This window comes from Neolamprologus brichardi, chromosome 7 (genome assembly GCF_056152115.1).
Source record: "Neolamprologus brichardi isolate AB-2024 chromosome 7, ASM5615211v1, whole genome shotgun sequence".
Taxonomy (NCBI): domain Eukaryota; kingdom Metazoa; phylum Chordata; class Actinopteri; order Cichliformes; family Cichlidae; genus Neolamprologus; species Neolamprologus brichardi.
In genome coordinates, this window is record NC_142110.1 from 21275556 (window position 1) to 21419429 (window position 143874).

A 143874-nucleotide genomic window follows, 5' to 3' on the forward strand; every position below is an offset into this window, starting at 1 on the left:
TCAGAAAAGAATTAGGGGAACACTTACATCACACACTCAGTCAGGGTATTGTTGGCTGAAACATGGAGGCCTGTGCAACTCTCCAGGGATAAACTTTCCCTGACAATCACTGACCTGCTGTCAGACCAGTCATGCTGGATGATGGTGTAGGCACAGCTTCTCCAGACTCTGTCACGTGTGCTCAGGATGAAGCTTGCTGTCATCTGCAAAGAGAATAAGGTGCCAGAAACTTCCTGTTTCTGGTGTTTTTTGTTGAATCCCAGTCAAGCTACGCATTGCTGGGCAGAGAGTACTGGTCCCACTAAAGCCATCCTCATGGAGTCTGATAGTTGGGACACCTGAGTAGTCTGATGGGGGTCATTTTTTTGGGGGCTCTGGCAGCGCTTGTCCTGTTCCTCCTTGCATAAAGGAGCAGATAGCGGCCCTGATCTTGTATCAAGGACCTTCTACAACCCTGTCCAGCTCTCGTAGAGTAACTCTCCTGGTATCTCCTCCACACTCTTGAGACTGTGCTGGGAGAGCAAACTTTCTAGCATTGGAACGTTTAGATGTGACATGCTGGAGGAGCTGGACTACCTGTGCAACCTGAATGAGCTGCAGGTACCGTCTGAAAGGCCACCAACAAAAAGCAAAATTAGAGAAAAGTCAATCAGGAGGTATAAAGAGACCTCCAACCTGTGTTTTGTCGTCTCTCCAATGAACCTGTTGGTCTTTGCTCCCTAACAGAAGTGACTGATAATCGTAAAGTTTGCCTGACTTTGTGTTGTATTGTATTGATCAAGTGTTCCCTTCATTTTTTTTTGAGCAGTGTAATTAAAACTTCACCATGTTTGACTACTCTGCAGTGAGACGTTCATCATTATTTGGCACTTTTGTGTAAAATTAATATTAATGATCACCGAGGCATAAAAACTGCATGTATGAAATCAGTAAAACACATCTAATTTAAAACTTGCTAAAAAAGACCTCACCTTGCCTTACCTAGTATAGAATAAATTAGTGTAGTTCTTATAAAAACAGTGTAAGTTTGTTTTCTAGATCTAAATCTCTGCGTGGACTAGCTGTTTATTCCATTTCACACCTGTTGAGGCAGCTACTTCTCAAAGTCATATTAAAATGACGTCACAGTAAATCGGCACGTTGGAGAAAAAAAATTACACACTTGAGTCGTTATTCTTTATGAAATTTCCAAGTGTAAACAGTGCAACTTTTATTGATTTGAATTAAGTTTCTATGACACAGTGCATATTGCTGACATTGCTCTGCACCTTTAACCACACATCAACAACCTTGTTTTTATTCAATGATGTAAAAATAAAAGCAAAAATAGTTATTTATCTAACCGGCAAAGAAATGTCTGCAAGTTAAAAGAAAGCCGTAATGACGACGAATGATACAGTGAAGCGCAGTCGCTGCACACCTTCAGTTTTTACATGAGTGCAAATGTGACATTAAAGCTGTAATCAAAAGGGATGGCAGTCCTGCCACGTAAAGCTGTGACGCAGGTTTGTTAAAAATACACGAAGAGACTAAGAAAGAATACAGTCCACCGTCAGCGTGCGTACTGAAGCCATTAATCTTTTGTTTGCCAATCAGCGTCATCCATCCAGCTCCGAGTAGTCCAGTTTGGCTCTTGCAGGACATCTCGTTGCCTCCTTTCTGATAAATCGTGGACAGTATTTTGTGTCTTTACACCAATCAGCAAGTGAAAAAGTCAAACATCTGGTGGTACCTCCTCTGGGTTTTGTGTGGTGTATGTCCTTTAAAGGAATTAAATTAAATTAAAGGAACTGTGTGGCTACTTTATGTGAACAAACGGGTGTTTACATTCACTGCTTCAAAGAAAACTTCATCTTGGATTTTTTTGATCAAAAGCGATGAATGCCACAAAACACTGACAAAGGCTGCATAAACAAACTGGATAAAAATTAAAAAAAATGGACGTCCATGTGAAGCCTAAACTTCTGCATTTTGCAAGCTTTCACTCAGATGGCACAAATGAAGGGTAAATCTGACTTAAAACAATCAAACTGTAGAGTCAAAATTTACCAAAATTACCAAAAAGTTTTAGTAAATAAGATAATAAACCAATTGTGAAGCATTTGCCAATGTAAAAAAAATGATTGAGTGCATTTTCTTATACACTTCTGTGCAATCCAATTACTTTTTACAACCAAAGGTGGTGCCCCCTGCTGGCCAGTAGAAGGAATGGCAGATTAAAACACTTTCAACAACACATTTTTAAGCTCACAAGGTTACATCCATCTTTTCTATACAGTCTGTGCTCAAAAATGACTCCCCTTAGTGCGCTTCACCAACTGTACACTGTTTTATTTGTGTGGCCAAATTTAGAATAAGTGCCCTGAAAGTGTCCATTATTTTGTAAAAATTCATAAAATTAGAGTGAAAATATCCAGTAAACTGCTGGATGTTCATCAGAAGTAATAAATGAGTGAACAGTAGTGATGTGGGACTCAGCAGTAGTCACCCTTTAATTTGTGCCCACAGTGCTGCACTTGTTAGCAGACATACCACTCTCACATGTCCAATCACTGGACTTTTTTTCCTTCTGTTTTTTCATAACAAAGGGAGCCAACAGTACACATTATGGGATAGAGAGGACTTTGCACTGTGTTTGAGAACATGCATACGCAACCAAAAACTCCCTATTGCCCTCCGGTGCTACTAGAAGTGAATAACAAAGGGCTAGTTTGGACTGTCAGACGAAAACAGGACTACACCTTGGGACTAATCCACAAGTAAGACTGCTGTGAGTTACAGCTCTATTTACACCACCTCAAAGTTGAACTCTACCATCCAGAAAGCTTCTGGGTGTCATCTGACACAGCATGAAACTGCTTGCTTAGACTTGCTCGAGTTGGTTAATCCCACACAATCAGCATTTATTTCCTCTAAACTGCGTTTGCTTGCCTTAAAGTGTCCAACATGACGCAACTAGAGTCTGACATGATGTTTAGGGACTAGATTATCCAGTTCATGTCTCTGCAGGTTCATATGCAAGGCAGACTGAAAACATTAAAACCATTTTAGAAATTGGTAGTAAATGGGGCGCAACCGCAGTTCTTAAACATCAGCGCTGAGATGAAACGATGGCAAGCCCACAGCACCCTCTACGACTTCCTCCTAAACTGGTGTCTTAAGCCAAAACACCATTCTCGCTTTTATAAAGGCACCGACATAAAGTTTGCACACTTACTGAAAGAAATTTGAAATCGTTAACCCCACAACCTCAGCACGCGACAAAGCCCTTGACCACAACTGCTAATCTAATGCCGCGCATCACCCTGCACCCATTTCCCCTCAGCATCATAGTACTTCAAATTAGAAAGAAAGAAAGAAAAACATGGATGGTACTAAATTTATCCACCTGCTGGAAGCGTTCATAAATCAAATTTGTAACTGTTATTTAATCCCTTTCAGTCACCAATAAGAGAAACAGTGAGAATTTAGCCACTTTCTTCATCTGGGTCCCCAGAAATATGTGATGAGAGAGCAGCCAGGCTGTAAACAGTGAACCACAGCTGATGTGAAAGAGCTCCTGATCAACACAAGGGAGGAAATCCTGAGAACGAATGATTCTCCTGTGGAAATTAATGGAATCGTTCATCCACACTTCTTTTTTTCCCCTCTTTTCATTTGTCCGTATCTTTGTTTATGCAATCTATTTTCATCTATTAAGAAAATATTTGTGGAAGGTTAAATGAAAATATACAATTATTAATACAATAGAATACAGAGCTATGTGTTAAAGGTGATTTAAAAAAACAAAAACAGAATTGATTGTATCTCCCTTTACAATACACACATTTTCCTTGGTTAAAAGGCAAAAGAGGTAAAGTGTATGAGAAAAAGGCAGCCTGTTGTAGTCCAGAGGGCTGGTGTTTGAGGATTAGGCGATTGCTTTTGCTTCTGGTAAGAACGCCTCCCAGTACTTTATCAGCTGGAGAGAGAGGAAAAACCAACAACAAAAACAAAGAAAAAACAGGAGTCTTTAGACGCTAAATTAATTGAGAATTTTGAAAAGTAAAACATCACAAAAAAAATGTAGCCTGTTATATCTAAAAAAAACTGTCCAGTAAATGACTTGATGCATGCTCAATCATCCAGGATGGAAATCCCAAAAGGTTGATTCTGTTCATCTGGACGCAGCGTTTTCAGTGGGAGAAACGTTTCATCACTCATCCAAGTGACTTCTTCAGTCTCAGCTGACTGCAGGTTTCCCAACCTTATAAACAGTACATTTGCATAATGATTGAAACGAGCCCACTCTAGTTTCAGTCATTGTGCAAAGGTACTGTTTATAAGGTTGGAAAACCTGCAGTCAGCTGGGTCCAGTAAATGACTTTGTCACTTTTGTGAACCAAAGAAACAATTTAAAGTTGCTACTTTGGGCTCTTTCATATAAATAATCAAAACTCCTAAAATCCAAAGTAAGCACACAAATACATTTACATAATATGTATTTCAGTGTATCACAAATCACGAATATCTTTTAAAAAATGAATTTGATAATGATGTGTTGCATTAACATTCATGTTTAATTAATTTCTAATATTCATTAACCATTGAAGTGAATGTAAATATTTGGTTATTTGTTAATTTTTTCTCAGACTTTTATTTGATAAAAGTTTTCATGAACTTGTCTATTAGTCATACTGGAGTCTAAGCGGGATTAGCCTCAGTTTTCTAACAAACTACTTTACATAGTAACCAGAGCCTCACTGGAATAATGAAAAAGCATGAAGCACATGCATAAAGAATAGTAAAGAAAATACCATTTAGGGAACCAGAGTGATAAGTGCAAAAGTTAAATACAAAATAAAAATGTTTGCAGATTTACCGAGTCGTTTACTTATTTTGAATTTTGGGAGTTTTGGTCCACACAGAAACTCAAATATTCTTTAACTGCTTTATTTAACTTTTTTATATAAAAGCATGTAAAGCCTTGTTCCTGCCATCTTACCTTACTTATTACCTCGTGTGTGATTTACTTTTGAAATTGTCAACTTCTGTAGATTATCTGTGATGCTCAACAGTTAAAAACTGACCTAAATCCAGTGCAGTACTTACAGGTTTATGAATATGAAAATGCTGACTCACTCACCTGTTGCTGAGATTGAAGCAGACACTCCAAATACTTGATAACTTGTCTTTTGCAATTCTTGGTCTTTTCTCTCTGTTAGGAGAGATTTTTCAGAAGGATTTATCACTCTCAGCCCGTTCAGCTGTCTGAGCAGTTACTGATGTGGATACCAATAAGAATGAACACTGGTACCTCAAAGCGAATGACTTCCTTGCGAACAGTTGCAGAAACTCTTTCAAAGTCTCGTTCGTACTGCGTCACTTTGGCCTCCCACTGTTTCCAAAGATATAAATCACAGAGGAGTCTTAAACCAAATACAGTGCTTCACATACAGAGATCGTGCAGCAAAAGCTATGGAGTGATTAACATCAAGCTAAGAATGAACCAAGGATCAGAAAAATTAAAGTTACTACAACGTTGTTCCCAAACTTGGAGAGGCCTCATCAAAGGAGGGTTTCAGCCACATCCGAGCTATTTTTACTTTGTTGTTTTTGGCCCATGTCGTACCTCAGCGATCTCCTCCTTGGCCAGCTGCAGCTTATCGGGCTTGTTGGCCCACAGTAGTTTGGCCTCAGTCTCCCTCTTCTTCTGCAGCATGGACTGAGCATCCTGCCAGCGCTGCCACGCCTTCATCCGGTGATCAAAGGACCCCTGCAGGTCACAAAACTCACATCTTTTTACCTTCATGTACGTGCTTTTTAATATTTCACAATATTGGACATTTCACTTTCTATCACTTAAAAAAGCAAAACAAAACTTAAACAGCTGTGATCTACAGAAACTAGCTAAACAAATTCTCTTCGTACCCTCACAGCACCCAGCAGGCGGATGTAATCTGCAATCATTTCAGCAAAGGTGAAGGTGTCGCTTGCAGCTTGTTCCTGGTGTAGCTGCTCCATCTTGTCCTCCACCTCGGCCAGCTGGGAGAGGGCGCGGGACAGGGCGGTGTTGTCCTCTGCGCTGCCCAGCATGGCCGCACTTTTGGCGAAGCTCGCTGTGTTCAGTGACAGCTCTAGATTTCAATGCAAAGACAAGTGTTCTTCACACAAACATGAATACGAGAACATATACAAGAAATGAAAGCAGCAATTATGGGCTAAAAGGTGCATTCACACATTTTATTTTAGGTGGCATCATTCAAAGCTTTATAAAAGCTTTTATTAAAGGAGGAATAGTAATTAAAAAGTGTTATAATTAACAATGTTTAACATCTGAACACATTTCACTCTGGTGCCCCCAAGTGGCCAAAAACTGTACAAACACATCCGAATGATAACTGATGAGTCACTTTACAATTGGGAATAAAGACAACGGACCTTTCCTGTGAACCACCAGGGATTCGACCAGCGCGTGGAGCTTCCTGAACTGCTGGTCTGCAGATTCCACCTCCTGCAGCTTCTCCTCAAACCACTGCAGCACAACGCACCATTAGTATGACTCCAACACAACTGCAAGGGCTGTGAGCTCTATGGCACTACAAGCATCATTACCAAAGATAAAACTCTTAACTGTCAAAAATCAAACCATGAAACTGCAGCTCAGTTTATGCCCGAAAGTTCCACCAAAAGTCTCTGCTTTAGTATAAAGACTGAAAAATGCAGTGAAGAACATGACCGCACGTTTACAGCTGAACTTACCACGTCTGACTCGTTCATCTTGATGGTCATCTTGCTGACAGCGTCCGTCGCTTTATTGATCATCTTTAAGAAGCCGGCGCCGCTCAGAGCCTGAGTGCTCACTGCTCGAGGCAACTGCAGATGCATTAGTTGTGTTAGCTGTGATGATTCTAAAACTCGGGCTGCAAACTGCGATATGAATGTTTTCAATATTTTACTGCAACTCCATCTTCCCCCATTGTCTGCACACCCAACCACTAATGCTTAGGTAAAGCACACTAGTGTGATGAAAGGTGTAATGTTTCTAACTACAAATACACCATTCATCCACTACAAAAACAGAGAAGTGAAACAAAACTGCATTACACCTCTTCAGGGCAGTAACTCGAGCTGAAACCAAACAAAATCCTCTTACTTCCTCTCTCTCCAGGAACTCTCTGACATCAGGGTCTTGGAGCAGCGACGGGTGATTTACCACCCGCTGCAGATACCTGTTCAATCAGACAACAGGGACACGCTTGATTTTCACGAGTAGTCTGGAAATTGCAACATCAGAATAGCACGAGAGCATCAACGGGGAAGTGGTGGTGATGCTTTTGCATTAATTATATTCTTGTCACATCATGCTTCCTGTACAAGGGTCGGGACTCTGTGTTAGCCGCGCTAACTGGCACCTCATGCCATTCTTTCTCTTTTACCTTTCCAGAGCACCTCTTCTTCTCTCAACAAAGTCTGTAGACGATGAATCTTCCTTCCCCACTTTCACCTTTGTCATCCCTGCGCAAGATAACGATCATCACCACTTACGATTGAGAGCAGATTTTACATTATAATTCTAAGGAAAGCGTGAGATGCGATGAGTGCGTCAGCCTACCCAGGAGGCTCTTCTCTGGTGGTGGAGGCACAATGAATCCATTTGGTCCATGTTTTTCAGAGAGCTTCTCATAAAGTCCGAGGAAGTCGCTGAAGCGTCGCCTCACTGTGAATGTCTTGTTGCGAAACATGGGCAGTGTGGTCTGAAACAGACATTAATGGAATTTATGTACCCAGCAGGCTTGTGTTTGCTCCAATACTCCACTAAACGTGTGTCGCAACCTTTGTTTTCCCTTTAAGAGCAGAGCACGGGTGTGTCTCCAACAAGGCACTCATCAATATTTCATCTTTGGTCAACTTTAACCAACTTCAAGTAAAATGATGAATAATGACACATTTTTACCTGTGTGGATACTTTGTAGGCCATGTAGGCATTCATACCATCCCCTGAAAAAAAACAATACATACATCATTAAATGTCCCTGACTGTATAAATACATACAAAGATTACTCAGTGAAGTGATCTTTAAACATCAGGCAAGCTACATTAAGAAATACAAAAACAATAAAAGCCTCACCTATCTTTTCTGGATCTTTGACAGAGACAAAGATGTCAAATTTGTCTTCCTCCTCTTCCTCTTCCTCCTCTTCCAACTGAAACAAATTTTGAGCATGAAAGTGAAACATGACATGAAAACCATGGCTGAACAGTCAGCTTCTCCCACCGCATTTTGTTGTGGTGGGATGTTAAACAGGTTAAACCGCAGTTGGAAAGAACCTGGTGCTGCCCCAGTTTTCTCATTCTGATGTTTGGGCAGAGAGTTAACATTTAACCTTGTTAAAAACCAACAGGTTTTAACAAGGTTAACTATAGATCCAAATCTGTCATTTTAAAAATCAAACGAACAGCTTCTAACCAAATTGAAACTTTAAGTATGTTTTTAAAAAAATAAATAAAACCAGTTTCTTCCTCCAGATGAGGACATGTTTGATTTGAATCTTTACTGGATTAGAGTCTATATGAATGCACCTGACCAGCACCTAAAGATGTTAGACACTCTCTGCCACTGTGCTTTATATTTTATTACTGGCTTCAGAAGCTGAATACACCACTGTTTCCTGTTTCCTGTAAATAAGTGTGCATCTCTGTATGTCCTCAGACTTTCCATGGGCTGTTTTGTTTCAGTATATAAATCTCAAAGAGACGTTTAGCTGAATAAATAAAGGATAGAATAAACTGGTGTGTATATTTATTAAATACTTGGAAACTATTTCATGGGCTCACACTCGAAAATCTTTGTCTGGGTTTAAATCTGAGCTCACCTCTTCCAGGGCAGGAGGCTGTGGCTTGGCGAGGCTGGCAGCTGCTGGCAGAGAGGTGGGGGCGGGAGCAGATGGCTTGGCCGTCGCCTCCTTTTTTCTCTCATTCCTCGGACTGTCGAGAGAGAGCTCCACCGTGGCCTCTGCTAGAGGGGAAACGTGCAGTAAGATATCCATTATTTCCCTAGTACAGTGGAGCTGCTTTTACCACAGTTACCAAAGTCTACCTTTAAGTATTTACAGAGATTCTGAGTTCTGTTCCATGTGTGGTGATCTGGAGCACAAACTGGAGCTGCTTCTGTCATGCCTCAACAGGACCATCTGTGTTGGTTTCTTAATCACTTATTTACACCAGACTGAAATTTGTGTTTTCCATCTCAGGTGTCTGACACAAATATACACCGAGGGTTATGTTAAGCCTGTGGATTTAACTGAACTTTGCATTCAGATGGTCCCATGTTCTTAATTGAGGTGTCCTCATCCTGGCTTTGGTGTCAGCCATGTGTTAACATCATGATGCACCGAAAATCATGATAGCTGCTTCTAGTTAAACATTGCTGTACTGGACTTTTAAGAGGGCTACTACTCAAAGGTTTTTTTATAAGTAATCTGAGCCACTCTCCCATAACCGGCACAGCCCAGTACAAAGTTTCAAACTCAATGCTGGCAAAACAGTTATTTACAATGAAGCAAACATTACTTTCCATGCTGTTGTTTCAACTTTAGGAGGCGTTCATCAACATTTTTCCAGCCTAGAGCTCATTTTATCCTCTATACAGATGTGATTATGCACAAACCTCTATATGAACTTCACTGAACCTGTCTTGAATCATGACTTTAATATAAAGACCAACTCTAGGCTTAAAACTTTGGTAACATAAACCGAATGAAAATAAAAAATAGAATAAAATAAGGTGGACCCACCAGCAAATATATCCCCATCCTCCTCAGAGTGGACTCCATTGGTCTTGGAGTTGACGGTGCTGGTGACGCTGGGTGTGGAGGCAGCTGCCTGACTGAAGATATCAGCTGGCTTACTGTCTTGCAGCGGTCCCCCAGCAGTAACTTTGGTTGTGACAGATTTCTCCTTCTGCTCTTTAGGGACGGGTTTCTTTGAGATGGCACCCAGCGGCTCGCCAAACACGTCCTCGTCAGGTTCACCGAAGAGGCTTTTTTGCAGCTGCTTGGCAGGCTTGGTCTGCAGCGGCTCTGCGAAAATATCACTCCCTTCCTCGTCGTCAAAGAGATCAACGTTTGCGCTGCTGGGTTTTTTGGCTTCAGCAGCTGGTGGAGCATCGCTAAAGAGGTCAACCAAAGGGTCGGCAACTTTACTAGTAACAGGCTGTGAGTCACCACTTAGGTCGATAACTGGAGCGGTGGACGTTTGTTTTGCTTCCTGCTGACTGAGTGGATCTATAACGCCAGCAGTTACTTCACTTCTATCAATTGTTGCTTCAACAGTAACATCTGCCTTTACTACTTCCCCTCTCTGGGCTCCAGTTTCGCTTCCCAATATGTCAACGAAATCATCGGATTTTGTTGCAGCTGCAGCTACAACGCTAACATTGTTTGTCAGGTCAAAAAAATCATCTGAGGGTTCACTCGCTGGCTTGTTTCCTGTTTGGCTGCTCATTGGCTCAATTAAAGGATCATTCATGATGTCACTGGGAGGCTTCATTGAAACATCACTGGTCGGTGTGGTGTCCATTTCGGTCACTGGTGATGTGCTCTGAAGGCCAAAAGGGGATGCTTAATGTCAATTGCTGTCATGTCACGTGTGTGTAGACAACAGACAATTCTTAAAGTAATCCAAGACTCATGCAACAAGTTGATCAAAGTTTCAAATTTTAAAGACCTTTGGGGCTTTTTTTTTCTTTTCTTAGATCTCAATAGCTTCGCATAACACAATCTGGTCTCTAGGTAGCCAAATTAGATATTGGGTAACATCTAAACATCCAATAGCCATCCCAGCTACTGGGTGTGTCACTGACAGCAGAAACAATGTTTTCAAAATAAAAAACAAGGACTTTGTCACTGTAACCATTTCATTAGATAAGCCTTTACATTAGGGTTAGACTAATGTAACAGTCTAATGTAACAACGATTGCAGTGTTTAGGTTTTTGTTTACAGGGTAGTGAACAAAATGACTTAACAAACTTAAATGACTTGCTTCAAAGGCTGCTGATTCAGAAGATGAAAACAACTCTTGGATCCGTTACTCTGTGACCTTGGCTGGATTAAAGACAACTTTTTCTGATGACTTAATGGGCTTGATGGTTTCAGGTCATACTGACTAGAACATGCAGGATATTTTTGTAAGAAATGGTCATCAATGGAGTCAAAAATGCTATGCGTCATGTGTCATTAGCAAATGACTGTGTAGTTTCTTTCATTTCAAAGTCAGTCACATCCAATTTAGGAACGCGATGAACTACGTTTATTGCCAAGAAAGAAAATTCTCAGCTCAAGGTTTTATAATAGAGTTTTGTTAAATAATGAATGATGTCGTATTGGCTGTTTCCATCTTTTATATACAGTCAATAATATCTGCATACCTATACAGTTTAAGAAATAAGCCTGTCAAGCAAGAATGGTAGCATTTATCTGATAACCTACCACTCCACATTACTATTTATTATTATTATTATTATTATTATTATTATTATTATTATTATGTGACATACAGGGAAACTGCCAGTGTTAAATTTTTTCAGTACTAGTGGAAAATTAATGTACAATGACTAATAACTGTATTTAGTGGTCCCAAAAATATTTCCATTTTATCTGTATATCTGTCGCCCCTTATTAAAAATGAAAAATGTGAATTATACTCTTTAGACAAAAAATGCTTAAAAAAATAGTAATACATCCCCGAAACTTCTTTTTATAGGAAGTCAAGTCACTCTGGCTGCTGATACATTTCCAAACATCATTTCAGGCATGAGCTCTGACACCTAAAACATCCATAAAATGCTGACTGAGGGTTTCCGTGCAGCAGCGAGTTCAGTGTTGTTAGGAGAAAAAAATCGAAGACAGCAACTTTCTCATGTATCCTCTGAACTTTGACTGTAGGAAAACATCCGGGTTCTGACCATGTGACCACACCACGCTCACATGACAGGAGGCTGCCCGAGCCAGCGTACAATCCTTATTTTAGGGGGAGAAATACGTAAATAAAATTGGGAAGCTGACTTAACCCACTAATAAGCATCGTGAAATAACACTATCACCTCCCTTACTGTGTCAGCTCTCACAGAAACCACACACAGACCTCACTGTCTGCAGATTTCACCTCACCTACGCATGGCGTGAAAAGTCTGCACGTCAAAAAAAATGCTGAGGACACCTTCAGATTTAAAAGTTAGCTCGATAAAGTTTTAGAAGATTAAAAGAACTCACACATTCCATGCACCAAAACAGGAAGTACGGCGTTACCTGGTTTGGTTAACTGAATCACTGCGAGGGAGAACTTCAAAGAGCAACTTTCAGGGTGAAATCAATACCAGTGAGGGCGTTTGCAGAACTCCTAAAGCTCGTAGGCAGGTAGTAAGAAGTTTCTACAACAAATGCTTCGAAACATTAGGAAATGCTAAGAGTTTTGGAGATGACAATATCTTATGTCAACATTGTTTGTTATTTTTCCCCTGTGCAACTGCTTAACGTTGGTCAACATCTCCTAAAACTTTTGCCTCATTAGCTTTCCTAGCTAACTCTGCATTAAGTTAACGAGTTATCCAGACCTGACCGCTAACAGCTAGGTCGACTCCACCAGTACGTACCGTACTCCCGAAGAGGTCCTCGTCTTCATCACTGTCGCGGCCTCGGACTTCTTCAGTGTCCAGCACATCTTGGTCCTCGGAGTCCGGGAATGGGGGAGGACTGCGCTCCGAGCTGGTCGCCATCTTCACTCTCTTTGAAAACACAAGGGGAGGTAACGTCAACTGCTCCCCTCTGCTCTCTGTCACACAGACGTGTTTCCTTCGGTTAGCAGCTAACGTTACCTTCGCCGTTTCTCAGTGTGGTTTACCTCGGCCGGACGGGGGTGTACACCTAAACTGGGCTGACTAGTGGAGAACAGACACTGCTCAGGACGTGCAAACCCGCCGCTGTCTTTTCACTTCCTGGTCCTACTCCTCCTACTTCTTATCAGGTTAGCTTCAGTGTTAGCTGTAGCCTGTAGACTTGGCAGTCATAGGACCGGACACCTCGCTCGGAGATTTAACGGATCTGGAGAGAAGTTAGCTAATCTACCCAGATCTTAAGTGCCCAGATTAGAGACACCCGACTTCTGTGGAGGAGATGTCCCGTCATAAGCATGCCGGAGATCCGGAGGCACGCCAGCCGCTTCTCACGGGACATCGCCTGGACGCAAGGGAGCTGGACTCGGATGAAGGTAAAGGCAGACAGTTTGTTTACTTGCATACGAAGATCCATAAAGAGGTCATTCCTATACCCCCCCCCCCCCCCCCCCACCACCACCACCACCACACACACACACACACACACACAAAGTAATTATATGTGTCAAAATTATTTATTATTGGTTTTTTTTAACAAAAGTAAGTGGCATCTCTCCTTATTTTGTTCAAATTCAGGTACCTAATATAGTTGTTTTTTTTAAACGTTATTATTGCTGTATAAGCTTACTAATATTTTACACCTATTTTTTTTTAGACTTTTTTTTAAACGCTTTAAGTCTTTACAATAAGTTGTGTACCTGAATTGGTCCCCTTCATGGGTCCTCTAGTTACTACTTCTTTTTTTTTTGTTTGTTTTAGGAAACCATCTGTCACTCTTTCATCAACCTTTCAAAATAATATTTCTCTGATGTTTTAAGGCTTCCACTCGGCTTACCCTTACTGACACTGTAAACTGATATTGGGTTGCAATTCTGGTCACCTGGCCTATAGAGATGTAAAAAATAATATTTGTTATATATATATATATATGTATATATATATATATATATATATATATATATATATATATATATATATATATATATATATATATATATATATATAGTTAGGTTTTTCAGCTCTAGCCTGATATGGATAGCTTACCACCACGTGTATGGCATACGTTCCAGGGCACATGGTGCAGCCAACGTAAAATTATGAAAATATTAACAAAACAAAAAATCTTTAGAATACATAATAAAGCATGCTATTTGTCCATTTAAATTGAAAGTACTTGCAGCTTCAAAAATTACTTACTTACTACTTTCTCCACCTTTTACATGTTTGTTTGTTTCAAAATTAATTGAATTAAACAAAATAATATACTAAGATGACAAAAATGAATAATTTAAAAAGTGACGAAATTTGTTTAACAAATTCTTTAAAAGAAATTAATTCAAATTGCATTTTAGTTTAAAACAGATCATACCTTCTCTTTGATAACACGTGCTTATTAACACACTCCTATACATTCATTTGCTGAGTAAATTCAGGAACATTTCACGTGGTATAAAATGTAAATATGCTAGTAATAGAGATGAGATACATTTTGCACACCTCACATGTGGAAAAGTTGGACCAGTATATTTTTGTAGCAGTTTAAAGCCTAAGAAGTAGTTTTAAGCCCTCTTTCAGATCAAATGTTAAAATATTTTTTTAAGGATGTTACTACTTTGAAATGGCTCTGAAAAGAATTTCCATTTCTGATACTCTGATTACTCTGTACTTTTACTTCTTAATCCTCAACATATATTTAAAGCGGTAAACAAATCTGTGCCTGATAAGTAATGGATGACTAACAGTTGATGTATTGATTTTTAAGAAGTAAAAAATGCTCATATTGATGTATCTGCTAATATTCTTACAACAGAAAAGAAGGATGGGGGATTTTTTTGTTTAAATTTACTACAATACATTTCATAATCCAGTTACATTTAACTTTAATTTTTTTCCACAAATGCGACTTTGCTGCATGTGCTGCAGAGAGTGCTGAGAGCCTCGTTTTCTGCGTAATATTCTGTGAAAATTGTTTTTGGCTTCGTCAGTGTATCAGCGAATGTTAGCTATTTGACCATATATCAAATCTGCAACAGCTAATATGAAAATAAAAATGTAATGAAGAGACAGGAGAAACACCCTTCAACAGTGTTATGCATTTTGATTTTCCATTGTTTGCCCACTAGAGGGCACTCTGCAACTTCCCTCAAAGAACACAACCAGCTTATCCAAGCAAACAAGCTATTTTTAAACTGCACTGTCTTATCTTAGTATTAACTCATAAATATCTACACATAATAAACGTTACAGAAATTTGGTTATACTTTGGTATCACTCTAAAAAATGTCATCCTACTATGAAACTTTCATTCCCAGTTTGGACTAAATTGTGATGTTGTTGGGGTTTTTTTTAATGATTTTTCATTATTTTGTAATATTTTGTAGCCAGATAATTATTATAACAGTTAGTTACTTGCCAGTTATTGCTAATTACATTTTCATTGCAACCATAGAAATGTATCAAATTATAAAACAGATGGAAACAACAACTCTGTCGTAACTTCATTAATATGTTTTAATGAAAGAAATGGTCTAACTGCAAAAAGCCTCATCAGCCAGTTACATGGCCCAGGCAAGCCTATTTGTCTTATTAAGTTAAGCTTATGGCTCGATTTATGCTAGTGCAATGAAAGTAAAACACTTCACCCTCCGTAAACTTTATACATGTTTGTGTTGTTACAGAATAAATATATATTGTTAGTGCTTGTTTTTAATATAGTTTGCTTCCAGTTTAAGAGAGGGACAACTTTGAGTATAAACTAGGTGAGAGGCTGACAGGATGTGGACAGAAAATGAAACTAGGCAGAGTGCACTGCAGAGTTGTTTTGATCAAAACTATGTGTGACTATGTGTGACGTATAGCAGAACTATATATACGCATTTGGCTTGTGATGCTTTAGACCTGTGGATGCTTGCTAGAGTCTGCAGCTCTCCTTTTCCGGAAATGTAGAATAAAGATGATTTTTTGAGCTTTGACCACACTGAGTCGGGGTCTTTCTCTGTCAGTGAAAGAATTTAAAAGAACCGAATTTGACAGAATTTGGCTCTGGACGTTGTAGGGCTATCCTGGTTGACACGCCTCTACAATGTTGCGTGGAGATCAGGGGCAGTACCCCTGGACTGGCAGACCGGGGTGGTGGTCCCCATCTTTAAGAGGGGAGACCGGAGGGTGTGTTCCAACTACAGGGGGATCACACTCCTCAGCCTCCCTGGGAAAGTCTATGCCAGGGTGCTGGAAAGGAGAGTTCGTCCACTAGTCGAACCTCGGATACAGGAGGAACAATGCGGTTTTCGTCCTGGTCGCGGAACACTGGACCAGCTCTTCATCCTCTCGAGGATACTTGAGGGTGCATGGGAGTTTGCCCAACCAGTCTACATGTGTTTTCTGGACTTGGAGAAGGCATTCGACCGTGTCCCTCGGGGTGTCCTGTGGGAGGTGTTGCGGGAGTATGGGGTGTCTGGCCCATTGCTACGGGCCATTCGATCCCTATACAACCATTGTAAGAGCTTGGTTCGTATTGCCGGCAATAAGTCGGACTTGTTCCCGGTGGGTGATGGGCTCCGCCAGGGCTGCCCTTTGTCACCGGTTCTGTTCATAATTTTTATGGACAGGATTTCTAGGCGCAGCCAAGTGGCGGAGGGCTTTCACTTTGGTGGCCTCAGAATCTCATCTCTGCTTTTTGCAGATGATGTGGTTCTGTTGGCTTCATCGGGTGAGGGCCTCCAGCTCGCACTGGAACGGTTCGCAGCCGAGTGTGAAGCAGCGGGAATGAGGATCAGCACCTCCAAATCTGAGGCCATGGTTCTCAGCCGGAAAAGGGTGGAGTGCCCACTCCGGTCGGGGATGAGTTCCTGCCCCAAGTGGAGGAGTTCAAGTATCTCGGGGTCTTGTTCGCGAGTGATAGGAGAAAGGAGCCGGAGATCGACAGATGGATTGGGGCTGCAGCTGCAGTAATGCAGACGCTGCACCGGTCCGTCGTGGTGAAGAGGGAGCGGAGTGTAAAAGCAAAGCTCTCAATTTACCGGTCAATCTACGTTCCTACCCTCACCTATGGCCACGAGCTGTGGGTAGTGACCGAAAGAACGAGATCGCGGTTCAGCTTCCTCCGAAGGGTGGCTGGCCTCTCCCTTAGAGATAGGGTGAGAAGTTCGGCCATCCGGGAGGGGCTCAGAGTAGAGTCGCTGCTGCTCCACATCGAAAGGAGCCAGCTGAGGTGGTTCGGGCATCTGACAAGGATGCCTCCTGGGCGCCTCCTGGGTGAGGTGTTCCGGGCATGTCCCACCGGGAGGAGGCCCTGGGGCAGACCCAGGACACGCTGGAGAGATTATATCTCTCGGCTGGCCTGGGAACGCCTTGCTGTTCCCCCGGATAAACTGGAGGAGGTGGCCGGGGAGATGGAGGCCTGGGCCTCTCTGCTTAGGCTGCTGCCCCCGCGACCCGGCCTCGGATAAAGCGGATGAAGATGGATGGATGGAATTTGACAGTGTGTATTTGGCTGCCTTATAGGTGAAGTCATTTTTGACAGAACAGCAGAAGCTGGTGGGCACGTACTGCAGAAACTGACGTATGAGGAAGCAGTGGAAAGAGCAGGTAATCTAATGTTTTTTGTTTTGCACTTAGTCATCGTAAATATGAGGAGAAAAGCATATGAAAAATAAGCTTATTTAAGATTTTAGGTATACACTTTATACCTTTAGAGGTGTAATACCTAGGTGTTTGTGGTTATGACATAAAATGAATATTTTATGCAACGAGTCAATCATGAATTGCTTCTCCCTTTGTTTATTCACTTTGCTCTCAGGTTTTGGTTTGTTCCATTGGCTGCTGCTGGTGGTTTGTGGTTGGGCCAATGCCAGCGATGCTGTGGAGATTCTTTGTGTTTCTTTTCTGCTGCCAACGGCACGCTGTGATCTCCAGCTGAGCTCCTCAGACATGGGCCTGCTGACAGCAAGCATTTTCCTCGGTGAATCATTTAGTCAACCACCCTAAACTCCCCTTCACAGAAAATGAAACAACTGTTTTTTTGGTAATAGGTCAACTGTTTGAAGCGGAACTTGGAAATGAGAAACCTTTTTTTTTTTTTTTTTTTTTTTTTTAAGTTTATTGATTTATGTGACGTAACACCACAAGACCTTACACAAGCCAAACACACAAGACGTTGTTAGCCTCTGCTCTCTGCTTATTTTGTAACCCTTTCTTATAAAACTGGAGCCATAACTGAATATACAACCATTTTATCAATATTATTAAGCCTCTGAAAATGTTGAACTATCAATAAAATCACTTTAATGTAATATTTTTATTAAATCCCTTCAATTAAAGCTGAAAATCTGCGCCTAATTCACATGTTGATTGTCAGATTTACAGTCCACTGTATACGGAGCAAAGCTGTCATTGTCCAAATACCTTTTTCCCTGACTGTAACTCAGTGTTTTGGGCAACTGACAGAGCCCACTGATTACACCAAGTTCATCTTTTTTTCCCGTTTTCCAGGAATGATGGTGGGTGGCTACATGTGGGGTTACTTGGCTGACCAGAAGGGGCGTCGCAGGGTTTTGATTGTGTCTCTGACAGTCAATGGGCTGTTTGGGGGTCTGGCTAGCTTGGCTCCATGGTTCTGGCTCTTCCTGTTGATGCGGTTCATCAGTGGCATTGGGTAAAAACATGATTTTTAATTCTTTTTTCTGTACAAGTTTACATTTTGCTAACACACATTCAACTGTTCCCAGGGCCACAATACTAGTGAATAATACTAGTAATACTTCACTTTGCAGACATTGTCACTTGAAGGACTGAACTATGAACTTGTACTCATATCCACTTTTGAGTAGATTTGTTTTCATATGTGATTTGTATATATTGTAATGTTGCTATTTTAGAATATTATATGTCACTGATTTGTGCAAAGTATGAATCTTTGTTGTAAAATGGTTTTATAATGGTGGTAATTCATGAATTTAAGTGATAATTTTAGAATCTATAGGAGACATAGGTGGTGTGGTTTTGACATCAGGCGGTGATGTTAAAAGGTATTTGGCTTTTTGATGACGATGGCATTGACGTTTTGAGTGGGCTCATTGCCTGATTGATAGTATGCGCGTGTGAGATGTCTAATAGCCAGAATCCTTAATTTGCTGAATCTGTATATATGTGCAAATGTGCATGAAGACTGTTTCTGTGTAGCAAATAAAGGTCACTGAAACATTCAAGTTTAGGGCAGTTCCACATTGGGAAGCTGCATCCTTCTTTTAGTTGTTTTAAATGTACTTCTGGTGTCATTAGAGGACAAAAATGCCCCTAATGGGGCACAAAGGTCAGTCAGATTAGTAATTCACTGGTTTGATTTTATTCAGTGTCATCATTTTTGAAATACCCAAATATAGCACAAGACATGCAGCATCCCTCCACGCTGTATTTAGAAACCATCTAAATTTTCTTTGTTAAACAACTAAAACAGCTAAAGAATAAACACCATGCTGTTCTCCTCTGCAGGGTCGGCGGGTCAATTCCTGTCATTTTCTCCTACTTCTCAGAGTTTATGCCCCGGCTGAGGAGAGGTGCGATGATCAGTTGTCTGGCCACCTTTTGGATGGCAGGAAACATCCTGGCTGCAGGTGGGAGCAAGGAGTATTCTCCATATAAAAAATTAATATAATTGTGGTTATGCCCCTTGCACAAGATGTTAAACTCAACTTCTCTTAAAAGAAACTGTAGGGGTTTTTTTATGAAATATTGACCATCTGTGTTTGCCTTTGTCTGCAGGTCTGGCCTGGCTGGTGATCCCCAGAACCTGGGTATATTTGTCTCTGGGAACACTGGACTTCAAGAGCTGGCGGGTGTTTGTGGTGCTGTGCTCCGTTCCCAGCATCACGTCGGCACTCATTTTCAAGCTGTTCATGCCTGAAAGCCCCAAGTTCCTCATGGAGGTATTGAAAGACCAAAATAATGTTTGTGTTGCTTGGATGCTTTTACTTCTGAGTTGTCTTTAGGATGATTTTTTGTGTTCTGTCTTTTCCAGGCTAACCGTGAGAAAGAAGCAATCCATGTTTTCAGATTGATGTTTAAGCTGAACATGAAAGGAAAAGAAAAGGGTCTTCCGGTATAAAATAAGTATATTACTATCTATATATCTAATAATTTTTTTAAACAAAAATAAAACCAACTTAAGTCAACAAAAAGCAAAGCCAAAGTGATGCAACTGACAAAGATAAGGTGGAATCAAAGAGAAGTGAAAGCTATTGTGTGTTTATATTCCACATGTGGTATTCTACAGTTTTGTTGAATCAGTAGCAAGCAGTGACTTTTACAGGAAGGTGAGCAGAAACAATGGCCAGCCCCTTTCCACCTCCAAATAAAGAGAACAAACATTTCTCCAGTGTTCAACACAACAACAAGAAAACTTGGACCAGATTAGAACATGATTTTGTGCTGCATGACTATCCTTTTGTATATGCTGACATCCTTATACATATTGCTGCAATCTGCACAGACATTTTCACCTGTCTGAACTCCTTCCTGGCTGACAAATTGTGAAATGTTAGCGCTTCTATAGTTATGTTTAAAAAATGTTAAGAATTAGATGACAATAGCAAGTACTATAATGTACTTTAATGTGTATTTTTAGATTTCACTGGGCAAGCACTGCTTGCCTTTACGAAACATCAGTCATCAGTCAACATTTCCTTCCTTCATGCAACTGTATAAAAGTACTGTAAGTGTAACAACTGTCCTCTGAACCCTTTTGTAGGAATTTGGTTTGCGTTCAAGTTCTACCCAAAAAGGTGACAAAGACAAGAGCAGAAGCTTGGGTTCAAGTAAAGAACGTCTTGCAAATATTTTGAAAAAGGTGATGTAATTTGTTATTATTAATAGTTTAACAGATTTTTAGAATGTCTGGTAGTACTGGTTTCAAGATTCAGGGTTTTGTTTATTTTAAAAAAGAATGGCTGAAAATGGTAAAACATGAGTATAAGATACTCAATCCTGAAAGATTTTAAAAAGGAGAGAAAAGTAGCAAAACACAAAACAATCCTCCCGTGTGACGATTGTTTTGTGTTTTGATTTGAAAAATTACCAAAAATAGTTGTAAATTAATTTGAACTGGTTTGTTAGGAATACTCAGAACTGGATTTGACCTTCTTAGCCCTTTCCCTGCCATAGTATTGTTATATATCACCCAACTTTGCTAATACTTTTTCAACAAACCATTTCAGATACCCAAAATGTTTTATGAACACAGTGCATTTTTTAATCATTTGGCCTCTGTACACCAAGATGTGATTTAAGTGAAGCATTTTTAATTCAAGGGTTTAACAAAAATATTCCATTAACTTTAGGATTTAAAAACACATTTTTATATACACCTGGGAATTTCAGTGGGATGAAAGTAACATGGGGGGTGTTTCTAATATTTTAATGAAAATACTTTATAGTCAGTGATTGCTGTTGCTGCTTGTTTGTTGGTATTTGTTCCTTCACTTTTGTCTTCAGTAACTGTAAATTATGCAGTTTTTGGCTAACATCAGGTGGCTGACCTGGCCACTGAAGAATATCCCATTTATGGTCTTGAGTTCTTGAGCGTAACCTTTGCTTTGCACCTTGTTGTACACCCTCTGTGTTTACGTTAATGACGGCATCCTTTTTTGTACATATGAAAATTATGCCTAACTTCTTGTGAGTGTTCTTGACTTGGTTAGCTGTTGTGTCATCCTTCACTTGATTTGTTTTCTGTGATTTTTCCCGGCTTTTTGTTCAGTGAATTAACAATACACCAGATTGTTCATTTGGCCACTCGTAAATTTGTGCCATCTTTTCAATAGGTTTATTTTGTTTTGCCTTTTTTTTTGTCTTTTTTTTTTTAGTCCAGTGATCCCTGCCTTCACTTTCAAAGACCTCTCTTTGGAATTGACATTGAGCGTTACCTTGAACAGTTAGCGGATGGTTTATCTGCTCAATTAGTCACGGAAAAATGAGGGAACAAGCCTTATCTGGCAATAAAACTGCACAGCAGTAAATTGTTCAATTGCTTTAAGCATCTGAAAACAGGGGACTTTGTATAGAAATGGCTTAATTCCTAAACAGTTAATACAACACTTCTGTGAACCCCTTGAATTAAGGTGGAAAACTTGACTTCAGTCAAGTTGTGATTATTTGGTTAATAGTATCCACTTGGACCAAACTGTATATATAACAAAAAGGAAAAGAGCTTTTGTTTGTTAAGCTATTGAGTAAATGTGAAAACACTGACAGTGCATGAGTAGTTTAGGCATTTCCTTTGTTTTTTGTTGGTTTACTTATGAATAATTTTCTTGTTAACTTGCAGGCTTTGGCTCCCATTAAAAAGATATTTCAGAGCCCTTTCAGATCCAGGAGTATCCCTCTTCTCATCATTTTCTACTCAATATCTTTTGGGTAAGAAATGGGCACCTATACATTCAGGCTGTGCTTCAGCTCTGTTCACGCTGTTCAGCTTCTGGGGGATTGTATCAGACTTATAAAAATAATACTACTAATGTGAGATAACCATTTGATAGGCATCACATCAAGTGATAGGGAACAATTAAATGGTAAACTCATATTTGCACATCTACTGTGGTTTTCTTATTTCTTCTTTTTTTACATTTTAAAACTTTCACACTTCACCCTTTATTCTAAATCAAAAGTTAAAATCTTTTGTTTTTGTGTGTGTGTGTGTGTGTGTGTGTGTGTGTGTGTGTGTGTGTGTGTAGTTACTACGGGCTGTGGATGTGGTTTCCTGAGCTGTTTGAGAGAACCGAAGACGGCGGCTCGCCCTGCGCAAATGTGTCCCGCCCGTCTGCAATGGTCAATGCAACCTGTGACACGGTCAAGACAGCAGGTGTGTTTCAGAGGATTCATGCTCATATTAGTGTTTTCATCCAGGCATCGCTGCTCACGGAGGCCAAGAAATCAGCTTTAACATTGACAGGAGTCAGTTTTTACAATACTTGAAAGGAAGAGAAAAGCAAATATTTGAAACTTAAAACAAGTGCAGGACACTTCTGCTTTACTCTTTAACCTGCTTTTATGTGACTTCCAAACAAGCTTAAAGCACCAGCTGACACTGGACTCACTCAGGAAATCTCAGAAAATAACTATTAATGTGTTGTCTTTTAGTCCTGTACCTGCTGTATCAGTAGCTTTTTATTTTACCAATGCACAGTTGTCGAAGGATGTTTGCTCAAAAGACCCAAGTTAATCTAATATGGAAAAATTTTGCAGTATTTTGAGTTGTTTATATTGAGTTGTTTTTTTATTTGTTTTTTCTGGTCCATCCATATCTCGCCACATGTCTTTCTCCTGTCCACACTCGTCTTCCTGTATTTGTCTGTTACCTCACAGTATATACGGATGGCTTCATCATAGCCGCGGCAAACCTGCCGGGTAACATCTTCACTATCCTTGTGATGGACAGCACCGGAGGAAAGGCTCTGCTTTGTGAGTTTTTTTTTCTTTCACAAATCAATATGTTTTCATGCCTTAACACTCTCCCATACATTTTGCATATAATCATAGGTTGTGTAAAAAAAAAGATCATAGCAGAGCCAATCCAGGAGAGCCATTCCACTTCACAGTAACCCACAGAAATTGTGGCCACAGCAAGTGGTGCTCAAGAAACAGTCCATGGAGTGAATGGAGCTACCCAGCTAAAATAATTGACATCTTGCTAGATGTTATTTAAGTTTTTGCAAATTTAATGCCAATCATATATCTAAGGCAAAATAGAGCAACACATGTATTTTTTTTATTTTATTTTTAGATGAATGGATTAAAGATACTCCAGAAACAACTGAGAGGTCCAGTTTATTCATTATAGTCCATTATAGGAAATTCTATTATCGTAACAGTCTGTTCTGCTGTAACGTTGTAACATAGAAGTCAGAGAGGATTGACTCACCTCCAGTGGACATTCAGCTTAATTTTTCCGGCTTGTTTCTTGTAAATAATTTATTCTCTGAATTTGTCAGTGAGTTGACACTTGACAGCATAAAATCTGTCCTTTTACAGTTCATCACTGTCTTTAAAACAACCCATTCATAGTTAAGCAAACGCTCCATCTTCATCTTCAAAAGCTTCGAGTCACGATTAAAGAAGCTCTCACACTACAAACAAATGTAGAAAATCAGAAAACCGAGCTGCTACAGAACGCCCACCTTTAAGTCAGTGTTTAACAAAAAAATCATACATTTCTTCATCTTTGTTACTTTCTCCAGCCGGCAGCCTGTTGTTGTCCAGTCTGAGTGTCTTCTTCATCTATGTGGTTCAGACCAAAGCTCAGAGTCTGATCCTGTCCTGCATCTTCAGCGGGGTGTCCGTGATCACCTGGAATGCGCTGGATGTCATAGGAACTGAGCTCTACCCAACAAAGCTACGGTAACCAGTCTCGAAACTCAGATTCAGCCATGTATAGAAATGTAAATCAAACTAAGATTTCTTTTTTTGTATTTTTTTTAATTGATTCACTCATCCATGGAGGTGTTTTATTCCAACTCAGAGAGGTCACATGCACATATACTGAATCTCTTTTCTTTCCATTTTTCTCTCAGGTCCTCTGCTCTTGGTTTCTTCACAGGCGTGGGCCGAGTGGCAGCGATCATGGGTAACTTGGTCTTTGGAAGGTTGGTGGATGCAAACTGTGCTGTCCCCATCCTGCTGGTGTCAGCCCTGCTGCTCACTGGAGGACTGGTGGGTCTTCTACTTCCACAAACCAGGCAGACAGAGCTCACGTGAACACTCGCATTGTTTTATTGGCTTCAGCTTCCTCTAAACATCCTCACAGATGGGTAGAACGACTTGAAGCTCTGTAATCTGTGTATTTTCTGGTTGAATCCTGTGCCTTCTGTCATCTTTTTTCTATGGTTCCTAATTTAAAAATTCCACTGCTAAAACAAATTGTTAAACAACGTTGCCTCTCTCTGCCTTCCAAGAATTACTGCGTTGGAAAGCTGAGAAAGAAGTGCCAGTGTGTCATTAAAACCTTTGACACCTGTAAAAAGTTTGTATGTAAATGACAAAACCCTGTATTCAAAGTGAGAAAATGGGGCCTTATTATCTGGTTTACTGAAGAGTGATGGATCGACTGTAGGTCTTGTGTTTTTGCTTTCCTGTCATGTTTAAGAAACTAGTTTTGTATAGTGAGTACACTGTTTTCATAAAGGGCTGAATGTGGACAGCAACAATACTCAGGTAGGCTCTGTCATATAAATGATGCTCAGTTGGTACTAAGGGGCCCAAAGTGTGCCAAGAAAATATCCCTCACATGTTTACACCATCACCAGCTTCCCAAACTGTTGATACAAGGCAGGATGGATCCATGCTTTCATGTCGTTTACACGAAATTCTGACCCTACCAGCCAGATTTTGCTGCAGATATTGAGACTCATCAGGTCAACCAACACTTATGTTTTCTAATTTTGATGAACCTATTTTGATATAGCCTCAGCCTCCTGTTCTTATCCGACAGGGAAATCAATTAAAACTGCTGTCTGTCCAGATGTTCACTTTGAACTTAAGTAGGTCGTCTTGACCGTGTCTACACACCGAAATGCACTCAGGTGGTGCCATGTGATTGGCTGATTAGATATTTGTCTTAATAGCAGTTGACCAAGTGTACTCAATAATGGGGCCAGTGAATGTATATTATGTCACAGTGGAGGATGCTCAAATTTAGTCTTATGCCTTGTCCCTAATAGGATCTACTCAGGGACACGGCTCTGGCTTTGAGCACACAAACACTCACTCAGGCTGCATTCAAATCTTCTGAATGTGAGGTTCAGCCAATCCGAGAAGGCTGACTTAGAGCAGCTGCAGTTTTTTGTCATGTCTCTTTTGAATTGTGAAAAAACAAGACCAAGGCCAAGTGTAAGATAAGTGCTATTAGTTTTTTTAAAAATCATTTTTAACTGTGAATCATGCTAAGCTGTATTAGTGCAATCTAAGAATAAAACCATGCAGCTAGAAAAAAAAACACATTTTAATAAGTTGCCTTCAAATATATGTCTGAATAAATGGCCTTATATGATGTTTTTGGAGGTTCATGACCTGCATAGGTGGTGTAATCAGCCAAAGTATCATAGCAAATGGTTTCCAAAAAGTCTGTACTTATGCACAGAATAGATTTTAGTAGGTTCAGTCTGATATTTTCCTGCACAAACTGGATTGGGCAAGTTTAGTTCAGTTTGAGTGGAAAACCAAAGATTTCAGAGTGCAGTGATGGGAAAGGACCAAATCATTTATAGACTACCTTAATATCTGCCTGAGAGACTACATTGATGATCCTATCAGGGATTTTGTAAAAATTTAAAGCAGATTTACAATTATTTTGTAATGCCTTAATCAGGTTTTTAAATAAATGCAGCTTTTTCTTCATCTCACATGTGTGTGTTTTTGCTGTTTTGTTGTATCAAATAAAAAACAAGAAAGACTTCCCACATCCTTCCTGCGTCTCTTTACCATGACGTCATGAACAACTTCATGAGGTCAAGGAAAGGTGTGAAGGAAAGTTTTTAAGGTCTTAGGAAAAGAGAAGCAGTCATGCTACTAATGTGTTGCTAGCTAACCTCATTATTTGCAAAATGTTCCTCCAGCTGTTTCTCTTTAATACCACTTTGTTTACCAGCTTTTTGTTACTTTTAACTTTCGTGCTGAACTTTAGTAAATAAGAAATTGTGCTCCAGGATTTTAAATGTCACTACAAAGACGCCAAACAGATGGACAAGTTCGATTTCAGCAAATACAGAAGGCTTTTTACAACTTCTGTTTTACTCTTCCTTATTCAAACTGCCAGTCTTGCTTCCTTCAGTTAAGGCAGCTGTCTGTGGTCGATTTGACTAAAGACCATAAAAAAGTAGACACACGCAACACCATATCTGTACTTTTATTTGTATAATAACTATACTTGTAATACCTCAGGACCACATTTCACAACCACACACGGGTATGAGGAACTGTACTTTGGATATTTTGAAAGCAGATGTAACAGATGGCCCTACGTAGGATTTGGAGAATAGAGTTCACTCTTTTCTGTATTTTTACTTTTGAAAGTAGACTCTCTTATTGTTTACTTTCATCATCATGGCTGCTGGAGCGAACGGACAAATAACAGACAATGCAAGGATTACGTTAAAGGCCAAAATAAAGTCCTTTCGCTACTGCTGTAGCTTTGGAAGATTACAGTTACAGTTTCCAACAGTACAAGGAAGTGCAGATACTGCTAGAATTAAGAAACATGCGTCTGCAGCACAGATGAGGATATTAAAAGGAAAAAAAGGGGCATCAAATGTTATTAGCCACGAAACCAGCCTGACCACTAAGATGAAAAGCAACACTTAACTTGAAAATCATGCACATTATCTTCAGCACATACTCAAACATAATCTAAATGTTTCTTTACTAAATCAACTTTATGGAAAGCTGAATGGGTTGAGTTTTGTTATAAGCTTTTGCGAACCTTTCACTTCAAAGCTTCATTGTGTTATTTACTAGTAAATATAGGCTGAGTTTTCTGAAAATAGAAATCTAAATGAATGCTTTGATATTTTTGATAAATATTTATCTTTGCTGTATTGCCAAAAGTCAGTTAAGTCTCATTTGGGAAAGCTAACTTTATAGCTATAGATAGCAACCCATTAGCTTGACACAAAACATGAAAACTGCTAGTTTTGCCTTCTCAGAAGTTGATAAAATTAGAAAAATATGCTACAGCTCTATGGTCAATATATTACTTGCTTTATGCACATAAACAAACTGAAGACACAACTACCACCTCATTAAATCCATGTAGAATGACTTACAGTAAACGCTTGTCTACCAGACTCAGTTGAGAATTTAGTGGGCAAAAATCCTATTTTTTACAGTCCCGATCACGAGTCACTTATACAAGAATATCACCAGCAGATAAATCATTCATCAAAATGATAATTAGGAAAATAATTTGCTGATATTCGTTAAGTATTTTTGTTGGAGTTGGGGTTAAACGCTGGGTTTAATTCACAGCAATCAGAGAAAAGCAACCGAAAAAAACATTTCTGTATAATCAAGCATGATGATTTTTGTGATTTTAATGTGCTTCATGATGATGTCAAGTCAAGTGTTACAGTTTTTAATCAAAAGCGCTACTTCTTATTGTTAGGCTGATACTCACTCACACACAGACACACACCACACCTTACAGTAGTACTGCATTGCATGTTGCAATAAAACAGCATGTATACATTTCAGCTTTTATCAATGCCCCACTTACTGTGATGAACATGTGCACTTTGACAGCTAACCACATGCTAAAAATCACCAAATTATGAGATAAAACTCTGGGGAATTGTTCATTAATATTATACCAAAATCACATAGTTGAGGTTGAATGGTAGCTGTCTTAGATCAGCTATCTTCTTGTATCTTGTAAGGATTTCAAATAACTGTGACAGTGCTACCTGATTTGAGGGAATATAATGATAGTCTTTTACCCCCTTCGTCTATCTCAGAGTATCTCTCCATCTTAAAACAGTTTGATAGCCCCTCAAACCAGTTGCAGCAGATGGCTGCCCATCCTTGAGCCTGATTCGGCCAGAGGAAAAGGGAGTTTTTCTTGCTCACAGGGGGCATCTGATTGTTGGGATTTACTTTATATTGTTGTAAGATTTTTATCTTTTGTTGTGAATTGTAGCTATATAAATAAAATGAACTGAACTGAAAGTTGTTTCATCTTCATGTTAACACCATAGAAAGACCTCCTTTAGTTCCTGTGGAGGTCCAGTCTTTCCCCAGCGTATGACGTTGCTCATTTGTCATAGAGATGGTTTAGTCATTACCCGATATACATAAAGTTGGAATAAAAGCAAAAATAAAACCAGCAGTCACAATGTAAATGGGATTATTTCAGTTTCCTACACATGGATTAAATCTAGTCTGAGATTTAAAAAAAAAAAAATCAAGGGAGATCGTGAGTGAGCGACGTTTATGGTGTAGGACCACTTTATTGGGAAAATAAAGTGTCCTGATCGCCAAGAGTCACATATTCTTACTGCACAGTGTTAATACCCCTTTCATCGCCGCCAGCCTGAACCTAGTGAACATGTTACTGCACATGTTTTTGTTATTTTTTGCTCACCTAATCTTTGTAAAGCCTGACTACAGCATTAACAGAAGGCGGATGAGTCCAGTTACTACTACTGATTGAAGATTCTTCTGCATTTTTTTTTAAAGATGTGTCCTACTCCAGATTTTATTATATACCAGGTGAGAGCACAGAAAAATCTAGCATCACAAATTGGATTTGAATATCATGGATGACTTAGTCGTCGCTGTAGCTGATTTTGATTTCACAAATGATGAAAAATGCAGTTTATTCAGTCTTTGTCCATGACAACTGAGCAACTGCCTCCACTGAGGAAGATCACAGGCTGTGGCTGAACGTTTCAGAGCCACAGTTTTTTTCTCAAAGTCAAGAATAAACCTGCAGCCTCGATTAATGTTTATCCAGGAAACAAATTCTGACATTAACTTTATACCACAGAAAAAAAGGTTTAGATTAAGTAAATGTGAGTCCAGTAAGTCCAATTAGCTCCTCAAGGAAAAAAAAACAAAAACCCCAAAACGTTCGGAAATTAGTATTTTTGGATAGTCAAGTAAAAACATTCAGGTTCAGTTTTAATTGTCAGGTCCAGGTGTGGCATTCACTGTCTCTGGGAGTCATTTCTAAAAGTTTGGGGCTCTTCTAACAAAACAAATGTTGTGGAAGCTTCCTCACTGACACGGCTCGCAGGAGATGCTACACTGACAAGTCTTAGATGATATGTGAGGGATGGCTGAAGTGCGGGTAGAGGCGGAGTTCAAAGCTGGAGAGCTGGAGAGCTGGTTCGCGTCACTGCGTTAGAGCCTGGAGGATGTCTTTCACCAGCATCGTGCCGATCACCATTTTCTCACAGTTGACCGTCAGCTGGGCGGCTCCTTCCTCTTTGGTTGCCACGGTGACCAGCACCAAGCTGCCACTGGTCACCGTCCTGCCGGCAAACCTGTGGACAGGATGATCAGGAGGAGGAACAGGAGGACTGAGGTCAAGGCAGCAAAGATCAAGAAGTAAAGATGAAGCCACAGAATAAAGAAGGGATACACATCGCGTGAGTCAACGAGACAAAAATATCATCTGTGAAACACAACAATGAGTGCAAAAAAATGTTTTTGGTTTTCTTTTCTAGAAATTTTCTAGAATACTCTGATCAATATTCTCAGAACTGTATCAGATCCTACTTCAAGTCAGCTGATTGTGAATATATGTGTAACCCTTTTCCCCCCTAAAAGCTTGAGCAGCTGATGCTGTATCAGGTTTGTACAGATGATGTAGTGGTTCCTGAATGTCACAGTCACAGGCTTTTGTCATGTATTGCTTGTGTTTTGTGTCTCTGTTAGATTTGTTGGTTTTGTTACTTTCTTCTGCTTTCTGTGTTTCCTGGTGTCTGTCATCATGTTTAATGTCCACACAGGAAGCAACTTTTTTCTAGTGTTTCCTTCTATTATTGTAGATCTTTACCTTACAATATAAAGCACCTTGATGCAACTGTTGTTATAATTTGATGGTATATAAATAAAACCGGACTGAACTTTTCATGCATTTATTACTTCCAGGCTGGACTACTGCAATTCATTATTATCAGGATGTCCAAAAAACTCACTGAAAAGCCTTCAGTTAATCCAAAATGCTGCAGCAAGAGTACTGACAGGGACTAGAAAGAGAGAGCATATTTCTCCTGTTTTGGCTTCCCTTCATTGGCTTCCTGTTAAATCCAGAATTGAATTCAAAATCCTGCTCCTCACATACAAGGTCTTAAATAATCAGGCCCCATCCTATCTTAATGACCTTGTAGTACCATATCACCCTATTAGAGCACTTCGCTCCCACTCTGCAGGCCTACTTGTTGTTCCTAGAGTATTTAAAAGTAGAATGGGAGGGAGAGCCTTCAGTTTTCAGGCCCCTCTTCTGTGGAACCAGCTTCCAGTTTGGATTCGGGAGACAGACACTATCTCTACTTTTAAGATTAGGCTTAAAACTTTCCTTTTTGCTAAAGCATATAGTTAGGGCTGGACCAGGTGACCCTGAATCCTCCCTTAGTTATGCTGCAATAGATGTAGGCTGCCGGGGGATTCCCATGATGCATTGAGTTTTTCCTTTCCAGTCACCTTTCTCACTCACTATGTGTTAATAGACCTCTCTGTATCATATCTGTTATTAATCTCTGTCTCTCTTCCACAGCATGTCTTTTATCCTGTCTTCCTTCTCTCACCCCAACCGGTCGCAGCAGATGGCCGCCCCTCCCTGAGCCTGGTTCTGCCGGAGGTTTCTTCCTGTTAAAAGGGAGTTTTTCCTTCCCACTGTCGCCAAAGTGCTTGCTCATAGGGGGTCATATGATTGTTGGGCTTTTCTCTGTATCTATGAAGCGCCTTGAGGCGACTTTTGTTGTGATTTGGCGCTATATAAATAAAATTGAATTGAAAAATTGAATTGAATTGAACTTAAACTAACAACAGTCCAACTACTTATGACCTTAAGATTTTCAGATTTCCTCTCACTCAAACACACATTGTAATTTAAATAGGTCTAAATGTTATTAGAGGCAGCAAGGTGGTTAGCACTGTTGCTGCACAGCAAGAAGGTCCTGAGTTCAATTCCACCATCAGGCCGGGGTCTTTCTGTGTGGAGTTTGCATGTTCTCCGGGTACTCCGGCTTCCTCCCACCGTCCAAAGACATGCAGCTTGTGGGGATAGGTTAATTGGATAATCCAAATTGCCACTAGGTGTGAATGTGCGAGTGAATGGTTGTCTGTCCCTGTGTGTTTGCCCTGTGACAGACTGGCAACCTGTCCAGGGTGTACCCCGCCTCTCGCCCTATGACAGCTGGGATAGTCTCCAGCGCCCCCCGCAACCCTGAAAAGGATAAGTGGAAGCGAATGGATAAATGTTATTAGGTCTGTGATGTAGATAATGTCGTTGTGGCCATAAATGGTAATCCCCTCATATCTTGGATTTTTGAGACCAGATGTCACAAAGGCAAAGTGGATCTGATGGAGAAATAAAGAACACAGCCTACTTATTGTCATGTCAAGGTAGATCCTCCTGACAGCATTTGCTTCTTTATCATTTATTTTACTCAAGCTGGAACTAAAATTTATAGGTGTCTGAAAAATGTACACTTTGTTCCTTTAGTGGATTTTTAAAATCTGCGTAAAATACGTGAAGCCACACTTTTAAGCTGATCTTTTAAGCTGATCTTGGCAAAGATCTTGTTCCCAAATGATTCCGTGTCCTTTGCAGAAGAGAAACACCACACAGAGCGCTATTTGCATTAAAAGGTGGCTCAGATAACAAGACGTGTTTGCTCAGGAGTGATTTGTCTCACCTGCACTCTTTATCTGACCCACAGGGCACTCTGCTGAGGTTGGCAGCGGTGGTCACTCTCTGGACGATGGCGTGTTCGTTTCGGCACTTGACGTCCAAAGTTAGTTTCTCTGTGATCTCGTTCATGCCCATCAGCTGACCTGTGGAGGTTGTAGGAGCAGAGCACTGGTCAGACAGGAATCTTCTCCCTCCCAGCAGCAAAACAAGCAAAGCAGTTAATAATCGTAATAATAATAGTAGTAATAATAATAATAAGAAGAAGACAACATGTACAGTAACAGAGTTCATTTTTTTAACCATTGCTATTCTTTTTCAGGGTATCTGCTAGCTTCAGACATGTACAGTATTATATACATATACTGTACAATGCAGTGAACATTGCTAAAGTTCTCAGAGGGACTGATGTAATATTCAGTACATCAAGAACTGTAAATGCTACTAACACTTAACACGGGAATGTACTCATGCTTCCCACTGAACACAGGATTTTGTTGGTGAATTTACAGCACAAAAGAAGCAAATTTCTGACTGCTAACCAACTCGAGTCACCATTTTCCAGAGTATTTCCAAAGACAGAAATTCTGGTTGAAAGAGGTATTCAGTACTAATTTTCTCACTTGTGCGAAGATGGCTCGTAGAGAGCAACTGTTTGGTGATTTGCTGGTCAAAAGACGCCTGGATGTCCAGGTTAAAACTAGTATTTCAGTATTATATATCAATACTGCTCTGATGTAAAACAAGTCCTAAAAGCGCTGCAATAATAAGTCAAGTGACAGAAAACGTAAATTCAGAAAATTTAGCTAAAACAGACTGCAGTCCGTTCGTAGTGTTAGTGTCTATGCATGCTTCAATTGAACTTTTTTATAACACCAACCCAAATTTAATAAAATCGTAGCTCCTTGCCAAGAGGTTGTGCAGTAAGTTGTGTGAGGGAGCACGAAAAAACAAAATAGGGGAAAAAAATTTAAATTGCACAAAATGTTGTGGGTCCCACAGAAAACCAGTCAAACGTTTACTTTAACTGCTCCCCACACACAGAAATTTATGTTTTCTGTATTACACTTACAGGTAGATATAAAGTGTTTCCACAGCAGGAACTTTTTGTAGTATTTAAGAACTAAACCTGCATAAGGATTGTTTCAAGTCACAGCACAGGCATTGTAAAACAGATATTTAAGGAACAACCAAAGTCCCTCCCCCTAACTGAGAATGGTTCCCATTTTTATTAAAACTGTCACCACCAGGGGGCAGTGTTATACCAGTGAGTGTGGTGAAATGTTTTTGGATGTGTGCTGCTCTCTCAGACTTTAGCTACTTTTGGCCTTTTTCTCAAGGGGTCACACAGATGGATCCACATGCTTGATCTCTCATGTATACGAGTGAATATACTGAACAGTGTATAGAATCAGACTGCCAATGTAAATAAAAATGCAAGGAATAAAAGCCGCAATAGTTCAGCTTTGACTGATATCTCAACGCAACACACAGATGTTTTGGACCTAAAGTCACAGCTAATCTGTTTCTTTAGATTAGGTCAATATCTTTGGCTCATTTTGAAAGGGTGTAAATCACTATTTAACAAATGTATTAACAATAGTTTGTTAAATAGGTTCCTTCAGTTCCCAGGTCCTGATCTTAGTTCCTGGAACTTTTTGGTTAAAAAGGGGTTGAAATTTTGTTTAAAAGTGACCAAAGTCAAAAGTCTGAACTAAATCAAATATTTGCTGATTTAAAAACTAGACCTCAATACGAATTAAAGACATTATCATTTCCTCTTGAATGACTATAACCTGGTTTTAACTGAGATATCAAAACCTCTTTTGACCTGCAAAACAAAACCCAGTGCCTGTTAGACCGATGCACTACAAGATGACCAACAGTTCAAACTCCCAGCATGGTTGGTGATTATCAGAAAGCACATGATCGAGTGCTGCTGTGAGCCAGATGTATATGCGGAAGAGTGAATGAGGATCAGTGGATGAGCATTTCCAGCCATTCCTGGTGGAGCAGGAGAGTGTGAGCGGCAGGTTTGCAGGTGTCTGCAGCTACAGACCCGGAGATGCAGTTAAGTGTTGATTACCCAGGCAAGAAGGGAGGAGGGGGAGTCAGCACGAGGTGTTAAAGGAGGAGGGGAATGGGAGGAGGGGGTGGTCTGTGTGAGGATGAGTTTGGCTATAGGAAAGGTGGCACACAGACAGCTGGGAACAACAAATCTATTAAAGCCAACTTACCTAGATTGTGTAATAGCTTCTCTATTGGGGAGAGTATGGAGAGGGAGGAACCGTGGATATGACACATGTTTAAAGAGTCATTGTGGGCTTGTTAGAGCTCAAAACTCGATCACTGTTAGGATGGAAAACGAACACCAGAAACCAGAAACATGCTGGGAACCGCTGTCTGCAGCTGCTCTACCATCACCGTCTAATGCAAACCTTTGGTTTGTATTGGTGGATTTAACGTAGCTGATGGACAAAAAACTGTTTCCTGCTCTGGAGGAAGGATGATGTGGAGACTCAGAAACATCAGGCAGTTACTTTGATGTTTACTGCATGTGGCAAATGACTTGCTCGCAATGTTATAAAAGAAAAACAAAACAAAACACACATTTGGAAAAGTGAAGTATACTTTCTAATTAAAAGGTCCTCATTTCATCGTGTCACACTATATGATGCACATTATCAACGGGTGACTGAGCATCACTGCATGCTTTCCTCTCTGCGTAACTGTTAAAGATCAAAGTGCAGATCTCAATGTCTTTGATCAATTTTTTCATTTGTATTTTCATTGATTGACTGTTCAAAAGTTGCAGCTATCAAATCAAGTCAAACCTGAAGTTTCATGTATGTGCTAACTTTTTAACTTTAGATATTCAGTATGTGGTTCCCACATGACTTCAAACATTTAACCCCATCACAACAGTTATTCACAGTCTAATGAAATGAGCGCTATATTTGAACAGAATATATGAAGTGTATATTCAGAGTAGACTACTAACACTCGGGGACAAAACTTACGGGTTGCAGCGCTGCAGCATTAGCTCACTGTTTAACATGTTAACAAGTTTGGACTATGCAACATTTAAAGATGTGTTGGTGTTAAAGCAGCAACTGAGACAGTGGTTTAGGGTCGCAACATTCAGGACATCAGAAATATTTCGTGGCCTATTTTCACTCACCTTGTTCCTTTTTAAACTCGTTCTCTGTCAGGAAGACGGGCCTCATCAGCTCCCCGACAGGTGGCTGGATCGACACGAAGAATTTCCTGGTGTGAGTGCTGAAAAAGGGGGAACGGTAGTGTCAGGGATTTGTATTTTGTCTTTTGTTCTTAAACTTCAGTTTCCCAAAGAGCACTGACCCTGGTGGGATGACAGAGGTGGAATAAGATTTTTTAAATTATACAAGTAAAATATCTGATCTGGTAGTCTGATGGTAATTTTATGACTGTTTTCAAAACAACAGGAAACTGAAAAATGTCCATCAGTGTTTCTCAAAGCTTCAGTAGGTGTCATCAATATGTTATGCAAAACCCCCAAAGATTCAAATCAGTAAAGATTAGTAAAGAGTCAATGCAAACTTTCAAAAGCTGCAACTATTAAAGCTTGTGTCCGATAACAGCGATACTTTGGCGAGTTGTTGAGCTTTTTAGTCAGTTAAGTTAGGGTGATCATATTTTGATGTCCAAAAAAGAGGACACTTGGCTCAGTCATGAAGAACTTGCTTAAAGAATCATATTTAACATATTTAAACGATGCCTTCTCTGTGCGGTTAATGAATTGTGAAATAAAATTGGTCATATAGGACTTTACAAGTCAACAAGTGCAAAAAAAATAACTTAAAAGCCTCTGGAATTAAATAATGGTACAGAAATAATGCCTCATGTGCATAAGAAAAATTACCAGTACTGGGTCGGTACGAGGGAAATTTCTTTTGCAGTTTGTCTGAAAAGATTCACTTGCGTTTTGGGATCTTTTAAACATCATTAGGGACGTTGCTGCACGCTGTCTGTCCCGTCTGTGAGCGCAGAAAAACTTACAAGCGCTCACAAAGCAGCAGTTCGGGGATGACTTCAAACACATGGGTCCTCTGTTGCAATGTAGGAAAACCCGGACATTTTTATCAATCTCGAAAATCCCCCCGGACGCCCTGGACAGAACGTGAATAGTGGACTTGTGTCAAGCCAGCTTCCAGTTTGTTTTCTGCTCCCTGTGTATTCAAAGTATTACGGGAAGGAATTTGGAAACCGGATTTCAAAATAAAAGCCAACTTCGAGTGAATTAACAGATATGTTAAGAACATAGTAACATATAATTTAGGCTTGTTTACAAACTCCAATGTTAGATCTACATGACACAACCTTGTACCCTAATAGTGCCCTGTCAATATCAAGGCCATCTTATTTTGGATTTCAAAGTAAAAGCCCTGTGAATTTTCATTCATGAACTACTCTTTCAATGACTTCATAATGCTCTTAAAAGCAAAAGTCTTCTTTCCAAAGACTAGTTGCACTTTATATCAACACTATCCAACCACAGTGTTTTTCACAGTAATACCATGTCAATATCAAGTCAGTCTGATTTTGCCTTTCAAAGTAATGGCCCCTTGAAATTGCCCATATTTGACTTACTTTTGTAACAATTTCAAAATGCTCTAAAAAGAAAAATTCTTGTTTCCACAGGATAATTTCACTCTGTATTTACAGCATACAGCCCCACAGTGATACCATGTCAATATCAAGTCAGGCTGATTTTACTTTCCAAAGTAATGGCCCATTGAAATTGCCCGTATATGACTTACTTTTGTAACGATTTCAAGATGCTCTAAATAGAAAAATTCCTGTTAACACAGGATAATTCCCCTTTAGATCAAAAGTATGCAACCCCACAGTGATACGATATTAATTTCAAGTCGGTCTGATTTTGCCTTTCAAATTAATGGCCCATTGAAATTGCCCATTTAAGACCTACCTTTCAATAATTTTGGAATCCTCTAAAAAGGAAAATGTCTGTTTCCACAGGGTAATTCCACTTTAGATCAACAGTATCCAACCTCGTGATGTTACCAATTTCAAATTGCTCTGATTTTGCCTTCCAAAATAAAAGCCTTTTTAAATTGCCCATATCTGACTTACTCTTTTAACGATTTCAAAATGCTCTAAAAAGGAACATTTCTGTTTCCACAGGGTAATTCCACTTTAGATCAACAGTATCCAACCCCACAGTGATACTATATCAATATCAAGTCAGTCTGATTTTGCTTTCCAAAATAAAAGCCTTTTCAAATTGCCCATATCTGACTTACTCTTGGAACAATTTCAAAATGCTCTAAAATGGAAAATTCCTGTTTCCACAGGGTTATTCCACTTTAGATCAACAGTATACAACCTTGCAATGTTACCATGTCAATTTCAAGTCATTCTGATTTTGCCTTTCAAAGTAATGGCCCATTGAAACTGCCCATATATGACTTACTCATTTAACAATTTCAAAATGCTCTTAAATGAAACATTCATGTTTCCACAGGATAATTACAGTATCCAAACCCACAAGGTTACCATGTCAATATCAAGTCAGTCTGAGTTTGCCTTCCAAAATAAAAGCCTTTTCAAATTGCCCATAGACGACCTACTCTTTTAACGATTTCAAAATGCTCTTAAATTGAAATATGCAGTTTCCACAGGATAATTCCACTTTAGATCAACAGTATCCAACCCCACAGTAAAACCATGTAAATTTCAAGTTGCTCTGATTTTGCCTTTCAAAGTAATGGCCCGTTGAAATTGCCCATATATGACCCACTCTTTCACTGACTTCAGAATCCCCTTAAAACCTGAGTTGCTGTTTCCACAAGATCATTTCACTCTACATTGACAGTATACAACCCCACAGTTTTATCGCATCAATATCTTGAATATAATTGTTTATGAGGTACTTTTTTATAACTAAACACAGATGCTGTTAATAGGACAATTACTGTTTCCACTAAGTAATTGGAGTTCATGCAAACCATACACAACCTCTACAGTGGTAACATCTCAATCTCAAATAATCTCATTTTGCATTTCAGAGTAAAAGCCCTTTGACTTTGTTTATAGGAGCTTCTCTTTCCATAACTTCAGAATGGCATTAAATGGAAAATTCCAGCTTCCACCCATTAATTCCAGTTCATGCCAACACATACCATAACATATAATCTAACAGTGGAGTCGGGAACAGTTTTTATAAAACACCAGAGGTGCCAGACAATACCTTACGAACAAAAAGAATAATAACAATAATTTTTCTGATCACAGAGAAAAATTCCTAGCTCATCTGCTATTTGTATGAGAATTGAAAAGCCTGCAGATAATTTTCTGAATCCAGTTGCTCAAGGCAAGATAAGGTCCCAGTCTTTAGATTCCTGCCTATTCCTGAAACACGTTACAATTGCAGTGTCATCTGAGTATTTCTGGATTTGGCAAGATATATATATTTGAAGTCTGCTGTATACAATATAAAAAAGTGGAGCCAGGACAATCCCTCTGGAGCCACCATGCTGCTCAGTAATGTTCCAGAAATGCTGTTCCCCAACCTGACAAAGTTGTGTTGTTTCTGTCAAACCAGCTCTGTTTTCTCTATATTCAAATTTCAACTTTGTGATCATATGCACTAGAGCTGATTTAATAGCTAAAAAATGTACTTTACTGTGTGCTTGGTTAGCACTGTCGCCTCATAGCAAGAAGGTCCTGAGTTCAATTCCACCATCAGGCCGGGGTCTTTCTGTGTGAAGTTTGCATGTTCTGTTTCCGTGGTGAATGGGAGTGAATGTGAGCGCAAATGGTTGTCTGTCTCTGTGTGTTAGCCCTGTGACAGACTGGCGACCTGTCCAGGGTGTACCCTGCCTCTCCCTGGGATATGCTCCAGCACCCCCCACGACCCTGGATAGGATAAGTGGAAGTGAATGGATGGATGAAGCTAACGGATTCTACAGTATTTATGAAAGTCTTCAGTTGCAGAAATTAATAATAGACTTCTTTTAAGGACCTTTTAAACATTTTCATTTTATACATGTTTCCCTGAAGCAGTATTGTTTAGAAACACTAGAGATTTTGTTGCAGTGCATTGCTATTGCTATGTAGCTTTTATGTATTTATCTATGACGCCAGATTACACGAATCAATTAGCTAAATTAAAATCATAATGCCATGGTGACCTGTAATATTCGGCTTCAAAATTTAAACATAACACAATTACCAAAGGCCTTCGAAACATGGTGTCTAACCAGATACTTGCTGAGAACAACATTGCCTTGGCCCTGGTGTGGGTCAGTAGATGTTTTAAATTGCAGTCTCAGATAAATGAGAATTTCTCTCCCTGGCACTTTCATCTCGCATGATGGCATTTGGTTGAGAGTTCTTAAACTGTGATGGTGTTGACTTCATCAATATAGGAGCCAGACAAAACAAGTTCCATAACACAAGCATCTTGTCTGGCTTCAGAAACAGATTGTGGATGTTACTGGGCAAGTCCTGAGAACACTGGCTGATACCACCATAATCTGTAACCTTCCTTGCCCTGGTCTAGTTTCTCAAGTTGTATGTAGCATAACCAGGCCAGAGGTCATAGTCAAGTTAGGTGTGTTTGTCAGGTTTAAAGCCACAAAATACAGTCAAGGAATAAGATCAACACATTATTAAATAATCAAAGGATTAGTGATGTTTGGAGGCCATAGTTTGGTGAGGAAAAGAAAATAGAGAGCTGCAAAGTGAATCCTTTTGAGAATTTTTTCAGCTCATATACTATATATTAAGGCTGCTGACTGGTTGCCTGTCCCCTAATCCCAGTAATGATCTTTATTATTTCCTGCGCATCCGTCGTGCATTTTTACTGAAATTTGAGCTCCAGCTTCATATTGTATTAGTTATTGAATATCAGTGCCTTTACCCTTTAATATCCTTGATCCTCAGTTTTCCCAGTCACACTGCCTGAGTACTTTTGATACTAAACATATTTGGTTTTCATTTTGAAAAACAAAATCAGACTCAATTGATTATGACAGAATTGAATCATAAAGATGATGTAAAAGGAAGCTGAAATTGCTAGTAAGTCATAATTGATAGTACGTCCATATTTCAAGTCTGTGGAAAGATGTCATTTCTACATAATATCATTCTAAATAAAGAAATTACAAAACAGCTGGTAAAACATTTCCAGGGCAATTATTTTTAAATCCAAAATAAGAAAGACTTGATTTTCAAAGTGTACAACTTTGAGGGAGTATATTATTGATTTAGAGAAAAATTTGTGCATGGGAACAGGGATTTTCCTATTTAACAGCATTCTAAAGTCACTGAAAAGTATGGTCAATGACTCCACTGTTAGATTATATGTTATGATATGTGTTGGCATGAACTGGAATTAATGGGTGTTACCACTGTAGACGTTGTGTATGGTTTGTATGAACTCCAATTACTTGGTGGAAACAGTAATTGTGCTCTTAATCTACTGGAAGTTGGCCTTCATTTTGAAATCATGCTTCAGGAGCTTTTATTTTGAAATCAGGTTTCCACGTCTTTTGCCATAATACTCAGACTACACAGGGAACGTAAAACAAAGTGGAGGCTGGCTTGACACCAGTAAAAGTGGACGGTTGGTCACCCTAGTTAAGTGTTGATGCTAGCCTCAGATAGCTGCTTTTAACTGGTGTTAGTGAAACTTTCTTTGAAGCAGCTCCAAGTGTTGGGCTTGGACCGAAACCGGTCTTATATACTTATTAATGAAAAGCGCATCAGTTTGTTGGAAGACATAATTGCACAATAATCTGTGTATATTTATAAGTACAACAATTTTTTTCCCATTAACCTCAAAAAATTACTGCCTGTAGATTTAAAGAAATTCAGAAACCACTGGAGTTTTTTCTCTGATATTATTAAACGTGAACTGAATCGAATCAAGAGCTTTTCCAAATAATTAACTAACTTCCTGTCTGTGTATCAACGTATCAGTGGCTTAGCAGACTAACTGCTGCAGCGCAAATGCAAATCTAGCAAATCCCAAAAATGAAGCAGACCAGCAACCAGAAGCAGGACAGCACAGGAGGTCTACCCTCTGTAATCAAGAGTCCGTCTCACCACAGCTGGAAGTTTGCTGCTTGCGTTGAATCACAGAAATCGATGCCCATCACAGCTGTGGCCGTCTCACCTGCCGGAAGTAGCTCTGTGGACATGGAGGAAAGAAAAAGCCTTTAGTGTTTCCACACAAAAAACAGGCACAACTCTTAAAAGTCACATGTAAAACCGACACAAAAATTAGGATGTGAATGTTCATACTGAAACATCTGAGACGACCTTGTACAAAAAGTGTCCTCTAAGAAGAAAACTGAGATGGAGGCGCTGCTGATAAATTTAAGGGCAGATAACTCGTGGCATGTGTGCCGGCACAGTCAGCTGTAGCTGATGTCAAGCCTCAGGTAGAGCCATTCAAGTCACTGAACTGTAACCACTGCGCCCATATTTATGGTGTTTTGCAGCTTTTTGATAGAATTGTCTGAGTAATATTATTGGTTACTGAGTGGCAGAGCTAGTTCAAGACATTTTGGTGAACAAAGTTCCAGTGTTTTATCAGTCTGTGGCTTAACACTAATTATCAGGATACTGGTGTCTATGTGGTTGCCCGTGCACAGGTCATAGAGGCAGCTTGTTACCTGGTGCCGTTAGGTGAAAGGACAGAAATCCATCAAACTTGTATTTCATGTTAATAATAAGTTTAATGGAGGAATTTAAATGAGCTGATATGTATATTTTAATATGTAGCAAGCTGCAACAAGTACGTCTGTTTTATCTGGTGTAATGAACAGTGCAGTTTCCAAGCACTGCCAGCAGGGTTGTATTTCATATGCCCGTGCATGTACACAGTGGACAATCTCACACACCAATCTCTGGGAACTCCTTGACCCTCATCCCAGACTGGAGCTTCACATCCTCTATGTGCAGGTTCTTGGTGTCGGAAGAGGCGTTGTTGGTGAACTGCATCTGCACCGCCACCATGTTGGCGTCAGGGCTGAAAGGCTGCCGGCTGAAACAGTACTCCACCGACAGACCCTCACCCGTGATCCGGTGAAGCAGCTCGTAGCTCTTCAGCGTGCTGGAGGGAGCAATGGTCTGTAAAAAGACCCCTCTGGTTTGTCATCTGCTTTAGTTTTTTCCCCCCCCTTCTCTTCATTTTCATTTCATCGCTTCACTAACAGAGAATAAAGATGTCAACAAGCAAATAATATGAAACACTTACTGCTGGGGAGAGGACAGAGTCAGACAAAGACAGCCCCTCCAGGTCGGTCACGAGGCTGTTGGATAGGAAGGTGTTGACGGGTGTGACTTGTGGTGAGGGAGCAGGTTCAACTAAGAAAGAAAGAAACAAGACACGGGACGATGTTCCCAAATTCAGACCAGTGTGCAGTCATCTAATGGATTTTTTTTCCTTTGGCATCTTTGTAGACTGTGACGGGGTTTAGGTGTGAATTAGCATCTCCAAGTCTGGTTGACAGATTATCTTGGACGGTTTGTTTATGAATGAGGGGAGAGCATCGGTTTCATGGAAGCTCTACTTTCCTACCTAGTCTGTGGACACATCTGTGGGTGGTGACCAAACCCTTGAGCTCAGTCATCTAAAAGGAGCTCAGATTATAACTGCTGCTCCTCAAAAAGAGCTAATGAGATGGTTCAGGCATCTGAACTGGATCTAATTCAGAAGTGGTTTGTGCATTTTGAAATGGGATGAGATTCTCAGATAAAAGAGATGAAGACGGTTCTGGGAAGAGGTAGATGTGGACATCTCTGCTTAGACTGCTTTCCGTTCGAAAGAGAGTGCCATACATTTTCTACTGTCTGAGAAGACAAGCTGGAAAGATCGAGAAAAAGAAACAAAAACAACTTACAATCATCAAGGTCGAGCAGAGACATTTCTTTCTTTTCTTTCTTGCTCTCTTTCTTGAGAGGCTTGGGAGGAGGTTTAGGTTCAGCCGTCTGGAGAACAAAGAAAAACTGTCACGAATAGACGCTGTTCATGCTGCTGTATAGGAAAAGGGGCACAACTGCGCTCTCTTGTATTTTGAAATGCTAAGGTTATAAGAATTTTAGTGGCTTCTTAGATACAGGCTGTATCAAAAAGAATAATCTGGTTTAAAAGTGCTTTTATTCACCGCTAACGATAGAAACACGCACTGATGGAAAGAGCGGATTCATTAGCTTCACATGGTTGGTGGTAGGTAGCATAACAACAGCAGGGGTTGTCATGTACTTCTATATTTATTGCACCTTCTATATGCATTACTTAAAAAAGAAAACCCAGCCTTTTTAAATCTGATGATTGTTTTTGATACACCCTGCTCCTGTGGTCTTTCTCTGTACTTAACCCTGGTTTGCACCTTTTTTTTCTTCTTGACCTCAGCCTCTGACTCGGAGTCTTCAGACTCTGACTGGCTACTTTCAGACTCGCTTTCCTCGTCTTCGTCAGATTCAGACTCTGACTCGCTCTTGCGCGGTTTACTCTTCCTCTGGTGCTTCCTCTCTTCTTCTTCGCTGCTCTGCTCACTGTCAAAGGAAACCAGAGGTCAAACTTCCCCCAAGGAGTCAAACTTTATTTTCTATAAACAAAGCGACCACCAATTCTAATAATAACATCCATAGTCCAGCAAATATGCCTGACATGGCATGCAGTTTAAAGCAGTCTACCTTTCGCTTTCTTGCACTGGCTTCTTTAGATCTTTCTTTTTTTTCTTCTTCTGTTCCTCTTCCTCCTCCTCTTCTTCTTCCTCAGACTCGGAGGCTTCCTTACTCTCTTCGCTCTCTGATCCCGACCCGCTCTCCTCGCTGCCACTGCTGCTTTCCGAGCCACTGGCAGAGTCTGACTCTGTGGAGGGAGAGGTCAGAGGGAGAGCAGGTTAGATAGGCTACACAGAGTAAGTGTGATCTGAAGGCTGTTGGTATTCACATCGTACACGGCCTCCTCTGACAAACAAAGCAGCTGGGACTGAGTGAGACGTCTGCGCGTTAAACTGTTTTACCATCAAAAAGAGTCGAGATCATCAAAACCAGAGAGGAGATCAAACTTTTATTATCCTTTGTATTATTGATGCCTCCAGAGGCGAAGAAAAAGAAAAAAAGATAAAGCAGAACTTTTAACTGACATTCTCAGATTTTCTTTCAGCGTGAAGCTGAGGCAGACACATCAGAAAGAACTAAAGACAGGTGTTTTATGCTACACCCGCACTCACAAAACTGCATATTGTCTATAATATTATTGTAGCCGATGATAGTTTCTGCAGCAGTAATAGTGAGGAATATTGATAATCTTCTTAAAAGAAGATTATTCTTTTTATTCTTCTTAAAAGAAGATTATCAATTAAAGATAACTGATCAGATGGAATCAGACATTTAGGGGTTTACTTTCTGTTTAATGTGAAATACTGTTGAGGTCAACAGATATTCAAAAGCTAGTAAAAGCAGCGATGTTTCAGTCAGTACTGCTAAAAGTAAGAATAATATGAAGCTCTTAAAAGAACATAAAACTATATTCAGAGTACAAGGATAATATCCAAATGAGCACTTCATACAGTAAAGGCCACAACGTATTTTGCAATTTCCCAAAAGTAATAGGATGTAATTTTCAGTGCCTAAACTTGAGGCTTAATAACTCTTGAAGCAAATTTGTAATATGTTTATTTGGGCTTTTTAACCTTTATTTAAACAGGACGAGGGAGAAAAGATGGGAAGGCTGGGAGGAAGAGCAGGAGGACGACAAGCAGCAACTGGCGATATACCTCACCCTATTTGTATTTTTAAGTGATTTTGGTGTATTTTAGACAATAAGAGACAAAATTATACTGGAAGTAATGGGGCTTTTCTATATTTCCCCATCTTAAGGTGTTATTAGAGTTATTTTAAGGTTGAGGGATGTATTCCTTAGCAGCTCTACTTCCGCATCTCACACTGTAATTAATGGGGAATATTTTTATGTACTGAAAATTCCACACTAAACTCAGAAAACATTTTATAAACTGCTACCTAGTTTCTTATTTTACTCATATGATTCGGATCTATTTTTTTTAAATAACATCGTGGCTTCATTAATGTTCACAGTACTGATACTTTCATCTGGTGACATTCTATATTTTTTTCCATTGCCAATAAATCAAAGTACAATACATTTCTTCTGTTCTTCTGTTAATACATTAAATGTGCATTAACCCCCCCGAGAAATAGTCTGCAGCCAATATTGTTATTGCTGTTGAAGTCTCTAGTTGTCTTAGGGCATTATGACCAATTTTAAAGATTTATACAGCTGGACTTGGACCTGAGTGCCACAAACAGGGTATGAAAGTTAGAAAGGATTGAGAGATGGACCTTATTTCTTTAGATTTTTATAGAATTGGTCAACAACACAAATCTCAAGGGCTTGCTCAAAGGGGGTGATATGATTATTAGGACTTATTCTGTGGGTCTTTATAATATAAAGCACATTGAGGTAACAGTTGTTGTGATTTGTAATAAAATTCAATTGATAATGAGCTTATTCTTTGAGACTGTCTCGTTTTACCAGCCCCTACCAAGATCATTCACACTGACTCAAAAGTCTCTCACACAGACACACACAAACACACACAAACACACACCCCTGTTGTGAGCACTACTCATTTAGTCAAAAAAATGACCATGCTATCAGTGCCAGTAGCCTAAAGTTACCACTGTCAGCAGACTCCGTAGGACCAGACTCTCCCTCTGAGTCGGTGTAGAACGGCTTTTCTACTTTCTTCTCCTTCCTCTTCTCACGGCTACTGCATTTGGTCCACTCAGGCACCTGGCATAAAACAAAACGGAAAAAGCGAGAGTACAAAAAGTAAGCCTCCAGCCCCGCCTCAGAGAGAAAACCCTCAGACAGAAGCAGAAACGTGGGCAGATAGCATGGCCATGAGTGCCTCTGCCTGGGCGTGATGCAGCCAAAAGAAGCCAGCCATCGCTGCTGCAGATCTGCTCTCAGATCCCACAGTCAGGGAGCAAATTTACACCAATGCTTCAATGGAGCGAGTCGTTTACTTGTTTGCATTAGAGTTTTCTGTTTTTGCACACAGAGACGTTAGCACCAGGTGTTGCCTTCATGACCAGTTGCAGAAATGCTTTTCTTGTAATAATAAGGGAGCAGTTCCATTAAGAGAAGTGATATCTTTGAGGAGCAGTAACTATCCTCCTACACTTAAAAAGAAAAGGCCATCTGCTTTTTCTGTGACCAAACTCATTAACCAGAGCCATCTGCTAATGAGCACGGACATCTCAGCCCCACTTAATACCCACAAGGAGCCTAATGCTGCGTGACGTGCCTGAGCACCGATCTGCCTGCTGAAAGAATCACTTCTTTAATGGTAGAGACTGAGGAACAGGGTGCTGTGTTTCAGGTAGCTTTGGCTGAGCTAAGCACAGAACAGCGACTACTATATGCGGGAGGGAGGCGTTCAGTTTAAAAGCACTTGGGTTTTTGCGGCTATATGGGTTGAGGCTCAAGAACGTGTGGCTGTTTGCCGCTAACTGACTCACACTTGTTAATGTTGTGACTCTTTCAAGCAGCGTAAAAACCTGGCAGACGTAGGGAAAAAAAAGATTGGGATGGAGATGAGGAAAAAAGAAGGAAGAGGTTTCTTTCAGAATAAAAGTCAGGAGAGCAAGAGAAACAGGCACAGGAAGGTTTCAGGGGCTAAAAAATAAGAATGTGTGAGAACAGTTTTGGATATCACAGAGACAAAATAATAAGAATAATCCTAAATTTAATTACATGATAACTTTTAAACACAGTATTTGATAAAAGTAATCAAAAGGACAACTTCTGTTGGTAAAAAAATCAACATACTCCAATATAACTACTGGATATACCTTAATACGTACTCATACTGTCAAATTAAAAGTCAACATTAGCATTCACTACTTCACCAATACATCAAAAAAAAATACATGAAATGCACTTAGTCTTCACCAGCAACAAAGTATGGTATGCTAGCATGGGTTAGATGGGCAGAATGAAGAGCAGCACAGGGGGAGCAGCAGAGGGGTAGAGGAAGAAATCTGAGAACAAATCACATCAATCAAAAATAAAAAAAAAATATCACGTGACAACATTTGTGACGTGTTCAGCAAGCGAGTCACAAACTTCATGAAGAAAACCAAGCAGATGGACAGGAGGAGACCTGGAGGAGTCCCCGTCAGCGGGTCAAAATCTTTTGTTTTGCTTTAAGCTCTCACAAGGCTTCTGTTCTATGTTGGCGTCACTAAAAAGTGCACCTGAGTGAAAGAGAAACAATAAAATAAACAGATCTGTTCCTTAGTAGTGTAGATTTGGGCGTCATTTATACATTTTCTTTAACATTTTGCAACTTAAAAAAGGAGGTTTTAGCTAACCCCAAAGGGAAACACCCTTCATCCTTCCACTACTGTACTATTTTCACGTGTCACATGACCACTCCTGCGATGTCTATTTTCTATAGACTATGGAAGCTCCCTGAGCTTCTACAGTGTAGCATAATGTTCATTTCAGTAATCTTCCCTGTCTAAATGTTGGCTGCTTATCAAAAGGCACTGAGGCAGAACTAGCCTGGCATTGAGCATCAGCACTTCTGCTTTCTAAAGCAAAGCCTGGAAAAAGTCTTTAAGAATGAATAACTTTCTGTCAGAGGATTAACTTCTACAGCTCTGCTCTCACAATATACCTTCCTGCCAAATATTAATCTTTTCCAGTTCTTGTAGGTCCTTTAATTTCACTCCTGCCACTAAATTACTGCTTCAAACTCGTTTTAGGGCAGTGTTTGGACAAACGAACAAAAATCTCATGTGCAGGAGGCACTCATCAGGTGGGTTTGGAGAATCCAGCTTGGACAGCGTGCACCTGTAAGCTTCACAGATACATGTTTTCCAAGCTGGCAGGTGGAGAGGTTTAAGATAAGAACATGAAGATGTTTTCTCATGAAACTCACTGTAGATTTAAAATTTTCAGCCAATATGAAAGAGAAGTCCCAAAACTGCTGATAAAGACAGTGTGATATGTTTGGAAGCCCCTGTTGGAGCTTAATGATTAAGTAAATCTTGAGACTAGAAGATTTTTTCCTGAGATTAAGAATTGATTTTGACTAGTCTCATTTACAAATTTGAATCAGCTTTGTTTATAAAATTAAAGAAACTTCTATCCCACTGCTTATTATTAACCAATTTATTGGACCCCTTAAAGCTGAACTGCTTGAAACAAACACAGTGGTCCGCCTTACTTCGTGTGAACTGACAGAGGATTTATTTCTATGATGTCACCTAAATGGTAAATGGCCTGTATTTGTATAGCGCTTTACCAGTCCCTAAGGACCCCAAAGCGCTTTACACATCCAGTCATCCAGCCATTCACACACTGTGATCATGTGTGATATGAAATGTGTAAAGCATTTTGTATAAATGCCAACATCAGCAGTTTAGACGTTAACTGACAGGCAGGGAAGAAACAGAGAGAGCAGTCATCAACGCAAACACCACTGCATTTCCAAACTCAAAGGGAGGGGCACCTCTCGCCAGTCTCCTAGTAAGCCGATCCGCCCCTCTCCGGTGGTTATGACCTCCTCTGTCTGTGGAGGACCGTATAGCAGAGGGAGAGTCTGTCAGAGAGGCTGAGGCTTCAGAAGATTCACTGACCCTCCCAGCTTTAACAGCCACAACGTGAGTGGATGCAATGCGAGACTTTCAGAATAACCCAGAGAGGTTTTTCCAGCAGCTGAACTTCAGAGGACAGTACTGAGTGTTTTACAGCTCTGCTTGTTTTTGCTCTTTAACTACAAATGATGTATAATAATGATTTGAAAGGCACACTATAGCTTTTCGCTCTGATTTCTTCCGTCAGCACTCCCTATGTTCTGAAATTTGTGAAATTTAGCTTTGCTGCTGATTACAACTGCATTTTAGCCACGAGATATCAAGAGGGGAATTAAACGAGTCTGACTGGATATAAAAACACACACCACTAACTGAACCTAATCAGTATTAATAAGCTTAAATATACTCTTAAAACAAGGAAAACTGGCAGACCCCAGCTTTTGGAAGGCTGGCCACAAATATTGTTTGGAATTTTAGCTAAAAAAAATAACTTGTTGACTTATTTGCATGGATTTATATCTTCATGTAACAGCTCGTAAATCACTCTAGTAATCTACTGCTCATAACCTTTTTTACTTTTTTTGTGAGTCCTTAATTTTTACACTTACAGAGTGCTAGTTTAGCCCACTGGTTGAGTGGGTGACGATATGCAATGCAGCAGAAACGCAGTGGTTTTAGTCCAATATCAAATAAAGGCAAAAATGGCCCCCCTAAAAATTTTTTTCATTTTCTCTTCTTTTTTTTTGTACATTTGCACATTGATAACTATATATAGATATTTACGAATTTGACAGGTTCAAGCAAAGGCAAGTGATGAGCCTGTTGCACCCGCCGCTCTCGCCCTGGCAAAGCTGTCATTTCAGCTGGTCGTGCACGGCTCCGTGTTTGTAACCTCGTGCAGGTGTCACGGCCGGTGCGACTCAGTTTGTGTATAAAAACACAGACGCTGAGAGATTCCCAGATCACTCAGAGGGAGAAAACTAACCGAGCAGCAATGAAACTGTGAGAAATATGACGCGAACTGGAAAAGCAGAGAACTCTCCTTCAAAGTAAAAAATTGTGCCTTACTGCTGTGACCAGCACATTTCAAAAGGCTCAGCTTTTACCTTGAAGGCAAACAGTCTCTGGTTCATGTTTCACTACCACCGCGCGAGTAAATCCTCCACAGACTAAGCAAACAGTCAGCAACCTACACACGTATTTTTCCCTTGTCACAGCTGCATTACCACACGATAAAAGGCCATCCTGATGACAAAACAACAATTTTCTAAAAGTAAAGATCCACTTGGGAAAACACTGATGTGTTTAGCCGGCTAAACTGTACAAACATCATGGTCAAGAACATGAAAGGCGCCTGTAGCACCACATTGAAATGTGCTTCACACTTAAAGAGACACGACATGGATTACTGCGCTGTGTGTTAAAAAGCAACATTATTGTTACGAAACACATGTCACAACAAAATCAAGCCTTGAGGTCACTACTGAAATTTAAAGTTTTGACTCCTTTTCTTCTTTTTTTAGATGGGGTAGTGAAAACACTCAAGTCTTGATTTCACGTTAATTTAACTGATGAACCGATGGCACATGGAGTGAATGGGATGGAGAAGAAGAGGAGGCTTTGGAGATTTGGGCTGACAGACTTTTGTGTTTTAAGTATTGACTAAACATTAATACTACTGTCAGCATGCTGCTGTTAAAATCTGTTCTCTTCTCTATCGCATGTGCTATTGGCTCAAACAGCTGTCAGGAAACATCTGGATGGGGCGAGTGAGCTGCTGCTGAACAGAAGCGAGTGCAGCAGAGAGGATGAGGTGGAGCTTCATGCCACTGACTGTTTCTATAATGATTCGGGTGTTCTCAAATTAGGCACTTTCTGTCTAACATGTTCTCTCATTAATATGAAAATAATCCTCTTTTCTCCTTTGTGACTCATTCTCCTCCATGGATGGGGAAGTTGTTAAGCGGCATCCATTTTGAAGTAGATGGAGACCAAAAAGGATGAGCTGTTAATGCTAATGAGCTGTAAGCAAATGAAAGATGACCAGTGAAAGAGGAATCAATGTTATATTGGAGTTAGTGTCAGGCTCTGGTGACTCTGTCCAACCCCTCTGAGGCACTGCTCTGGGGAAGGAGCAACTCTCGCTCCCCTCCATTCTTTGGGGCCCCCAGAGGGCCCCTGTGTCTCTGTGTGTTACTGTTCCCACTGCACGCACAGACTCCTTCACCTCCACGTTGCGCACGGAGGGGTCAGGGGCAGCTTCAGGCCAGTCAGGCAACTCCTGGTAGCCCCCAGCCTTGGCATTCAACAGGTGGGAGAGTGAACCCAACTGGAAGTGGTCTCGATCTGCAAAAAGAAGAAAAAAAAAATGCAAGCGCACACAGAGATCAGTGCAACAGAAAGAGCAGAGTCACTCTTATCATAACACAGAATCACAAAGTTCTGAGAAAGAACTTCAACAGCTTTAAATTTAGTTAAGCTCCACTTCAAAGTCATCTCCTTGTGCACCTCTGGACCCAATTCTTTTTTTGACTACATGCGTGTGAACTCAAACTGAAGAAAACATTAACTTGTGTGTAGACTGACTCAACCTCCCAACATGTCTGCGATGACCATTGGACCACTTCCATTTACAGCCCAGAGACCAAACAGGAGTTATTAGTGGAATTCAATTCAATTCAGTTTTACTTATATAACACCAAATCACAACAACAGTCACCTCAAGGCACTTTATACTGTACAAAATTCAGACAGAAACCTCAACAGCTGGATGACACCCCGTGAGCAAGCACTAGGCAAAGGTGGGAAGGAAAAACTCCTTTTACAGGAAGAAACCTCCGGCAGAACCAGGGCCTGGTAGGGACGGCCATTTAGCCTGACAGGTTGAGGGAGACAGAACAAAGGACAAACAGCTAGAAGAGTGTCTAAGTGTTAACTGTGTCCTCCGTCCCAAAGTTGGAGGATTGCTGTTTCAAAGAAGAAGAGTGTGTATCACACAGGGTACAAAGTGGCAAACAGGGAATTAAACCAAGGGAGAGTTCTGGAAATACAGACACCCTGGAAGTGATCCAGAGGAGCACAAGGAGATGACCTCAAAGAGGAAATCGGGATGAACTTTTAAAATCTCAAATCTCAAGACTTTGCTCTGTAATATGAGGATGAGTGGATTCTCCTTTCTTTGTTATGGTTACTGTCAGGCTGCTGCCACGTGAAGATCAGAAAGCTGAGCTATAGGCAAAACCGCTGGATGTACTTTAGATGAATAAAAAGATGGACAGAATGTTCACGTGAAGAATAAAAATGCTCCCGGTGTAAGGACAGACTCACAGTTACAAAAAAGATGTGTGAATGCTCTGGATGACCTTTGGATAACCTGTAATTTTGTAAAACTGTATCCTCAAACAGCTCTTGGACACATGGAAAAAAATCCCTCGTTGATTATTTCCAAGCTGTTTTGTAGATTTCAAACTGGAATAAATTGAGATAATAATCCCTGGAAGCTTAAATCACAATACTTGTGGAAAAAAAAGGGCCTTATTTGTGTTGATATCTGACTCAGTTATGACTCTGAGAAGGATACGTTATATCTGATGCAGAGCCGCTGCTGCAGCTGCATCTGCTGACTGTGTAGACCAAAACAGCCCATAACTTCCTCTTTCTTTCACTTTAGCTGTTTTTGCCTCAGGTGTCTCCCACGTATAGAGAGACATTGAGCAGCAGGAAATTATGGCTCAATTTTGTGTTTAATTGATTGTGACTGTCTCATTTTTGTTAAGGCGGTTCATGACTGATGGTAATTAAACGCTAATAACATTGCTCAAACTATTTCTGCCATTATAATTTTCAAACAGCCGCAATACAAGTTCACAAACTAGAAAACAAAACTTACTGTTGACTTGCTTCTGTACCTTTAAAAGGAGACTCAAGGACGGGTGCAGGTTTGAGGGCGAGGAACAGCTTTTTAGCATACTTGCTTAGGGCTCCACTCTTCTCGGTGGGCACGATGAGTTGGCGAATGAAGCGTGCCCGGTCGCGGATGTCGTAGTTCTGGTCGTATTTGGCCAAGTTGAGAACATACTGCGTCAGCAGTTTAGTCTGAGGGGTGAAGGGACACGAAAGGAAGGTGGAAGATGAGAAAAGTAAAACAACACCTTATCTACTGCGTTACATGCATGTGCAGTGTGGGAGTGTATGTAGCTGTGGATTTGTTTGAGAGGGTCTAAGAGGATAGGACTACTGCATTAGTCTTGAGCCACCTCTCGTGTCGTAATATTTTATTAGAACATAAAAAAAAAAAGTGACTCACTGAAATGTGCAAACATACATGGGAATACTGTATATAAGGCAAAAACAAGAAGCTCGAAAATCAGTATTTGGTATCACTATTCAAGGACAGTTCTCCTTGTTTCTTGAAGGACATTCAAAGCCCTTCTATGGATGTTGGCTGACTTTTGGTGCAGTTTTCTGTCACGATGATCTCACACTGCTTCAGAAGTGCTGACGCCCAAGCTCTAGGAAGGCCAATCCATAATTGACAATTACAAGGACACACCTGTGTGTTTTCTTATCCAGGTATGATTTTACTGTACAAGAAATGTGTTTGGTGTCCTGCTAAAAGGACCTAAGCCATTGCGGGTCAGACAATCAGATGGTACTGCATGGTGGATCAAAGTTGACAAGCAGTCAGAAACGAGCGCTGGACTGAAAATAAGTGGAAAAGAAATACCTCCAGAAAGCCTGGAGAACTTTTGCTGAAGACCACTTTAAAAAACGACTCTTTAGAAACAGGAATTAGGTGTTCTGTGGAAAAACTCAAAGTCTGTTTGTTAAATGAATGAACACATTTTAAACACAGACAGACTCCCGGGTATGAAACTTTCACAAAGAAAAACCAAAGGCTTGTAAATATCTGGATACACTGACATGTTTCTGGTTTCATGGATTCCTGTAAGACCTCATCACATTAAAAGAAAAAAACATAATTGGTGATAAGAGATTGGTGAAGGTTTGCAACTAGTCTGCAACTAATTTATAAGAAGACAGAGTCCCTGATTGAAAGCTTACTCAAATGATAAAGCTCAACACTGTTTTTGGAAATCATTTGAAAATTGACTTTGAATGTGACATATTTAAGTTTTCTTTAACTTGGTCTGCATTGCAAATAGCACTTTTAATGAAGATATGCAGCGTAATGACTGTGTGAGAGCGTCACTGGCTTTATTTCTAGACTGCAAATTGCATAAGTGTAGGTGGCAACAATGTCCCAGGTGAGACTGGAGAAGGCAGGAAGAAGAGTGTGTGTGGAAGCCACAGAGGTGTGTTTAGTGCGTTCTGTCACCTGACAGCAGCCTTGTTCACACAAACTAAATGAAAGCCAACATCATGCTCAGTCATTTATGCACAATACTGCAAGATCATTTGCAGTATTGCAAAAACAACAGGTTGGATATTGAATGTAATCTCAAATGTTTCTTTTTTTTGATGATGATGATTTGAATCAGCAGACCTTGTTGATGTGGTAGAAGGACTCTGTGTATTCACACTTATTATCACGGAGAGGCAGCCAGACTATCACCATCCTGAATCCTCCCAGCTGCACTCTGCTGCTGTAAGCAGTGAGCCTAATTTAATTAAAGATTAGATTTGGCCTTTACAACAGTGTCTTTGCTCACTAGCACAAATATCACTGCTGACTTGAATTTTCAAGACAAAGTGGATATTTGAGTAATTTATTCTGTGAAGTGAAATTAAATGTGTGAGTTGAAATGTTTTCATTCTGGATTAAATTCTTCTTCCTCTAAAATGTTCATACAAATGGGTCAGACTTTCCTTTCAGGTGTATCTTCTGCCACAAGTTTGTTTCTAATAAATTCAAACTTTTGGGGTTGAAACTGGTGTATTTAAGGTGCTTTTATTGTAAGGTAAAGAGCCTACAATAAGAGAGAAGACCCCAACAATCAGACGACCCCCTATCAGCAAGCACTTGGTGAAAGTGAGAAGGAAAAACTCCCTTTTAACAGGGAGAAACCTGCAGAAGAACCAGGCTCAGGGCAGGGCAGCCATTTGTTGTGTTGTTGTGATCGATTTGTGGGTGGGGGAAGGGAGACAGAACAAAAGGACAGCCATAAATACTAGTGACAGAAAAACATGCCATTCCCACCTGTTTGGAGTTGGTCAGATATAGCTTGGCTGCCAAATTGATGATCTGAAGCTTCACAATGTCCTCTTCATTAGTGAATGACTTGGCCATCTTCCTTAGAACATCTGGGGCGATCTTAGGTACATGCTCACAGTATTCTCCAATCAGCCACAGGATACTGGCCCGTGCCATTGGCACCTGAGAACACAGGTTGATAGCAAACTAACACTGCTACTACGGAGGGATATGACTGGCAGAAACAGGTTTACCGTCAATGTAAACAGTGGTTCAAGAGCCCAAGTCAATTAGTGAACACTTAGTTGACACCTGGTTTATAACAATAGATACTGAATGAGGCATTGAGGTAAGCTACCATCTGCAGGTCATGAAAGAGACTCTTACCTGAATGTTGTCGGTCAGTTTCGCCATGTGCTTTATGATGTCGCTGTGCTTCTCCGGCTGCATCTGCAGCAGCTTCTTGATAACGACCACTGACTCGGCAACCACCAACTCTGCACAAAAGAAAGAAGAGTCACTTGTTGAAATCAGAAATGAACAATAAATACATACTTTTAAATATCACTAATGCTCAGAGTCAATGAGTGGAAAGTATTCAGCATTCATTTACCAGTTCATTCACACTAGAAATTCACGCTGTTCACTTCATTCGGTATATTTGTTCAACTGTCATGACATTAAGACATGACCAAGTCAACCTGCTGAAGTTAAAACCGAGCAATGCAGTGAGGAAGAAAGGTGATTTAAATGATTTTGAATGTGGTATGGGTCTTGATGCCAGACATGCTGGTTTGAGTATCAGAAAGTGCTGATCTACTGAGATTTTCCTGCATAACCAGTAACCTGTAACCAAGTTACGCTGAATGCATAACACAGATGGGCTACAGCAGCTTCAGACCACAACAGGTGACAGTACTGAGACACCAAAGAACAAGAAACTGAAGCTGTCATTCACACGGGATAAAACTGGACAATAGAAGGGTGGAAAAATGTTGCCTGGGCAAATGACTCTCCATTAATGAAGCAACATTCAACAACAATCAGAGCATGAAAAATAACATGAAAACACAGATTCAACCTGCCTTGTATCAACAGTTCAGGATCCTGGTGGTAAAATGGTGTTGGGGGATATTTTCTCGACACATTTTAATCCCCTTAGTATCAACTGAGCACCATTTAAATGTCACATCCTGCCTGATTATTGTTGCTGGCCATGTCTACCACTTTCATGACCACATCTCATGATGGCTGCTTCCAGCAGGATAACATGCCATCACACACATCAAACAATCTAAAACTCATATCTAGAACATGAGAACGAGTTCACCGTACTCCACAGTCATCAGGTCTCGATCTATTTGATTAGATTTTTTGGAATGTATTTTTCTCTTTTTACTTTTAAGTCTTGTTTTTGATGTTATTTTGCCATCTGTTCATACAATATGTACAGTTTAAAGAGTGTCTTATACTAACAAATAAAAAGACTCACCATCTCGGTTGGAGAGCAGCTGCACAAGACCGTTCAGACATGTGTCCCTCACCTCGCTGATGTTGGTAGCACAGCGACCAATGGCTTGGATTGTTGCAGCCACAAAGTCTTTATCCATGCTTTTAATATATGTCTGCCAGAAAAAAGCAGCCACTCTGCATATTAATTCATACAGGAAGACAAAGTTGGTTGCTGACTGCTCTTCCTAAAACATGACTTATATTTTTTAATTGTACCTGAAATTCTCTGAGGATGGTGGAAATGTTTGTCTCGTTGGCCAGATTGGTTAGAACCTCCAGCTGCAAATAACAATTATAAGAATCCATCATGTTGTCATATCTCCACAAACTGCTAAAAGCTTCTGACCATCTTCAAAAAAAGAGAACAGAAAGCAACCTTTAGGACTTTGATCTGAGTTGGATCTGTTGAGCGGATGTAGAAACTCTTCAGATATGGTTCAAACATCCCCTGTGACACACAAAGACAGGAAGAACCTCAGTGAAGCTTCGTTAGAATAAAAATACCATTTATACACATAAATATAAAACAGAAGAAAACAGAAACACCAGCTTTAGCTCACCCGTCTCTTAATGGACATTGTTGCCACGTTCTGAAGAACAACATACTGGACTTCACTAAAAGAAGAAGACACAGAGTAAGTAGCGATCTAGGATTATTATCCTGATAATTGGTAATTATTTTGCTGTCAGAAGAAAACTAAATTTTTGTCTGAGATAAGAAGCGAGGGACAAGGAGGAGCTTTCAGAAGGTCTCTAAAAAACTGACAATATGCAATCCTGATTCTTTTTTATCATCATTTCAACATCTTCATTACTTTTCTGTCACTGATCATGACTGAAATCACACCATCATAGACGCAGGACGCATGCATCAAGTGCATCGGCCATTAAATTGTTCCCCTGTTGTTATTTAACCCACTTTAGTGCCTTGTTTGGAACCTCTCTCCATCAACACAAGGCACTTTAAACAAACGAATTGTATTCTTTACCTGCATTTCTCAGCTTTTAAGTGATTGATAGAGTTTTTAGATTTTACATGGACCTCCTCTGACTTGTTCTTCTTCCCTTGGTATGTCATTACAAAAAACAAAAACAAACAAAACTCTTCTGCAGCTGTATCAAGGAAATCATTAGTATTAAGAGAAGTATTCAATTTCACCACGATTCATAACGATGTTATTCTCACTTATAATTGAAACTGCTTGCAGTGCTTAGCCGTCATAGTGCTAACAGCTGAATTTCTAGCTTTGAGGCAGAACAAGTAGCATCTCTACCAGTTGCGTTTTCTGTTTATTTTAACTTTTTTTTTGTCCGATCTGTCAGAAACAACATTGTTATTGCTAGTAACAGCTTCAACATCTGGATTTCAAAATTAAGTTCATGTTAGCTGATAAAAATGTTGAGGGTAACGTGACCTAGCTTACTTTTTCAAGCAATAATTCTTAATCTTATGCAAAAACTAAAAGAATTCCAAGAGACGTTTCACAATTGGCCTCTACTTGAAATTTTGACTGAAGATAGAAACTTCTGGCACGTTTGTAGCTACCCCTGTACGCCACAAAACGTAGCAAGTAAAAATGTTTTAAAAACATTCCTGCTAAACATCAGCGCATTATTATTTAATGCAGTAAATCCATGTGGTTATTATCCGAGCCTGGACGCCACAGAGTCAATAGCAATAAGTCTAATGAAAGATAAGGTATGGTACAATGAATTTTGGACGACTCTCACACAGAGAGACGCTGGTGTTTGGTCGCTGCTGATTGATGATCCCATTACAGCACACCCTGAGCCACAGGACCAGTTGTGCAATAAAAAGCTGACAGTGTGCAGGACTTACAGGCAACAGGCCACCGATGTGCGATCATCACTCCTCATGGTTTATGAGTTCATGCTTACTTCAGCTTCACTGGGCTCCCTGTTTAATTTTACTTTCTGCTTCTAGGCATTAGCGATCCATTTTATTACGCTCACTTGTTATTTTGTTGTCATACTGTTTTCCACTTTGCTGAGTTTTGTGGTTGTTAAATCTTTTTTTTCCCTCCCATTTAGCTGTGTATTTTCTCAACATTTCAACTTGTTTCCTGTTACTTTCTCCAGAGGGGAGGCTGTTTTAATTTTGGAAAATGGCGATATAGTGATTTGAAAGCAATTTATTTTGAAATTATAGACTGTAAAGCTCACCTGTGGCTCCTCAGGAGACGGACCAGGGCCTTGGCAATCACACCAACCTCCGCTTTAGGGGCCAGATGGAAATACAGCTGAGCCACAGCCATCACCACCTGGATTGTGTAAAGAAAGAGAAAACAGAAACTTTTAAATCTCACACAGTGACATAACCTCCCAATGTAAAAAAAAAGAAAGAGGTGTAATGGTGAGTGTTGGATCATTAATGAGTTTTGTTCTCTATTAAAAATTTATTTATTTTCAGCAGTTAATTACCAAGCCATCACTACCTTATGCTTATGTTGCACTGGAGATGACGAATGTGTTTGGATTTATTCTGCTCATGTGTTAAATATACATGAACGAACTAAAGCAAATACAGATTTGCTCTCATTTTACTGCTCCAGCAGTAAAAAATTAATTCAAGAGGCAGGCGTTTTAAGATGCTCAGTCTGCATTGGAAACAGTTCTTACAAAGCAGAATTAATTGTGTAGATCCAATGCAGCATGTTAAAAAAAACAAAAAAAAACAAAAGCGCATATGCACTGGAATGCTGACTGGTTGAAAAGTGGGCCTGAATAGGAAATGGAGCAATATTGGAGTTCCCCATGAAGAAGACAAAGTACAAAAAAGCTCAAAAAGCAGCATGAGAAGCACCAAGAGCAGTGGACAGCTTTAATTGTTTCACTTTATGACAATGTTTCCTATGTTTTTTCTCCTGTATGGTGACCCTGAAAGTTCAAATGCACTGCAACTTAAGAAAACACCAGTAAATAGAAAAATGTTGCGAAACCACAGAAATTACAACCAAAACTGAATAACAAACATTGACTGTAGAAAAAAACAAAAACTCACAAAACACAAGAGAGGTTTTTGAATGTTTGCTATTACCCGTTTACTGTTAGCTTGTCACTTTCACAGCTGTTCCCTGATGATATTGTCTCGCCAAAAAACACTCCTTATATGTTTTGTGAGGTTTTTTGTGACATTTTGTGGCATTTCTTCTGTTTACATTGAGTTTTATTCTAATTGTGTTGCAGACATCATCATTTATTCCACATATTTTTAACAATGAGTCTTGTTGACTCTACAACATGTAGACAATGGCTGGATCGCAGAGGACCAACACAACCATGCTAGTCTTTTGAGAGAAAATAATGTTAGAGGCGTTCATAGGTGTGGTTAATTTCATGTGCAATTCACAAAACTTGCTCTGTTTTTAGTTAGTTTCATATCAAGCTCAAATATTAATAGATTCTATAGTTCGGCATTAAATATCAGCTGTAAATTGCATGTCACAAACATTACTTTGCGGACCTGATTCTCCTCCTTATATTTCGTGGTTTGAGTTCTCACCTCTTACACATGCTGATAATCCTTTTTTTTTTTACACCCAAACCCAGTTCGCGTTGGTGCAATGCGTTAGTAAATCTGGCCCTAAACCCTTTACAGGATGCTTCCTCATCAGTCAGTCACTTCAGCCACCTCTAAACAAGAACTCTGAACAACGTTGGGAGAATCAGGTCAGAGTATTGTCCTTGTCCTTTCTTATATGTAGCACACAGCAGGAGACAACTGGAGATGTTCTATTTGTTTCAAGAAAGGCAGCCACATGGGTAGACACCTGAATCTCAGTTGATATTCATGAAAGGAGTTTGAATTGACACAGACCATTTCTGATTGTTTACTGGTAAATTTATGGGCTGTAAAGAGATGCAGAGCTGAAAAAAATGATAGTCTGTAGGTTTGTCACCATGAGACTAAGCTTCAATGCTGGAAACTTTAAAGTAAAAAACACCAGGTTGTTGGTCTGCATCAAAGTCAGAGCAGTCAGACTGGAACCAATGACACTTGTTCATACCTTCATCACCTCTAGACTGGACTACTGTAATTCTCTCTATTTGGGTCTTCAACACTCATCTCTCCATCGCTTGCAGTTAGTCCGCTTGCTGCTGCGCGTCTTTTAACAGGTGTTAGAATGTATGACCACATCACTCCAGTTTTAGCAAATTTACACTGGCTCCCTGTAAAATATTGTATTAATTTTAAGATTCTTTTACATACTTTTAAAGTTTTAAATAATATGGCGCCTAGTTATTTAAATGAATTCCTCAACATGTATGACCCCAAAGGAGCACTGAGATCATCTAGTCAGATGCTCTTAGCACAACCAAGGTCTCGATTGAAACATAGAGGAGATCGGGCCTTCGCAGTAGCAGCAGCCAGACTCTGGAATAATCTGCCAGAGGAGATTCGTACTTCAGAGTCTATTCAGTCTTTTAAATCACATCTTAAAACTCACTCTTTTACTTTGGCTTTTAATTCAAGTTTAGTATGAGTACCATCAGGCCTGTTTTATGTTTTATTGTTAATTCACTGTCTTCTTATTTATCTGTATTTGTTTCTAATTTAGCTATATTTGTTTCTCTATTGTTTTTTCTTGTTTTTAACCAATTGTGAAGCACTTTGGTCAACTATGTTGTTTTTGAACGTGCTATACAAAGACATTTTGAATTCAACTGAATTTGAATTGACTGTAGAAAACTTTATATACAATCATTGGTTGGAACTGATACCTGCAAAAATACAACTGTATGAAGTCATCACTGGAAAAGGAAACTATTTGGTTTTCCATTTCATTGGTTTGATGCAAAGCAGGTAACCACATAAAGAGCAATTACAGCTCCATGATTGACTTTTCCACTTCATGCAAGATAAGCGAACACTTGTTGGCTCAGGAATGGGAAAAGTGTTTCATATTTTATTTCTCCACAAGAAACCAGCTCGCCTGCAGCAGTACAAAGGTTGGATAATGTGTGTGACGGCAGAATTTCACAATATCTATCATGGGTCAAAACAGGCTACTCAAGGTGACCACAGCAGCACTAATGCATTGTGATGCTTTATTAATTTCCTTGGGGAAATTGCCCTCATTTTTGAGCAAGAGATCAGCTCAGATTAAATGCTGTACACAAGGACACTTAACCATTAAAATGCTTAAGTGTCAGAGGCTTTATAAGTTGAATGAAGACCTCATCTACTCATTAAGAAAAGATTTTAGAGGGCACAGTCACTTTCCATGGTAGTGAGTCAATAGACTGAGTTTTACTGCAGGAATGTGTGTGTATAATTCAAAAGAGCAGAGGTCTCACAGCTGCGTTGCGGCTCTGCAGGAGCGGTTTGGTATTCCTTAGTAGCAGCCGGTGGTCTGGATCCATCACATATGGCTTCCTCTTAGCCATGGCAGCAGCCTCGGCCTTCTTCTCCTTCTCCTCTTCGTCTTCATCCTCATCTTCATCTGAGCCGTAGAAGGTCTTATCGCCGCTGCCTCCCTCCTCCAGCAGGGACTCCTGCAGAAAAAGTGATTCTTGAGGAGTGCTTTCAAGTTATAATAAAATTTTCACTGCAAGATGCAAATAGATGTAGACTTAAGAGTTCTGCTGTCTCATCCTTCCCAATTCAACTGTTTAATCCTAGCTACTACGGCCACTGTAGGACTAATGTGTCAGTTAAGAGAGATAAAAAGCATTAAATTTACACCCCTTAATGGCTGTGGCCAGCCGGCATGATCTGATATTGTTTGGATCACATCTTCATCTGCCCCAGAGTTTTCGTGTATCTCTAGAAGGCTGTCAGCCCACGCTTTACCTTAGCTGTCAATGCTGTGTGAGAGGTGTCTGCATCTATTTAATCTGGAAAAGGCTGTATAACTTTGTGAAAGGAGTTTAAGGTCAATAAGTCAGAGAAGCTCCCGTCTGACCGATGACAGTGATACTGGGTTGAATAGTTAAGGATACTTGAACTTTTCTGTGTGAAAGACTGTTGTTTTTGCTACTGTTAACCTGTTAGCCTCTGTTAGATACTGTTGGCTGCTGTTAGCCGGTATTAGTAAAACTGTTGTTGTAGTGGATGCAATTTTTTGGGACCCTGATGCTTAGGGAATAAACTCATACAATGTGAGAATGTAGTCAAACTGTTTATCAGATGTACAGTGGGGCAAAAAAGTATTTAGTCAGCCACCGATTGTGCAAGTTCCCCCACTTAAAATGATGACAGAGGTCAGTAATTTGCACCAGAGGTACACTTCAACTGTGAGAGACAGAATGTGAAAAAAAAATCCATGAATTCACATGGTAGGATTTGTAAAGAATTTATTCGTAAATCAGGGTGGAAAATAAGTATTTGGTCACCTCAAACAAGGAAAATCCCTGGCTCTCACAGACCTGTAACGTCTTCTGTAAGAAGCTTTTCTGTCCCCCACTCGTTACCTGTATGAATGGCACCTGTTTGACCTCATCATCTGTATAAAAGACACCTGTCCACAGCCTCAACCAGTCAGACTCCAAACTCCGCCATGGCCAAGACCAAAGAGCTTTCGAAGGACACCAGGAAAAGAATTGTAGACCTGCACCAGACTGGGAAGAGTGAATCTACAATAGGCAAGCAGCTTGGTGTGAAAAAATCAACTGTGGGAGCAATCATCAGAAAATGGAAGACATACAAGACCACTGATAATCTCCCTCGATCTGGGGCTCCACGCAAGATCTCATCCCGTGGGGTCAAAATGATCATGAGAACGGTGAGCAAAGATCCCAGAACCACACGGGGGGACCTGGTGAATGACCTGCAGAGAGCTGGGACCAAAGTAACAAAGGTCACCATCAGTAACACACTACAACGGCAGGGAATCAAATCCCGCAGTGCCAGACGTGTTCCGCTGCTGAAGCCAGTGCATGTCCAGGCCCGTCTGAAGTTTGCCAGAGAGCACATGGATGATACAGCAGAGGATTGGGAGAATGTCATGTGGTCAGATGAAACCAAAGTAGAACTTTTTGGTATAAACTCAACTCGTCGTGTTTGGAGGAAGAAGAATACTGAGTTGCATCCCAAGAACACCATACCTACTGTGAAGCATGGGGGTGGAAACATCATGCTATGGGGCTGTTTTTCTGCCAAGGGGACAGGACGACTGATCCGTGTTAAGGACAGAATGAATGGGGCCAAGTATCGTGAGATTTTGAGCCAAAACCTCCTTCCATCAGTGAGAACTTTGAAGATGAAACGAGGCTGGGTCTTCAAACATGACAATGATCCAAAACACACCGCCCGGGCAACAAAGGAGTGGCTCCGTAAGAAGCATTTGAAAGTCCTGGAGTGGCCTAGCCAGTCTCCAGACCTCAACCCCATAGAAAATCTGTGGCGGGAGTTGAAAGTCCGTGTTGCTCGGCGACAGCCCCAAAACATCACTGCTCTTGAGAAGATCTGCATGGAGGAATGGGCCAAAATACCAGCTACTGTGTGTGCAAACCTGGTAAAGACCTATAGTAAACGTTTGACCTCTGTTATTGCCAACAAAGGTTATGTTACAAAGTATTGAGTTGTATTTTTGTTATTGACCAAATACTTATTTTCCACCCTGATTTACGAATAAATTCTTTACAAATCCTACCATGTGAATTCATGGTTTTTTTTTTTTCACATTCTGTCTCTCACAGTTGAAGTGTACCTCTGGTGCAAATTACTGACCTCTGTCATCATTTTAAGTGGGGGAACTTGCACAATCGGTGGCTGACTAAATACTTTTTTGCCCCACTGTATATTGAGCTTCAAATGTATCAGTGTGATTTTTATGATACTCAAGCTTATCATTAGCTACCATTATGTTAGCTTAAAACTAGCTGCTGTTGCTCTTTAGCTGGCTCTTTTCATCTGTCGACTGCTTATGTTATACTTGAGCCCTCAGTTCTTCATCTGTATGCTTTTAGCTCCTCCTCTCTTTATCCTCCATTTAAGCCAACTTTCTGCTGATTGGCTGCCCCTTGCAAAAACATGGTTTGCTCTGATCGATATCACAACGAGGCAAGAGCAGAGAATGTGTCTGAAACTGAGCTCAAAGAGCAGTCTGGGGTTTTGGCTCACAGGGATTACTTGGACCTTACATGAAACTTCAGCCATGTTTAACCTTCAAGCGACCGAATGTCTTCTTGTTAGAATGATTTAATTAAATACTTTTATTTTTATATCTTCTTCTTAAGTGAGTTTGTACTGAACCTACGCTGTTTCCTTTATATATGAGACATATTTCAAGATATTCTAATGACACCGAATTTGGTTTTTAATATTTTTTATGTTAGGACTTAAAAAATGTAAATGATATAAGACAAATTATATTATTTAGACATACCTTGCATGTTATCGCTTGCAAAACAAACCTTCTGAATTTCAATAACACTTTAAATCTTGAGTTCTGTTTGAGTGAATTATATATGCAATATGCAAATATACAGTGGAAAAACTACACTGATCAACAACAAGTCATGGTCGGGGTGTTTTTTTCCTACTTTATTGTCTCCATTTAAACCTAAATCTAAACAATTCAATTCCAATATAAATTTTATAGCTGCACATATAATCATACAGCTGGTTTGGTAGTCCACAATCTCATCGCTGCACTTTGCAGATGATGTGGTCCTTCTGGCCTCACGAAGAACTGATCTCAGTTCAATTTATTTATATAATGTCTATTGCCGCACGGTGCTTTATATTATAAGGTTTTAATAGAGAGCAACCCCCACAAGATAATTCTTCACAAGCAAGCAGCTGGCAACAGAGGGAAAGAAAAACTCCCTTTAACAATAAGAAACCTCTGCCAGACCCAAACTCAGGGAGGGGCAGCCACCAGGTTTGTGTGACATACATATTAGTCTTGTTTACAAGTCGGGAACAAAGCTTAGCAATAGAGTGTGGAGCTCTAGTTTCTATCATTCAGGAGACTAGAGGACTCAGACTAGAGGGACTTGTCCTCCGCACTGAAAGGAGCCAGTTGAGGTGTTTTGGACATATACTGTCAGGAGGCCCACGATATGCTGGACAGATTATATCTCTTGGCCTTGGCTTTAGTAATGCCTCAGTGTCCTCTCAGAAGAGCTGGGGGAGGTGGCCAGGAAAAGGAAGGTCTTGAAGTCTATGCTTAGACTTGCTGCTGCTGCGACCCAGAAAAACAGCAGAAAATTGGATGGATGGATAATAGGTCCTTTTTAAAACGTCCATGCAAGTCATGAAATGGAGAAAAAGGAGCGCAGTGTGGAAAAATGTCCTTATTGTAAAATGGCTGCAGCACATTTATGGGTAATTACTACAATAACAATGTTGTGGGAAAAAAATTGTTCCATTTGGGCCTAGTCACTTTTGACAAAAATAAGTCAACAGGTGTGTTTGTAAAAACTGATAAATATACTGAAATCAGGTGGCAGTGAGAGAGGAAAATAAATGACAGGATGATTGTACCACTGCACACTCACAATAGTAGCTAATGTACCTATACACCTCTGCTGCACCGTAGTCGCCCAATATGTGATTCATATGCAAATTAGAAAATAGTGACAAAACATAATGGCTAAACTTATTTCTAGGGTTGTAAGTTTGCATGGAGCGTCGCAACACGCAGTGATGAAGCCGGCGATATTTTGTTTATATTATGTACTAAAATTCATCGATACAAGTAGAGTCTGCATGTAAGGTGTTACTGCTCCTCAGTATAAATTCATGTTTCTGTAACACACAAATTAGTCATGAAAGTATTTGATGAGGCTCTAACCTATGAATCTCTTATTTTACCTGTTCAAGTGTGAACATCTGCTGCTTCTCTGTTTCTTACTTCACTCTCAGTTAAATACAAACTGAAGACTGTCAGACTGAGGAATTGGTTAACCCAAGTGCAAGCAGAAAACTTGATGTATTTACAGAGAGTGAAAAAAGGCTATGCAGCAATGAAAAGAAAATGAAACATTTCAAAATGGTCAATAAGATTAAATCCCCTAAACTGAGAGCATCAACGACAGAACGCATGGCAGTCTGACAAAGACAGACTAAACATACACTAAGAGGAAAGGATAATAAGGATTAGATGAATCAGACTTTTTAAATTCTCGACCGTGATCTCATGAACTCTTCCAATGAAGTCAAGTCAACGTGATTAGGAAAAGGAGGTAGAAGATTGGAAAGAGCAAAGTTGAAAATTGGAAATTTTTTGGACTGCTCTTCAATTACTCACCTGCACCTACAGAATAAATTTGCACAAGGAAGCGAGATTAGGTTAGGTAAGGAACACTTGAACCAAGTAGGGTGGGAACAGATCGAAGGCGGGAAGTCACAACATAGAAAACCACATTCAAAAAGTGAAAGACGGACAAGGAAAAAACTCACATAGAACCGAGAATAACCAAAGATAATAAGAACAGTTTCACATTAGGCTATATGTTACTCATCAAAAATGTAGCACCTGTTGGCCTGCTTGCTTTCTCGTGCTGTGTGTTGCTTACTTACATTGATGTTTGGGTTGAGAAACTGCGTTCTGGCGTAGCGGGTTAGCATGTTGATGATGACGACCTGCCCCCACTCCTCAACATCAATCAAGAGATTACACAGCTTCCTGTAGTTCTTGTGGATCAGATCAATGCGCTCCGGACACACCTCTTCAAAAGCCATCACAACGCTTCCTGCCACCAACTGCAGTGCATTTCAGACCACACACATTAAGATAAAGTTCATGAATCTTCCTTTAGGAGGTTACAAGTTAGCCCTGTGGATTTTAACAATATCCATGCATTGTACAATTAAATCTTCAACGGTACAAAAAACCTGTAACTACTGACTGACATCTGCAGTCTGTTTCTGGTTTTGTTGCATTTCCCAGAGAAAGAGCTAATGCAAAAACTGCAAGGTGAAAAAGGAGACTGGTTAAACAAATGATAAGCCTTGAAACAACCGGGGCATTAAATGCAATCTGGTGCTGTGCACAGCAGCTGGTCCCTGATATTTTGTGCACTGTGTGGTTTGCAAAATTGTATTTGCCTTTGCTAGAAATAAAATCTGGAGAAAACACTGAATCAATAAAGAGAAGAGAGGAAAAACACACCGTGGTTTTGTCAGCGAGGAGTTTCTCTATGACTTCAATCAGCTGGTCTTTTTGTTCAGGATCCAAACTGAGAGGAGAGAAGAATAAATCAGTAAAAATGCATGAAAAATTGTTCCAGGAACTGTAAGTAATCATCCTCAAGGGTATAAAGAAAATGGATTTTACTGCTAGAGCAGCAATGAGTTCTCAGGAGTCTATTTTCTACTGCTAAAGTTTTATAGTGGCAGCAAGTCATATCAACATTTGATCTAGCAGGCCTAGCAGTTCTCAGACTGGGAATCGAGGCTCCCACAAAGAAAAAACAACAAAGAATTCATAAAAACTGGAATGTAATCACAGTATTACTTAATAATTGTTTGATTCTAAATGTCTTAAATAGAAAACAGGACACATACTGTGTTTTTCTCTATCAAATTTATATATTTCCTACTGTGTTAAAGTTTATGAAAAAGAGAAATGGTCATATGAAAAATAAAGTTTCAATAGGACTGTACGCTGTCCTGTAAAAAAACTAAGCACACTCTTGATGCTTCCACTGGAATTAAGAGGGTAAGTAGCAGACAGGTGCTGCTAATCAAATGCGCTTGATGAATTATGACCACCTCCATAAAAGCAGACAAGTTGTTAGTTTGCTGGTCTGGAGAATTCAGATGTATGTTAACACAATATTGAAATCCTCCCAGGAGTGGACACCCCAGCAAATTTGTTCTCTTTTGTATGAATGTCTGTTTGAACTCCTAAAAAACAAGACGCTACATCTCAAAGGGTTCATCCTGATACAATAAAGCCATGCAATGCTCAGAGAAGTTGCTAAAATCCCAAGACAACACCGGAACCTCTGGTACAACGTTCTTTGGACACCTCATACCAACTGTCAGGCATGCTGGTGAAGAGGTGATGATTTGGGTTTGTTTTGCAGCCACCAGACTTGCAGCACTTTCCAGTTGACCATTTACTTCTCTGTATATCAACAAATTTTATAGTCAGTTATGAGGCCATCTGACTAACAGCAAACTCTTGTCCCAAATTGGACCATGAACTTGGAAAATGAACCCAAACACACCAGAAAATCAGAATGAGTCACAAAGAAGAATCAAGCTGTTGCAATGACCCAGTAAAGTCCAGATCTCAACCCAATTCAAATTTAGTGGTGAGACCTTTGGAGAGCTGTGGATAAACACATTTCAGCAAACTTCAATGAACTGAAGAAATGTTGTAAAGAAGAAGGGGATAAAATTCTTCCACAATGGTGTAAAAGATTGACTGTGAGAAAAAAATATGATCATTAGTCGTTATAATAACTGATACACTAAGAGCTAGCAACTCAATAAATCATGCTAACTTTGTTTTATAAACCTAAAACTGTCCTTTTGGGTTTGTACCTGTATAGTTTAGGGATTGCATGTGCTGCGGTCTTCCTGACATACGGAGACATATCCGAAGCAGCTTCTTTGATGGCCAACATCATTATTGGAACGATGATTGTTACTCTTATGCTGGAGAGGACTCGCAGGGCGCTGGCTCTGATCAGCTGGTTCGGATCCTGGAGAAGTACAAAGTGGTGGAAAAATACACTTTTAGAGGTGGTGAAATGTTGCATTTTGTTCATTGCAAAATAGTAATAAAATCTTAAAAAGGAATCTGTAGTTATGCTAGCAGCTCTGTGGTGCTGTTCCCAGGGCTAGTAGTTCCTGCAGTTTTATGCTAAACTCAGCATGCTAACATGATCACAATGATTAATATAAAGGTCAGTCAGTAATGAAATACAACACTGTTAAGTAAAGTAGCTTACCACTTTTAGGAAATTTGCACTAAAACACAGCACTGCCATAGCTGGTTCTAATATAAAACGTTTTTTAAATTTTATTTATTTGGTCGTGATTTCAGGCCAAGTTATCCAGTAATTCTAGGTATTTAAATCAATTCATTTTCATTTAATTTATATAGTGCAAAATCACAACAACAGTTGCCTCAAGGCACTTTATTCTGTAAGGTAAAAACCCTACAATAATACAAGGAAAACAGAAAGCCCCAACAATCATATGACCACTATGAGCAAGCGCTTTGGTGACAGCGGGAAGGAAAAACTCCCCTTTAAGAGGAAGAAACTGCACAAAGAATCAGGCTCAGTGAGGGGCAACCGTCTGCTGTGACCAGTTGGGGGTAAGTGGAGCAGAGAGACATGAACTGGTTCTTATATAGCGCTTGTCTACTCTGTCCGAGCACCCAAAGCGCTTTATACAGCTAACTCATTCACCCACCCACTTCTAAGCTTAAGTGCTAAGTATCTAACATTCATACTCCGATCTTGCATGCAGACTGGAGCAGCCTGGGATCGAACCACCGACCTTCTGGTTAGTGGCTGATCCACTCTGCCACCTGAGCTACAGCTGCCCCACATGGTGTGAAAGAGAACCAGAGATAAACAATAACTAATACTTAAATTAGTGCTGTCAGCGTTAATCTCGTTAAAATGACGTTAACGCCATAACCCGCATTAAATAGTGAGTTATCGCGGACGGCGCTAACGCGTTGACGAGCTAACCGTGCTAATGCGTTAATTTAAGCAATCAATTCAGTTTCATTTAAGCTTTTTTTTGTCCAAATGTTGTAAACAAGTTAGGCTTTTAGAGCCATTCACTCATAGTTAACGAGGACTGTCGTGCAAGCTAGGTGAATTGCAGCTAATTTTTGTATATTATGAAGACAAGAGGCTTTACAAAAATGGTTTATATTATCTCAAATCTAAAAAATTGTCACATATATAAACTGCTGTACCTTCAGACCTCGCTGAAACGTGGAAATTGACAGCAGAGCAAGATCCTGCTGCTCCTCAGCGTAACGCACCAAGTAAACATAGACCAGCTTCTTCACCTGGAAAGACGAACAAGAGGGAAAGAAGAAACAAATGTAATCATTTAAATCTTAACAATTTTACCCAACCTATGTGTATTAGCTTGATTATTTTCACTGAGATGAGTCCAGTAAGGCACAGTTATTAACATGCAAAAGTGGAGAAGGAAATTGCAATTTTGTTTATATGAGATAAAACTGCACTCCACGGAGGTTTGGAAAATGTGATAAGATAATATGAAGGAAAATGAAGAGTGCAGAGCCTGTAGCACATGAAGCAACATGAGACTAGGTTCATTACCAACCTCTATGTTTTTACAAGCCACGTTTTTCACCACAGCGGGGAAGAGATCTGATGCATTTTTACCTCGGGCAATCATCTGTAGAGAAAAGACGCATCCAAAAAGCATAACAAAGATTTCACAAGATGGCATTTTTCAAGCATTTCAATTGTTGGCAAGAAAAAATACATTTTTTATGTTTTATTTTATCTTTTGATGCTTTTTTTTCATGCTCTTGGCCCGGCAGGAATGATGAATGAAAAGATGGGTGTGGAGCCTCAGAAGTAGAAATCTGACAGAGTATGAATATTTAACAGCTGACTGCACAGTTTGCATCTCTTATCACAGTAGTTAAATCATTGGAGGCAGCCTTTGTCTTATGGCTCAGAGCACAGTTTTATAAAATGACTGCATTTTGACAATAATACCTTGAGATTAATCGCCAGTTTTGGTATAGAGAGCATGCTTCTGGCCTTTTCTTAGTCTCAGAATAAGTACTTGATGTCAGTAACTTGATGCATTGTATGTTGTGCATTTAAAGGTTTGACCTTGTGCACCTGTGTACCCGCTGATCAGTGAAATCTCAAGGGGGGGAATCTGCCCCTTTCTGCAATGTTAATGTTCCAGCTAGCCACTTACTTTAGTTAAAAAATAAAATAAAGATTTCTAGGTTTTTATGTGAATCTACACCCACTGGCCACTTCATTAGGCCAATGAGTTAACTGTTCATGAGCTCGTTAGAGCATCAGTGACATAGTTGTCAGACAAGATCAGATAAATAATAACTAAAGTAATTTTTAAAAAAAATATGGACATTATTAGAGCCAGAAAGATGGATTATGGGTATGCTCACTGGCTAATCAGATGTCAGCTGTCTGCCTTGGTTTCACAGTTAACACTACCTGTTGCTAATCATCAAGATGGAGACTGCAAAGACACTCAGCTCAGCTCAAGGCTTCAAAATTGAAGTAATGACAGACATGGTGGCCATGAGGATCTTTTGCTTATCGTCCACAGTAAACGTGACTTTCTCTTATTTTTGTATATATTTCTTTCGTTTTGTATATATCCCTGTTGACTGTACGTTTTTCTCCTGTTTGCTATTTATTCCTGTTGTCTACTATTTATATTGTATTACGGCACAGTTGGTGTGGAGCACCCACAATTTCATTGTACATATACATTCTATTCTATTCTGTTCTCTGTTCTGAAATAGCGTTATACAGCAGTATTATCCATGACATTTTTTAAAGCATGATAATAAACTTCATGGCTCACTCTTGATGTGATGCTAATTTCCCATTGTGTCCATGTGATTTATACTCACAGCTACAATCCGCTTCATTGCCTCCAGCTTCAGGGAGTCTTTGTTGCTGTCCAGCATCTCTTTCAAGTCGTCATGTCTACGGGAAGAAAACATTATAAAAATATATTTCACAGCATGGAAACCACAAAACACCCAGAATGCAACAAGAAGTACTGATATGTTTTACTTTTAAAGCTCAAAATTGATCAAAGACTACAGCTGTGGCCCCAAAATTATTCTCTTTGAAGTAGGAAAGCCTCACAAAATTAAGAAACATTTGAACATAAAATACCTGGATAATTGGAACGTGACATAATCGCTAAAACAAAATGACTTCTCAAACACAGACTGTTGATAAATGGGTAGAAACGAGTGTTAGAAATATTTTGGATGTGGCGAAGTAGAACAATACATAAAATAGAATACATTAGGTCTATCAGTATCATATACAATTGTTTATTATTTAAATAAATAGTCTAGTGATTTTATTAGCCAAATGTTGGGCCAGTTAGCTGATTTGTGAATTAATCAGCAGCTAAATAAATGATAATTACTACGCTAAATCAACAAAACGATGACCAAATCAAGTAAAATATTTTGTTATCACTTGCAGAGTTGAAAAGTATTACTAATTCAAAAAAAATATAATTTATCATATTTGTACTTGACCAAAAAATATAAACATAAAGCACGTAAAGCAATTGTCATCTTCTCCAGTTGACTCTATATAAACTTTAATGATGGTTCTTGTTATTAAACCACAAGATTTTAAACCATAGCAGAGAATGTCTACTAGCTTTTTCCTATTAACTTGTTCTTTGGGTATAAAAGCTGTTTTATTTTAGTCAAGCACAGTTGTACTTTGGCTAATGTTCATTTTCCACTTCAGGTTTTTAGATTACTAAACAGAAACCAAATAAAGATTTGAGGTGTTCGGATTTAGCTTGTAGGACTCAAGTTAAAGCTAGTTTTAGATTTAGTTTTTACTACTTTTAGTACTTTTGATATCAAAATATATTATATTTTATATATATATATATATATATATATATATATATATATATATTATATATATATATATATATATATAGACTTTTTCTAAGAATTTTGACTTTCATTTCAGAATTTTGACTTTTTTTCTCAGAATTCTGGAAAAGAAGAAAAAATAAACGTGCCCACTTTTTTTCCCCAGTGGCCCTAATCCTCTTCCTTAGTTTCTGTCATCTGATACTGTAATATTTACCATTTTTAATGTGTATTATATATTTTATTAACGTTTGCTCTATCTAGACATAATACTATTTTTGGCTTTGCAATAAGCTCTGCTAGCATACTTGCCTCTATCACCTGTTGCATCTATTGTACAGTTTGTCCATCATTGAGTGCCAACGAAATGCTGATACAGCAAACTGAAAACGCATTCTCTAGTTTTTATCCAATTCCATCTAACTTGGACTTGGCAAAGTATATCATGTAAAAGCACCTCTACTGTATTATCACCAGTATATATATTTTTTATTGTATATTATTTTCTAACAGCTGTGCTTTGTATCTGCATACAGACTACTGTATAACAGTGCTTTGTTCTCCAGCTTTGCTCATCCATCATTGCTGTCAGAAACAACAGAGCGGTCAGCTCACACAGCAGTCTGAGTAGATCTAAGCCGACATCTCCACCCAGCTGCAAAACAAACACAAATAAACGGCAGTGACAGTTTCCACCAAACCTGCCTGTAGGAGAACCTGCAAACACTGGTTTCAGTAAGACAACACAACAATACAGACAGGAACAACTGCTGCAGCTGTCAAGATAAACACACCAGGCTAATTGAATTCTGAAATACTGATGGATGGCATTTTCAAGCAACCTTAGCATTCATTCTGCTGCTTCCCCATAAATAAGATACAAAAAGACTTCACGTATTTTCATTCCACAAAGACAGAAATGCAACTTTGAGGAGTTGTCTATATAATACCCTCAATCATAACCACTTTAAATCAACTTGTAAGTCTTATTTTCTTTTAATAGTAACAGTGTACATATATATAAATTTGGCAGTGTTATGTGGGTATTATTCAATTTCTGCCCTTCAGCTAGCTGCTTAATTACCCACAATAACAATATGATTCAATAAAAGCAGCTTCTGAAATGTTTTCACGTCTAATTATGGAATCAGTTACACTCATACAGTAAGTTTCTTTAAATCTGACCCTACTTAGCACAAAAGGAAAACTGTAAACTACTCTAAAACCACCAAACAGGACAACTCTCCCAGCAGACAGACCTTTCATTACCAATCAGGGTCTTGTCATTTGGTGGTATGGGAAATGAAGGGTGGAGTTCAGTTGGTGGTGGGTGGAGTGATTGCTGCACATTTCCCCCAGCGGGTTTCCAAGGCAACAAAGAATGCAATAAAATGAAGTTAAGTGATTTCCCCGTTTCCCAGAGAGCCTTTGTTGCATCTGACAGTATTACCACATGGGATCATCATCGACTCTAACAACCGAGTCCAGAGTCTCTGAAAATGATTGAGTGACTGCACACTTGTTTTAGAACAGGTGAGAGATGGGAGGCTCAGATGTGGCAAAACTGGGGTTTCCCCTCACACAAACAACCTCACTGCTGGCATTGAGAGTATTTCTTAAAGCTTCTCTTTTAACTGAAGTATATCTGAAAAATAAAGGGATCTATATTGTATTATAGTCTTCAAATTTGGCTAATACCCCCTAAACTGTGAGATGCAAATGTAAAATATTATTCTTTATTTATATCACTACAACATGCAGGTTGCAATATACAGCTTCTGCTACCAAAGATTAAATATGTTATTAGTTGTATGAGCTTTTAAAAGACATCATTACACTTCTGTAATTCATGTCAGATCCATTCATCCTTCTCCAGTTCAGACTGGAGGTGGCTGGAGCCTATCCCAGCTGCAATAGTTGGTACACTCTGTAGAGGCTCACCTACATGTGAGACCCTTCAATTTAATAAACTAAATCAACAGATATTCAGTGATTACTACAGTAAGTGCATACATATTACTGATGTGCAGTTATATGTATTCTCCATATCTTATGGCCACAACTGGGAAACACAACCCCCCGGCTGTACTTTTCCAGCTTTCGGCTAAAGTGCCAACAAAGTTTTCGCTAGAGCTCCTTGTTGCCAGGAACAGTAAACCGCACAATCATAGACGCAGCCCATCCTTGTTGGTGCCTCATTGGCAGATTTGTATAAGGATGTATATGACTGTGTGCTCTGCATTTGAGTTACAAGTCAAAACACATTGGTCAAGCAGTACGGCAAATACTGCTAGAGCTGTGACTTCCTCAGATCTTGGCCTCTTCTCCGTAAGTTGTGTCCAAAATGCTTTGAATTAAAAAAAATCAAAACATTTTCCTTCAGATTAAAATTAAAGCTATTGAGATATTGGACCCCCGTGGTTTATATAGTCTCTCAGTCATTAGACACTGGGGACCTGTCAAGTGTGCCTCACGCCCTAAGACAGCTGGGATAGACTCCAGCTCCACATGATCCTGAGCTAGAGAAGCAGTTAATAAAATGGATGGACTGGGAGATGGAATTTTATAATTCATAACTTTAAAATTTAGCCTTATGAGGGTGTTGACATTAACCTTCAAGTGATCGAGCCATAAATTTATATGTGTACATGTGATATTTTACAAATGTAAATATTTCAGAATATCTGTTACAGGTAAATGAATCAGAACAGGCACGATGAGAGCCAGGAGAGCCTGAAAGATTCAAAAATCAAAGAATGTATGAGGAAATGATCTTAAAACAATGTTGTGATTAATTCATCATCTTCCTGTGCAGTGTGAATGTATCTCCCAACACTGCATGTTATTTAAATCAGACTCCAACCAGTGCTACAAATGACTTCCTAAAGAAGATAATCAAACTGCAGGCAGAACTTTTACTTACTCTGCTGTGAGAGTGGGAGGCTGCTGGGGTGCACGATATAATTCATCTGTTTTGGTCATGTGACAGCAGTGAATGGAGGCTTGCAGTCTGTGAGGAGGTGGCTGCTGCAGAACACAGTCGGTTTATCACGACTCTGCCCCGAGTTTAAAGTGTGTGTGTGCGCAGGCGTTTGTGTGTCTGTGTGCTAAGAAAAGCCTCTGCTTTTTGCTCCGCCAAGCATCAAAGTGTTAATAATTGCACTGCATTGCGAATAATGTAGTTCACTCTGTCACACACTTCAAAAACCTGCACTCATCAAAGACTGTCAAATTAAGACACCACAGCAAGGATTATTTTTGGATGCAAGTGCAGAACTCTTGCTGGGTTTTTTTAAAATATTTTGGTCAAAACAAACAAGAAAATAAATGAATGGATATTGCAAATACAATTTGCCAAAAATACTGGTATACGGATGAGGGAGCCTAATGTTGATTTACAGCAGAAAAGGAAGGAAGTGGCTCATTTCATCCTTTAAAATAATGAAAATGAATCACAGCCTTTGGCTAAAACAAGTGATCATTTCTATCAACATAGCCTGAAACCTCAACTTCTACTTACTTTGATGTGGGAAAAACTTTTTTGTCTTTAAAAGTGAAAAACAGATAAAAATATTACAAGGCAAGTCTCAAAATGGTAAATGCACTGGTTCTTTTATAGTTTATTTCTGCTATAACTGAGGACTCAAACTGGCGTATAAAACAAAATGCCAACTCTTTTATTCGTGTCTCATTCACCCATTTACAAACACATTGATACAAGCAATATTTTCTATGCCTAAGTGCTTTCTATCTAACATTTATACTCCAATGAATGCAGTGGGAGCAACTCAGGGTTCAGTATCTTGCTCAAGGATACTTAAGTATACTGAAGCAGGCAGGAATCGAACCACTAACCTTCCGGTTAGTCGCTGACCTGCTCTAGCTCCTCAAAAGACATCCAACAGCTATAAAAGCATCTAATGCCAGAATATGTACCTTATGTACAGTTATCAAGTCCTATCAGAGCACATATCAGGCCACATATGTGGTTTACCATGCCAACAGTCAGGTCAGGCACTAACTGTGTGCTGTCGATAACGGTGTTTTTAAGCAAATAAATCACAAAAATGTCTCAACAATGTAAATTTAAAAATATAGTAAGTCAAAGAGTAATTGTTTTTTGTATGCCTTTGTACAGTCATGGCCACAGAGTCTTGCCAACTTTGGTAAAAAAAAAAATTAAAAAATCGAACGCTGACTCTGAATGACAGCATTATTGCAATTTCTTTTGAAAGTGAAAAATTTTGATTTCATGACAGTGCAAATTTGTCTAAATGAAGACTTCACAGGGTATCAAAGTCATTATCCTTTATCTGGTGGGAGGTACGACTGTCATTTCAAATCAGTTTGTTAACCTCATGGTTGTGCTGAAACCAGAGGATCACCAAAGTCATTCAGATTCATCCTCTGGGAACCATCCAAGTAGTGGATGCAGAGATATTTCACTGGAAACGTAAACCTTAACCTGCTGATGGCACGAAAGGAAAGTCAGCAAATTATTTAAGTCATTAGGATTAATCTACAGCTACTTGTAGTTCCATTGATGTTAAGTTGGACTCTTTTTTTCCAATCGATCTTTCTGAGTTAACGTCAATAATTACTTCCTCCAAACCATCAACGTGTCTTTTAGACCCCATTCCTACAAAACTGCTCAAAGAAGTTCTGCCATTGATTAATTCTTCGATCTTATATATGATCAACCTATCTCTAATAATCGGCTATGTACCACAGGCCTTCAAGGTGGCTGCAGTTAAACCTTTACTCAAAAAGCCATCTCTAGACCCAGCAGTCTTAGCTAATTATAGGCCAATCTCCAACCTTCCTTTCATATCAAAAATCCTTGAAAGAGTAGTTGTCAAACAGCTAACAGATCATCTGCAGAGGAATGGTTTATTTGAAGAGTTTCAGTCAGGTTTCAGAGCTCATCACAGCACAGAAACAGCTTTAGTGAAGGTTACAAATGATCTTCTTATGGCCTCTGACAGTGGACTCATCTCTGTGCTTGTCCTTCTTGACCTTAGTGCAGCATTCGATACTGTTGACCATAATATTCTATTAGAGCGATTAGAACATGCTGTAGGTATTACAGGTATTGCACTGCAGTGGTTTGTATCATATCTATCTAATAGACTCCAATTTGTGCATGTAAATGGAGAGTCCTCTTCACACACTGAGGTTAATTATGGAGTTCCACAGGGTTCAGTGCTAGGACCAATTCTGTTTACATTATACATGCTTCCCCTAGGCAGCATCATTAGAAGACATAGCATACATTTTCACTGCTATGCAGATGACACCCAGCTCTATCTGTCCATGAAGCCAGATAACACACACCAATTAGTTAAACTGCAGGAATGTCTTAAAGACATAAAGACTTGGATGGCCACTAACTTTCTGCTTCTCAACTCAGATAAAACTGAGGTCATTGTACTCGGCGCTGAAAAGCTTAGAAATTTGGTATCTAACCAGATTCTTACTCTGGATGGCATTACCTTGGCCTCCAGTAACACTGTGAGGAACCTTGGAGTCATTTTTGACCAGGATATGTCCTTCAACGCACATATTAAACAAATATGTAAGACTGCGTTCTTCTATTTGCGCAACATCTCTAAAATTAGAAATATCCTGTCTCAGAGTGACGCTGAAAAACTAGTTCATGCATTTATTACTTCCAGGCTGGACTACTGCAATTCATTATTATCAGGATGTCCAAAAAACTCACTGAAAAGCCTTCAGTTAATCCAAAATGCTGCAGCAAGAGTACTGACAGGGACTAGAAAGAGAGAGCATATTTCTCCTGTTTTGGCTTCCCTTCATTGGCTTCCTGTTAAATCCAGAATTGAATTCAAAATCCTGCTCCTCACATACAAGGTCTTAAATAATCAGGCCCCATCTTATCTTAATGACCTTGTAGTACCATATCACCCTATTAGAGCACTTCGCTCTCGCTCTGCAGGCCTACTTGTTGTTCATAGAGTATTTAAAAGTAGAATGGGAGGGAGAGCCTTCAGTTTTCAGGCCCCTCTTCTGTGGAACCAGCTTCCAGTTTGGATTCGGGAGACAGACACTATCTCTACTTTTAAGATTAGGCTTAAAACTTTCCTTTTTGCTAAAGCATATAGTTAGGGCTGGACCAGGTGACCCTGAATCCTCCCTTAGTTATGCTGCAATAGATGTAGGCTGCCGGGGGATTCCCATGATGCATTGAGTTTTTCCTTTCCAGTCACCTTTCTCACTCACTATGTATTAACAGACCTCTCTGTATTGAATCGTATCTGTTATTAATCTCTGTCTCTCTTCCACAGCATGTCTTTATCCTGTCTTCCTTCTCTCACCCCAACCGGTCGCAGCAGATGGCCGCCCCTCCCTGAGCCTGGTTCTGCCGGAGGTTTCTTCCTGTTAAAAGGGAGTTTTTCCTTCCCACTGTCGCCAAAGTGCTTGCTCATAGGGGGTCATATGATTGTTGGGCTTTTCTCTGTATCTATGAAGCGCCTTGAGGCGACATTTGTTGTGATTTGGCGCTATATAAATAAAATTGAATTGAATTGAATAATCCTAGTCGAACCCAAGTCCTATTGGACTGTGAAGGTAAATATGTTCATATGGGAGATGAAGTTCTGTATTTTCATACCAGAAATGAATAGGGATGGGTACCGGTATCCGGTGCCACGATGGCACCGGTTCTGACATAAACGATACTAACCAGACCGAAAAGCAGCGCACATTTCGGTGCTTTATTTCGGTGCTTTTTTTTCCTGAGCTGTGATACACTTTAGATTCTAGCCAATCATTTTACGTTTTCGAGGATAGTGGGCGGGTCCAGGTATGTACGTTCTTTTAGAGCAGAGCTACAGATTAAAAATGCCCAAGGCGAAGCGGTCAAATGTCTGGCTGTACTTCACAGCAAAAGATGCAAACTCAGCAGCCTGCAACAAGTGCTTTAAGCTGATACTGTCCATATGGAAAAGATATATATAAATCTTATAAAGTTTTTATCTGTCTTGTATGAAACTTGTATGAAAAGCATACAAGAGTGAAAACACATATAAGATCCCTTGAAAAATTATATAACGAAACTTGTATGTTTTGGATACTTACTAAAAATATATATGAAAGTAATGAGAAAGTGGCCACTTTCATGAGTAAATCATATATGTTTTTACTATTTCTTTTCCATATGGGTGTGCACTGGAGGTAACACCTCAAATCCGATTAAACACCTGGCGACGCATAGCTTTTTTTTTTTTAAAAGCCGAGAAATGCGCCGTATTTGATAGCTTGCTGCGGGACCTCACACCGAGCACATCTACTGCAGATGTGGTGCCTGTTATTGGACCCGGAGTTAGCAACATCCCCCAAAAACCCGAAGAGTAGAGTCCTGGCCCCTAGCCCTGCCAGTGTAGCAGAAATGATGAAGGATGATGATGGCAGCAGCAGCCGTTCTTCTCTGCGTGAGTAGCCTAATGTTGTTCGTGTGTAATTTACGTTGAGTAGGCTAACCACGTTATTACATTAATGCATGTAAGGTGAACTAGCAAACACCGTCGTAGTTACATGCGGCTGTCTCCTTGTTTGATGGCAGATACTCCCTTCACCCTGGCCAAAAAGGCTAAAATGACCAAAGAAAAAGTGGAAAACAGTTAAACATGAGAGGGTTTTGGACAAAGTTTGTGTTTTTTCCATTGTTTTAGCACTGCTTTCAGCCAAGAGTGATACCATATATGCCCCATAGCTGAAGAAAAGGCTAACATTGTTGTCTTTTTACAAAACAATAGCTGAACATGAGAGGTTTTTGGACCAATTTTGTGTTCACCATTCTTTAAGCACCGGTTCGAGCACCGTTTAAGCACCGGCACCGGTATTGGATAAAACCTAAACGATACCCATCCCTAGAAATGAACCATATATGACAGAAATTTCCACTGCTTAAATTACACATTCTTTTTACCTCTAATTAAAGCCTGTGGCTGAAAGCAAAGAGGTGATACTTCTACTGATTGTTATCAGCAACAATTCTAGAAAACAGGAAACCAGTAAATTATGACTTAAAGACAAAGTCAATTTTAAAATTTAGCAGCCACGGTGAAACTTCCCTATCAAAGGCTCAATTTGCTTTTCCAGCTTGTGTTAGCCCCCCCCCCCCCCCCCCCCCCCCCCCCCGATCAGCCGAACTAATTAATAAAGTGACAGGGATTAATGTGGCCTGTTTGATGACAAACAAGCCTTTAGAAGATCTAATTAAAACTGAACCTGCACCATTCATTACATTTGCTGTAGCTGTGGCCAAACATTGAATGTGTCAAACAGGAATGATCAATTATTTGCACACACATACACACACACACAATAAAAAAAGAAAATTAAAAGACTATATTGAGAAACTGCAGGACAAATAAACCTCTAACTGGTTTTAGACGTCCCAGCTTGAGCTCAAAGGACCTGCAGTAATTCAATACCAGCACTAGGTTTCTCATTTCTCTGGAAACCCTGTCCTGCTGAACAGATGAATTTACAAACCAGCGCTGAATTATTTAGCCCAGTGTGGTACAACAGAGCTGACGGGCGGTCAGGTTACCTGCCACCATCGCCAAGAGATCAGCGAGACTCCTCCTTCTGGAAAGTCTCCATGGGATTTGGCCAGTGTTTCATGTGTTTAATGACACACTTTTAGGTGTAATGTCAGTTTGTTCATCAAGAACAGGGTGCAATAACACCAAAAGCAAAAGATATGAAAATATATTTGCATGAATCAGCGGCGAGTGAAAGATTGAGGAGTTGCAGCTTGAATTTATAAGCAGCTGTTTTACATAAGCCGGCTCTCTTAGCAGAGCCGCGTCTTGTTTTTCCACAGTTACAGATGCAGAATTTGCCTCTTAAAGCCAACCAGAAGTGAATTTCTGTGCCTCTCCAGTCTTGTAAAATTAAAAGAAACTGCTGTAGCTGGTAGGTATGACCCAATAAAAATCTGAAAGTATAATTACATCTCCCTTGAAGAAAAAACAGCTTCTGAAGAGCGCTACACTGACTTTACATTTTAGTGGTTTGCAGTCTAATTAGTTATAGTAGCTCCATGGCCTTTAATTCATACACTCTAATTCCAATAAACAACTGCACTCCTTTTTCTAATTTCTTTAATAAATCCATCTGCATTTATACCGACCCGATCCCCGGGGCACCATGACATGTGATAGCAGTCCCCATCTTTTTAAAACCAAGTCTGCACTGCACCACTGCACATGTTGCATATGTCTATGAAATGCTTCCTTATGATTCTTATAGACTTGAACCTAGATAGTGCGCTTTTATTTCATTAGTGCATCAGTAGGAAATTAACGAGTAACTAGCTTTTTAGTAATTCCTTTAGACATTTTCTGTTTCTGCCTTTTCCAGGTCAAGCATTTTCTACTCGTCTCTTTTTTTTATGTTTTTGTAAACTGAATATCTTCTGATTTGAGGCCATCAGACAAGGCCATTAGTGGAGAAAACAACCAGCAGATTGATGATAATGATGCCAATTTTCAGAAGCAGGCCTACAGTCTATTTATTCACTCTACGTACTAGCTATCTCAGAATGTGCAGTAAACTTTTTCTGCACAATACTGTGCAAAAGTATTGCCATCTCATTTGTTTATGTTTTGTGTCAAAGGAGCCAGACTTTCTTGTAATATTTTAAAGTGTTCTAAAGCAGCAGTTTTCCAGACTTTCTTAAGTTTTCCTTTGGACATTAGCTGCTTTTCCACACATTTTTTGTCCAGTCCTTGTAACTGACAATGTTCAAGGGAATGATTTTGTTTGTTAAGCCACTTAATGCTAAATCATTTGAGCGTTAAAAAGGCACCAGGGATGAACCAGTGTTGTGTCTACATATAACAGACAAATTAGTAAATTTGAAGTTGTATTCTTAGGCACTTCACATTACTTGATCTATGACAAATGCCAAAGAAAACATAGTTTGACAGTCATTAAATAGCATTACTGCACTCACAAGGTGATTTCCAAAGAACTACTATCTTAAAACTTGGTATATTTTGGTACGGTGTGCTTTCCATCTTTCCAAAAATTGAGGAAACAACTATTTACAGCAGCTGAATAATATCTGAAAGTGATGTTCTTAAGAAATAGGACAAAAATCCAACAAAGAGCTAATACATGACGTGAGAGATACATCTGGTCCTTCAACTGGTCCATCTATCGTTTGCCAAAGCATCATCAGAGACTGTATTTCCATGTATATCTGTACGTTTCTATAAATTGCTGCACCTATTGCCATTTTTCAGTGGCTCAAGACTTTCCCCCAGTACTGCATGTTCATTTATTTCTATTTAAAAAGTGGTAACATTTAGCCACACAGACTAATCTTCATCTGCAGTCCCTGGCAGGTTGTTGTATTTCAAGGAGAATAAAAGAAAACCAAAATATGTAAAGGTGTCGATATATAGACAAGAGCCAGAAGCTTATGAATGCAAAAACGGTGACATAAATATATGATATATTACACAAACTTTAAAGATCAGATCTTTAAAGAACATGAAGCTTGGATTACTGCTCAGCCAGCTAAGTGGCAAGTATGGAGAAGTATTTGAGTGAGTCAACATGGTCAGGTGACATTAAGATCAGTTCGGCTAAATCAATTAATTTTCCATGGGTGTTCCTGGAAAAGATTTCCTTCATGTTTAACCAGTAGACTAATGCCTTGCTGTAAAGCCCGTGCCATTTGTTCTACAGGACGTCTAAGCAACAGGAGGCAAACATAGTAAGTAAAGACTGGATCGGGCTGCTAACACTCACTTTTACACTGTTAAGCACCCTGTTAGCCCATTTTTGACATTTTAATCTTGTTCTCAAGTTGCATTCACTGAAATCTGCCCTGGAAGAGAAGCAGCTAAATACTCTCTTATTTAACTCTAGCACTGATGTGTTCTCATCCTACCGCAGCGGTTGAGTTTGGAAACCACCACCTCCACCACCTTCCTCCAGTGGGGCTCGTTCCTCCTGGTCACCTCCTCCTCCTCCTCCTCCACCTGTACCTCCAGATCGGAGGTGGCGCAGCTCATCAGGCTGGAGGGCGCTGTACCAAGCCTGCTGCCCGCTATCGGGAGTCAGCACGGGGCTCTTGTCCTCCTCCTGGCCTTGGACCTGACTTTGCACGGTCTTCACCATGTTCACCGCGTTCACCGGCAGCTGCAGCAGCTTTTGCATGGCGGTCATGTTTTAAACTTCGCCTTGACCTGTGGAACCACAGGTTGGATCACGTGGAAAGAAAAAACAAAGAAAAAAAAAGCTGCGAGAAGATTGAAGCTTTCCAGTTAATCGGAGGAAATTCTCCTGGAGCTCCTCACACAGTTTTCATGCCACAAAGAGCAGCGTCAGCTACTCTGTTAGAAATCCTCCTTCCCTCTAAGGCTAAGTATGTGGACATTTCCTGCAAGACTGGCACAGCAAGCCTCCTCATAAATGCTCCATCCTGAGGAGAGGTTGCTGCCTATTCCCCATTAAAAATCCAGCGGTAGCTCCAGAGCTCTGTTGTATTTTTTTTCTCGCTGTCTTCTGTTACTGCTGAGTGAAGCAGCAGACATCAGCTGCTCAGTAAATGGATGCTCGGCAGCGAGGGGCGTGGAGTTTTATCTGCTGTGACGCCTCTCTTTTCGCGACTCCTCCCTGCTGCTCATGTGGTTCCTGTTGCCGCACCAGTCACTCTCTTCCTCTGTACGCATGTGTGTGTGTGTATGTGTGTGTACAATATATTTATATCCCAGCTCACCAACAATGACACAGCCTCTCCCCACCTTTTGCCACGTTATCACTCGCTTCTCCTCGTGCGTGTCATCACTGCTCCGAATCCTCACATTAACAGCTAGAAACTGCACGTCTCCCCTCCACGCTATCACACCGTCTATCACAGCTTCTTTTATCTGCCCTCACCTGGACTCAACGCCAGCGAGCCTTTGCAGAAATATTTCTTCCCTCCTCTCGCGCATTACGTTTAAAAACCTTCCGTCCTATTCATTTTTTATAGCCATCGTTGTGCCTCTTTTTTTCTCTCATCTTACATGACTCAGCTTTCTTGGCAGTGTCGTGATGAGGACATCTCTCTCGCTCTTTCTCTCTCGCTCTCCCGGTTATATTTCTATGTGGCTCCAAACAAAAAAAAAAGAAACTGCCTTGAAGCACAACTGACATAACGCGCTTCCTGTGATCTGCAGTAGCTCAGTGACAATTTGTTGACATTTGCTTAAGACTAATAAGATTTTTATCCATGATGTCATCAAGAGCAAACCCTGGGCTTGCTGCGCCGGCAGCATCTTTACAGTAAACAAAAAAACAAAAACAAATGCAGAAGATTGACAGATATCTGCAATTTGCAGTAGTTTTTCCAGAAAATACATTTGACAGTTTAACACATTTCAAACTCTGATCTCCTGATTCTCAGTTTAAAGCACTCAAAAAAGCCAAAAGCTGAACATCACATTTTTTTCTTTTAAACATCCAAATACAGTTGATTTGTGACAGCAACAACACAGCACTGCTGCTGGCTTTTCTTAACTTAGATTGTCTTTTTTTTCTCTGTCTGGTCTTTAGGTGCAGTGCAGTGCTATCACACCCTCTAAATGAAGGAGGATGAGAGCAAAATTATATATGAAGACATAAATTAATAAACACTCATATAGTCTAAAGTTGGATGATTCATATTCATGCTCTGTGTGGCCACAATGGAGATAAGGCTGGTACCTACATTGTGTTCGAGTTCGATGAAAAGATTATTAACAATGTCATTACTATGCTAAATATAAGATTACAGCCAGTAGTCAAGCCTTAAAATCCAAGGAAGCACTGGTCACTACTGGCTATCACTGATATAGCACTTGTGTTGCCTTACAGTCAGTCAATTTAGGAGCTGTTTTTTAACAAATCAAACTGTGGAAAAAGACGCATGCATCCATTTTCATAGCTGCTTATCCAAATTAATTTCAAGGGGAAGAGTAAAGCCATCCCAGTCACTGATTACCTTAACATGCATTTCTTTGTTCTGCGGGAGGAAATGGATGAACCATGAGGAAAACTACGTAAGCTCTGGAGGAACATGCAAACTCCACACAGCAATGCTCCAGTCGACCATTCAGGGTTGAGCCAAGTCAAATCCCAAAAGCCCATTCAGAGCCAGTAGTACAGTATAGTACAGACTAGTAAATGCAAACAATAATATTTAACACTGTTCAGTTTGAACAAAAACTTTAAAGACAACACTTTGTGGATATAAGGTGAGCATTGCAGTATTAACACAACCTGGTTGTGTTTTACAACGTCACATTTTAGGAAACTCACGTTTTTTTGCTTTGTGAAGATATCATGTTCATATCTTAGTTTAACTATTTCACTCTTTTTGTCATAAAGATGGCATTTGATGACCTCCACTCAGTATACATCAATGAAAACATGGCTTGACAATAGGGCTGTTCGATATAATGATATATATCGGATGACGATATAAAAACGTCTATCGTTTCATTTTACGCTATCGTTTGTTTCGTGGTGTCGCAAAATAAACTGTTTACGGCAATATTTTTCATCGTTTTGATGGACACTGTAGTGGCTATATTAATTTCTTAAAGTTCTCTATTTCTCTTATATTTAATATAACCACACTACGGACAGACAAGCGCCTGTTTTTATACGTTGGTTAGCAACAACGACGGTAACGGCATCGCTTGTTTATGTTCCACATAAACCTTTCACAATAAAGCTCAAGATCCTGTTGAGACTTTTCAAAATAAACTGAATCACGTGAAAGAGCAGATTATTTACGGATGAGAAGTAAAAAAGAGCCGCCAGGTGCTAAAAAATAAACCTTAGACTCAAACGTTAGAACAGGCTTTTCCCCTCAGCACCCTGTGTAATAAATACTCACAAAGAAAACGGAGGCTGTTACAACTTATGTCTAAAAATGTATCGTTTCATGCATCGGTTAAAACACTCGACTTCAGCTATGACGCGCAGCTGGAAACACTTCACGCAAGTCGAGCTTCCCGAGATTCACAGAATTTACAGAAAATGTTACATTTTTGTGATTTATATCGTTATCGGGACGATAGAATTCTTATATCGGGATATGAGATTTTGGTCATATCGCACAGCCCTACTTGACAACCATTAGAATAGGTGGTTTTCAAAGGCGAGCCCTGGTGTGTGTATGGGCACAGATCAATCTCAGTAACTTCAGAGGCACACCCATTTACTTTGTTATAGAAGCAGGCCTGAAATATTACAGAACCCATTCAGTTTAGTAAGAGAAACAAGGGTCACTCCTATTAGCCATCCAAACAAGAAAGAATTAACACAAAGCCCAGGAGTGCAAGGACATAAACTCGCTGCGAACAACTAATGCTACACTAGAAATGTAACATGGTGATAAAAGATAATATATCCTCTATGATAAGCTAAAGTGTACTTCTCAAAATGCCAAACAAGTTCTTAAAAACAAACAGTTGCCTGTTGAGATGTAGAAACTGGAAATGATAAGTAAAAATCCCACTGGAGACTACAGATTAATGCCAGGATGATGGAGGAAACAGCAAGCAGTGTTGCAGAGAAGCAGCAGCACTGACATGTCAGAGACAGCAGTTGGTGAGGATGTGTTTGGTATATGACAAGAAGAAAGTGAAGCTGAAGTTATCGCCATGTGAGATGCAGTCCAGTTCAAGTTCCCTGTGTGACCTATATCACAGACTTGATTTTTGCTGTCTGACAGAGATGTAAAAACCAAAAAGGATGTATGAGGAAGGGCAACGGTCCCATAAATATGAAATTATAAGACTTGACTTTCTCAGACAGATACAGTGAAGACTGACAGGGAAAGAGAGACACGCAGCAAAGGGCCACAGGTCAGACTTGAACCCGGGCCGGCAGCTCTTAGCCATGTAGTATGTGGGCACCTGCGCATCCAATTGAGCTAAACTGGCGCCCAACACTTTTGATTTTATTGTTTAAGAACACTGATCTACAATAATAATAATAAAAAGAAGCCAAGGCCTTTTTCATTAAGTCTTGCAAACAAAGAGTCACCTGCATCAGTCTCTGGTCCTTTCAGAGTCATAATTTATTTGCTGAAGGACAGAGTACACTTTTAAACGGAAGAAAGCCGATCTTTTCTCTGGATGATAATATACAAAAAGATTGGCACGATCTGAGGACCGAAGCAACGTTTCACATCCAACGTGTCTCCAAGGCAACAACAGTGAAGGTCGTGTTAGTGTGCTTCCACCATTATGTTTGCAGACAAACCGGTTAACCCACCTTCACTGAGCAAACTTTGACTTCTGCACACACACACATCTCTATATCAACAATGTCCAGCCCACACTGGAAAAAACAGTAAAGAGGGTGGAATTGAATCACAAGTAGTTTTGCACTAATGACTAATGTTTGCCAGACAGACTCGAGACAAAACCTCCTCATCCTCCACATCTAAAGGTCATAGTTCAGAGCCTGAAATTCTGCCATCTATAGACACACGGCTCCCTCTGCTGGTGAATTATGGTGACGCTGAAGGCATTAGAAACTGAGCGGGGGATGTTCTTGCTTCACCCACACAGTCTTCTTATGCTTACTGCCCTTTCCATTGGAGCAACAAGTCGCCAGTCAGGGTTACCACAGATACAATATCCTCATTTCTTGTATCGTATCTTGTATCCTCAGTTCCTCTCCTTGTGTCTCTGTCCCTTTTCACCAAAGATGTGAGTAGAGGAGAAGCAGAAGAGACACGAGGAGAGAGAAACCAAGGTAACAGGGATTTAATAAATGAGACATCCTTTGCTTTGGAGCCTCATTTTAAAAGCATTGCTGAGTTTGATGCGTGGCACAACCGCATCATGAATTGTTTTATTTAAAACCCGACTACTGTCGTCGTTCACGCTATCAGATTTAATAGTGCACGTGGGAGTTTTTTATATTTACGACCCACATGGCACAATTTGAAAGATTTACCTTTTCTAATCCAACACAGAAGCAGTTTGATCAGCTTAAATAATGGAAACATTCAAAACAAGTTATTCAATGAGTCTTCCTCTTGCAGTGGTTTGTACATTGCAGCTAGATGTCACGACTCATGTACATGCTGCAGGTACGCTTGCCCACCCTTGATTATAGCTCCTGCAGCAAGCTTCCTCTTTCTTCTCACCTCCAGATGCATTTTACAGATTGATAGACCCTTTAGCATGGCATACTGAGATTGATATCTAGTTCACAGGCAAAAGGACAGAGGAAGTATACGTTAGTGAAATTAGCAATGCCCATTCATTCACACTGACATTCATACTCACATCCAATTTAGGATCCAAGTGACCTAGTCTAAGCTAACATGTATGTCTTGGATCTGTGGGAGGAAGCCAGGGGGAACCCACAGAGGCACGTGGATAAAATACAAACTCCACACAGGAAGGCCCCAGCTGGCCAGTGAATTTGAGTCCAGGATGTCTTTGCTGTTACACAACAGTGCTAACCACTGCACTAATGTGTCACCTTTATGCTCATCATGTCCGAAATGAAAAATACTCTCAGCAGCCAGTGGTACTCCTCAGCCTCCTAGTAGATACACATAGGTATTAATTTCAAAATCCTAAGTGACTTCTTTCTTGAGTTATTGCATTCACAAGATTCTCAGAAAGCTTGACCTCTGACCTATAACCTTGAGGACAAGTTCACTGAGATGCAAACTTATCTGAGATTTTTAGCAGATACACCTATGTTATCAATTTGAAACTCCTACAGTGCGTCGTTGCTGCCCTGGCAGAATGAGAACAATACCCCATCAGGCTTTCATGGTGGGAAAAGTCGTAAAAAGCAAAAATAAAACTGTAGGAGTGCCCGGTGTGTTAAATTGTCATTTCTATTGCACCGTTTAATCCCATCTCATCAGATATTTTTCACACATGACAATTTGACTTTGCATGCTAGTGAAAAAAAATTTTTGTAAATAATAACTTTCTGAAATTTGTCTGTAATTAAGCAGTAGTTTCAATAAAAACAAACAAAACAAAGAAAGAAAAAAACTATTGTTAAATGACTAAATGCTTTAAGCTATGAGCCTCTATAAGATGTTGTTAGCTGGTATTAGTGAAACTTTCTTTAAAGTGGATCTAACGTTGTTGGACTTGGACACTGGTGAACAAACTCAGAGAGAAAGCTGAGGAGGTAATTTAGTCGTTTATATAGCGCTTATCTACTCTCCTGGAGTACTCAGAGCACTCTATACAACATGCCACATTCACCCAATCACCTCCATTCATACAAGCACTTTATTCTATAACCCTCTTTACTTTAGTGCTGTTTAGCTAACATTCACACACATTCACGCTCCGATGGATGCATTGGAGAGCAACTGGGGATTAGGATATTTGGCATCACCACCAACCTTCCAATCAGTAACTGACCTGCTCTACCACCTGAGCTACAGCCACCCCCGCAATCAGTTGTGTTGAATCAAAGACACATCTAAAACCTGCAGGACACCGGCCCATGAGACCAGGAGTTCCCCCACCCCTGCTCTAATCTGCTGACAATAAGTAACTGTGATGAATACTTTCTTTTTTTTTTCAATTAAAAATGTGAAAATAAATACTCACGGTAACTTTAAACACTAACCTTAAATTAAATAAACATGTAGAAGGAGCTGGAGCATGCTGACCAGGAAACAGGTGTATACCATTAAATTAAAAATGGCTTAATTAACAACTTCTTTGTTTAATGTGCAATCACAGACTGCCTTTGTACAGCTGTGTGTACCCCTTTCCCTGTTTGTGTGCCCCAGTAAAGCTCAAAGTTTTCCAGATTACCAGTTAATATGCCCTATGTTATTTAAAAACATTTTTAAACACATTTTCACAGTTGTTCAGGATGCAATATTCCTGAAAAAATTCGAATCAATGTAGTTGCAGTCAGGACTGATGACTGATGATTATTTAGCTGGTTTTGCTTTGTTTGTGATGACCTCATGATGTTTTATTTTCGTGTATTAATACTCTCTCTTGTAATGTGGAACTTCCTTCCGGTCCGGGCCTGTGTGCCGCCACCAGGCTGAGCTGCTGCCGCTGTCCAGCAGGGGTGGTGCTGAAACCTTGGAGCTCAGGCCTCGTATCCCCCCCTGTGACAGGCCTTTCGCATCCCACTTCACAAACATGACGTATAAACACCGTAAATTAAAAGCTTCACACACGTGAGCAAAGAAATGTAATAACAGGAGCGAACAACAAACAGCAGCGAGCCGCACACCGCAGCCTTATAGCGGCCAAATCACAGCCCGAGACTCAGAACTAGAAAACGAAGGCGCTGCTTTCAATCACAGGCCTGTAGCAACAAAGTTCAACATGCTGTCCGTTATCTACTGACGTTACAGCATACTTTATGTACGTGTTAGCGGACATAAGGCTGCCCCTCCCCCACCATAAGTTGGCCCATAACACCCCTCCCCACAATATGACAAACAGAAACAGTAGCAGGCAGCACCGAGGCAGGTAGCTGGTACCTTTTGTAGTCGGAGGAGAAAATCCCTCCGCTCGCCGGATCGTGACCGTACTCCGGCTCCCCCACGCTGGACGAGCCGCCCTTCTCATCGTTAAAAGCGGAGCTGGCGGACATAGCCGTGTCTTTCAGTGTGTTTGTGTTTTTGTTCTTGTCGCTCTCAAAGAGCAGCAGCGACGGCGATTCAGTGCAGAAGGCAGCGGGATACACGGCTCTTAAAGGCGCATACACACCGCCGTTATCTCCGGGATGCTCGGCTGGGGGGGGGGAATGTTATGAGGTCACGTGACTTTTCCGGATTTCCCCCCCATATATATATGTATATATATATATGTATATATTTCATACAATTTTATATAACAGGCAGTTGAAAAATTGTATTATCTCAACTATTAACTAGAAACCTGTTATTATCAAAACACGCACACGCACACACGCAACTTCTTATGTGGTAGAGTATAGTAGATAGTCTTTCACCGGCCCCGTTCTCCCCTACACTGCTAAAACTAGTGGTCTCTCTCACAGTCAGGCTGTACTTCCAAAATAAACTGAAATAAATCAAACGGACATAGGCCGGAAAATAAATAAAAAATGATGTGAAACTAATTCAGGAAGAAAACATTGCCATTAACTTTAAAGTTGTTGAAAAGTTCAGTGTCGTGACACACAAGTGAATCTGGTTGGTCGCTCACAATCACGGTGGATTTATGACTTCAAAGTTTGACCTGATGGTAGCCTGGCTGTCCCTAACAGTATAGGACCTGCTGCATGGGGCTATTATTGTAGCAAATGCATTTGTGCCTGTGAATCTCAGTCCACATGTGTGTATTTCGATCTGTGTGAGGATTTATGTGTGGGATTGTTAGAAAATCAACCCAGCAGAGATATAAATCTTTTTCAAATTGTTGGAAAAACCAGGAATGATGATCTTCAGTGTCTTGCGGTAAGCGTACACTGTCAGTTCCAGGTGCATCACTCTGGTTTCTAGCTAGAGATCAAATCCACTGACTTGTATACAGTGAGTTTGTTTTTACCTAACTGCTTCAGCTAGCTCCTTTCTGTCTGTTCCTATAAAAGAGTGTACTCAGTGTGCAGGGGTGTTTGGGTACAGGCACATGCAGGGGGCTTGAGCACCTGCCCCTTTCCTGATGGATGCCCCAAGTGCCCTTTTCTTGGGGTATTTTTTTTATGTGTGTGTACATGTGGAGCCCCGCCTGTGCCCCTCAACAATAACATTTTAATCACAATTTTGCTAAATAAAAAGATCTGGCTTGTATCAGTCACATGACAACCATTAACCAATGCTCACCCTTGACAGCAGAGCGTGCTGGTATTACTTTATTTTTTCATTCTCATTACTTTATTGTTATAGCACTAGGAATAAATAATAAGAGAAGGATTCTGGATCAGCACCACGATGCAAACTTGTGGTCATGGTATATACAGTATTCTGGAGAAGATATAAAAATGTCACTGTATGTGCATGTGTATGTGTTTTATGTGTATAGATTTTTACAAATGATTACCGATGATATGTGACATGGTTCAGCTATGTCCTGTAAGGACATGAGGAGAAAACAGTGACAGTGAAAAAGAGCACAGGTAACATTAATACATGTACCTGTTGTTGCATTGTAGAGGTATTTAAGTATAAAAACAATAATAAACACAATTGCAATGTTTTGGTTCTATATATATATATATATATATATATATATATATATATATAATATAACATTATTCCATCATTACTTAATTATTACTTTATTACTATTAATGCAAAAACAAATTGTGCCCTTTTCTCAGATGAAAAGCAAGTGGAGAGTGATACATGAGATGAGGAGATGGAAGGAGGAAGAGAGGCAAAGAGTGAGTCACAGACAGAGCCTAATTTATTGCCCACAGTTTTTTCTTTTTCCTTTTTTTCTTTTTTTTAAAAATCTGTTGCATTACGGTTCCAAGTGCTGTCACCAATCTTTGCATTTTATTATTATCTCATAACACTTGTTTAATCAATCACCATCTCTCCTATGGACTTTTTAATGTCTACAGTCTCAGACCAACACAGCCCTGCCCTCCAGTGCTATCAGCAGCAGGAGCATCAGAAACCCCTCAACAGCAACATTGTACCCCATTAGGTAAAACATAGGCATAAGTTTACTTTGCATTGTCCCCATCTGATCACAATGATGTAGTATGATGCGATTCCGTATTAGATCCTTGATGTATGTGAGTTGTTGTCATTCAGCCTGGTTCTGTGTGCCCCTTTTTAACTTTGAGCGGAACTAAACTAGAGAATAGCTTTATTGTTGGATTTTACAGGAAGATATCAGAAACTAGGAAAACACTAGGAACTGAACAAGGAATTACTAGCCATTTAAAATTGTTAAATAGCAATCATGTGGAGCTTAGTTACACCTAATAGTGAGACCTCTCTGACTGCCTGAGACAGTTCACTCAAATAAAAAAGTTTTTTTCTAGCAAAGGTAGCCTTTAGGTGCTGCAGTTCACCTGCCTGAAACCAGCATGTGATCAATCACTCTACAGATGTCAGTTGTGCATCTGTTGAATGAAAAAAACAGTTTATGATATCTATGAGTAAATCATATGAGCACAGACCCACAGACCCTACAATGTTTTTAATCTAGCTTTTCACTGATACCTAGTGGACACTGATACAAAAGTAAAGAAGATTTGAAGTGTTTGAAAAAATGTTTTTATTGGAACGCTTCATAGGATCAGTAAAATTAGTGTAATGAAGCAGCATAAATAAAATAAGTTGTATAACATTCATGAAACAAAATCTACATGACAATTAGCTCTTCTGTATCCTCTCATTAACAGAAGCCTCTTTTGTTCTTTTTATTTAATTACAAAAATAAAGAGGCCAAAATAAGAAGTAATAACACATTTGAATTCAATTCAGCTTCATACAATTTATATTGCACCAATCCACAACAGTTACCTCAAGATGCGTCATATCACAAGGTGAAGACCAACAATAATAGAGAGAAAACCCAACAATCATATGACCCCCTGTGAACAAGCCCCTTGGCGATAATAGCCAGAGTTTAATAATAACTAATTATTAAGTACAAGGCTGTTTATAATCACATAGAGAGTGAAGATGAAATTCTCGGTGCATCATGGGAAGAAGCAGAAGCCTAGCCTTATCGCAATGCAACTGAAGGAGGATTCAGGTTCACTTGTTAAGGGGCCTGGAGGCCAGTATGTGGAGCCAAAAGCAGATTCAAATACAGGAAGCAATAGTAAGGTGTTCTCACAAACTTTATTGAGCAACACAGTGTAAAACTAAGGAACAAGGAGTGAATGTTTGGCATGGAGGCTCTGTAAATGGAGAGAGAGAGGTTGGTTATTGAAAGCACATGATGTTCCAGCACTGACTGACAGCAGGTCTTCACCAGTGTTTCTGATAAAGGTGGTCTCTGTCTGGAGCTGAAGGGGTGCAGCAGAAGAGTATGTGGATGCAGGGAGGTGTAGATGTGTGTTGTTTAGCGTCTCTGAGCTTGTCAGCTGCACACACACTGACTGCAGGTGAGGCAGGTAAGTAACACCTGGCTCTGTCTGTGGCTGCAGATGCGGCTCTGTCACAAATGAATAAGAACATGATGGCTTTATCTGAGCTGGCCTCATGCAAAGCTGCTTGGTTTTCTGAACTTCCTGTTCAGGTTTAGATGCCCATGCTGCAACACAAGCAATAAGTAATAAGTAATAAAAGTTAATAAGTCTTCTTTTTCTAACACGTTTTTGTCTCAATTTTATCACATATCACATGAAAAAACGCTGCGATTCTCAGAAATCTTCTCTCACATCTACACAGATGCAAAGAGACAGATGTGAGATAACAGAGTTTATGAAGATGCAGATGTTCAGCAGCTGTGTTCACTTGTGTGTTTGTGTGTTTTACATACGGTTCTCCAACAGGATGCAGGTACTGAACCATGTTGTTGGGAATCTTCAGGATTTTACACTTGAAATGCTGATGAGACAAGCTGCAATACTATCATTAATCCACTAGGTGGAGGAAGTGATCAGTGGGAGGAGAACGTGCATAAAACTACATTCATACATAGCTTGACTTTGTTCTCCTGAGTTATTCTTTTGAAGTATGATTTACAGACAATGATTAAGTTTACTGATCAGCAAAGCTTCACAGCACAGTTACACAAAGGTAAAATACAAGGAAGGTGACAGCAGATTGATTTTACATTCAGACAAAACTGTCTGAATGTATGAACTTCTTTCATTTGGCCTGAAGTATCCAACACTTGTAAGCACCTTTATCAATACAACTCTAATGACTCTGTCACTACCTCTGGGTCTCTCACCTGTTTCTGGATATCAGCCCTTGGCCGATTGTTCAGGTGAGCTGGTACCATGTTGATGGGAGTAACCATCACTAGTCCAGCCGGCAAAGCAGGAGGACAGGGTGGAGGGTTGGGTGCTTGCCCTTCTGACTCCATACTTTCTACTACTTGTTTGAGTTCTTCCCTGACGTCCATCTTACGGACAGAGTCGGTTTTATGCGGCGTTTTTGTCTGAACTCGTCCAGAAGAATGATAAAGTGATTCTGACTGGGATCCTGTGGCGCACATTCATAGGAGGTTTCGATCCTCTTAGACTGGGACTGACATATAACACAGAACTAAGTGGGAACAAGGTGTGACTTTCCAGTTACAATCAGTCAGTTTTAATTAACATATGCCAAAGAATACAAAGGTTATTCGTTTTATAGAGAGGTCAAATACATCAAAAGTGCCGTATTTATAAACTAATTAAAACCAAACTGATAAATATGAAAAATTAAATCTAATTAATACACAAAACAATTAACTCTGTGAACTCTCATGACTTTACTGCATTAATAAAACTGCAGTAGTTCCTGCTTTGTTATTACCCAGTTATACAGAATAAAGTTAACAGGTTTCAACTGTTGACCAGAAACATTTAAATATGTTACATGTTTATGTTCAAGAATCTTTGTTATCATATATATAATATTTAATAACACTAACAAGGAACCTGTAATTTGATTTAATTCAACATGTCTGTGAAGGTTCTCAGTCATCCAGGTCATCGTAGTCAAAGGAGCTTGCAAAGAAAAGCGTCTGGACTTCTTTAAGTTACTTGAAGACGTTTCACCTCTCATCCGAGAGGCTTCTTCAGTTCTAAGGTCAAATGGTGGAGAGTCCCAGATATAAACCTGGTGGGAGTGTCCCCCCACAGAGGGACAAAAGGACCCCCTGATGATCCTCTAATCGCCTGAGCACAGGTGTGGAACTGGGTGTGGGTCCCAATCAGCCAGAGTTTCGGGTGAGTTCATTGTGAAACCTGGCCCCACCTTATCATGCGAATTCCTGAGGTCAGATGGCCCAGGGTGTGAGTGGGCATTAAGGCGTCTGGGAAGGGATCTCAAAACTGGATTATAGATGGCAGAGAGTTGGTGTCGTAAACCACCGCCTCTGTTCAAAGATGGTCGCTCACAGTGGACATAGATGGCTTCTTTCACTCCTCTTTCAAACCATCTGTCCTCTCTGTCCAAAATGTGAACATTGGCATCCTCGAAAGAGTGTCCTTTATCCTTAAGATGCAGATGGACAGCTGAATCTTGTCCTGTGGAGGTGGCTCTTCTGTGTTGTGCCATGCGCTTGTGAAGTGGCTGTTTGGTCTCTCCAATGTAGAGGTCTGGGCATTCCTCGCTGCACTGTACGGCATACACCACATTGTTAAGTCTGTGTTTTGGCGTTTTGTCTTTCGGGTGAACCAGTTTTTGTCTGAGTGTGTTGCTGGGTCTGAAGTACACCGGGATGTCATGCTTGGAGAAAACCCTCCTGAGTTTCTCTGATACACCGGCTACATAGGGGATGACAATGTTGTTGCGTCTGTCCTTCTTATCCTCCCTCGCTGGTGTCTGATCTTCTTTTCTGTGCCTCTTTGCTGACTTTAAGAATGCCCATTTAGGATAGCCGCACGTTTTGAGTGCTTCCTTTACATGTGTGTGTTCCTTCTTTTTCCCTTCAGGCTTAGAGGGAACATGTTCTGCCCGGTGGTGTAGGGTCCTAATTACTCCAAGTTTGTGTTCCAGAGGGTGATGGGAGTCAAACAGGAGGTACTGGTCCGTGTGTGTGGGCTTCCGGTAAACTTCAATGTTGAGGTTGCCATTCTCTTCAATGTGCACAGCGCAGTCCAGGAAAGGCAAACAGTCGTCCTTTGTGTCTTCCCTGGTGAACTTGATGTTTTTATCCACAGCGTTGATGTGCGCAGTGAAGGATTCCACTTCTTGTGTCTTGATTTTGACCCAGGTGTCATCTACATATCTGTACCAGTGGCTGGGTACTCTTCCTTTGAAAGCGCCAAGAGCCTTCCTTTCCACTTCCTCCATGTAAAGGTTGGCTACAATAGGTGACACGGGGGAGCCCATAGCACAGCCATGTTTTTGTCTGTAATAGCCTTCGTTGTATTTGAAATATGTAGTGGTGAGGCAGAGGTCTAACAGTGTGCAAATCTGATTGGGTGTGAAGTTGGTCCTGTCCTCCAAGGAGTTGTCTTCTTGTAGTCGTTTTCTGACAGTCTCCACTGCCTCCGTGGTGGGTATGCACGTGAAGAGAGAGACTACATCATGGTTTCATCTGGATCCAGGGTAAGTTTCTGGACCTTGTCAGTGAAGTCGGTGGAGTTCTTGATGTGGTGTGGGGTGTTTAATTCAACAAATATTCTTCACTTTTAATTCAGCTTCAGCTCAACCAGTTACAACATTAACTGCTGACTTCTGTGATTTAATACCCCATTAAGCTGAACTATACTGCAGAGAGAAATATTGTACATTTATTTAACAGCAGTGGAATCAAGTTATTCTGCAGTTTCAGGTTTTACAGGGTTTCCTTTGACAAAGTAATATAATATGATACATTGTTAGAGATGAAATCATCCCAAAGTTTGATGAATCTGTACCAACAATGTGCTGTGTAAAGCTCACAGATTTATCCAAACACCGCAGATATACATTTTACAGTTTTTTCATGATGTGAATCACTCAGTTCACTGCTCCATCACGCAACATCTCAATAATTCAAACTTTCTACACTTTGTGTTCAAGTTAAAGGACAAAGGGCATTCAGGGAAAATGTAGAAACACAAATTGTGGGGTTGAAGAGTCAAGTTTACTATTTAGATGTTCCACTGTATCAACCACAATGACTTAAAACTATCGATGTAATAATGTGATGGTTCAGTTCTATGTTGTAAAATGTTGTTTAAAAGTGATTTTTGGAGATTTCAATGTTCAATGGAGAAGTGAATGACGTCATGTTCTATAGAAAGTTACTGTTTAACTTAATGTGACCTCCTCAGGGATCCCAGGGCCGAAAGTTGTTGTTGGGCCCCCACTGAGTCCACAGTACATGTCAGATTCCTCATTCCTTTAATGACCAAATTATAAACGCAGACACAAAACAATCCTCAGAAACGTTCATGTGTGTTTTCTGCCTTGAGCAGTTTTGTGAGTGAGTGAATGTATTAAATATGTCTGATGCAATATGCCAAAAATCCATCATTTATTGAAGGAAACAGCTGTCAGATGTTGTTTTACTATTGTTTTAAAAAGGATAAATCCTACATTTCCACATGTTTGTGTCAGTTAAACACTTCAAACTTGTATTGGTGCTTAATAAATCAAACTTTAAAACAAATATAATCTAAATCAAAAGTACTTAAACTAGATTTTGACTCAAATTACAGAGTACGTAAAGTTTGCTTAGTTCACTTGTGGGGCTGGGCCTCCATTCTTTGCCAACCGGAATACAAAAATGGCTCAACCTGTACACCAAGAATCATTTTACGAGTACAATTCAACTATATAATTAAGGTTTAAGAATAAAAGTACTTGTTTGGCACGTGAACAGTGATCTAATAGACACTCAGGGGCCACCTACTTCATGTTCAACTGATTGTTAATTGTTTATTAATCATCCAATCATATGTCAGCTGCTCAAAGATTTCGACATGTAGACATGTTCAAGATGAAAGTGACTTTGATGGTTTTTGGTGCCAGATTGACTGGTCTGAGTATTACTGAGTTTACCTGCATTTGCGTTGTCGGATTATAATATTATTTTATGCCATGTTAGACCCCTAATTAAAGATTGTGAATTATTATGTAGTTTTAGTTTGCATTATTCTCCTGAATTAGAAGAAGGTGATAACTATTACATTTGTTAAACTGATTTGCATTACATTAGACTGTTGATTTATTGTGAATGAATGATATTGTTTTATGATGCATTATACTGCTGAGTTATAAGAAATACTGTTCACAGAAAGTCATCACCTTATTTGTCTGATTAGAAGAGAACAGAGCATACTGCCCCATCTCAGCAGGAGCAGATAAACAAGGAGCCAAGGTCGTAGCTTAGGCGCTGTGTGAGAAAGAATGTGAATGTTTAGGCTTTTATGATTAGGTGGGGGCCACTAGAGGCTATAAGAGTTTGATCAAGGCTCCACCATTTTGAGATCTGATGCTGTCTGCTGTATGGTGTCCATCTCCCACGCGTGTGTTCATTAAATCATCGTTTGACTTGACCCGGCCGGACCAGTGTGGTTATTTTTGGTTTTCCTCTTGTATCCATCCCCAATATTTGAATCCGTAACAGCGTATTCTTCACAGACCCCGTAGAGTCAACTGAGCTGCCTCGTTTAAACACCATCTCCATCCCTTTATGCCCACAGTGTACAGATCTACACCTTATCCTACTGGTGCTGTGTCACAAAGTTCAAATCATCTCACAGTGATTATAACAAGCTGCAGTAAACAGGCCATTCGTAAATGAGGAATCTACAAAAGAGTTTTATAATAATATATAAAACTTTATTCTTTCACAAAAGGCTCATCTAGTAGTTATAAAACAGAGCAACAGTTGCATGTTTACATCTAGAAGTGCAAAAACAACAAGAGCCTAGAGAAATCGATGACACTGCTGACTGAAATGTTAGATTACAATCAATGAGAAAACTGTGTTGTCTCTCTTACAGGGTAACAAAGAACACTATTGTTTACAGTCATACAGAGGAGCTCCATTAAGGACACTAATGGGAACCAAGTCTTCAATAGCAGGTCAAAGTGCAAAGTGTTGCTGCTTTATTTTGAAATCTGCGTGAGGCTCCGGTGTATATGTGGATGTGCTCTTTCATTATGTAGCGGTAAACAGCTTCCAGTCCAACCTTGCACAAAATTCAAGAATGCGTCAGCTAACACAGTTATTCTGGATGACAGTGCTTTCTTTCATTCACACACTGGTTTGCACAAATGCATCACGCTCCCAAGACCAGCTGGTATGTCTGTCAGTGACAAACTTCAGTTTGTGAAGTTGTGGAGATTCGCCTCCACATTCCACAGCGGAGAGCTTCAAAAGGAGGGACACAAAACACACAAATTCATGAGGAAACATCACGTGCAAAAGCATTTTTAAACTGACGCACCCAAATGTAGAGGTCCAGATTTCAGTCCATGCAGAAATGAGCCGAAATGAGTTTGTTTTCATGATATTAAGTTACACCATTTCCCCCAAATGAACCTTTATGTGAAAAATGCTCAATGCTTACTTCATTTAAAGGGACTCTGTTTTACTTTTTAATTTTCTGTCATATATTTATAAAACTGCAATGATGGATGTTTAAACACAGACTCATTTTTTAAGTTTCTAAAAAAAAAAGGGGGGTCAGCACACGCACAAAAATTGTTGTTTCTACTCCTGGTTTTGTATATTGTAAAAAAAAGACACGGTTCCTAATATGGTCAACACATGCACACAGATCTGGCTGTGGGCACAGAAGCTCCACCCCCCCTGCTGTTTGTTCAAACCTGTTGTTTACAAAGGTCAAACATCATAACATGGCCACAGCTACACCGACTCACAATTAAATACAAGGTGCGGTACAGGTGCATCATAAATGGTATAAATTTATTGTAGCCCAAACAGAGCTGTACTTTAGACCTCATATGTGCCAGTATGTGCCACGCTGTATATTTAAGTAAACTTTGCACAGTGTGACAAAACATTAGCTACATTTTTTATATCATTGAACAGTGAAGGGCACAAAGTAGGATCACATTAAATAACTGGAACAACATAGAAAATAATTTAACGAATGTCATGGTTTGTATATTGCAGCTGTGTGCAGTGTCTCTTTGATACCCTCAGGTAAAAACAATGGATACAACTGCGATATAACTCCTGCTGCTGCCTCCTCTGGGGTGATTTTCAGGCTTTGTGCCAACTTTCAACATGGCAGACGGAGCTTGATTTCAGGGTTACAGACAGAAAATCGAGGAGGAACAGAAAAAAGGAAACAATAAAACCCTGAAGTATGACGGTGCAGACCTGGGAGCACGGACAGTACGAAAGATGGACATGGAATCAAAAACAAAAACAAAAAAAACAAACAATTCTTGGCAATATTATAGAGTAAAATGTAAGTGAATGATATAAAGTCAAAGTTTTTTAAATTATTACAGAAAATATGCTTGCCAAAGACTGACTGTATACCAACCCACCAACATTTCATTTGACCAGATTCCATTAAATGTAACATTTTACATTGTACTTATTTAACAGAATTACATGGAAATATTTGCAAATTTTAAAGTAAGACTTATATTTTTTGAGTGTAGCTCAAAGTTTAAGTTTTTTGAAACCCATTTTGAAACCTTGAGCTGAGCATTTCTTTTGTTGCCATTTTAGTCTAAAATGGCAACAAAAGTGGTGGCCTTCAGATAGAATGCAGGCAGGCATTTTTTAGGCAGCTTTACTTTTCCAACCCGGAAACTACATCCGTATTTTAACCAGTGTCACAATTTCACAGAGACATGGAAACCAGAGACCATAAAAAGTAGACGATATCTGGCAACTTCAAGCAACTGCTGACGATGTGAAGTGGCGAGACACGAGTGACTGAAGCGACTACCAATGAGGGTAAAGAATACTGTTGATTGACCATACTGACCGTATGACCTGATCGTAAATGCTATGGGTTACCTCGGCAACAAAAAGATGACAATCACAAGATTATTTTATTTGTCTGTAAAGTTACAGCATTAAAAAGAACATGTAAAAAAGCAGCTTTGATAATATATCTGAGATGGAAAGTAGAATTTCAGTTAGTAAAGGAGCTCACTAAGTAAAACTCTAAAAAATACAATTAAAAGTAAAAGTAGAATTCAATAAAATCCTGTATAAAAAGCAGCCCTGTAAAATAAAATTATTCAAAAGCTCATCAGAATGTTTTCAGTGAGTTTGGATTCTTTAAATTCAATCCAACTTTTTTAAAAAAATGGTGTTACAGCTATAAAACCAACCACTTCCTCTTTGTTATTGTATTCGGCCTCTGCGTGTGTGTGTGTGTGTGTGTGTGTGTGCTGACGCCAGGATTTCAGGCACAGTGAGTTTCTCCTAGCAGGCAGAAGACTCACCACAGTTAAACGTGTGATGACGTGACCGGCAGACGAGTGTGTTATATTTTTCACCACTCTGATCTATGACTAGTAAGTCACACATCCTCACGTAATGTTGCTTAAGTCAGCTCTGCTGTCTGCTTACATTTAAACGCAGTGAGCAACAACAGAGATGGGAAGATATTAATCCCATGATGACAGGTCACACACAGAGCATGTGATTGTGGAGGAGATGAAAACATGAAGCGTAGCTGCATGTGGTGGAAGAACCACATGCAGCTACGTGTTGTTGTTTGTTGAGGGGGAAAGGATTTGGGCGTTCAGTCTGGTTTTCATGTTTAAGCTGTGATTTTCAGAGGATTTGAGTACAGTTGTGTGCTGCGTGTGGTCCGGGGTTACATCCCTTTTTATGTCCAGCAGTTTTTTGTTTTACTTTGAGTTTCAGAAAACAGCAGGAAGTGAACCTGGATTTGAAAGTGACATGTGACCGTGTCGCTTTCCGAGAGCTGGTAGACTTGTGATAATCTTTTTACACAGGGAATGCACCCACCTCCAAAGCTTTTATAGTTTTTCTATAGCAATAGCTATAGCTCTTAACTCACGGCTTTCTTATTAGTTTTTACCAGTAAAAACAAAGATAAAAACATATCCTTAGACATTTGGATGCCCTCATCTGGCTTTTACAAGTTTACAGTTTTATATTACTGTGAAAGCTTTAACGTAGATATTTTCAGCCCTGCATAAAACCCCAGTGTAAAAAAGTAAATAAAAGTCATGAGGTTAGAGAAGTCAGATATTTCTAACAAGAGTTCATAGAGATCTAAGTGGAACCACTGGGATAGTAAAATGTGCACAGATTTTTGCATGAAGCACAACTTCTTCTTCTTGTTTTGACTTCTTCTTTTAGGTGTGAGCACATCAAATCACCTGCCTCAGCCTCACCATGTCTCTATCCTTAGCATCCTCCTCTTTCACACCAGCCTTCTGCGTGTCCTCCTTCACTCCATCCATAAATCTTCTCAGTGGTCTTCTGAGGTTTAGGATTTATGACTGTGTTCATAAACCATAATCTATAACAGAGGTAGGCAAATGCAGGCTTCATGGGCCGGTGTCCCTGCAGGTTTTAGATGTGTCCTTGATCCAACACACCTGATTCAAATGGCTAAATTACCTCCTCAACATGTCTTGAAGCTCTCCAGAGGCCTGATAATGAACTAATAATCTGATTTAGGTGTGTTGACCCAGGGTGAGATCTAAAACCTGCAGGACACCAGCACTTGAGGCCTGGAGTTGCCCACCCCTGACCTATAAACATATAACTGATTGATAGCATAATTGTGTTTGCAGCTGAATCTAAGCTGGATTTAATTGGCCAAAACATCAGTAAAACGTGACAGAAAATAACACTGTCCATTGTTTGAACTGCATGTTGTTATGCCATTATCCATTTATTAAACAGTTAGTTTAAACACAGATTGTTATATGCATCGGTCAGCTGATTCAGCTTTACTAGAGAAAGGTAGTTTGGGGTGCTTTTAAACTTTTGAGTTATTGTTTTATCCAAACCTAATCAGAATGTTTGAATTTCTAATCTAATCACATGGCAGCAGCTCAGTTCATTTAGGCATGTAGACATGGTCAAGACGATGACGTTCAAACTGAGCATCAGAATGGGGGAAATAAGTGATTTAAGTGACTTTAAGCATGGCATAGTTTTTGGAGCCTGACGGGATGTTTGGAGTATTTCTGCTGATCTGCTGGGGTATACAGAGTGAGGTCTGAATAACAGAAAATATCCAGTACGTGGTGGTTCTCTAGTGCAAAATGCATTTTCAATGTTCAGAGGAGAATGGCCAGACTGAGGTGGGAGGAACGCAACGGGAATTCGAATAACCACTAGTTGCAACGAAGTTACGCAGAACAGCACCTCTGAACATACAATGCATCAATCTTGAAACCGAGGCTACTATTCACATGGGTTCACCAAAACTGGACAACGGCTCACCTGAGTACTTGTCTGAGGACTGTTGCTGAGCATGTTCATCATTTTATGACCACAGTATATCCATCTTCTGATGGCTGCTTCCAGCAAGATAACACATCATGTCACAAAGCTCAAATAAACTCAAAGTGGATTCTTGAACATGATAGTGAGCTCACGGGACTCAGATTGCCTTCACAATCCAACAGAGCACCTTTGTGATATATGGTGGTGGAGATTTGCATTATGGATGCGCAGCCAACAAATAAGCGGCAACTCTGTGGTGCTGTTATGTCAACAAGGACCAAAATCTCAGCGATATGTTTTCAACACCTTGTTGAATTCATGCAACAAAGAAATATGGCGGTTCTTATAAGTGTATTAGTTATACTTGATAAAGTAGCCAGTCTATGGTATGGTGAGGCTATACAAACAGACATGTTACTAAGCTGGGACACTCTTATTAACTATTTAGATACTGTAATACAGTTAGCCGAAAAATTACAGAAAACTACACGAGCACTAAAACCCTCACGCACTCCATCCCTGCTACTGTGTGACCCACACGTGACTGGCGCAGAAACTCCAGTCAACGCTGCCCACCGTCACCCTTCGGGTCCTAAAATCTGGTCTGTGCCTTTAATGTGCCAGAAGGAGCTCGTGGATGGGTTTGTCCAATTAGTGTGTAGGTGGGGCGCAGGAGGAAACCGAGCGGAGACCTACAGAGCGCACACACTGACCCTTATCCCGGAGTTTCCGGACACGGAGAACAGTGCGTGGAGTTACCGCTCTGTCTGCAGTTAGCGGCAGCGAGTAGATTATAGACCGCTGGAAGTGTCCGATGGTGCTGCAGGAAAGTTTCCCCATGATTCAAGTGTCGATACCATCAATGGAGAAGGAGGCGGATGATTCGGGAAAGACTAAAAAGGTGAGGACGCGGCATTTTAGTGTTATCGGGTTTTTTGTTTTGGTTTTTTTTGCGCAAATCCAGCGGGATGAAATTACGACTGCGGTTTATCTGGACACAAGCACTTTTTTTCGCTTCATAATTAGTAAAACTTTGTCTTCCGGGGACGCCAGGTAAGCCGGGCTATCTGCAGGAAGAGGGACAGTGAGTTCAGCTCAGGTTTTTTTCCACTCCAGAGTGGCAAGAATTACGCAATTTTTCTTGCAACAACAAATACAATTATCCTTATTACTAAATGCGTTGCAAAAACGCAGCAGCAACTCACAGTAACTGTGGCCCTAGTTGCTGTGATTTTACACTGTAAAATGTACTTGAAGCCCAGCCGCTCTCACTTATAATGTGACTAGATGTAATTGTTGATGCATTAACCTGAGAACTACACTTTGAGGTTGAAGTTTGCTTAGCTGGTATTTATTTATTTATTTATTTATACAATCCTTCTGCAGATTATTCTTTAAATTTATCAGATCTTTATATTATTTGTGTGTGAAATTTAAACTGACGATCAACTCTTAGATATGCATGTACGACTTCAGTTATACTTCCTCTGCTGCAGGAACATCTTTAAAAAGGGGTCAGAGTCTCAAATACAATACAAATTTATTTATATAGCACATTTAAAAACCAACGGTATACCAAAGTGCTTCACAATAAAATAACAATATAAAACCATCATAGCACTTTTTAAAAGGGACCTATTCTACTCATTTCAGCTTTATCTTCTTTATTTTCCTGGATTCTACTAGAGTAACGTTGTATTCACTGTTCAAAATAATTCTTATTGGTATATTGGTCATATTCTAAATCCCTCAAAGCTAAATTCCCCAGACAGAGGATGACTCTGTCTGGACAAAAAAACAGTTTAAGCTGCTTTCTCTCTTAAGCCAGCTTCATTGTGATTGGCTGCCTCTCACAAACAGAAGGTTTGAATGGCAGGTTATTGGAGCGCTGTGTGCCTGAAGCAGAAACGATGGCACCTTGTTTGTGCCCTGTTCATGCAGACTGAAGTTTCTTGGGTATGCAGCCTAAGCAGACATGCTTGCATGCATTTCTCCAAACAAGTAACAGGGTGTTGTGTGAGGAGGCTGATGATGCAGTGTGTAAGCAGTTTACTGATTGGTTGAAAAGTGGGCTTGAAATATAGTGACAGTAGAGATCAACCGGAAGAGGAAGAACCGTGGAAAAAGATTGAAACACCAACTCAGACCGTGGTGGAAGCAGACACTTTTTTTTAAACACTTGGTTTCATTTCACTGCAAAGAAGCTTTTTGTTATGGTTTCTGTGCCATAAATGAAAGGATCAACAACATCTCAAACACAATCAAGAGTAGCCCACAGTCCCATTGTTCCCCATATTCGTGACACTCTGCCTGTCAAGCTCACATCACAGACTCAAAATTTGATGAAAAAGCCTGGAAAGATAATTGGCACGCTCCCTCCATCTCACAACAAGAGACATCTGAAGGGCCTGATAAAGGATATAGAATTGAATACATTATAATAGTCCTTTATTGTCATTGTACATGTACAACGAAATTATGGGTGTTCCACGCCAACTGTGCAGGAGTCAAAAAGTATAAATAGTAAAGACAGCAGAAAAAAATAGCAAACAGAAGAATGTATATATACAGCCAAGAGGAATATATACAAAACAAGAGAAAGGCGCACATTGGAGAGCGAAGTGCAAAAGGACTTGGTCTAAGCACGTCACAAGTATGAAGAGGTTTATATCCTCAGAAAGAATATGCAGGGTACCAAACTGTAAGTCAGACCGGTATAAAGTTTGTTTAATGCCACTTTTAACCAAACTGCTTAATAGTAATATGTGTACTATAAATGTGTGTGAATGTATTAATCCTATGATGATGATTATTTCATATTTGACTAAAGCCTAATGCTATCTACACAGCTAAAACATGTAGTAGCACTGACTCAGGCTGGTCACTTGAGATGACCATATTAAGAATATCCTGTCTCTGTGACATCACACAGCTCATAGAGTAGAAGCTGAGCGTTTAGAGCCATGTGAAGCCCGAACTTTTTTATGTTTTTCATTCAGTTTAGTTTCACTTGGTTTCCAGAGTGGTTTAGTTTTTATTAACCTCAGAGTTTTAGTTTTAGTCTCTCTTATTTTTATTATATTGCTATTGTATGCTGATATATATTAATGTTTACTACAATAAAACCAGAAGTTTTGAAAGCAGGTGATTCGCAGCCTTGTAGACCTTCAAAGTCTCATTAATCCACCGACAGCTCATTGGGTTGTGACAACAGATTTTATCAAACTAACAAACACTAAAATGTCCTCTTTTTTTTAAATTGTATTTTAATTAGTTTTCCATCTTCACTAAAATTGTTCTTGTTCCAATTCCCGGTGCTACAGTAAAATCACGGCTTACACACGTTAAATTCAGATTTCTTTGAAGCTATTTAACAATTTTTTTTTAAATTACAGGTAGTTATTTATAACGACGTTAGACTACTTCCATGTTAGAAAATAGCAAAAGACAGTCATACAAAGTAGTCATATATAAGATATGTACATGTTAGCATACTAACTCTATTTAAAAGTTGACTCATCATTGTGAAGGAAAGAAAAAGTGGATATATCAGAGTGAAATCAGAAGCTCTGTGCCTCCGACTAGTGGAGAAGTCATGTTCTTGTATTATGAACCAGTCTGTGACATACAAAAGAAAATGTCTTTATTTCAGTAAATGGGTAAAAGTGGAGCCCCACAATCGCCTGATTGTTGTTTCACTTCATTAGTAACATTTTGCTGGTACCAGGAGAGACCCTCTTTTGTTTTTGTTTTTTCATAAGTTGCAGGAAATTTCACATTAGTTGATTAAAAATTGTCATTCTGAATAGACTTTTGTAACTCAAGGATTCGTCTCACTCAGTTGTTCTTTTGTTTCTTAAACTTGAGTGTAAGTGAACTGCACTATAATAAAAATCATTTGTTAAAACATAACATACACGTTTGGGTTTTTTTTTTTTTTTTTTAAGACAATTGGCTTACATGCTTTTCTTAGTAAGGAAAAATAATTACAATTTTCAGTTGGACTCTCTTTTGCTTTCAGAGCAGACTCATATTTAAGAAGGTGCTGGAAACATTCTTCAGAGATTTTGCCTCATAAATGTAACAGCATCACGCTGTTGCCTCAAATTTGTTTGCTGTACATCCATGATGTAAATCTACTGTTACACTACATCCCAGAGGTGCCTGGTCTAAAATTTCCATGCACTAAACTCATTGTAATGTTCAGGAAACCAGATTAAGATGACGAACTTTGACTACTGCTAGCACCAAAGTCACCCTTTTCCCCAGTCAGATGCTCGGTTTGAACTTTAGCAGGTTCTGTCATGTTGCATTTTCCCTGCTCATCATTTTATTTTAGAGAAGCATAACACCTAAGCAAGTTCTACCACTTAGTTCCCACCTTTTAGAAAGAACCAAATGCCTCAGTAGTGACTAAAGAATGAATCCTCTGTGTGTGTCCTGCTCTGTCTTATTTGCAGCTCTTCAGAATTGAAGTCTTGTTCAACGAGAGGAAACATTTTGTGCTGAGAAGAAACAGTGAATTTCAAAATCTCCACAGAAAAGTATGATCTTTGTTTTATGACCAGAGCTGCTTTCACTATGACAAGGATGTTAAATGGGACCCAGATCTGTCTGTTTGAAATGTTTGAGGCTTCTTGTGCTGCTACCACATACAGCTCAGGAAAATCGTCCAGACTCCAGATTTCCCGAGCAAAAGGAACCAACATCTGAGGACCAAACCTCTGGAGCAGAGGAGGCAAGAGCTGGAAGATTATGTCCAGGTAAGACATCTGAGGCTTGGATTACGAAGCGGGTTCAACATAACCAACGTATCTCTGCATTATCTGGATTCACTTACCCCAACAGTGGAAATCAGGTTATGCAGTCACTGAAAGCTGGTTATCAACTGGCCAAGTAAAACCAAAGCTTCCCCTGCACATTCATGTGAAAGAAGTGTGTTAGCACCATCTGATCGATCTAAAAAAAGGCATTTCAAAGATCAAATGACTCTTCTTTCTATGAGTGCTACCTACTCCAATCAGATGAAAATGAAACGGTGATTAAAGTAATTTAGTAAGTTTATTTATTTTCTGCTGTGTTTTACTTGCATCTATTTGAAAGAGCGAGTGTAAACACAAAAAATTATTTTATTTTATATGCTGGAATATGCAGAAAATAGGTTTAAATGTTCAACAAATTTCTTCCAGTCGGAGAATGTTGCATATAATTTAATTTGCTTCATGCAATGTGCATAGTGTTCAAATGTTAAAACTAATAAAACAAGTTTTAAAAAGAGACTTTTCCATTTGATTCAATGTTATATTGAATGTAAAATAGAAGAATAAAAGAATTGGGCTGAAAGGTCAGTTGCTTTATAACGTATTCAGGTTGCGTCTGTGAAGGTTCTCAGTCATCCAGGTCATCGTCGTCAAAGAAGCCATCTATGTCCACTGTGAGCGACCATCTTTGAACAGAGGCGGTGGTTTACGACACCAACTGTCTGCCATCTATAATCCAGTTTTGAGTTCCCTCCCCAGACGCCTTAACGCCCACTCACATCCTGGGCCATCTGACCTCAGGAAATCGCATGATAAGGTGGGGCCAGGTTTCACAATGAGCTCACCCAAAACCCTGGCTGATTGGGACCCACACCCATTTTCACACCTTGGCTCAGGTGATTAGGATCATCAGGGGGTCCTTTTGTCCCTCTGTGGGGGGATACTCCCACTGGGCTTATTTCTGGGACTCTCCACCATTTGACCTTAGAACTGAAGAAGCTTCTCGGATGAGAGGTGAAACGTCTTCAAGCAACTTAAAGAAGTCCAGACGCTTTCCTTTGCAAGCTCCTTTGACTTCAGGTTGTGTGTCATGTTTTTAAAAAGTAACAAAGTAATAAAGTAACTAATTACTTTTGAAAATAAGTAATCAGTAAAGTAATAGTACTACTTACTTGGAGAAGTAATCAGTAATTAGTAACTAATTACTATTTTCAAGTAACTTGACCAACACGGCTCCCAGGTGACAGCTGGTCAGTGTGAAACTGCAAAAACTGGTCTGTAAATGGAGCGATGTCAACATTATGTCCATGCAGAGTAGATGGTCTGACGATTTCTTACAAAGTGAGAACTAGATCAGATTATTTATTATTTATGTTCTAAATGAAATTCTTTCTGATTTGTTGGATAGTGAAGCTAACCTTTCTGGACCAGCACAACAATTGCCCATCTGTTCCTGCTGTTAGCATCATAAAAATGTGACTGATTAAGTGTGAAGACAAACAGCTCAGTAGGATGAGAAACAGGCTTCAAAGTGTTGATGTGTGCTTTCCTCTCTTTGGAACGTGTTGTTTATCTCAATTTATTCTAATATTGATACAGAAGTAGTAGAAAACTATCCTTGAACCCAAACTTTCTCTTACTAGAAAGTGTTAAAAAGAACGAACAACTTCACTTGTTCCCCAGTGTGCATATTAAATTAAAATATGTAGAACTGCTTTCGTGTATTTGCACAATATCTCTAAAATTAGAAACATCCTGTCTCAGAGTGATGCTGGATAAACTACTTCATATATTTATTACGTCTAGGCTGGACTATTGTAATTTGTTATTATCACGATGTCCAAAAAACTCCCTGAAAAGGCTTCAGCTGATTCAAAACGCTGTAGCGAGAGTACTGACAGGGACTAGAAAGAGAGAGCATATTGGCTTCTGTTCATCTGTTCATTAAATGCAGAACCAAATGTAAAATTGTGCTCCTTGAACTGTATAGAATTGAACTTTTGAACTATTATTCAACCGTGACTAGATTTAGATAAAACCCCATCAGCTGACACTTACTTGGCATCAAAGAAATTTGCAAGGACCTCACTGAGTAACGCACAAAACTTTAGTTCAATGGATCTGTGATTCTCATTTTGTAACTCCAAATGTTTATATTTGTGTACTCTAATGGTTTAGTTTTGCATTATTCACAGAAAAAACTGCTTGAAACTGAAAATTTAGAACAGTTTGAATTCAGAGATTTCGGCTACACTGACCTTGACTTGAAACTTTGAATTTAATAAACACTTTTCAGGTTTGAGGAAGTGTTTTCCTGTTACGGGCTTCGGGGTAAATGTTATGTATATTTCTGCTAATGAAAGATCACACTTTATAATATTATGTGGTTATACTACTGTCTAAAGGTGTTTTTTTTTCCTTTCTTGTAGATGTTTTGCCCTTAAAAAAACTGTTAAAGAAAACATCTTTTTTTTCACCAGGATGTCATCTACCAGAATGAAGATGTGCCGCAGGTGCTGCTGGACTTCCTCCACGTTAGACATTTCCACACGGGGAACAAGAGCAGCATGGAGTAAGTCCTTCAGTCTGGAGAAGCCGGACATTTTGCTATATTTAGCGCCTCTATTAATGGTTATGGGGGGCAATGTGACAACATAATAAATCTTCAGACACGGCGATCTGGAGCAGTAGCAACCCTGACTCTACCCCACAGTGCATTTAATGAGGCTCTGTTAAGTCCCCGCTGCTCTTACAGAACACACAGCACGTGTAGGGTACAACTAATTATAAAGACTAGTGTGCTATATGTAGGCACACTAGTCTTTATTAGTTGTGTCTCTTTAAATTATACTGTAAATTTAATAAATCCTTAAAAACATGGACTGTATATAAAAGATGGAACCAGCCACCATTCTTTTACCTGTTGACTTTGGGAATCTGAAGCAAGTGACAAAAGCTGCAGTCCCTCGAGTGGCTCATTTTAAAAGTCGTCCATCCCTGCAAACTCCATCGTATAAAATGGCCAACTATGCAGCATCACAAAGCATTTCATTTTGAAATTTTTGGCTGTATTTAGTAATTATCTGCTCTGATTTCAGATCGCTTGATGAACTTGACAGCCAAGATGACAGGTGGGAGTATTACTGGTATTTCCTGTTTCTCAGTATTTGTGCAGTGTTTCATACGAATGATGACAGCTAAGTTCCAACTCACACTCATTGCATGAAATTAATCGATTATGTTTTGCTTTTGCTTACTCAGTTATCAGTTTACCAATCAGCGAGTGCTGGGATTCTTTCAGGATCCTTATCTCACCGACAGCACTTCAGGTAGGATGAATGCACGGCATAGAGAAATGAGTTTTGTTGTTTGGTGCTTTACTGCAGATATGGGAAGTTTCTTTAAAGCAAAGTTTGTCTTGCAGGTCTTCCAGATGTGGTTGTAGATGGGGTTCTTCAGGGTTTTTACCCCCGGGACATCCGGGTCAGCTTCAATGCCCCTACAATCGCTGAACCTGAGCCCACCCTTCCCACATCTGACCCCACCCAGAAGCCTAATGTTCTAACTTAAAGTGCGCGATAGCTAAAAACACATGATTTTCAAAAATAGTTTTTTTAAGAAAACCATCAGCACAACAAGACGAAGCAAAAGAAGAGTTTCTGTATGGTTGACCCTGTGGGACTGAAACCCGTCACCCAGACTTTGTTGCTGCACTGCTCCACCCATTGTTACTACAGCACAGACACGGTGCATGGTTTATTTCTCTTTTAGTGTCTTCTGAAATCCAACTCGCATTGTGGCAGATTTGAGAAGTAGGTCAGATGACTGGTGGGAAAAATAACAGAGCATAAATGGCGGAAGTTGATGGAATTTTAGGGGAAAGAAAATCATGGCAGACTAAATGTGCCATTATCGGTGGATTTCATGCTGTCGCCACAGGGATCTACGTTTTAGAGTAGAAATGCTGAAACTATGTTCCGGATTGGGCACCGTCAGTGGAAAAGATGTATTTAACGTTCTCGTATTTAAACCAAGTAACACAATATCTCATTGAGCCGTTTTAATTTTTTTACACTGTGAACATGACTGACTGCATCGGGCAGTATGGTGTCGTTCATACTGACTGATTCAAACCACAGCCTCAATTCTCGTATAATTCGCTGTGTCTAAGCAAGTGGGAAGTTATTTTAAAACAAAGGGCTAGATTCAAAGTTTAATGAAATATTTTAGGAAAACACTTTACACATTTTAGGATATGCTTGTAACCGTTTAACCTGTAGAGTCATAACCAGGAGTAGCACAGAGCTAGTGCATACAATGTCTAATATCCTGACTGTAATATATTTTAAATATGAGGTTACATTTTTAAAGCCATATTTGTTCAGTCAAATGTTTGACATGTGTGACTTTTGTACCATGTTTATAGTAAATTTGTAATAAAGAATCGAACTGGTCCCATGTGAATTTTCTTTATGAACACGTAGAACAAGAAAATGCACTTTCTTTTGATGGAGCAGCTGAAGGCAGGTGGAGAATTATCGTGTAGACACTTAAAAGGGTCTTCATTGATATAGTAATACACATGGACTAGCTTATCTGCACATGGACTAGCTTATCTGCACATGGACTAGCTTATCTGCTAGCTTATCTGCTCTGTTTATGCAGAGAACTGCTTTGCTCCTGCTCTTCTCAAAGTGCAGTTTTTATTTTTTTGCACAGCTGCCACACCCACTTTGCTTGGAGTAAGAAGTAGGAAGTAACAATCTGAGAATTATTGTGTAGACACTTTCTATCTTTAGGTTGGAAATGTATCCGTTTACAATCATGAACCAGTTCCCCCTGTGGATACGGAGATAGGATTACTGGACTGACAACAAATGCTTTCAGACTTTGTTATTGGTCCCCCAAATACTACAGTGGCTATAACTAGGCACTAATAACAGTTTTCTGAAACTGAAGCTTAAGACGGTACCAATCTTCTCCACACTGAACTACTGCGTTAAACAGGTATTACCGGATCCACTCTATTCCATCTGCAGCTGATGCACAACACTGTTGCACGGGTCTTCATTGATATAGTAATAGACATGGACTAGCTTATCTGCTCTGTTTATGCAGAGAACTGCTTTGCTCCTGCTCTTCTCACAGGTACCTTCTATGTCAAGGCTGGTGAGTAAGGGAGACCATGTTTTCCCCTCTATCAACATTTGAAAAGAAAATCTTAAATCCACCTAAGGTGTGTTAAGAATATAAAGGATTAGTTTGTGTTTCTGGTCTCTAGGTTCCCTTATCTTTAACTCATATTTATTTCATATTTTGGCCCCAAGCATCTGAAGCTGCACTTTGGTGTCTTTGGTCATTTATTGTTTCTGGCAGCACTCTGTTCTAGAAACTCTCTGATATGTTCAGCCTAATCTTTATGGTAGCCTGGTTTGGGTTCAAGTGTTTTGATTAAAAACAATATTGATATCCACAAAGGCTTTGAAATAATTTGAATACCCAATCTAATGCATTTTTAAAAATATATAAATTAGTGATTGAGTGTGGCAAATACAGTAAAAAAAAGTGGTGTCTTTATTTTTCTGCACAGCTGCCACACTTACTTTGCTTGGAGTAAGAAGTAGGAAGTAACAACAAGCAGTTCAGGCAGGACTTGTGCTTAGTTGTAAAGATGTTATGTGGCTGGGGCTTTGAGTGGCTTACTATTTTGTTTAGTTTTTTCAGAACCAGGTCAAACATTTTCACTCTGAGTAAAAGAAACAAACCAATCAAGTCAGAAGAGTATGCTTTCTTTGGGCTTTATGGGAAGTATGACCTTACAACCCAAAACTTATACAATGCACAGATATCAGTGAGCTAAACTCAGCAAGTTTGGGACTGAGCACCTCTCTCTGCAACTGGATACTAGATTTCCTGTCAGAGAGGCCTCAGTCCGTCCGAATCGGCGACAACATCTCCAGCACCATCAGGCTGAGCTCAGGAGCTCCTCAGGGCTGTGTTCTCGGCCCGCTGTTGTTCACTCTCCTGACACACGACTGCACCGCCCTACACAGCTCTAACCACATCATCAAGTTCGCTGACAACACAACCGTGGTTGGACTCATCAGCAGCAACGACGAGTCGGCATACAGAGATGAGGTTCAGCAGCTGGCGTACTGGTGCAGTGAGAACAACCTGTCACTGAATGTGGACAAAACCAAGGAGGTGATTGTCGACTTCAGGAAGACTCGCTCCACCCACACACCACTCAGCATCCGCGGTTCCATTGTAGAGACTGTTAACAGCATCAAGTTCCTGGGAGTTCACATCAGACGACCTCACCTCACCAACACCACCTATGGAGACCAGGAGTATGTCTGTGTGGCAATAAATTAAAAATAAACACAAACTATGGAAGTTAGAGGTTGTACAATATTCATCTAAAGGAAAACATCACACACAATTCATTTAAATGTAGCAAACAATAAGCATAAATGTGGAAAGTTATATTCTTTAAATTCCTCTTATTTTTTTCTTGAGTTGTCTCAGACTCGGTCACATGTTTTGTAAATGGATTACTGATTAAATGACAAAAAGGATTTAAAAATAAATAATGCTTTCTGTCATTTGGGATTTTTAAAGCAGTCTTTAAAGATAATGACATGATAAGGAGTGTCTTTCACTAATGCTTGTGGTCTTGGTTGTGGCTCAGGGCCTTGGCTATTACAGTTAAGTGACATTAGTTAACTGAGATAAAAGTAAAAACTGCAATTAAAATTACATTTTTTTTTAACTGGTTCCAGTCACTTGGGATTATAAACTAAACCGAGTTTGACGGTTTGAGCTGGAATAACCATCTTGTATTGATGAGTAAAATTTAACCCTCTTAAGTAGAAACGTTTTTTCCCCTGTTGTTCCCATTTTAACAACAGCACCTCAATGCAGCGTGGAGTAGCGCATGCGCGTTACGGTAGACGGAAGCCGCTGCTGGCGGTCTGCCGTCTTTTCCCCACTCCGTGCTCTTTAAATGACTTGTACCGACTTCTTCAGCTGCCGCTCCCTCTATACACCGGTAGTTTTCCGGTGTCTGGACCTACTTTGTGTGACTTACCAGGAAGCTGGATCTTCTTCGTGACTGACAGACTTTGAATCCCTTTAAAGCAGATTTTCGGTACGTGCCGCTGACAACTTACAGTGAAGCTTTGGCTACTTCGTTTGTAACAAGAGCTGTTTGTTAAACTGATCCGACTGTACTGCAAGTGTTTGGCTGCGAGCCTCCTTTCTAAATGAGATCTCCGAATAACCCCGACTAGCTAAAGCTACTTGCTACATGCAGATTATCTTTGCTAAACTGTGAGCAAATATACAGCCTGAGGGCTGCTAGCGTGTTAGCTAACACATTCTGTGTGTCCACGTTTGCACTAAGTTAACCCAGCATACTATGCATTAATGTGCACAGTATATCTGCAGCTTAGAGGGCAATGGGCTCCCTGTGCATACCAGAGCAACTCTTGGTATTATTAGCACGAAACACGGAGATCATATTTTAAACCTGCAGTTTCATCTTGGTGTCAATCTGGATCTTATCAGTTGAGATAATCTGAATCAGAAAGTGTGAATTGTATTGGGTTAAAAAAGAAAATAAAAATTAAGAGGCTGGGGGACGGAAGGGGGTCATTGTATAGTAGTATAGTATAGTTCATTATACATAAATCAATTTACGAATCATAACTGGATGAAAGAAATGTCCACAAACAAATGTGGAAATTTACAATAAACAAACTTGCAGATTTAAAAGTTAAAAAGTGGCAAATTCGTGCGAAACAGAAATGTACCTTTATCTTTGAGCCTTAGCAAAATGCAAATCGATGTTATATTTAAAAAAATAAACATCTAATGTTGATTTAATTGAAGGACACTATCCATAGAGGTAAGGTTGTGGGTGTGTTTGTTTGTTTGTTTCTCCTGTGCCAGGCTGTAAACATATTTATTTTGGTGTTAAACTTGATGTTTTAGTAGAGGACTGATTCCTCAAGTGGCCATTGGAGGGACTGCAGTTTTTGGAGCCCCTGGCTTAATTCCAATTGTGATACAAGACATTTAGAGGAATTTAGATTTTTACGGTGATTTTTTTTACATTTTTTAAAATTAAAAATCATTAAAATAGCTGCTCTTTGGGGTTTTTTTGTCAATCCATTAATAGATGACACCAAATAGTTTTAGTTCAGAAACCTGCAAGATTAAGAAAATGTTACAGCTTGTATAAATATATGAAACACCTCCTCCATGACTGGATGAGTTTTGAATACCAATGGTTAATATTAAAGCGAGAGTGTCCGACTTCCTTTGTCTCAGGAGTGTGTGGGAGAGCATCATGTGGAAGAAGGCTTTGGTAGCGGCCCTGCTGGCACTAGCCGTTGGCTATTTCTACGGCAGCCCGGAGCTGCCGGAGCAGATCCTGCAGTACATCAGCCTGCCAAACTTCCAGACTTTATCTCAAAACCTGAACAGTCAGGACAGCTTGGAGCGGGTGATCTCCAGCGCCTGGGAGGCTCTGATAACTCTACCAACCCGGCAGTGGAGCAGAGTGGCAGTGGGGTGAGTCACAGAGTTGAACAGTAACAGAGGTCTTTGTAAGAAATAGATTTGCGCATTTACTCAGGCGTGTCACCTGAAGGTGCTGTGCTGTGCACATGGAGAGGCTGTAGTCTGCTCTGCCAGTGTGAAGGAATGTGTTGTCATGAGTCAGAGCTGAGGAGAAGGAGGTGTCTAAGAGAATTAAGTCATTTGCAACCTGTAGCCTGCTTTGGAATGGCCAATGAACGCAACCAGATTATCACATGGCAAAAGATGATTGGCTGAAGCTGAAGGACGGCCCACTGGAGGGATGGAACGCCCCCCCTTTTTTTCTTTCTTTTTTTTTTTAAAGAGGGAGAAGTGAAACAATACACCGGAAGTCCCATTGAAATGGTTGGATAGTTGCATCCAGGACTGCTGTGACGACATGAGTGGTAAAACCAATTCAGCTTATCTGGATGTCCACTGATGATTCTCAAATACAATTTTCTTGATTTTGCATTTTATAATTTTTGCCAGCATTGAGCGTTCTCATTACTGTTGCAAGCCATGATTTCAATTAATTGCAGAAAACTAATAGTGTTTTGTCTCCACCAATCAGGAAAAGTCAAACAAAATACCAAAAAAGATTTGTGATTGCTCTTAAATAAACAGTTGAGCTGTTTGGTATCCACTCGCACGTTATTCACCTGTGTTAGTAGATTAGAATATGCAGGTTTCAAATTCCCTTACTTTTACTCTTATCATAAAGAATACAACATTTACTGTGACCCACAGGCTACGTGGGATATGACAATTTTCCATAAGTTTTTAAGAGGACAAGGCTTAAAGAAATTAGTAAACATTCAAAAACATCAACACACCCATTGGTGTAATTCTGCCCCCTGTTGGTGTGTTAGTTAAATGTGATAGGGGAACTACAAAAAGTACCTTTAAAGCAAGTTTTCCTTGCATCTGTACAAAACCCTGATGTTTTTACTGAAGGAATTGTTACTTGTTTTGTGACACTGGTGGATTTGCCTCCTTTTTAACATCACCAGTTTGGTCATTTTGTCTGATTTACCCGTGAAATAACCCGTAGTCTGTACTTGCCTCTCTAAGGGTAAATGCCTGCGTGGACGTGGTGGTCTCAGGAGTTTCACTCCTGCAGGCTCTGGCTGTGGATCCTGGCATCGGCCAGGATCACGAAGTGCTGCACTCCAAAGAGGACTTGAAGGAAGCTTTCATCCATTACATGGGGCGTGGAGCGGCCGCTGAGCGCTTCTTCAGTGACAGGGAGGCTTTTCAGAGGATTGCTCGTGCAGCAGCAGAGTACCCCAATGCAAAGGCAAGAGGGCTGCTTTACTCCTCAGGCAGCTGTTTCCTTTATTTCTTTTAATGTTTTTTAAAATAAATACTTCCTTCTCAAAAAATCTTTGCATCATCTTCCAGTTCTACGTGGGAGGAAATGCTGCCCTGATTGCTCAGAAGCTTGCGACATACCCTGATCTGATGGTAGACCAGCAGTTTGATATTTCTGTCTTAAACACGTACACAACATTTCATTTATTTAGAAGCATTAGCTTTTTGCTGTGGTAGCCCCCCAAACACGCTATAACACTGTAATTCTGGATATTAGAGCATCTCTGTCACAGATCCAGGAATTTATTCTAAGCAAGTGGCACAAAAATAAGTAAATGGTAGCCAGGCTGGGGAAGTTTAGAGTATCTGGATGAAGAGCTTATAAATATTGTTTTATGTAACAGGTTTTGCTTTGTGGTCCAGTTGGTCCTAAACTTCACGAGATGTTGGATGAGCAGATAATTGTTCCCCCAGATTCCCTCCAGGAGACGGATGAGTTTCACCTCATCCTGGAGTATAAAGCAGGTAAAGAAGAAGACGCTGCAGCCCGGGCAAGATTTCTTCCCTCACTTCAGCCTGGATGAGTAATATCACAATTGTGTGTATGTGCTCCTCTTCTCTGTCTCCAGGTGAGAAATGGGGTTCAACTCAGGCACCTCAAGCCAACCGCTTCATCTTTTCTCACGACATGTCCAACGGGAAGATGAGCTCACTGGAGACTTTTGTGGCGAGCCTGGAAGAGTTCCAGCCCGAGCTTGTCGTCTTGTCTGGGCTCCACATGATGGACGGTCAGGGCCGAGAGCTGTGGGAGGAGCGGCTGAAAGAGGTCAGCTGGCTTTAAGCTCATCTTCTGCTTTCATGTTTAGTTTATTAAACTTTAATCTTCATTATTGTTTGTGGTTACGCAGTTCAGTTTTATTGGTATAACGCAGATTCGGACCCTGCAATAGTACAGACACAGCAGTATATTCAGCAGGCAAGAAGTGTATGTTTTTATTTATTGATTGAATTTATTTAATGTAAAAAGTGCCTCTCTTCGTTCATACGTACACACACACACACACACACACACAGCCTTGCACCCACTTCTTACACAAATCTATTTCAGTTCTGTTTGATGCACTGTTATAACGAGGGGATAGAAGATGCTTTGTATCAATTATTCATCAGTTTATCTGCATGTTCATGACTAAAATAATCTGAGTTCATCTGCCAAGGGGGTTATGATTTTGGCAGCATTTGTGTGCGTGCTTGCCATTCCGTCTGTAAACACAATAGCTGGAAAAGTTTTGAATGAATCTGTGTGTGAATATGTGTCGCCATATAGACAGTAAAGATTTAAAATATAAATGTCATATTTGACCTCTGACCTTTCCTTTAAGATCAACAGATTGATCTGAAGATCCAAATGATAATATTGCTATACAGATCTATTTAAAACTATGTTTCTCTCTGCTGGTGTGTGTAGTGACACCATGTAGGCATATAGGGAATGATATATGTGGATTCTAAGTGTCATGTTACAGTTTGGATCCAAATAAGTGTAAGAACGTTCCCTTAGACGTAAACACCGGCCTGAGACTGAGCTGCCTTGACGAAGGTTTATGCTATATAATTCTGGGATCTTTGCTTCCTGTCTGCAGGCTGTCTCGGCCATATCTGACATCCGTAGAGACATTCCCATCCACCTGGAGTTGGCGAGCATGACCGACAAAGACTACATGAACAGCATAATGCAGGAGGTACATGTGGAGTGCAGCTGTGGCTCTGAGTTTTGACAAAATCTCTTCCAGCAAAGATTCATGTGCTTAGTGTCTTCACATCCCCGTGGAGTTCTGTATATTTAAAGTTTGTTTGTTTGTTTTTTTTCCTGATTCCTGTTAGCAGGTTATGCCCATTGTCAGCTCCATTGGGTTGAACGAGCAGGAGCTGCTCTTCCTCTCTCAGGCCGGAGAGGGACCTCATGCAGAAACGGTGGCCTGGAAAGGCATCCCGGATGTGGGTCGGGTCAGCGACATCCTCCTGTGGATCCTGGAGCAGCACGGCCGCAGTGAGCCATCGTCAGAAGCCGATCTCACTCGGATCCACTTCCACACGCTGGCCTACCACATTCTGGTTACAGTAGACGGATACTGGGGGAACCAGGTGGCGGCGGTGATGGCCGGAGCGCGGGTGGCCAGCAATCAGGCCTGTGGCCTCCAGTCTGTCGACGTCAGCAAGGTGGAGCTCAAAGCCCCTCTGGAGTTTTATAGCTCCCACATGGAGCCCCGGGAGCAGCTGTCCCTGAACCCAGCAGAGCCCGTTACAGTGTGGCACCGCGGAAACGTCACATTTTACTTCACGCCGGTGCTGGTCTGCAAGCGCCCGCTTCGGACAGTTGGGCTCGGGGATGCCATCTCAGCAGAGGGACTGCTTTACTCAGAGTTACTTCCCCAGCAGCCTTTCTGAGGTTTGCTTCCAGCGGACTGTCAGCATGGCAGACGGTGAGAGGAGCTTAAAAGAACCGGAGAGGTCTCAACTCCTACCGTGGTCAGCGGGATGGAGTTGCCAGATCTCCGGTTTTAAATCCAGCCCGTGGACTCATCCAGCCTGCCCTGATCCTCTCTGTTGTCCCTCCTTCATTTTGCTCGGGCTGACACAGAAACTGCGAGGTGGCCTGAGGCTTGAGGCTATGCACTGGATGCAGTTCGAAAGCCATCTTCGCAAACTCCAAAGAGTTTTGTCGGCTCAGCAAAACTTCCTTCTGACCTGCATATCTTCAGTATGCTGTGCCTTGAGAAAATACACGAGAAGTTATTGTTAAATATTTTATCCATATTATAGAGCTGAACAAACAAAATGACCTTGAAGCTGTGACACGAACAGCTGAAACTGGAAACGGATGCACATGTGACCATGTGGTAGAGTTAAGCGATAGATTTGCTTCTTCAACTTTGGGTGCATAGAGCTTAGTCAATAGAACAGCTTTAAAGGTTTATTCTGTCATGTTTATCAAGCATTACTCAGTGTCTGACTTATTTACACGTAAGAACTGTTATCTATGTTATCTAGGCATACTTGACTTTAACTTTATATTATTTCTTAGCATAGAGAAAACACTAGACTGTGACAACTTGTGTTTTGTTTGTTTGTTTGTTTTTCTAGTGTTTGACCAAAACACTCTGGCATACAATGACATTTTAAGCTTGAAACCTCCACAGCACCATCCTTATTTTTTTAATAATGAATAAGAAAGTCTCATATGGCGACTTGAAATATGCTTCTGAAGCGGGTCCTTCTTTATGCAGTAAAGCTCTGTTTACAGTGAGATACCAGCTATTTAACTTAAAATGGACCTGTTATTGCTTATCCTTCATCTGTCCCGTGTATACTGTTAATAAGGGTTGATGCTCATATTAAACCGGGCCGAAATTGCAAAAATTATGACGTCCCACGTTCAGGTAATCCCTGTAAGATAAAAGCTGAACTTGGGCTGCATTAAACACCTGGTTTTGGATGTTTGTTTGTTTTTTCTTTTTTCTTTCTTGGCTCTATCTGATGTCACTGAGGGCTTAGACCTGCAGTTTAAACCTTCTATTTGCCAGGGGCAGTCAATCCAAAAGGCGCTTGTTTCAGACTGTAATTACCACAGTAGCTCCTCATTAGAGATAAAACAAGTAAAAGTCAGAGTTACTGCAGTTTTCTTCCTGTTTCAGTCATACAGCCTCTAATCATGTCACACCATCGGCTTGAATCAGTGAAAGCTGGCCAGTATGACTCCTCTGCTTACAGCCCTAGCATATAAGGAAATTCTTCTTCATGGGTTCTTTGTTGTTACTGGTTTCTGTATCACTTACAGTATGTAAAATAATGTGTTTTGTATACCTCAGACGGCCACTAAAGGCACGCAATAATAATGGAGTCTTAATGCAACTCTATGACACAGACGAGGGTGACATTTTCGTTTAGCAGGACCTTTTCTTTGCACTAGCGGAGGTGGCAGGTTTGCCGAGAAGGTGAATGTAAGCTGAATTCTCAAAACTCCTGCTTTTTTTTTCTTTCTCTCTTTCTTTTTTTGAGCAAGTACAATCTGTTCAACTTCACATACTTCATATTACGTCTTGCATGTTTTTAACATTTGTAACTGTCATTTGCATTTGTCATTAAAATGTATGTGGAGAGAGAGAAGTGTGTGTCGTGCGACTGGTGATGCAGAATATTACGTGTATTTGTGTGGGCTGTAAGAGATAATGAGTCCTGATAGGCAGAATTTTAAGATGTTTTTTTTCCCTTTATTTCTTAATGGGTTTGTTTTATTTGTTTCTCATCATTTACCTGCTAAAATAAAATCAATTGAAAATCAATAGATGAACTTACAGTGGAACATTTATGTCTTAAAATGGAAATTAGATGCTGTTGTGAGGTAATTTGCATTTGTGGTTCAATAAATGTGTAAAGGGTCCAGAAACACGGTGTAGATGGATCAGTGCTGTGTTAGGTGGTGAATAAATAAATCTGAGTCTCCTCTGTACTTGAACTGCATGATTTGATTCCCATTCTGGTGTTATGTGATATGAAATTTTCTATAGTCTAAGGAGCTTGGAAAGAAAGGGGTTGGACTTCTTCAAGCCACACTAGTATGATTTTTTTTGTTAGTTTTCCAGCATTTTGCATAGCTTTCTGGTCATTTTATTCATTTATTGGTGCTTTTCCATTAGTTTGTAGATATTCTCTCTTGTTTTGCTTCTCACTTTAGTTGCATGTGCATGCTTTGTCTTTTCGTGGTAGTTTTATATTTTTTTGTTGCGTCTCTTCTGTATTTGTGATTGTTTTCTGTCTTGTTGATCACTTTTCTGTCTCTTTGTGGCCTTTAGGATATCATTTAGGTTGTTTTGTGTTACACTTTTGGGTGAATAGTGCTGTCCCCTCACAGTAAGAAGGTCCTGGGTTTGAATCTAGTCCAACCTTATATTTTTTTTCCTTCCTCTTCCTTAGTATTAGTGTAACAAGGCCAGACTCATTGAGACCCTGGTTGGCTGTCTCAGTAGTCTACAGTATCAGTGGTTTGTGTGCCTAAAGACCACCACAAAGCAAAATACATTTTTAAGGCAACTTGTATTTTTATCTGCAGGTATAAAAACCTTGTTTATGATGAATGATATCGGTAACAATGGGAGCCTGGCAGAAACTAGTCTGTGTAAGGACAAGAAAACTCACCGTCCATACGTTTCTTAGGGAAACATTTCTTTTCCATTGTTAGGAATAGTTGAACACTCAAAAAAGAAAAAAATAAATGTTACGCGTCTACATTTGATTGGCTTATCCTGTAAGTGATCCAATCAAAGCTCCGTGCGTCTCTGCGCAGGGTTGAAACCCCGCCCCTGTGTGGTCGAGCCGGCCTGTAGCCTTTGGAGAGGGCGCCTCCACAGTCTCCACCCCCGGATACCACACTCACTCCTTCCCCCCGGCCCTTTATAAACGTAGCAGCGCTAACAGGCCGTTCCCGGGCTGTTAATTTTTTTTCTCGTTGATGGTTAGACTCTGTGAGAGAAAGATGAAGTTCCTCATAGCTGTTACAGTTATTGTGGGATCCCTGATTTTTCTCGCTTTCCCGAATGGCTCGGCTGCTGACGAGAAGAAGAAAGGCCCCAAAGTAACAGCGAAGGTGGGTGTTAGCTTGTTAGCAGAAATCTTTGCTCTTATTTCTCGCTGTCCGCTGATGCTAACGGGAAGCTGCAGCTTGTAAAGCCACGTCACAACCAAGCTGGCCTGCAGGACGCCGTCTGCTTGACTAAGCTAGCAGACGTTTAAGTTTTTCCGATATCAGCTGTGATTGCATTTATAGAGCACTCCGTGAGGTCAGGACTAAACTGACGCTGATGGACTAATATCCCAGAGCTAGCTGTCCATGGAGATCATGGAGCTAGCTCGCCAAGAATGTTAGGCCTTTATCTTAACTGTATGCAATCCCAAACACATAGTTCATAAATGGCCCCACCTTCCTTTGGCTTTTCCTTATCTGTTCATTTATTTATCTAATATAAAGAGATAAAACTGCGGCTGTGTGGGGTTCGGGTGTTTGTCTGGCATATTGTGTCTGGTTTGTCCACGTCTACAGATTGAAGGAAGCTCTAAACTGGCCGTTAACTGAGCCATCATGTTGGAACAGACTCACTATAAAACCCGATAAGTAACATCAAGTAGGGGCTTTCATTATTAAATAAATGTATAATATGTGGTATCATAGGTCAGAGTTGAATTTAAGCAAAATTTTTCTTCCCGTGGTTTTATCATGCAATCAAAGGATGTCGTAGGTGAATAAATAAACTGCTGTACATGTTAGTTAGACTTCTTGCAATAATGAAGCCAGCTGAAACGATATTTCGGTGTTATATTTTATACTATAATACAAAAAAGAGGGGAAAACCCTTTTAGTCTTTACATGACTTCACACATTAACCATCGGGACTTTTATGTTGCAGGTCTTATAAGATTGATATTCAACCAAAGAAACAACAAAAAACAAACAAACACCAGGGATATTTTGAAAATTAAAATTGTCCTTCAGTAGTGGGATTTCCCCAGACTCAAAATCTGCATTTTGCTGTTTTTGGCCATTAGATGAAGAAAAATGTACTTAATGTGTTGTTCAGACCTACCACCAAATAACAGCAAGTGCCTTGACAACCTCAAAGGGAAGAAAAGCACAAAAAAAATTCAGAATCGAATGATTCCTCTTGCTTTGCTTACATGAGCACAGTCTTTAAAAGTCTTATAATTTCACATGGAAGTGTCTGCAGGCAAACTACCCGGAGAGGTTAGGTTGCAGCTGTCAGTTCATTAAATTACGTGGAGTTTAATCTCAGTGTTGTGAAGAACATAAACTGCATATTTAATTATTCTGACCCACCAGTTTTTACTTTTTGTTAAATATCAGTAACTTGGATCAAGCTGTGGAGGGGGGTGGGAGGGGGCTTTGAGCTCTGATCCTGGGATGGTAACCTGGTTCTTGGGACACGGATCAGGACATCACCTCTCCCAGGAAGGAGGCAGAGCTAGTTCAAGAGATTGAGAACTAAAATTAGATGTAGCTGGGCTCACCTCCACACACAGCTTGAGTTCTGGATCCAGTCTTCTGGTGAATGGTGGAACTATAGAGATGGGGGGGTAGGTTCAGAGTTGAGCCGCTGCATTTGCCTAAAATGATGCAAATGTTAAAGCATTTGGGCGCCTCCTTCTCTGGCCGGACGGAGGACATGCTGGATGTCAGCAGGGACATGGCAGTGGTAGCTTGTGACAGTGAGCGCTGGGTTACTCTGCTTGGAGTACTACCGTCATGCCTGCAGAAGAATATGGATGGATGGAAATCCATTTAAAAATCCGTTTTTTGAAAAAACAAACAAAAACATGTGTAAATGATTTTATAAACTGCTTAATGTATTTTTTAATAGGTTTTCTTCGACATTAGAATTGGTGATGAAGACGTTGGAAGGGTTGTCATCGGACTGTTTGGGAAAACCGTTCCCAAAACGGTTGACAACTTTGCTGCCCTGGCAACAGGAGAGGTGAGAAGCCATTTCTTCCTTTTGTCACCATTGACCATTTTATTTGTGAATAAACTGAAGGGGGTGATTTGGTCAAAATGGGCAGAAACTAAAATCAGTATTTCTCTACTCGTTCATTTTAGATGTTTAAAGTGGTGCTCATGATAATTTTTTGTAATTTGCAATTGAACAGAAAGGATTTGGTTATAAGGGCAGCAAATTCCACAGAGTCATCAAGCAGTTCATGATCCAGGGTGGAGATTTCACCAGAGGAGACGGCACTGGAGGTGAGACGTCAGGACTTGACAGATTTTTTTCTAGCAGGAATTAATTTGCATTATCACTGTCCTGGGTTTACAATGTACCAGGGCTGGGGTTAGGCGCATAATCACAATCTGCCGACATAGTTAACTCTCTCTGTCCATAGTGTGGTTAGCACATTGGTTTGGCAAGCAAAAGGTTACTCATTCAATTCTAGCCAAATCCAAAGACAGCCAGCATCAACATATCTATTGTGTGCTAAGAGCCTGTTCAGTTCACAAACACTCCTTTACCATTTTTGTGGCTTTACTGGTCGAGTTCATTCTGAGAGCGACTGCATTCAGCGTTCCTGAATAATTAAAGTGAAGATAAGCGTTTGCAGCAATCAGGCCATTCAAATGAGTTGCAAAGGTCAGTGCTGGGAGGGAGTGGAAATGGCTAATATATAAACCTTTTTCTCTTTGAAGGCAAGAGCATCTATGGAGACCGTTTCCCTGACGAGAACTTCAAGCTGAAGCACTACGGGCCCGGCTGGCTCAGCATGGCCAATGCTGGCAAAGACACCAATGGCTCCCAGTTCTTCATCACCACAGTTCAGACTCCATGGCTGGATGGGAAGCACGTGGTGTTCGGAAAAGTCCTGGAGGGCATGGTGAGTGTCACATTGAGTCATGCAAATGGCTGAAGGGGTTCAGGGGGAAGGTTATCACCTGAAATATGAATTCTAGGAGCTGATCTGAGCTACTAAAACAGACAGTTGATCAGTTTATTGTTCAATTTCTTACTCAGGTTTAGCAATTGGGGAAAATAAAATAATTCCAATAAAATGATTTCCCTTCTTATAAATCAGGCATACACATGCACTGTTAACTTAAGCCGAGACAACTAAAACAGCTCCAGTCAGTAAAATCTGCCTAAAACTGTAAAGAGTTTTCGTAGGTGAGCCAGTGCAAACATAAATAACAGTTGCATGCGGCTGCTGCTGCCGCCTTTGTTCCCAGATCTTTGACCCAGTTTAGGCATGTGTGACAGTTAGCATCAGCTTTGGCTCGCCAAGGAGTCACTGCTGATGTACGCAAGTCCAGCCATGCCTGGAATTCTCGGCAGGCTGGCGCGAACTTGTCCTTTTGAGTCAATGCTTTCATACAGGTTTGTCGGTTTGAGTTTCTAAACTTGTTGCTCCTCCCGTAGTTTGGTTTCTTTTCACAAACTTTTAGAAAACCAGAATGGGGCACTACAGACTACATGAGAACATTGATCCAGCTTACTGACCAGATGGGGGAACTGTAGCACAGGAGATTGTGGGTTGTATACTAATCAGGAGGTTGGCAGGTTGACCCTCATTGGCTTCTCTAGTCTGCATGTCGGACTATCCTTGGGCAAGATACCTGAACTCTGAGTTTCTTCTGAGGCATCATCAGTGTGTGTGAGTGTGGCTTTTTGGATTAAAAGGGTTTAGGCTTTTATTAAAAAAAGCACTAAATATTTGTGTGAATGAGGCTTTCAGTAAGAAAGTGCTTTGAGTGCTCAAAGAGTAGAAAACTGCTAGTAGCTGTCCACGTGTCTGGGTGTGAGATCAAAAGTAAATGCAAGGTAGAAAGTGGTACTACTGTGTGCTCTGCACATCAAAGCAGCACAACATAATTTATAATTTATCACACAGTGGGGGTTTTTTCCCCCTAAACTTCTAGATATGTCAGGTTTTGAAAATGCATGGGGAAATGAAAATGTAAGGGGAATCATCCAGGAGAACACGATGAGTTAGGAGGAAGTGGTGTGTGAATCCAAAGTCGCCAAAAGTATGTGACGATTAGCTGGAAATTAAGCGTATGCAACACCTAAAGACCCCTGCACTGTTACAGTAGTGGGCTTCAGCAGTGGTTTCTTTCTAACCAGTATTTATTCAGGTTTTAAAACTACCAGTTTAACCAAGTGGAATGCAACTAAGGACATTACTCCAGTACTGTACTTTGTTCTTTAAACTGTAAATAAAGTGCACTATGCATTGTAGGCCATAAATTGCATGTAGCAACATATAAAGTTATGCAAATGTTTTTATTAAGCTTCAATAAAAACTCAAGTTTCAAAAAAATTGTATTTTGTGGTTCAGGGTTAAACTGTACATAAGATTGCTCAACTTTGACCAAAAGAAGAGTACATTTCTTTCAAATTAACCCTGTATTGATTTTATTTACTTATTGTCTTGTTGAGGGGGAAAATGTAACTGTACGTTCATCGTTTTATCTTCTAGGACGTGGTGAAGAAGATCGAGGAAACGAAGACCGACGGGCGTGACAAACCTCTGAAAGATGTCACCATTCATGACTGTGGAAAAATTGAAGTGGAGAAGCCATTCGCAGTCGCCAAGGAGTAGAGCGCTGCTGTAAGGTTAACTAGGAGAGCCGGACTGGGGAAGGAGGGGGCAAGTGGGTGGGATTAGGGAGAAATCGTGCAGGCCACCTTGTTTTAACACTCTGCTCTGTGGTCCAGGGGGAGGGGTTTGGGGTAATTCAGTGGCTGCTGTCTTAATGCACCAGAAAAGGATCAATTTCAAGCAACCGTGACAACATACTGGGTCCATTTAACAACGAGCATTCCAAGGTGCACTTTTTTGTAAGAAAAAGGAAATGAAATCTGAAATAAAGGTTTCAGTTTTTGTTAAACTGATGTGTACATTTCATTGCGGTCTCCTTGAAGCTCATGTATTTAATGCATTTACATAAAAGATCGATTTGGTTTTAACACAAGATTTTTATGAAGTCACGCAGTTCTTCTTGTGAGCACTAGGTGGAGCGACTTGCCTGCTGTTATCGCCGGGAACTGAAACCAGAGTGTGAAGCTCAGTGCGGCACCACAGAGCGAACAGAATAAAGTATATTTTTTTTACCAATTTCTCTAAGTATGGGTTTTTACAGAAATAAATTTAGCTGATAACCAGGAAGCCCCACTGAGGTCAATTCTTCACAAAGGAAACGATAACCGAAGTGGGAAAACATGATCTACAGATGAGGAAAATGAGCCCTTCACTGTGAAATTTCTCAAGAGTCTGTTAAATTCTGCAATGTATGGTTTCATTGCAGGTGGATATTTTTCTTGTAATGAGTGGCACAAAGCAAGCTTTCAAAAGTCAAAGGTGCTTCTGCTAATTTCTGTGGGGCGGGGGGGCTGATGCGTTTCCATCACCATAGCAATCCACATTGTAAAATCCTGACATGTCAAGGCTGCTGGTGGCCTAAAATGAAGAGCATATTGCAATATACAGTCAAAATGGTACAAGGACTGGACTGGAAATGAGTGAAAGTGTTCAAAGAAAAACTTCTCTAGATCTCTAGAAAACCTGGAGGACTGTTGGTCAAGAGAACCTTTAAAAAGTTACAGAGAATCTGGTCCATTGGATGCAAAATAAAGTAATGAGGGGTGGCTCAAGACTTTTGCACAACACTGTTTTTACGTCAGAATATTTCTCTGCTTATGCAGTCAGTGCAAGCAGTTGTCAGACAAACTGCGACAGACCAGTGACTATGGAGCCTAAAATGGGGAAAAAATAGAGAATTAACTAACACACATTCATTGTCATGTGTCAGACATACAAAGACGTGATTGTGCTCCTGCTCCTCACCTCTAAACACAATTAAAGGACACTTCTAGTTAAAGGAATTTAAAGTTGTCAGCAGCTGGCGGCATTTGTGTGCCACACTTGGCTTTAATCAAAATTGTAATTGTAGTTAATTATTGAGACATTTAATTAATAATTTGATGATGTATTTAATTAGTTGGTTTTGTCTCCTCATCCTCTAGTAAAAAACAGGAATGAGCATAAGAAATCCACCAGCGAGGTTTTAAAAATGTAAGACGACTAAATTTTGCCTAAATAAGTTTTATGACTAATAAATGTTTGATCAGCTGTGTTGAAACATCATTTGCACGAAGATTTTGCATCATGGGATAGTTTCCAAAAAATAAAATCAAGTACCTCTCACTACCTTCATGGGGTGTCATCATCTACCTGAGTTCTGGATTCCAGTGACACTGGCTACTCATAGATCTGGAGTTACAGTGGGGCAAAAAAGTATTTAGTCAGCCACCGATTGTGCAAGTTCCCCCACTTAAAATGATGACAGAGGTCAGTAATTTGCACCAGAGGTACACTTCAACTGTGAGAGACAGAATGTGAAAAAAAAATCCATGAATTCACATGGTAGGATTTGTAAAGAATTTATTCGTAAATCAGGGTGGAAAATAAGTATTTGGTCACCTCAAACAAGGAAAATCCCTGGCTCTCACAGACCTGTAACGTCTTCTGTAAGAAGCTTTTCTGTCCCCCACTCGTTACCTGTATGAATGGCACCTGTTTGACCTCATCATCTGTATAAAAGACACCTGTCCACAGCCTCAACCAGTCAGACTCCAAACTCCGCCATGGCCAAGACCAAAGAGCTTTCGAAGGACACCAGGAAAAGAATTGTAGACCTGCACCAGACTGGGAAGAGTGAATCTACAATAGGCAAGCAGCTTGGTGTGAAAAAATCAACTGTGGGAGCAATCATCAGAAAATGGAAGACATACAAGACCACTGATAATCTCCCTTGATCTGGGGCTCCACGCAAGATCTCATCCCGTGGGGTCAAAATGATCATGAGAACGGTGAGCAAAGATCCCAGAACTACACGGGGGGACCTGGTGAATGACCTGCAGAGAGCTGGGACCAAAGTAACAAAGGTCACCATCAGTAACACACTACAACGGCAGGGAATCAAATCCCGCAGTGCCAGACGTGTTCCGCTGCTGAAGCCAGTGCATGTCCAGGCCCGTCTGAAGTTTGCCAGAGAGCACATGGATGATACAGCAGAGGATTGGGAGAATGTCATGTGGTCAGATGAAACCAAAGTAGAACTTTTTGGTATAAACTCAACTCGTCGTGTTTGGAGGAAGAAGAATACTGAGTTGCATCCCAAGAACACCATACCTACTGTGAAGCATGGGGGTGGAAACATCATGCTATGGGGCTGTTTTTCTGCCAAGGGGACAGGACGACTGATCCGTGTTAAGGACAGAATGAATGGGGCCAAGTATCGTGAGATTTTGAGCCAAAACCTCCTTCCATCAGTGAGAACTTTGAAGATGAAACGAGGCTGGGTCTTCCAACATGACAATGATCCAAAACACACCGCCCGGGCAACAAAGGAGTGGCTCCGTAAGAAGCATTTGAAAGTCCTGGAGTGGCCTAGCCAGTCTCCAGACCTCAACCCCATAGAAAATCTGTGGCGGGAGTTGAAAGTCCGTGTTGCTCGGCGACAGCCCCAAAACATCACTGCTCTTGAGAAGATCTGCATGGAGGAATGGGCCAAAATACCAGCTACTGTGTGTGCAAACCTGGTAAAGACCTATAGTAAACGTTTGACCTCTGTTATTGCCAACAAAGGTTATGTTACAAAGTATTGAGTTGTATTTTTGTTATTGACCAAATACTTATTTTCCACCCTGATTTACGAATAAATTCTTTACAAATCCTGCCATGTGAATTCATGGATTTTTTTTTCACATTCTGTCTCTCACAGTTGAAGTGTACCTCTGGTGCAAATTACTGACCTCTGTCATCATTTTAAGTGGGGGAACTTGCACATTCGGTGGCTGACTAAATACTTTTTTGCCCCACTGTATATCCAGTAACCACATGCATTTAGATTAAAGATTGTGTGTTTGCTTTGAATCATCACGAAGGTACCCCGAATACGAAGCACATAAATAGCTCATTAATATACACGAGCAGCATATGAAATGTCCTTGAACGATGCCACACTGTGCTGCTTTAGGTTGCAATTTTGAGTAGAAAGGAAGCAAGGGAAGTAATATTAGGCTCCACAGCTTTCCTGTTGATAACAGGAGAGGAAAGGAGTGGGAAAATGCTTGTGAACAAAAAACAGCTTCTGCTTCAAGAGCCATGCCCAGCACATCTTTCTTTCGATGTACAGTATTTGATGGTGTGCTTACAGTTTTCTTCCACAAAGAGTCTAAACACCCTGAAACATAGAGTAAAAATCTCTCTGTTTCTATAGATAAAAATACATCTATAAAAAAAGGTCAAGAAAGAAAGAAAGGAGAGGATCCTAGAAACAATGTGTCTAACCAAATACTTGTTCTGAATCTCATCACTTTGGCTTCCTGTGAGGAATCTTGGAGTCAATTTTGACCTTCAATGCACATGTTAAACAAATATGCAGGATATCTTTCTTGCGTTCTTGTGTTGCACAATATGTCTAAAATTTTAAAAAATCCTGTCAAGTGTGAGAAGTGCGTGAAACTCACTCCCTCATGTTATTATCAGGTTGTCCCAAAAACTCTGAAAAGCCTTCAGTTGATCTAAAATGCTGCAGCAAGAATAGTGACTAGGCTACAAAGAGAGCGCATATTTCTCCCATACTGCTTCTCTTCATTTGTTTCCTGTTAAACCCGGAAATTTAAAATCCTTCTCCTCACAAACAAGGTTTGAATAATCAGGCCCTATTTCATTTTAAGGACCTCGTAATACCATATCACCCAAAAACAGATCTTTGTTCTCAGCCTGTGGGCTGAGAACAAAGATCTGTTTTTGGCTTATTTGTGGGCTTATTTGTGGGTCCTAGAGTATGTGAGAGTAAATTGGAGCTCGAGCCTTCAGCTTCTGGGCGTCTCTTCTGTGGAACCAGCTCCCAGTTTAGTGAAAACTTTTATCATTTCAGCTTCAGCCATCTGAACAAAAACAAACTACAGGTACACACCCCGTACCTGCATACTGGAAAGACTAGGAAAGCAAAGCTGATTTTCAGATGTTGTTGATTGTGAAGTTGCATAATTACAGAGTCAGGAAAAGCTTTGATTGTAGTATAATTAAGATTAAATCACTGTAATGTGAAGCTATAGTCCTCCAACTTCAGACTCCAAATAGCTTTCAGGGCTAAAATCTAGGCCTCCCTTAAGGGAAATGATTTTTAAATGGTTGTCAACAATCAGGCCAAAAGAAAATATTTTAGGAGACCAAAATAGCAAATCTGGGCCCTGAAGTCCTTGTTTTGCTCAAATTCACTCAGGCATTGTATGACTCATCAGAATCAAAATATGGAAAGAATGCCCCAGAGTTGGCACAACCGTGGTCTTGGTTAAACCCTCTGTTGTTCAGTTTGGCCTTGTTTGTGACGATTGGGATTTGTTCAGTGAAACTGTGTTATTCTTCACTTACTGGCGTTGCTGGAAAAGCCATGACGGGCCGGACATATCTGGCATAGCTTCCTGCAAGAGGCTTTGTCAAAGAGATTAAACGAACACTGGAGAGAATCACAACAAGAAGCATGGAAGCTTTCGGTCACACAGGAGCGCCGAACGTCCTCCTCCTGCCCTTTTGCCATCAACTCGCGTTTATCTACTCTCTGCCACAGTTTAACAGCAGGAAATACACAACAGGTCTACATGGGGTCATTTTATTTAAAGATGAACCAGATCTGAAAAGAAAGATCCTCTGTGATCCAGGCGTTTCTGAGTGCTGATATAGGATCTAATGTTGTTCTAACTTTGACCAGTCCATTTATGAAAGAAACAGATAAAACACTGAGGTTACCAGTGCTTATTTATAGGGAGAGAATTGATAAGAATTGAATATTTCCACTTCCATTATCTATATCACATATCAATGAAATTCCTTATTGATTATCTTATTGATTCTCATTGGGTTCTCACTGACTCCACTTTGAGTGTCACCACCATCGCAAAGCAGCATATCAAAAACATTACATTCCTGCAAAATAATTGCCTGCTCTGTGGTTAAATGTTCAGTTTTGTGATCAGGATCATACAGTAAATCATAAAGTAATTATTACATATAATAACACGTTTCTTAAATGTAATGCAGGGAAAAAATGATTCATTACACAACTTGACTTTCACGTTTCTCTGTAAAATAACCTGAAGCACACTGTATAATTACCATTTAACAGTATAATCCTGAGGCTACAGGGCTCGGCACACACTGGGCTTCAACGTCACTCTGGGTTCTTGGCTAGCTTAGCCTTAGCATGCTAGCTAAGTTGTGTTAGCCGCTTAATGCAGTTGTTTCTCTTACATTCGAGCTCCATCTGTTTGGGACTAAAAGTAAATGTCCTTATTCGCTCTGTAGACTGCACCACCCTTTTCCTCCTCTTAACTAAAATCTGCCAATTAGTGCAACTGAAAGTGGAACTGATAAGTGCAATCAATAGTAGGGGTGCAACGATACACAAAATTCACGGTTCGGTTTGGTACTTTGGTGTATTTTTTCGATACAAAAAAAATGTTCATGCCTTTTTAATTTGGCATTTATTAAATTTTCACGGCACATTCTGCACCACATCTCTGTGCGTTCATCATTTGTTTGAAGCCAGCTCACCTGCTGCAACCACTTTTCTGAGAATACTCGCTTCTTTTGTGATTTGGACTCCTTCTGACATTTCTTTGGAGGTGGAGGAACATCACAGTAATTGCTTAAAGGAGCTTGCTTCTTCAACATCTTTAAGAGTTCTAAACAAATGTCTGTCCTCCTCCTGAAAATCTTATGTACGCAAACACACGTTGCAACTTCTTATCTTGTGCGGGTTTTTTATTTTGACAGCGAATGCGCACCTGCGGACCACTTATGTGCAGCCCTGGTTATTTAGCTCGTCATATTGCAGCCACAGAAATTCTTTTGTCCATGAAACCATAAAGCTGCACTTTCTTTTTGCCTTATAGTCTGATTTGTCATAACTTTTCCGTTTTGTGGTAAGCTTTTCTTTGGCTGTCACTTCTTCACCCTGACTTGTCTTATTTGGCTCAGCAGATCTAAAATATATATCCTGCTGCTTTTACACACGCACTCACATAACGCTCAGCGATTCTCTGCGCAATCAACCTCTCACATGTTTAAGCTGCGAGATTTCACTTGTCATGTTTGCATAGTAAGCTAACGATTGATAAGACGATGTCAGAGGAATTGGTGCGCAAATTATCATCACTCACCAATCAGTGCTGTCGCTCTCTATACACAGTTCGTGCGATTGCAAAGTGAAAGCAAAAAACAAGCGCAAATTCAAACGCGATTTCAATATGTCACATATTGACAGTGGCTCACCGATGCCAATGACATAATTACCCAGCTACATTTCCAAAAGAATGCAAAAGCATTGACATATATTTTTCCTTCCTACCATAGGCCGACGGGCAGGGCAGAGATAGATTTTGGTAGCCCGACTGGAAAAATCGCTAGCCCCGGGATGTCAGGCTAGTGATTTTGCGAGCCCTGTATCTGATTGAGGAATCACTCATCTTTGGAAAAGAGTTTATTACAGAGAAATGGCTCTTTCCAAAATAAAAGCTATACTATACGGTTCTTCTGGGCTATATTCTCAGCAGCATATTAAACATATCAGGTCCCCATAAGGAGAATCATGTGCTAACGGCTGTCTAAATGACTCGGGTAAAGTTTGTAGCATGCCTGCTTGTTGTTTTTGTCTGCTTCCACTTGTCTTTGCACTAGGATGATGTCAGCATAAATGTGCAGTCATATTCGTTGTGTTCCCACTAGTGCTGTCAGCGTAAATCTCGTTGAAATAACGTTAACGCCACAACACGGCAAATCTCCGTTAATGAGCTACTGTGGATTGCCCCATGCGTGGGGCTGGACGGCCAACACCTTAACGAGCTAACTGCGCTAACACACTAGTTCCCACCCATGTAATTGAGCATTGCTGGCACATCCAACATACTGTTTTACTTTAGTCCATGACGCGCTTACCTTCAGGGTCATACACATGAAAACCAAAATAGTTCCAAACGCCAGATCTGAATGAGGGTGGGGGAGGTTCAATTTGCCATGTTGCAAGGAGAGCTTAACTTCTGTCTGGCTAGCTTGCCCTGCGCTCGGTAGTGATGGGTCGTTCGCGAACGAAATGGCTCTTAGAGCCGGGTCTTTGACGTGAACGACGCGAGCCGGCTCCTTATCACAAGTCGTCACGTGTTTTTTTTTTTTTTTCTTTCTTTCTCTCAGCCTCTCTCTCGCACTTTTTTTTCCGCTTCACTCCGCACGCGAGCCTTGTGCTTTACGCTGGGCAGAGGGGGGAGGGGCGGTAGTTACACTCAGTAGCACAGGAACAGAGAGAGAGAAAGAAAGCCAGGGACAACAACGTCACATTAGAAAGGTATAGTAATCATCCACAACTATTTTCGGTTGCGGATGATAAAGGATTCAGAAAGTTTATTCATGCGGGCCCATATGACAGAGAATATGCATCTTTTTTTTGTTTTCATATTTTAATTTATATTTAATTGTGTTGTGGTTTGCAGTGTTTTGTGTTGTTTCACTTTAAATTTGTAAAAGGAAAAAGCTGAAAATTTAAATAGTTAAAATTTGAAATGTGAATAGTTGATTTTTGATTTATATGATTTATTTATTACATTTTATATGGAGTGAATAAATAAAAGTATATTTACAGCCCCTAGAGACAAAGCACATACAAACTTCAAATCACGTACAAACTCCAAAACACGTAAAAACACATACAAACTCCGAAGCACGTACAAACTCCGAAGCACGTACAAACTCCGAAGCACGTAAAAACGTAAAAACTCCGAAGCACGTAAAAACTCAAAACACGTACAAAAGACAACAGAAGTGCTCCAGGATGCTGGGCGCAGTGTTGAGCTTTTATTACCTAGTGGCTACACAAGCCAGCAAGTACCAACGACCCGATTTGGTGTGTGGTAGTAACAGGTAAATGAACTTTTTTTTTAAATTATTTGAATATATATGAGTGCAGTGTATAAATACACAAACAATACACACATGCTTTCAATTGTGTAATTTAAGTGATCTAGTAGCTCTGCTTTGGAAGTTCAGTTCATGCTAGAAATGTGTTTTGGAGTTTGTACGTGCTTTGTCTCTAGGGGCCACGGCATATATTTATATATAAACATATATAAATAAAACCACTTTTTTTTACATCAGTAATTCCTTTTGTGCATAATTTTATATTATAGTTAATAATAAATTAATTAAAGCAACAAAACAACCTGAAGAGCCGGTTCGGAGCCGAAAGAGCCGGCTCTTTTTAGTAAGCCGAACAGAAAGAGCCGGTTCTCTAAAAAGAGCCGGAAATCCCATCACTAGCGCTCAGTGAATCTGGACTCCGCCTAGGCTGCACTGTCGAGCGCAGATCCACTGAGCGCTCAACACAGACAGCACCGTCAGAAGGAACATTGATAAAATAAATTAAAAATTTTGTATTGTTCGATACATATGCGTACCGAACCAAAAGCACTGTATGAACGGTTCAATATCGATACGAGTATCGTTGCACCCCTAATCAATAGGTAACAAGTCCAAGATACTGAGCTACTGGGAACCAGTTTGCCACAGGAACTGGTTCTTGATTCCTATTCCTTCTTGTTTATGTTACATTAAATCGCAGATATTAAATTGCCTCAGTTTTCGTATTGAAAGATAGATATATTCCATGATGTCAGGGCTGGCTATAGAAAAAAAAACGTTTTATGAGGCCCATCTGGAAACTCCACGATTTTCTTCTGTTCCGATTAGACCGATAGCTTTGTTTTTGTGGTGCAACTTGTCATATTTGCTCAACTTGGCATGAAAGTTGAACAAGGTTTTTAAAGTCTCCTTTACATAAATTTTATTTTAGTTAAGTAATTTTTGGTTTGATTTTTTTTAAGCTGAGTTTTAGTAACCTATAACTTCATCAAGCAAATTTTTTTTTCAATCTCTATGTCTGGTATCAACATTTTTCTGACAGCATTTCATCACTTCTTTGTTATCAGAAAACATAATCCAGGCAATATCGCCCGAAGTCATATGTGCTTTATTCGCCTTTTGAAAAATATTCTGTTTATATTCTCAGTAAAAGGTTTGTGGATCAACAGACACAAGTGTGTGTGAATGGGTGGATGACTGGTTGTGTAAAGCGCTTTGGGATCCTTAGGTACTAGTAAAGCGCTATACAAATACAGGCCATTTACCATTTACAAGTCAAAGGTGTGTGTTTTACATTTTGCTGAATACAGATGAGTTTTTGTTGAAATAGGCCTCAGGTTTGTTCACTTTTTTAAAAAAAAACAACATGTACAAACTGACATATTTTAAGCCCCTAACACTTGAGATGACACGCATCATGTCTTTACACAGGCCATGCCTCCTCAGGACGTAAAGAAAACTAGTACTTTATTTCTTTGTGTTTTGCATTGTTCTTGTCCAGGAATTTAAATTTCCTCTCCAGCCCGAGGTCACATGTCTTGGTTTCTGTGATCTGCTCTCTGTATAAAGCATTGAATAGACTGTAGTCATTACCTTTTGGCCAGGCAGAGCTGTTCTTGTTCAGTTTGGCTGGATGTCAAACACAACTCGGTGGTTCTGTATTCATGACAGAGCTCACTGCACTCCTGGGGGCCTTGTCAGTGCTTTAGTATTTCATTATCGATGAACTGGGACATGATGATGGGTTTAATGATTAAAAGTTGGCCAGATGGTTTAAAACACATTAAATTGGTTTGATAGCAGCTTCTTGTTGGCTCAAAATGAGCTTCTAGGGGGTGAATACAGATGTAAGAATGATTGGCCCATCTATTACTTTCTGCTTTACACACACTTTAATATTTCCTTAACAAAAACCAAATGCTATCAGTGCCTAAGTACAATTGTATAGTTACCTCTGCCAAGGAGGTTACGTTTTTGGTATTGTGTGTGTGTGTGTCATTCTTCTTGTCTATAAGCACGATAGCTTGGAAAGTTTCAAATGACTTCTGAGAAAATGTGTAGGCAGTAGAGCGGGGTCATGTTAATAATCCATTAAAATTAGTTTTATATCCATCAAGGCCTTCAAGGTCAACTTAATGATTCATTGGTCATAAATTAACAAAAAGTCTTATAACTGAAAAACTATTATTCTTACAAGTGATGTGCATTATTAACATATAGAAAGCCCTAACCTGCACATAATGATTAAAATATGATGTCACATTCGACCTCTGACCTCTCCTTCAAGGTTTTAAAACCATGTTTCTTACAGCTATTGTTTGTGTTGGCAGCATACAGCCTTATAGAAAATAAAATATATATGGAGATGCTAAATATCATGTCATATTGACCATATTTGACCTCTGACCTCACTTTTACATTTCACATCTGCCTTTCTTTCATGTTGAAACCCAAATGCGTTACACCTTCAAAGAAAGTATTGTCAGTTGGAAGAGAATGAACCCAGTTTGAAATATACTGTAGTATCATATTGTACAAGAGCTCAAGTTATTTAACAGGGTGAATAACAAAACCTGCACTTCACACTTGTTTTTCATGCACTGCAAACTTCTTAAAGTATGTTTAAAAAGAACAAAAAAACCCCCGAATACACAGAAAATACAGAACGATTCCCTTAAATGTAAATATGTAAATACTGCCCTGAGACTGAGGGTCCTTGGCAGAGGTTTGCGCTCTCAAAGTGTCTTCAACTGAGTTTAGTCCCTGTTAGCTTGTTTTAGTTTAGGCTTTATTGATTAGTTTTAGTTTAGTTTCTATGTTTGTTTGAATGTTTGTTTGCCTGACAAATACATTGATGGTATTTCTCAAACTGTAAGATTTAACAATACCATCTAACATCACTGCTATACAAACATATGATGCTGTCATGAGATGTGTTGTAAAGAGGACGCAAATGCAGAACAGAGAAATAAACAAAATGAAATGTGAGCCTTTAACTTGTTTTCTGCAAATAAAAAAAGTCTAGCACAAAACCGGCAGTCCAAAATGAGCCAGAGCAGAAACAGACAATCATACAAAAACAAAGTCAAGACTCATCTTCACCAAGAAAACCTGCCACCCCATGTAAACTGGAATACATCCATATAAGGATGGTGGGAAACATGATGACAAAGAGGGATGGAGGCACTAACGCAGAAAAGACGGAGACACCAAGAAATACAAACATACTGAATACTAAAAACATACACGAATGAATCACAAAAGCAAAACAGGATCCAAAGACTCAACAAACACTGAACAAAGAACAAGGACAGACACAGTCACACAGACATCCCATAAACACATGAACCATATGCTCCTCAGACTGGTTGTGCTGACAAATTTGACGACACTGATAAAATTTAAGATATTTCCTGTATGTTTTTTTTATCCTAATATACGTAGACTCTGCTGTTTTAGTAACTATGTCAGATTTCCCTCAGTAATAAATAATATTTTGAACCTGTGTGCCTGATATCTACATTTTTCTGACAGAATTTCACCACTTCTTTGTTTCCTCATGTCGCTTGTGATCAGAAAACACAACCCAGCAGCATTTGCTGTATTTTACTCTATTTTCAATAAACATTTGATTTTAAGGAAGATGGGGTTTTTCTTGCATTAGACCTTGACTGTTTTTAGTTTTTACAGATATTTTGAGCCTCTAAGGCTTTATGTGAAAGGGATCACATCCGAAGACGCTCTAGTGTCGTCTTTCTTTGTGTTTTGCATTGTTCTTGTCCAGGAATTTAAATTTCCTCTCCAGCCCGAGGTCACATGTCTTGGTTCCTGTGATCTGCTCTCTGTATAAAGCATTGAATAGACTGTAGTCATTACCTTTTGGCCAGGCAGAGCTGTTCTTGTTCAGTTTGGCTGGATGTCAAACACAACTCATTGCACTCCTGGGGGCCTTGTCAGTGCTTTAGTATTTTTATCATTTTCATCATCATCATTTTTTCTGATTAGCATCAGTAAGAAAATAGATTATTGGAAGCGATATTATTTATTGCATTTTTTCATATTTTGTGTTTAAACTCTTCATAATTTTCTGATGTTATAACTTATCAGCTGCTCAGCTGGCAGTAGGTCGGTCCATGTTTGTGATTGGTTATGTGCCAATGTAACACACTAGTAGCTAGACCGGAAGATCCTGGATTGATGTATCGAGTTTATGAAGACCTTTATGTGACTGCTTAGCCATGTTAACCCTAAGATCAGCAGTCAGGCTAAGTGGTGAAGAAAGGATTCTGGGTATGCTGAACTTGCTTCATAGTTCAGCTCACAGCATTAGGCAAGAAGGTCTGATAAACCTGTTTGTAGAAGAATGCATATTATGAGTTTGCTGTCCAAAGATGGCTGGAAGCTAGTGGGAGTTTCTCTTCCAAGAAGCAGGGTTTACAAGTGAAAATGTTCTTTAAAAGGCCAAACTTTTCCTTGGGCACTGCTTGTTCTCTTCAACTGCGGGCCCAGCCACAAACATCATAGAAACTTCTGCGGTGGAGAGATGTAAATAAAGCTGAGATCAAGTTCAAAATAACAGCCGAAGCACGTTCACATAGATAAGGAAAGCCAAACATGCAGTGTACAACTCAGAGGGGAAGCAGTTTGACAACACAAGTATAAATATACAATACTAGCAGCAGCGTGGGAAAGGTCAGTGTGGGAACTGGGGCTTATTTTTTGTCAATGAGTTTTAGAAATCCTGGCTCTGACTCCGGGACAACAGACTTTTGGGTTCCCACCCAGACCTACATACGAGCAGCAGTGTCACATTAATTTCTTCATTGTTCTCCAGTTTCCCCTCCGGTTTCTCTTCCCCTGCTTTGCAGCCTGCAGAGTTTGTCAGAGTTTTCTTCGGGACGTGGCCCAGCCTGTGGTGACATGCTGGTTCCCACGATCTCCTGCCCTTCCTCCAGAGTCACTACTTGCTCACCGCTCCGGACAGGAAAACAGGGCAACAAGGCCACTGAGAGTGCGTGCTAATTTAAGCAACTCTGCTGGCTCTCTATTGTCTTACATGAGAATTACGTGAAAGACTGTGAGCTGGTGCCTTCTCTGTAACTAAGAGTACATATAAGTCATGAGCGTGTACTAAGCTCGTGCGACACAAATGTCCCTACAAGGACGGAAATATGGAAAAAATAGTGGGAATATTTCCAGAGGAGGTTAACTCAAGATCTCATTTTTCCATAACCTCTGCTCATATTTACAATGTAGTGACCAGCAGTGCTAATCCAATGGTGGGCTACTGCAATAGAAATATCTCAACAGATTTTCATGCTGCACATCTTTCTCGTAGTTTCAAGGTCTGTAGGACTAAACCAGTTCAGTGTAGACGACACTAACTCAAAAGCCCACAAGACCAAGAGCTTGGTGGGTTTTTGAGCCGAGTGGGTGAGGGCAGTGTTGGGAAGGTTACTTTTAAAATGTATTCCATTACAGATTACAGAATACATGCCCCAAAATGTATTCTGTAACATATTCTGTTACGTTACTCAATGAGAGTAACGTATTCTGAATA

The 143874-nt window shown here is 40.0% G+C and overlaps 6 protein-coding genes across 24 annotated transcripts; 4 read left to right on the plus strand and 2 right to left on the minus strand.

Annotated features, from left to right (window-relative positions):
• Nucleotides 1-1152: 1152 nt before the first annotated feature.
• On the minus strand, nucleotides 1153-13264 carry snx1a (sorting nexin 1a). Of its 3 annotated transcripts, XM_006782431.3 has the most exons (16): nucleotides 12856-13264; nucleotides 12634-12765; nucleotides 9778-10582; nucleotides 8857-8999; nucleotides 8112-8187; nucleotides 7937-7980; nucleotides 7595-7736; nucleotides 7419-7497; nucleotides 7136-7211; nucleotides 6742-6855; nucleotides 6421-6514; nucleotides 5911-6116; nucleotides 5612-5755; nucleotides 5297-5377; nucleotides 5126-5197; nucleotides 1153-3961 (listed from the first exon to the last, which is right to left on the minus strand). In XM_006782431.3, the coding sequence occupies exons 2-16, from the start codon at nucleotides 12754-12756 to the stop codon at nucleotides 3911-3913; spliced, it is 2250 nt and encodes a 749-aa protein (XP_006782494.1). In that variant the 5' UTR covers nucleotides 12757-12765; nucleotides 12856-13264; the 3' UTR covers nucleotides 1153-3910. The 3 variants fall into 3 exon arrangements, with proteins under 3 accessions (XP_006782494.1, XP_006782495.1, XP_035769843.1); XM_006782432.3 differs by having other exon boundaries at nucleotides 8857-8996; nucleotides 12634-13264; XM_035913950.2 differs by having other exon boundaries at nucleotides 12634-13264.
• sv2 (synaptic vesicle glycoprotein 2) lies at nucleotides 12295-26311 on the plus strand. 3 transcript variants are annotated; one of them, XM_087843285.1, is made up of 14 exons: nucleotides 12295-12785; nucleotides 12872-13247; nucleotides 17377-17460; nucleotides 17672-17833; nucleotides 18364-18526; nucleotides 19363-19484; nucleotides 19633-19796; nucleotides 19889-19969; nucleotides 20618-20716; nucleotides 22193-22281; nucleotides 22599-22726; nucleotides 23230-23325; nucleotides 24102-24261; nucleotides 24435-26311. In XM_087843285.1, exons 2-14 carry the CDS (start codon nucleotides 13154-13156, stop codon nucleotides 24616-24618), a joined length of 1626 nt encoding a protein of 541 aa, XP_087699411.1. In that variant the 5' UTR covers nucleotides 12295-12785; nucleotides 12872-13153; the 3' UTR covers nucleotides 24619-26311. The 3 variants fall into 3 exon arrangements, with proteins under 3 accessions (XP_087699411.1, XP_087699412.1, XP_087699410.1); XM_087843284.1 differs by having other exon boundaries at nucleotides 12307-12397; nucleotides 12552-13247; XM_087843286.1 differs by lacking the exons at nucleotides 17377-17460; nucleotides 17672-17833 and having other exon boundaries at nucleotides 12295-13247.
• A 444-nt stretch (nucleotides 26312-26755) lies between these two features.
• ap3b2 (adaptor related protein complex 3 subunit beta 2) lies at nucleotides 26756-91878 on the minus strand. 14 transcript variants are annotated; one of them, XM_035914770.2, is made up of 28 exons: nucleotides 84066-84779; nucleotides 72131-72206; nucleotides 70828-70902; nucleotides 70448-70543; nucleotides 69052-69212; nucleotides 67670-67736; nucleotides 67078-67260; nucleotides 61905-62102; nucleotides 58770-58867; nucleotides 57146-57200; nucleotides 56962-57033; nucleotides 56802-56864; nucleotides 56566-56698; nucleotides 55461-55570; nucleotides 55080-55256; nucleotides 52828-53014; nucleotides 51135-51265; nucleotides 46835-46873; nucleotides 45989-46103; nucleotides 43979-44156; nucleotides 43672-43837; nucleotides 43183-43270; nucleotides 42537-42646; nucleotides 42181-42409; nucleotides 41381-41465; nucleotides 35451-35548; nucleotides 32277-32415; nucleotides 26756-29897 (listed from the first exon to the last, which is right to left on the minus strand). In XM_035914770.2, exons 1-28 carry the CDS (start codon nucleotides 84341-84343, stop codon nucleotides 29747-29749), a joined length of 3558 nt encoding a protein of 1185 aa, XP_035770663.2. In that variant the 5' UTR covers nucleotides 84344-84779; the 3' UTR covers nucleotides 26756-29746. The 14 variants fall into 14 exon arrangements, with proteins under 14 accessions (XP_035770663.2, XP_087699419.1, XP_006782490.2 ...); XM_087843293.1 differs by having other exon boundaries at nucleotides 26756-29933; XM_006782427.2 differs by having other exon boundaries at nucleotides 43660-43837.
• A 13940-nt stretch (nucleotides 91879-105818) lies between these two features.
• Nucleotides 105819-114320, plus strand: snx22 (sorting nexin 22). Its single transcript, XM_035915645.1, has 7 exons — nucleotides 105819-106024; nucleotides 109584-109667; nucleotides 109782-109886; nucleotides 112364-112455; nucleotides 112982-113014; nucleotides 113145-113212; nucleotides 113308-114320. The coding sequence occupies exons 1-7, from the start codon at nucleotides 105938-105940 to the stop codon at nucleotides 113451-113453; spliced, it is 615 nt and encodes a 204-aa protein (XP_035771538.1). The 5' UTR covers nucleotides 105819-105937; the 3' UTR covers nucleotides 113454-114320.
• Nucleotides 114321-116843: 2523 nt separating this feature from the next.
• adpgk (ADP dependent glucokinase) lies at nucleotides 116844-124279 on the plus strand. Of its 2 annotated transcripts, none has more exons than XM_006782425.3 (8): nucleotides 116844-117033; nucleotides 118218-118460; nucleotides 119541-119766; nucleotides 119871-119933; nucleotides 120185-120305; nucleotides 120410-120606; nucleotides 121424-121522; nucleotides 121665-124279. In XM_006782425.3, the coding sequence occupies exons 2-8, from the start codon at nucleotides 118237-118239 to the stop codon at nucleotides 122226-122228; spliced, it is 1494 nt and encodes a 497-aa protein (XP_006782488.2). In that variant the 5' UTR covers nucleotides 116844-117033; nucleotides 118218-118236; the 3' UTR covers nucleotides 122229-124279. The 2 variants fall into 2 exon arrangements, with proteins under 2 accessions (XP_006782488.2, XP_006782489.2); XM_006782426.3 differs by having other exon boundaries at nucleotides 121668-124279.
• Nucleotides 124280-125189: 910 nt separating this feature from the next.
• ppib (peptidylprolyl isomerase B (cyclophilin B)) lies at nucleotides 125190-130227 on the plus strand. Its single transcript, XM_006782424.3, has 5 exons — nucleotides 125190-125424; nucleotides 127211-127324; nucleotides 127497-127590; nucleotides 128032-128216; nucleotides 129816-130227. Exons 1-5 carry the CDS (start codon nucleotides 125290-125292, stop codon nucleotides 129936-129938), a joined length of 651 nt encoding a protein of 216 aa, XP_006782487.1. The 5' UTR covers nucleotides 125190-125289; the 3' UTR covers nucleotides 129939-130227.
• The last annotated feature ends 13647 nt before the right edge of the window (nucleotides 130228-143874 follow it).

Coding starts and splice junctions, on each gene's coding strand:
- snx1a (XM_006782431.3), bottom strand. CDS start 12,756: ATGGCGACCAGCTCGGAGCGCAGTCCTCCCCCATTCCCGGACTCCGAG. Junction 5,378..5,611: donor CCAAGGAGGAGATCGCTGAG/GTACGACATGGG, acceptor CTTTGGAAACAG/TGGGAGGCCAAAGTGACGCA. Junction 3,962..5,125: donor TGCTTCAATCTCAGCAACAG/GTGAGTGAGTCA, acceptor CTCTCTCTCCAG/CTGATAAAGTACTGGGAGGC.
- sv2 (XM_087843285.1), top strand. CDS start 13,154: ATGTCCCGTCATAAGCATGCCGGAGATCCGGAGGCACGCCAGCCGCTT. Junction 22,282..22,598: donor TTCTACTCAATATCTTTTGG/GTAAGAAATGGG, acceptor GTGTGTGTGTAG/TTACTACGGGCTGTGGATGT. Junction 23,326..24,101: donor CGGAGGAAAGGCTCTGCTTT/GTGAGTTTTTTT, acceptor TACTTTCTCCAG/CCGGCAGCCTGTTGTTGTCC.
- ap3b2 (XM_087843287.1), bottom strand. CDS start 84,343: ATGACCGCCATGCAAAAGCTGCTGCAGCTGCCGGTGAACGCGGTGAAC. Junction 70,903..72,130: donor CAATGAAGCGGATTGTAGCT/GTGAGTATAAAT, acceptor TTTTCTCTACAG/ATGATTGCCCGAGGTAAAAA. Junction 44,157..45,988: donor TACGGAGTCTGCTGACAGTG/GTAACTTTAGGC, acceptor CTCCCTCCACAG/AGTCAGACTCTGCCAGTGGC.
- snx22 (XM_035915645.1), top strand. CDS start 105,938: ATGGTGCTGCAGGAAAGTTTCCCCATGATTCAAGTGTCGATACCATCA. Junction 106,025..109,583: donor ATTCGGGAAAGACTAAAAAG/GTGAGGACGCGG, acceptor TCTTATTTGCAG/CTCTTCAGAATTGAAGTCTT. Junction 113,213..113,307: donor TCTCACCGACAGCACTTCAG/GTAGGATGAATG, acceptor TTTGTCTTGCAG/GTCTTCCAGATGTGGTTGTA.
- adpgk (XM_006782425.3), top strand. CDS start 118,237: ATGTGGAAGAAGGCTTTGGTAGCGGCCCTGCTGGCACTAGCCGTTGGC. Junction 119,934..120,184: donor CGACATACCCTGATCTGATG/GTAGACCAGCAG, acceptor TTTATGTAACAG/GTTTTGCTTTGTGGTCCAGT. Junction 120,607..121,423: donor GGGAGGAGCGGCTGAAAGAG/GTCAGCTGGCTT, acceptor TCCTGTCTGCAG/GCTGTCTCGGCCATATCTGA.
- ppib (XM_006782424.3), top strand. CDS start 125,290: ATGGTTAGACTCTGTGAGAGAAAGATGAAGTTCCTCATAGCTGTTACA. Junction 125,425..127,210: donor GCCCCAAAGTAACAGCGAAG/GTGGGTGTTAGC, acceptor ATTTTTTAATAG/GTTTTCTTCGACATTAGAAT. Junction 127,325..127,496: donor CTGCCCTGGCAACAGGAGAG/GTGAGAAGCCAT, acceptor GCAATTGAACAG/AAAGGATTTGGTTATAAGGG.